Here is a 144,179-nt window from a genome sequence, read left to right on the forward strand (position 1 = left end):
CCTCCCCAGTCACTATGAGGAGCTCCGCAGAACATTCCTCCCCGGTCACTATGAGGAGCTCTGCAGAACATTCCTCCCCGGTCACTATGAGAAGCTCTGCAGAACATTCCTCCATGAGCACTATGAGGAGCTCTGCAGAACATTCCTCCCCGGTCACTATGAGGAGCTCTGCAGAACATTCTTCTCCGGTCACTATGAGAAGCTCTGCAGAACATTCCTCCCTGAGCACTATAAGGAGCTCTGCAGAACATTCCCCCCCAGTCACTATGAGGAGCTCTGCAGAACATTCCTCCACGGTCACTATGAGGAGCTCTGCAGAACAATCCTCCCCAGTCACTATGAGGAGCTCTGCAGAACATTCCCCCCCAGTCACTGTGAGAAGGTCTGCAGAACATTCCTCCCCAGTCACTATGAGGAGCTCTGCAGAACATTCCTCCACGGTCACTATGAGGAGCTCTGCAGAACAATCCTCCCCAGTCACTATGAGGAGCTCTGCAGAACATTCCTCCCGGTCACTATGAGGAGCTCTGCAGAACATTCCTCCCCGGTCACTGTGAGAAGCTCTGCAGAACATTCCTCCTGGTCACTATGAGGAGCTCTGCAGAACATTCCTCCCCAGTCACTATGAGGAGCTCTGCAGAACATTCCTCCCAGTCACTATGAGGAGCTCTGCAGAACATTCCTCCCCGGTCACTGTGAGGATCTCTGCAGAACATTCCTCCCGGTCACTATGAGGAGCTCTGCAGAACATTCCTCCCAGTCACTATGAGGAGCTCTGCAGAACATTCCTCCCCCACTCACTGTGAGAAGCTCTGCAGAACATTCCTCCCCGGTCACTATGAGAAGCTCTGCAGAACATTCCTCCCCGGTCACTATGAGGAGCTCTGCAGAACATTCCTCCATGAGCACTATAAGGAGCTCTGCAGAACATTCCCCCCCAGTCACTGTGAGAAGGTCTGCAGAACATTCCTCCCCAGTCACTATGAGGAGCTCTGCAGAACATTCCTCCACGGTCACTATGAGGAGCTCTGCAGAACAATCCTCCCCAGTCACTATGAGGAGCTCTGCAGAACATTCCTCCCCGGTCACTGTGAGAAGCTCTGCAGAACATTCCTCCCCCACTCACTGTGAGAAGCTCTGCAGAACATTCCTCCCCGGTCACTATGAGGAGCTCTGCAGAACATTCCTCCCGGTCACTATAAGGAGCTCTGCAGAACATTCCTCCCCGATCACTATAAGGAGCTCTGCAGAATTGTCCACACCAGTCACTATGAGGAGCTCTGCAGAACATTCCTCCCTGGTCACTATGAGGAGCTCTGCAGAACATTCCTCCCCAGTCACTGTGAGAAGCTCTGCAGAACATTCCTCCCGGTCACTATAAGGAGCTCTGCAGAACATTCCTCCCCGATCACTATGAGGAGCTCTGCAGAACATTCCTCCCTGGTCACTATGAGGAGCTCTGCAGAACATTCCTCCCCAGTCACTGTGAGAAGCTCTGCAGAACATTCCTCCCGGTCACTATAAGGAGCTCTGCAGAACATTCCTCCCCGATCACTATGAGGAGCTCTGCAGAACATTCCTCCACGGTCACTGTGAGGAGCTCTGCAGAACATTCCTCCCCGGTCACTGTGAGGATCTCTGCAGAACATTCCTCCCCCGGTCACTGTGAGAAGCTCTGCAGAACATTCCCCCCCGGTCACTGTGAGAAGCTCTGCAGAACATTCCTCCTGGTCACTATGAGGAGCTCTGCAGAACATTCCTCCCCAGTCACTATGAGGAGCTCTGCAGAACATTCCTCCACGGTCACTATGAGGAGCTCTGCAGAACATTCCTCCCCGGTCACTGTGAGGAGCTCTGCAGAACATTCCTCCCCAGTCACTGTGAGGAGCTCTGCAGAACATTCCTCCCCGGTCACTGTGAGGAGTTCTGCAGAACATTCCTCCCCGGTCACTATGAGGAGCTCTGCAGAACGTTCCTCCCCAGTCACTATGAGGAGCTCTGCAGAACATTCCTCCCCGGTCAATGTGAGAAGCTCTGCAGAACATTCCTCCCCAGTCACTATGAGGAGCTCTGCAGAACATTCCTCCCCGGTCACTATAAGGAGCTCTGCAGAACATTCCTCCCGGTCACTATAAGGAGCTCTGCAGAACATTCCTCCCCGATCACTATAAGGAGCTCTGCAGAACATTCCTCCCCAGTCACTATGAGGAGCTCTGCAGAACATTCCTCCCCGGTCACTATGAGAAGCTCTGCAGAACATTCCTCCCCGGTCACTATGAGGAGCTCTGCAGAACATTCCTCCCCGGTCACTATAAGGAGCTCTGCAGAACATTCCTCCCCGGTCACTATGAGGAGCTCTGCAGAACATTCCTCCCGGTCACTATAAGGAGCTCTGCAGAACATTCCTCCCCGGTCACTATGAGGAGCTCTGCAGAACATTCCTCCCCGGTCACTATGAGAAGCTCTGCAGAACATTCCTCCATGAGCACTATGAGGAGCTCTGCAGAACATTCCTCCCCGGTCACTATGAGGAGCTCTGCAGAACATTCTTCTCCGGTCACTATGAGAAGCTCTGCAGAACATTCCTCCCCAGTCACTATGAGGAGCTCTGCAGAACATTCCTCCCAGTCACTATGAGGAGCTCTGCAGAACATTCCTCCTGGTCACTATGAGGAGCTCTGCAGAACATTCCTCCCCAGTCACTATGAGGAGCTCTGCAGAACATTCCTCCCAGTCACTATGAGGAGCTCTGCAGAACATTCCTCCCCGGTCACTGTGAGGATCTCTGCAGAACATTCCTCCCGGTCACTATGAGGAGCTCTGCAGAACATTCCTCCCAGTCACTATGAGGAGCTCTGCAGAACATTCCTCCCCGGTCACTGTGAGGATCTCTGCAGAACATTCCTCCCCGATCACTGTGAGGATCTCTGCAGAACATTCCTCCCGGTCACTATGAGGAGCTCTGCAGAACATTCTTCTCCGGTCACTATGAGGAGCTCTGCAGAACATTCCCCCCCAGTCACTGTGAGAAGGTCTGCAGAACATTCCTCCCCAGTCACTGTGAGAAGCTCTGCAGAACATTCCTCCCCGGTCACTGTGAGAAGCTCTGCAGAACATTCCTCCCCGGTCACTATGAGGAGCTCTGCAGAACATTCCTCCCCGGTCACTATGAGGAGCTCTGCAGAACATTCCTCCCTGGTCACTATAAGGAGCTCTGCAGAACATTCCTCCCTTTTTACTGTGAGAAGCTCTGCAGAACATTCCTCCACGGTCACTATGAGGAGCTCTGCAGAACAATCCTCCCCAGTCACTATGAGGAGCTCTGCAGAACAATCCTCCCCAGTCACTATGAGGAGCTCTGCAGAACATTCCTCCCCGGTCACTGTGAGAAGCTCTGCAGAACATTCCTCCCCCACTCACTGTGAGAAGCTCTGCAGAACATTCCTCCCCGGTCACTATGAGGAGCTCTGCAGAACATTCCTCCCGGTCACTATAAGGAGCTCTGCAGAACATTCCTCCCCGATCACTATAAGGAGCTCTGCAGAATTGTCCACACCAGTCACTATGAGGAGCTCTGCAGAACATTCCTCCACGGTCACTATGAGGAGCTCTGCAGAACATTCCTCCCTGGTCACTATGAGGAGCTCTGCAGAACATTCCTCCCCAGTCACTGTGAGAAGCTCTGCAGAACATTCCTCCCCGGTCACTGTGAGGAGCTCTGCAGAACATTCCTCCCGGTCACTATAAGGAGCTCTGCAGAACATTCCTCCCAGTCACTATGAGGATCTCTGCAGAACATTCCTCCCCGGTCACTATGAGGAGCTCTGCAGAACATTCCTCCCCGGTCACTATGAGGAGCAGCGCCCCCTCCCTCGGTATATAAAGGATCGGATTGCGGTGATTGGGAATCTCTGAGCAGCAGGCGCAGCGTGGGATCCGCTTCCTCCCCTCCCCCGGGGGCTCCGCCGCGTTGGTGGGAATGTTTGTTATCAAGAATCCGACAATCTGCTCCGAAGAACAACATTGACACCGGGCCCAGGAGCTGACACTCCACACCGAGACACCGGGCCCAGGAGCTGACACTCCACACCGAGACACCGGGCCCAGGAGCTGACACTCCACCCCGAGACACCGGGCCCAGGAGCTGACACTCCACACCGAGACACCGGGCCCAGGAGCTGACACTCCATCCACACCGAGACACCGGGCCCAGGAGCTGACACTCCACCCCGAGACACCGGGCCCAGGAGCTGACACTCCACACCGAGACACCGGGCCCAGGAGCTGACACTCCACACCGAGACACCGGGCCCAGGAGCTGACACTCCACCCCGAGACACCGGGCCCAGGAGCTGACACTCCACACCGAGACACCGGGCCCAGGAGCTGACACTCCATCCCCACCGAGACACCGGGCCCAGGAGCTGACACTCCATCCCGAGACACCGGGCCCAGGAGCTGACACTCCACACCGAGACACCGGGCCCAGGAGCTGACACTCCACACCGAGACACCGGACCCAGGAGCTGACACTCCACACCGAGACACCGGGCCCAGGAACTGACACTCCACACCGAGACACCGGGCCCAGGAGCTGACACTCCACACCGAGACACCGGGCCCAGGAGCTGACACTCCACACCGAGACACCGGGCCCAGGAGCTGACACTCCATCCACACCGAGACACCGGGCCCAGGAGCTGACACTCCACCCCGAGACACCGGGCCCAGGAGCTGACACTCCACACCGAGACACCGGGCCCAGGAGCTGACACTCCACACCGAGACACCGGGCCCAGGAGCTGACACTCCACCCCGAGACACCGGGCCCAGGAGCTGACACTCCACACCGAGACACCGGGCCCAGGAGCTGACACTCCACACCGAGACACCGGGCCCAGGAGCTGACACTCCATCCCGAGACACCGGGCCCAGGAGCTGACACTCCATCCCGAGACACCGGGCCCAGGAGCTGACACTCCACACCGAGACACCGGGCCCAGGAGCTGACACTCCATCCCGAGACACCGGGCCCAGGAGCTGACACTCCACACCGAGACACCGGGCCCAGGAGCTGACACTCCATCCCCACCGAGACACCGGGCCCAGGAACTGACACTCCACACCGAGACACCGAGCCCAGGAGCTGACACTCCACCCCCACCGAGACACCGGGCCCAGGAGCTGACACTCCACACCCACCGAGACACCGGGCCCAGGAGCTGACACTCCTTCCCCACCGAGACACCGGGCCCAGGAGCTGACACTCCACACCGAGACACCGGACCCAGGAGCTTACACTCCATCCACACCGAGACACCGGGCCCAGGAGCTGACACTCTTCCCCCCGAGACACTGGGCCCAGGAGCTGACACTCCACCCCGAGACACCGGGCCCAGGAGCTGACACTCCACCCCCACCGAGACACCGGGCCCAGGAGCTGACACCCCACACCGAGACACCGGGCCCAGGAGCTGACACTCCACACCGAGACACCGGGCCCAGGAGCTGACACTCCATCCCCACCGAGACACCGGGCCCAGGAGCTGACACCCCACACCGAGACACCGGGCCCAGGAGCTGACACCCCACACCGAGACACCGGGCCCAGGAGCTGACACTCCATCCACACCGAGACACCGGACCCAGGAGCTGACACTCCATTCACACCGAGACACCGGGCCCAGGAGCTGACACTCCACACCGAGACACCGGGCCCAGGAGCTGACACTCCACACCGAGACACCGGGCCCAGGAGCTGACACTCCACACCGAGACACCGGGCCCAGGAGCTGACACTCCAAACCGAGACACCGGGCCCAGGAGCTGACACTCCACACCGAGACACCGGGCCCAGGAGCTGACACTCCACACCGAGACACCGGGCCCAGGAGCTGACACTCCATCCACACCGAGACACCGGGCCCAGGAGCTGACACTCCACCACCACCGGGCCCAGGAGCTGACACTCCACACCGAGACACCGGGCCCAGGAGCTGACACTCCATCCACACCGAGACACCGGGCCCAGGAGCTGACACTCCACACCGAGACACCGGACCCAGGAGCTGACACTCCACACCGAGACACCGGGCCCAGGAGCTGACACTCCATCCACACCGAGACACCGAGCCCAGGAGCTGACAGTCCACACCGAGACACCGGGCCCAGGAGCTGACACTCCACACCGAGACACCGGGCCCAGGAGCTGACACTCCATCCCCACCGAGACACCGGGCCCAGGAGCTGACAGTCCACACCGAGACACCGGGCCCAGGAGCTGACACTCCACACCGAGACACCGGGCCCAGGAGCTGACACTCCACACCGAGACACCGGGCCCAGGAGCTGACACTCCATCCCCACCGAGACACCGGGCCCAGGAGCTGACACTCCACCCCGAGACACCGGGCCCAGGAGCTGACACTCCACACCGAGACACCGGGCCCAGGAGCTGACACTCCATCCACACCGAGACACCGGGCCCAGGAGCTGACACTCCACACCGAGACATTAGGCCCAGGAGCTGACACTCCACACCGAGACACCGGGCCCAGGAGCTGACACTCCACACAGAGACACCGGGCCCAGGAGCTGACACTCCACACCGAGACACGGGCCCAGGAGCTGACACTCCACACAGAGACACCGGGCCCAGGAGCTGACACTCCACACCGAGACACCGGCCCAGGAGCTGACACTCCACAACGAGACACCGGGCCCAGGAGCTGACACTCCATCCACACACCGAGACACCGGGCCCAGGAGCTGACACTCCACACCGAGACACCGGGCCCAGGAGCTGACACTCCACCCCGAGACACCGGACCCAGGAGCTGACACTCCACACCGAGACACCGGGCCCAGGAGCTGACACTCCACACCGAGACACCGGGCCCAGGAGCTGACACTTCATCCACACCGAGACACAGGGCCCAGGAGCTGACACTCCACACCGAGACACCGGACCCAGGAGCTGAAACTCCACACCGAGACACCGGGCCCAGGAGCTGACACTCCATCCCGAGACACCGGGCCCAGGAGCTGACACTCCACACCGAGACACCGGGCCCAGGAGCTGACACTCCATCCCCACCGAGACACCGGGCCCAGGAGCTGACATTCCACACCCACCGAGACACCGGGCCCAGGAGCTGACACTCCACACCGAGACACCGGGCCCAGGAGCTGACACTCCACACCGAGACACCGGGCCCAGGAGCTGACACGCCACACCGAGACACCGGGCCCAGGAGCTGACACTCCACACCGAGACACCGGGCCCAGGAGCTGACACTCCACACCGAGACACCGGGCCCAGGAGCTGACACTCCACACCGAGACACCGGGCCCAGGAGCTGACACTCCACACCGAGACACCGGGCCCAGGAGCTGACACTCCACCCCGAGACACCGGGCCCAGGAGCTGACACTCCACACCGAGACACCGGGCCCAGGAGCTGACACTCCACACCGAGACACCGGGCCCAGGAGCTGACACTCCACCCCGAGACACCGGGCCCAGGAGCTGACACTCCACCCCGAGACACCGGGCCCAGGAGCTGACACTCCACACCGAGACACCGGGCCCAGGAGCTGACACTCCACACCGAGACACCGGGCCCAGGAGCTGACACTCCACACCGAGACACCGGGCCCAGGAGCTGACACTCCACACCGAGACACCGGGCCCAGGAGCTGACACTCCACACCGAGACACCGGGCCCAGGAGCTGACACTCCACACCGAGACACCGGGCCCAGGAGCTGACACTCCATCCCGAGACACCGGGCCCAGGAGCTGACACTCCATCCCGAGACACCGGGCCCAGGAGCTGACACTCCACCCCGAGACACCGGGCCCAGGAGCTGACACTCCACCCCTACCGGGCCCAGGAGCTGACACTCCACACCGAGACACCGGACCCAGGAGCTGACACTCCACACCGAGACACCGGGCCCAGGAGCTGACACTTCACCCCGAGACACCGGGCCCAGGAGCTGACACTCCATCCACACCGAGACACCGGGCCCAGGAGCTGACACTCCACACCGAGACACCGGGCCCAGGAGCTGACACTCCACACCGAGACACCGGGCCCAGGAGCTGACACTCCACACCGAGACACCGGGCCCAGGAGCTGACACTCCATCCCGAGACACCGGGCCCAGGAGCTGACACTTCACACCGAGACACCGGGCCCAGGAGCTGACACTCCACACCGAGACACCGGGCCCAGGAGCTGACACTCCATCCCGAGACACCGGGCCCAGGAGCTGACACTCCATCCCCACCGAGACACCGGGCCCAGGAGCTGACACTCCACACCGAGACACCGGGCCCAGGAGCTGACACTCCACACCGAGACACCGGGCCCAGGAGCTGACACTCCATCCACACCGAGACACCGGGCCCAGGAGCTGACACTCCACCCCGAGACACCGGGCCCAGGAGCTGACACTCCACACCGAGACACCGGGCCCAGGAGCTGACACTCCACCCAGAGACACCGGGCCCAGGAGCTGACACTCCACCCCTACCGGGCCCAGGAGCTGACACTCCACACCGAGACACCGGGCCCAGGAGCTGACACTCCACACCGAGACACCGGGCCCAGGAGCTGACACTCCACACCGAGACACCGGGCCCAGGAGCTGACACTCCACCCCGAGACACCAGGCCCAGGAGCTGACACTCCATCCCCACCGAGACACCAGGCCCAGGAGCTGACACTCCATCCCCACCGAGACACCGGGCCCAGGAGCTGACACTCCACACCGAGACACCGGGCCCAGGAGCTGACACTCCATCCACACCGAGACACCGGGCCCAGGAGCTGACACTCCATCCCGAGACACCGGGCCCAGGAGCTGACACTCCACCCACACCGAGACACCGGGCCCAGGAGCTGACACTCCATCCACACCGAGACACCGGGCCCAGGAGCTGACACTCCACCCACACCGAGACACCGGGCCCAGGAGCTGACACTCCATCCACACCGAGACACCGGGCCCAGGAGCTGACACTCCACACCGAGACACCGGACCCAGGAGCTGACACTCCACACCGAGACACCGGGCCCAGGAGCTGACACTCCATCCCCACCGAGACACCGGGCCCAGGAGCTGACACTCCATCCCCACCGAGACACCGGGCCCAGGAGCTGACACTTCACACCGAGACACCGAGCCCAGGAGCTGACACTCCACACCGAGACACCGGGCCCAGGAGCTGACACTCCATCCACACCGAGACACCGGGCCCAGGAGCTGACACTCCACACCGAGACACCGGGCCCAGGAGCTGACACTCCACACCGAGACACCGGGCCCAGGAGCTGACACTCCACACCGAGACACCGGGCCCAAGAGCTGACACTCCACACCGAGACACCGGGCCCAGGAGCTGACACTCCATCCACACCGAGACACCGGGCCCAGGAGCTGACACTCCACACCGAGACACCGGGCCCAGGAGCTGACACTCCACCCCGAGACACCGGGCCCAGGAGCTGACACTCCATCCCGAGACACCGGGCCCAGGAGCTGACACTCCACCCCGAGACACCGGGCCCAGGAGCTGACACTCCACCCCGAGACACCGGGCCCAGGAGCTGACACTCCACACCGAGACACCGGGCCCAGGAGCTGACACTCCACACCGAGACAACCGGGCCCAGGAGCTGACACTCCACACCGAGACACCGGGCCCAGGAGCTGACACTCCACACCGAGACACCGGGCCCAGGAGCTGACACTCCACACCGAGACACCGGGCCCAGGAGCTGACACTCCACACCGAGACACCGGGCCCAGGAGCTGACACTCCATCCACACCGAGACACCGGGCCCAGGAGCTGACACTCCACACCGAGACACCGGGCCCAGGAGCTGACACTCCACCCCTACCGGGCCCAGGAGCTGACACTCCACACCGAGACACCGGGCCCAGGAGCTGACACTCCACACCGAGACACCGGGCCCAGGAGCTGACACTCCATCCACACCGAGACACCGGGCCCAGGAGCTGACACTCCATCCACACCGAGACACCGGGCCCAGGAGCTGACACTCCACCCCCACCGAGACACCGGGCCCAGGAGCTGACACTCCATCCCGAGACACCGGGCCCAGGAGCTGACACCCCACACCGAGACACCGGGCCCAGGAGCTGACACTCCACACCGAGACACCGGGCCCAGGAGCTGACACTCCACACCGAGACACCGGGCCCAGGAGCTGACACTCCACACCGAGACACCGGGCCCAAGAGCTGACACTCCACACCGAGACACCGGGCCCAGGAGCTGACACTCCATCCACACCGAGACACCGGGCCCAGGAGCTGACACTCCACACCGAGACACCGGGCCCAGGAGCTGACACTCCACCCCGAGACACCGGGCCCAGGAGCTGACACTCCATCCCGAGACACCGGGCCCAGGAGCTGACACTCCACCCCGAGACACCGGGCCCAGGAGCTGACACTCCACCCCGAGACACCGGGCCCAGGAGCTGACACTCCACCCCGAGACACCGGGCCCAGGAGCTGACACTCCACACCGAGACACCGGGCCCAGGAGCTGACACTCCACACCGAGACACCGGGCCCAGGAGCTGACACTCCACACCGAGACACCGGGCCCAGGAGCTGACACTCCACACCGAGACACCGGGCCCAGGAGCTGACACTCCACACCGAGACACCGGGCCCAGGAGCTGACACTCCACACCGAGACACCGGGCCCAGGAGCTGACACTCCATCCACACCGAGACACCGGGCCCAGGAGCTGACACTCCACACCGAGACACCGGGCCCAGGAGCTGACACTCCACCCCTACCGGGCCCAGGAGCTGACACTCCACACCGAGACACCGGGCCCAGGAGCTGACACTCCACACCGAGACACCGGGCCCAGGAGCTGACACTCCACACCGAGACACCGGGCCCAGGAGCTGACACTCCATCCACACCGAGACACCGGGCCCAGGAGCTGACACTCCATCCACACCGAGACACCGGGCCCAGGAGCTGACACTCCACCCCCACCGAGACACCGGGCCCAGGAGCTGACACTCCATCCCGAGACACCGGGCCCAGGAGCTGACACCCCACACCGAGACACCGGGCCCAGGAGCTGACACTCCACACCGAGACACCGGGCCCAGGAGCTGACACTCCACACCGAGACACCGGGCCCAGGAGCTGACACTCCATCCACACCGAGACACCGGGCCCAGGAGCTGACACTCCCCACCGAGACACCGGACCCAGGAGCTGACACTCCACACAGAGACACCGGGCCCAGGATTTGACACTCCACACCGAGACACCGGGCCCAGGAGCTGACACTCCACACCGAGACACCGGGCCCAGGAGCTGACACTCCATCCACACCGAGACACCGGGCCCAGGAGCTGACACTCCACACCGAGACACCGGGCCCAGGAGCTGACACTCCACACCGAGACACCGGGCCCAGGAGCTGACACTTCACACCGAGACACCGGGCCCAGGAGCTGACACTCCACCCCGAGACACCGGGCCCAGGAGCTGACACTCCATCCACACCGAGACACCGGGCCCAGGAGCTGACACTCCACCCCGAGACACCGGGCCCAGGAGCTGACACTCCACACCGAGACACCGGGCCCAGGAGCTGACACTCCCCACCGAGACACCGGACCCAGGAGCTGACACTCCACACCGAGACACCGGGCCCAGGAGCTGACACTCCACACCGAGACACCGGGCCCAGGAGCTGACACTCCACCCCGAGACACCGGGCCCAGGAGCTGACACTCCATCCACACCGAGACACCGGGCCCAGGAGCTGACACTCCCCACCGAGACACCGGGCCCAGGAGCTGACACTCCACCCCGAGACACCGGGCCCAGGAGCTGACACTCCACCCCGAGACACCGGGCCCAGGAGCTGACACTCCACCCCGAGACACCGGGCCCAGGAGCTGACACTCCACACCGAGACACCGGGCCCAGGAGCTGACACTCCACACCGAGACACCGGGCCCAGGAGCTGACACTCCACACCGAGACACCGGGCCCAGGAGCTGACACTCCACACCGAGACACCGGGCCCAGGAGCTGACACTCCATCCACACCGAGACACCGGGCCCAGGAGCTGACACTCCATCCACACCGAGACACCGGGCCCAGGAGCTGACACTCCACCCCGAGACACCGGGCCCAGGAGCTGACACTCCACACCGAGACACCGGGCCCAGGAGCTGACACTCCATCCACACCGAGACACCGGGCCCAGGAGCTGACACTCCACCCCGAGACACCGGGCCCAGGAGCTGACACTCCACCCCGAGACACCGGGCCCAGGAGCTGACACTCCACCCCGAGACACCGGGCCCAGGAGCTGACACTCCACACCGAGACACCGGGCCCAGGAGCTGACACTCCATCCATGCCGGGAATACAATGTATCAGACGGGACATTTCAGGGTCAGGTTTGGATGTTGATTGTTTGTACTGCGCTCCCCTCTATGTGAGCGCCATCTGCAGGGACAGTACCCCCCGGTGGTCTCGGGGAGGGTGGTATGGGGGGGGGGGAGTCGCCTCTCTTGAGCCCCTCTAATGGGCAGATAATTAAAGAGCGATTGATTGTGGCGGGGGAAGGAGAGCGGCTCCATTGCCCCCCCCTCTCCTCTCCATCCCTCCCCCCCCTCATCCCCATCCCCCCCCCATCTCCATCCCTCCTCAGCAGCAGAAGCATTAGGCAGAGTGAAGAGGCTGCAGCTCAGGACACAATGTCCCCCCAGCCTGTCCCTGCACGGTGCCCAGGGGCCACACAGCACATCTGGGGCTGAACCCCCCCCCACTCCACCCCCCCACCACCATCACCACGACGACTCTCCGCAGACCCCCCTCCCGCCTCCGCCACACAGCGATCTCTGACCATGGAGGGCAGGAGCCTGGCTGCACTTCTCTGCTGGGTGGTTGTCCTGTGCACAGCTGGAGGTAAGTGACCCTATGGGGGGGGGGGGGGTAACTGTCTGTGCGGGGCTCGTCCACCCCCCACCTGTCTTACATTGCTGCCATCCACCACACCTGGCGCGCTCATTTCTGCACCGCAGGCGCTTCTCCGCCAAGAGATTACTGCAATTTAACCCTTTTATGGGGCACCAAAATGGGGAGGGGGGCAAAAAAAAGGGAAAGGGGGGGGCAATTAAAAAAGAAGGGGGTGGGGGGGACATCATCTCATTTTGCAAAGCCTTCCGCCGCGCCAACTGTGTTAACCCTCCCCGCGCCAGGCTGGGTCCCTCCCATCTACCCCTCAGCCCCCTAGCAACACCACTCTCCCGTGCGCTGAGGGTTCGTGGCGCCGCCGCCGCCGCGGCTAAACGTTGCGGATAATCTCAGATTTGGGGGCAGAATAGGATTTGTTTTTCATTTGTATTTTTTTTGCCAGAGAATTGTATTTACTGGAAACGACATCTAATGCAGAATTCTGTTGCCCCCCCTCCCCCCACTTACACCCCTCAGCCCCCCTTCCCTCCCACTTATACCCCTCTGCCCCCCACTTACACCCCTCTGCCCCCCTTCCCCCCTAGTTACATCCCTGTGCTCCCCTTCCCCTCACTTATACCCCTTTGCCCCCCTTCCCCTCACTTATACCCCTTTGCCCCCCTTCCCCCCACTTACACCCCTCCTACCCCCTTCTCCCCACCACTTACACCCCTCTGCCCCCCTCCACCCCACTTACACCCCTCCAACCCCCTTCCCCACACTTACACCCCTCTGACCCCCTTCTCCCCACCACTTACACCCCTCCGCCCTACTTACACCCCTCTGCCACCCCTCCCCCCACTTACACCCCTCTGCCCCCCTTCCCCCCCACTTACACCCCTCTGCCACCCCTCCCCCCACTTACACCCCTCTGCCCCCCTTCCCTCCCTCTGCCCCCCACTTACAGCCTTTTGCCCCCCTTCCCCTCCCACTTACACCCCTCCACCTTACTTACACCCCTCTGCCCCCCTTCCCGCACTTACACCCCTCTGCCTCCCCCACCACTTACACCCCTCTGCCCCACTTACACCCCTCTGCCCCCCCAAGTTACACCCCTCTGCCACCCTTCTCCTGCACTTACATCCCTCTGCCACCCTTCCCCCAGCATTTACACCCCTCTGCCCCCCTTCCCCCACTTACACCCCTCCGATCCCCTTCCCCCCCACTTACACCCCTCTGACCCCCTTCCCCCACCACTTACACCCCTTCGCCCTACTTACACCCCTATGCCCCCCTTCCCCCCCACTTACACCCCTCTGCCCCCCTTCCCCCACCACTTACACCCCTCTGCCCTACTTACACCCCTATGCCCCCCTTCCCCCCTCTGCCCCCCTTCCCCTCCCACTTACACCCCTCTGCCACCCTTCCCCTGCACTTACACCCCTCTGCCCCCCTTCCCCCACTTACACCCCTCTTCCCCCCTTGCCCCCCACTTACACCCCTCTGACCCCCTTCTTCCCACCACTTACACCCCTATGCCCCCTTCCCCCCCACCACTTACACCCCTCCGACCTCCTTCCCCTCCCACTTACACCCCTCTCCCCCACTTACTCCCCTCTGCCCCCCTTCCCCTTCCACTTACACCCCTCCGCCTTACTTACACCCCTCTGCCACCTTCCCCCACTTACACCCCTCCGACCCCCTTTCCTCCACCACTTACACCCCTCCGCCCTACTTACACCCCTCTGCCCCCCTCCCCCCACACTTACACCCCTCTGCCCCCCCACTTACACCCTTCTGCCCCCTTCCCCCCACTTACACCCCTCTGCTACCCTTCCCCCGCACTTACACCCCTCTGCCCTCTTTCCCCTCCACTTACACCCCTCTGCCCCCCTCCCTCCCTTCCTCCAGTCAATCGGCGGTTAACGTTCCTGGAGAAAGGGAGCGCAGACCCCCAGTCACTAGGCAGACGGAGGGCGTCACACGGCGTGAGATTTATCGGTAATGACACGTGCCATGAATATGTAATACGGGCAATTATTGGCGTTCACCGGGGCCGGCCTGGAGGCTGCGGAATTCCTCCGGACCGCAACTGGTGAACGGGGACGCCATAAAACAATGGAGACGGCGACAAATGACAGCGCTCCGCGTTATTATATCACACGCCCAATCAAGGCCAGCCGGTGACATTTTTGGCGTTGGTCGCACATTGGCTGGGGTCAGGGTGGCTCAGGCCCAACCATGGATGGGGTGGGGGGGGGGGCAGGGGGTACGGGGGGGGGGATTTAAATTTGACACCACCATTCTCTTTGAGAAAAATTCCAGTTTTGTTAATCAAAGCATATCAGGTATATTAGTTGTGGTCGTTGCCGATTCTTACCCGCATCTGTTCTGTAAATACTGAGCCAGGCCGAGGTGTTGCCCTTGTTGAAATCTTCCTAAATGAGTCCTGAGTGGGGGGCGGGGGGGGGGGGTCACGTGTGTTGAAATGGCCACTTGTCCCCATCAGAATCCATTGTAACAGGGTGACAACCAGGGCCGGGACAAGGGTTGGGGCAGAAGGGTCGGCTGCCCTGGGCGCAGCATGGATTGTAGGGATGGGGAACTGCAAGCTCCTTCCACTATAAGGCTGACAGGAGTAGTGACAGCGGCATTGCTACTTCTGTCAGCCCAGTGCTGGAAGCGGCAACGATAGATAGAGGAGGTGCTGGCTGTGCTCTCTCTCCCCCTCCTTCTGGGGGCACTGCAAGCTCCTTTTACTATAAGTCTGACAGGAGTAGTGACAGCGGCATCACTACTTCTGTCAGCCCAGTGCTGGAAGCTGCAAGGAGAGATGGAGAGAATCGGGAGGAGGTGCAGGCTGTGATCTCTCTCCCCTCCTCCTCCTCTTGGGGGGCACTGCAAGCTGCTTCTACTATAAAGCTGATGGGAGTAGTGACAGCGACATCACTATTTGCGGCAAGGTATATGTGGAGAGAGCTGGGAGGAGATGCGGGCTGTGCTCTATTTCCACCTCCCCCTCTTTGGGGGGGGGGGGAGCACTGCAAGCTCCTTCTACTAAAGGCGGCATCACTACTTCTGTCAGCCCAGCGCTGGAAGCGGAAAAGAGAGGTAGAGAGAGCTGGGGGAAGGTGCAGGCTGTGCTCTCTCTCCCTCTCCTCCTCCTATTGGGGGCACTGCAAGCTCTTTCTACTATAAGGCTGACAGGAGTAGTGAAGGCGGCATCACTACTTCTGTCAGCCCAGCGCTGGAAGCGGCAACGATAGGTGAAAAGAGCCTGGGGGAAGGTGCAGGCTGTGCTCTCTCTCCCCCTCCTCCTCCTCTTGGGGGGCACTGCAAGCTCCTTCCACGATAAGGCTGACAGGAGTAGTGACAGCAACATCGGTACTTCTGTCAACCCAGTGCTGGAAGCGGCAACGATAGGTGGAAAGAGCCTGGGAGGAGGTGCGGGCTGTGCTCTTTCTCCCCCTCCTCCTGGGGGGCACTGCAAGCTCCTTTTACTATAAGTCTGACAGGAGTAGTGAAAGTGGCATCGCTACTTCTGTCCGCCCAGCGCTGAAAGCGGCAAGGAGAGGTGGAGAGATCCGGGAGGAGGTGCGGGCTGTGCTCTCTCTCCCCCTCCTCCTCCACTTTGGGGGCGCTGCATGCTTCTTTCACTATAAGGCTGACAGGAGTAGTGACAGTGGCATCACTACTTCTGTCAGCCCAGCGCTGGAAGCGGCAAAGAGAGATGGGGAGATACGGGAGGAGGTGCAGGCTGTGCTCTCTCTCCTCCTCCTCTTTGGGGGCGCTGCATGCTCCTTTTACTATAAGTCTGACAATAGTAGTGACAGTGGCATCACTACTCCTGTCAGCCCAGTGCTGGAAGCGGCAAGGAGAGACGGAGAGATCCGGGAGGAGGTGCGGGCTGTGCTCTCTCTCCCCCTCCTCCTCCTCTTGGGGGGCGCTGCAAGCTCCTTCTACTATAAGACTGACAGAGGTTGTGATGTCGCTGTCACTACTCCTGTCAGTCTTATAGCAGAAGAAGCTTGCAGCGCCCCCCAAGAGGAGGGGAAAGGGAGAGAGAGAGCACGGCCTGCACCCTCTCCTGGCTCTTTCCACCTCTCCTTGCCGCTTTTTAGCTCTGGGGCTGACAGAAGTAGTGATGCCGCTGTCACTACTCCTGTCAGCCCAGCGATAGGAGGAGGAGAGAGTCTGGAGGAGGTGCGGGCTGTGCTCTCTCCCCCCCCTTTTATGCTCACACATATTGAAGGATGGGGGCACAATAGGGCATCTTTGCCCTGGGCACTGGATGATCGTGTCCCGGCACTGGTGACAACACAGGAGCAGAATTGGGAGACAAGGAAGGAGCGTTGTCTCCTTATAACAGGAAGTGCTTGAGTAAGGACCCCCCGAGCACCAGGGTCTGTTGTCATAGAAGTTGCAGGTTTTATAAACACTAGGGTTGTCCCGATACCACTTTTTTAGGACCGAGTACAAGTACCAATACTTTTTTTAAAATGTGTCCCCAAATGCAGCCATGTCCCCCCACAAATGCAGCCATGTCCCCCCACATATCCAGCCATGTCCCCCCACATATGCAGCCATGTCCCCCCACAAATGCAGCCATGTCCCCCCCCACATATCCAGCCATGTCCCCCCCCACATATCCAGCCATGTCCCCCCCATATATGCAGCCATGTCCCCCCCATATATGCAGCCATGTCCCCCACATATGCAGCCATGTCCCCCCATATATGCAGCCATGTCCCCCCACATATGCAGCCATGTCCCCCACAGATGCAGCCATGTGCCCCACATAATGCAGCCATGTCCCCCCCCATATCCAGCCATGTCCCCCCCATATATGCAGCCATGTCCCCCCACAGATGCAGCCATGTCCCCCCATATCCAGCCATGTCCCCCCCATATGCAGCCATGTCCCCCCCATATATGCAGCCATGTCCCCCCCATATGCAGCCATGTCCCCCACATATGCAGCCGTGTCCCCCCCACAGATGCAGCCATGTCCCCCCACATATTGCAGCCATGTCCCCCCACAGATGCAGCCATGTCCCCCCATATGCAGCCATGTCCCCCCACACATGCAGCCATGTCCCCCCCATATCCAGCCATGTCCCCCCATATCCAGCCATGTCCCCCCCCCCCATATCCAGCCATGTCCCCCCCATATGCAGCCATGTCCCCCCCCATATGCAGCCATGTCTCCCCCATATGCAGCCATGTCTCCCCCCATATGCAGCCATGTCCCCCCCATATCCAGCCATGTCCCCCCCATATCCAGCCATGTCTCCCCCCGTATGCAGCCATGTCTCCCCCCATATGCAGCCATGTCCCCCCCATATCCAGCCATGTCCCCCCATATCCAGCCATGTCCCCCCATATCCAGCCATGTCCCCCCCATATCCAGCCATGTCCCCCCCATATGCAGCCATGTCCCCCCATATGCAGCCATGTCCCCCCATATGCAGCCATGTCTCCCCCCATATCCAGCCATGTCCCCCATATGCAGCCATGTCCCCCTTACCTGCATCCCGCCGCATCCCCGCTGCCGCCGACTGGTTAATACGCGCGGGGAACATCACCGCTTTCATTTGAATAGCTGTAATGATTCGTGCCGCGCTGCGTATAGACACTCCCCCTTGCTCGGGATTGGACAGTTCACCCGAGCAAGGGGGAGTGTCTATACGCAGCGCGGCGCGAATCATTACAGCTATTGAAATGAAAGCTGTGATGTTCCCCGCCCGTATTAACCAGTCGGCGGTGGCAGCAGCGGGGATGCGGTAGGATGCGGCGTAACGGCGGCGGCGGGGGGGGGGGTGGTATTTCGGATCTGGCATCGGGGGTATTTGTGGGAGTACAAGTACTCCCGCAAATACTCTGAATCGGTCCGGATATTGATACTAGTAACGGTATTGGGACAACCCTAATAAACCTTAGAATCAGCATGGGTTGTCTTACTTGAGTCTGAGGGCCACTTTTGCTGTACACACCAGACCTCCTTGGTCAGTGACCCCTTCTTACGTTGTCTTTTTTCGAACCTTTTTTTTAGATCCCAAAAACGGAAGCGATGTGTTGGGCTTCGATGAGCACGGGGACGACTCCTACAAGCCACCGGCGGCAGAGATTCTGGCCTCTCTTCTCGAAAAAGGAGTGCTAGATGTGGACAAGGCGACGATCCGGAGGACCGCATCCGCCGGAGAAGACAGTAACTCCTGGGGTGGAGCCAAGACCAAGAAGCCCCGGATCAAGCCACCCAAGGCCGCGGCGCCTACAGGAGCGGCGGCCTCGTCCCATGGAATCGCGTCCACCGAAAGCTCCGTCAAGCCGCGCTCCCCGCGGACGAACGCGGACAATAAGCCATCGGTTTGCGCGGGATGTAACGACGACGTTTACGCCAACAGAAAGTCTCCATCCCGCTCTTTGCTCTCGGAGCGCAGCGACGGGAACGACGAACCCGTCACCAGTCTGGTGTGGCCCGTTGGCCAAGGAACGGTTGACCTGGAGTTCAGGAAAAGTTTTGCCAAAGGAGATAAACCTTCCGCGGCGGAGAGTCAAGAAGACTCTGGAAGTGGCGACCCTCACATCAAGGTGCCCTCAAGCCAAGCCACCCGCGCCAGCTCGTCGGAAACCGGGTGGAACCTACGGGACTTGATGGATCTGGCCACCTCCGCACCTTCTCAGACCTCGACCGCCTGGAGCGACGCCGTGCTGAGCCCAGCTACGGAAAAAGCCATCAGCCCCGACTCGGCGGAAATCGACCACCTCCTGCAAGTGCCCAGAGAGACGTCGGTGCCGTCCCCGTCGCCTTCAGGTACTGAACTCGGCCGCGACCGCCACCTTCACCCGTCCCAGAAAGAGGTCAGTTTTGAGGCAGGGAAATCTCAGGGACCGTTCACCATATTGGAGAATGATGCGAGGCGGCCCGCAGCGCAGGGCGCTCAAGGGGGCACCGGTGTAACGGTGGTCACCGAAAAAAGCCAAGTAGATACTTTATCTACTGGCGCCCCAACTAACCGTCCGCCAAAACCCTCCGAACCCCCGTCTGACCTTACAGACATAGATTATAGGGACCCCTCCGATTTAGACGAGCACTTGGGCTACCCTCCAGGTGGTGACGCCACCAAGGGCTTCCATGATAGGCTCAGCCCCTGGCACAAGCACTTGCATTACGATGACTTTTCCCCCTTTGATTACCTTTACCCCACCCCTCCTTTCTACGCAGATGGATACGGGGAGGGGGGGATGGAGGACGACGACGAAGACGAGGACCTCGAGGACGCCGAGGACGACGACGACATCGCCGCCAAAGACGTTCGGAACTTCCCCAAGGCGGCCACTCCCCAGATACACACCGCGACAATCGACGAGAGGCCAACCGGCCGCCAGGACTTCCCCTTTCGCGGCGAGACGTACCCCAAGTCTCAGCCGGACGTCAACAAGGACCAAACGCAGACCGTGTCGGGGGCGGGCGAGAACGGGACCGAGTGCCGCAACGGCTACGTCAGGCGCAACAACTCCTGCAAGTCGCTGTGCGAGATCTACCCCACCTACTGCTACAACGGGGGTCAGTGCTACATCGTGGAGAACATCGGAGCCTTTTGCAGGTAAGTCGCTTCGGCTACCTACCGCTTTATCCTGCTTTTTATGTGTTTTTGATGCTTTTTTGAAGGTTTAATGAAGCGTGGCAAATGCCCTGTGCGTGTGTTCATTTTTGTTTTAAAGGGGACCAGTGGATCCCCGGCTCAGCTGTACCCCCACTCAGCAGATCCCTAGCTCATTAGTACTCTTGTTCAGCAGATCCCCAGCTTTTAAGGAACCCTAGTTCAGCAGATCCCCAATTTATTAGTGTCCTCGTTCAGCAGATCCCCAGCTCATTGGTACCCCTGTTCAGCAGATCCCCAGCTCATTGGTACCCCTGTTCAGCAGATCCCCAGCTTACTGATCCCTAGCCTATTAGTACCCTCGATTAACAGATCCCCAACTTATTAGCACCCTCGTTCAGCAGATCCCCAGATCATTGGTACCCTCGTTTAGCAGATCCCCAGATCATTGGTACCCTCGTTCAGCAGATCCCCAGATCATTGATACCCTCGTTCAGCAGATCCCCAGATCATTGGTACCCTCGTTCAGCAGATCCCCAGATCATTGGTACCCTCGTTCAGCAGATCCCCAGATCATTGATACCCCTGTTCAGCAGATCCCCAATTTATTAGTGTCCTCATTCAGCAGATCCCCAGCTCAATGGTACCCCTGTTCAGCAGATCCCCAGCTTATTGATCCCTAGCCTATTAGTACCCTTGTTTAACAGATCCCCAACTTATTAGTACCTTCATTCAGCAGATCCCCAGCCTATTAGTACCCCTGTTCAGCACATCCCTAAACTTATTAGCACCCTCGTTCAGCAGATCCCCAGATCATTGGTTCCCCTTGTTTAGCAGATCCCCAGATCATTGGTACCCTCGTTCAGCAGATCCCCAGATCATTGGTACCCTCGTTCAGCAGATCCCCAGATCATTGGTACCCTCGTTCAGCAGATCCCCAGATCATTGGTACCCTCGTTCAGCAGATCCCCAGATCATTGGTACCTCGTTCAGCAGATCCCCAGATCATTGGTACCCTCGTTCAGCAGAGCCCCAGATCATTGGTACCCTCGTTCAGCAGATCCCCAGATCATTGGTACCTTCGTTCAGCAGATCCCCAGATCATTGGTACCCTCGTTCAGCAGAGCCCCAGATCATTGGTACCCTCGTTCAGCAGATCCTCAGATCATTGATACCCTCGTTCAGCAGATCCCCAGATCATTGGTACCCTCGTTCAGCAGATCCCCAGCTCATTGGTACCCCTGTTCAGCAGATCCCCAATTTATTAGTGTCCTCATTCAGCAGATCCCCAGCTTATTGATCCCTAGCCTATTAGTACCCTCGATTAACAGATCCCCAACTTATTAGTACCTTCATTCAGCAGATCCCCAGCCTATTAGTACCCCTGTTCAGCAGATCCCCAACTTATTAGCACCCTCGTTCAGCAGATCCCCAGATCATTGGTACCCTCGTTCAGCAGATCCCCAGATCATTGGTACCCTCGTTCAGCAGATCCCCAGATCATTGGTACCCTCGTTCAGCAGAACCCCAGCTTATTAATACCCTCGTTCAGCTGATCCCCAAATTATTAGCACCCTTGTTCAGCAGATTCCCATTTTACTAGTACCCTCATTCAGCAGATCCCCAACTTATTAGTACCCTTGTTCAGTAGATCCCCTGCTCAGTAGTTCACCCAGCTCTGCTGATCCCCCACCCAATAGTAACCTCCAGCTCTACTGATCCCCCACTCAGTAGTAACCTCCAGCTCTGCTGATCCCCCACTCAGTAGTAACCTCCAGCTCTGCCGATCCCCAACTCAGTAGTAACCTCCAGCTCTGCTGATCCCCCATTCAGTAGTAACCTCCAGCTCTGCTGATCCCCCACTCAGTAGTAAGCTCCAGCTCTGCTGATCCCCCACTAAGTAGTAACCTTCAGCTCTGCTGATCCCCCACTCAGTAGTAACCTTCAGCTCTGTTGATCCCCCACTCAGTAGTAACCTCCAGCTCTGCTGATCCCCCACTCAGTAGTAACCTACAGCTCTGCTGATCTCCCACTCAGTAGTAACCTCCAGCTCTGCTGATCCCCCCACTCAGTAGTAACCTCCAGCTCTGCTGATCCCCCCACTCAGTAGTAACCTCCAGCTCTGCTGATCCCCCACTCAGTAGTAACCTCCAGCTCTGCTGATCCCCCACTCAATAGTAACCTCCAGCTCTGCTGATCCCCCAAATCAGTAGTAACCTTAAGCCCTGCTGATCCCCCACTCAGTAGTAACCTCCAGCTCTGCTGATCCCCCACTCAGTAGTAACCTCCAGCTCTGTTGATCCCCCTCTCTCTCTGGTCCCCACCCATCTCCTGCTATATTTCTTCTTCCATGTTGTGCACCATGTGTGAGATCTGCTGCTTCCTCCTGCTCCGGTCCCCCAGCTCTGATCTTTCACCACTCAGTCCTCGCTCTCCGGTCCCCGCTCATCTTCCACTTTAGCATTCCCATGTTATGCACTGTGTGTACCGCCTGCTAGTCGCTTCGCTCCAGTCCGGAATCCCCCCCCCCCATGAGACAGAATAGCCAATTAGCATGCACCAGCACTATCACGCGATGGGAAGGAGAGAAAGTCACATGCTCCTCGGGGGCCGTCTTTAATATTGATTGGACCCTGGGCAAAACATGTCTTGGGGGCCCCCAAATCTCACTCTCCACCTGCTCTGAGACATACAATAATAAATAGCATCTAGACTCAAAATCAGTTTACTGTATCAGATCAGGCAGCAATTGTGATGGGTTGCTAGAGGTTAGAGCGTATCATTATCGCTTACTGACTGGTTGCTAGAGGTTACAGCACACGTTACGGCTCACTGACTAGTTGCTAGAGGTTACATCACATGATTTCTGCTTGTTGATTGGTTGCTAGAGATTACTGTACGGTAATACTGCTCACTGGCTGGTTGCTAGAGGTTACAGCACACGTTACGGCTCAGTGACTAGTTGCTAGAGGTTACAGCACATGATTTCTGCTTGTTGATTGGTTGCTATAGATTACTGTACAGTAATGCTGCTCACTGACTGGTTGCTAGAGGTTACAGCACACATTACAACTCACTGACTAGTTGCTAGAGGTTACAGCACATGATTTCTGCTTGTTGATTGGTTGCTAGAGATTACTGTACAGTAATGCTGCTCACTGATTGGTTGCTAGAGGTTACAGCACACGTTACGACTCACTGACTAGTTGCTAGAGGTTACAGCACATGATTTCTGCTTGTTTATTGGTTGCTAGAGATTACTGTACAGTAATACTGCTCACTGATTGGTTGCTAGAGGTTACAGCACATTATCTCTACACTGCCTGCACACATCTTTCTGCGGGCGTAACGTATCTCCGATACGTTACGCCGCTGTAACTTTGGGCGCAAGTTCCGTATGCAGAAACAACTTGCGCCCTTAGCTACGGAGGCGTAACGTATGCGTTGGGGGCGTGTTTTATTTAAATTTCACTTGACCCCGCGTTTTCGACGTTTTTTTTATTGCGCCGTCCGTGAAATATCCCAGTGTGCATTGCTCCAAGGACGTATTGGATTCGACGTGAACGTAAATGACGTCCAGCCCTATTCGCGAACGACTTACGCAAACAACGTAAAATTTTGCAAACTCGGCGCGGGAACGACGGCCTTACGTAACATTAGCTACGCCGCATATAGCAGGGGTAACTATACGCCGAAAAAAGCCTAACGTAAACGACGTAAAAAAAATGCGCCGGCGGGACGTACGTTTCTGAATCGGCGGAAATACCTAATTAGCATATTCCTCGCGTAACTATACGGAATCGCCACCTAGCGGCCAGCGTGAATATGCAGCCTAACATACGACGGTGTAAGACACTTACGCCGGTCGGATCTTAGGGAGATCTATGCGTAACTGCGCTCCAGATACGCCGCCGTAATTTGAAATCCGCGCCCGCGTATCCTTACGCCGATTCTCAAAGGCAGATACGCTTAAAAAATAGGCTTCCCCCGCCGACGTAACTTGATTGCGGCGGCGTAGAATTGTGTGCAGTATTACGTTGGCCGCTAGGTGGCGCTTCCGTTGTTTTCGGCGTAGAATATGCAAATTACCTAGTTACGTCGATTCACGAACGTACGTGCGCCCGGCGGTAGTTTTTTTACGTCGTTTGCGTAAGTCATTTTCGGCGTAACGTTGCTCCTGCTATTAGGTGGCGCAGCCAATGGTAAGTACGGACGTTGTTCCCGCTTCGAAATTTGAATCGTTTGCGTAAGTCGTTCGCGAATAGGACTGGACGTAATTTACGTTCACGTCGAAACCAATACGTCGTTGCGCCGTACTTGGAAGCAATGCACACTGGGATATGTACACGGACGGCGCATGCGCCGTTCGTAAATCACGTCAGGTCATCACACATTAGCATAAAACACGCCCCCCCCTTCCCCATTTGAATAACGCATATCTTATGCCCGCATATCTTAGGCTGCATTCTTACGTTGGCCGCTAGGTGGCGTTCCCGTTGTGCTCTGCGTATAGTATGCAAATTGCATACTAACGCCGATTCACAACGTTGCGCGCCCCCTGCGTACGCAAGTTACGTCGTTTCCGTACGGCGTGTTTAGCGTAAGGCTGCCCCTTCTAATAGCAGGGGCAGCCAATGCTAAACTATACCCGGCGTTCCCGCGTCGCGACGTTCGAATTTTACGTCGTTTGTGTAAGTGAATCGTGAATGGCGCTGGACGCCATTCACGTTCACTTTGAAGCAAATGACGTCCTTGCGACGTCATTTGCCGCAATGCACGTCGGGAAAGTTTCCCGACGGAGCATGCGCTCTACGCTCGGCGCGCGAACGCGCCTAATTTAAATGATTCCCGCCCCCTACGGGATCATTTACATTAGGCGCCCTTACGCAGGGCAATTTTAAAGAGCGCACACGCAATTCACGGAGCTACTGCTCCGTGAATCGCGCGCAGCGCAGATAATTTGCGGGGGCGCAGGGCAAAAACGCTGCCCTGTGCCTCCGTAAAAAAGGGGCAAATTCTACCTGAATCTGGGCCAGGGTCTGCAGGTGAGTCCTCTGTACACAACAATAGGGCAGAGCTGGGCAGCATTAGTACCAGAACTTCACACTGAGATTTCAGGACACAGCACAGGACTGAAAATTTAAGGGAGAAGGGAATATAAACTGGGATAGTTGGCAAGTACGTGGCAGCATCTTTGGGCCCCACAACAAGGACTGGGGCCCAGGGCAGCTGCCCCTTTTGCCCTGATGCTCCTCCATACTAGGAAGTACTGGATATTGATCCTTGGTCTCCACTCTCCAGGTGGGGAGTTGAAGGAGAGCCGGTCGGGTGGCGGTCACGTAACAATGCCCCGCGTTGGGGGCGGTTCAAGTCGCTCCCTTATCTGGTGTATCTCCAAGGGAACCTGGGCTCGGTAAGTCGCCCACTTATGACGAGGCGCCCCTCGCGATTTATTTATTTCACATCACAGAGAATGCGACGGGAGAAGTGAGACACCTTGGTGGTGGTGAATACATTAGGAGGGACCGGCGCGTTTGTGGTAAAGCAAAATATTTTACCGCGTGGCATCACAATGCGTAATCTGCAGGGTGGGGGGGGGAGCAGCCCATGCATCCGCGCTGCAGCGCACCTCAGCGTACGTGCCGCGGGCCGCGTGGTAAAAAAAAAAAAAAAAAAGAAGAAAGAAAATTAGGTCATGTCTGTTTTTTCATGCGTTGAAGCGCGACGCGTTACGGCGGCTCGTTCGTTTTGATTGCCGAGCGCCTTAATGCATTCGTACGGTGTGAAGGGCCCCCCCCCGGGGGAACCCTTATTGGAGATGCAGACGAGTCGCGGCTCGTTCAGCCCCCCCCCCCCCAGCGATGTCTTGTAAACCCCCCTCCCCCCCCAAATCTTCCTATGGAATGGCTAGAGATAAAAGAGCCCCCCTCCCCCCATTGTGTCCGCCCGTCACGTATGATTGGCTGCTGCGTAGATGTGACATTGCTGCGCGCTCCGATGACAGCTGTTGGTGTCCTGGAATGCGGCTGATGTGACACTATGGATCCATTGTTGTCATTTCCATAACAATTGGGATTAATGAGTGAATGATCGTCGCGGGGGGGGGGGGGGGGGCGCAGAATAATAGCAGATGACTGTTAGTGACCTCCGAATGATGGCGGTGACCCCCCCCCAGCCAGCTGTCCCCGAATCCGGCTCGCCGTATTGTGTCTGAGACCCTCCACGTCACCGCCCAGCCTGACGCCTCATCACTACTGGGAATGGTAACAATGTAACTAGATGGGAGGAATTTCTTAGGATATTTATGATATACAGAGACCCCCAGCCAGCTGTCCCTGAATCCGAGGCCCTCCATCAGTGCCCCCCTCACTAGAGGTCCCCCATTAGTGTCCCCATCATAAGAGGTCCCCCATCAGTAGAGGTCTGCATCAGTGTTCACCTCATTAGAGGCCCTCAATCAGTGTCCCCAACCTTAGAGGTCCCCCACCAATGTCCTCATTATTAGAGGTCCCCAACACTGTCCCCCTTTAAAGGCCCTTTCCATTAGTGTCTGCCTCATTAGAGGTCCCCCATCAGTGTCCCCCCCATTAGAGCTCCCCCATCAGTGTCCCCATCAATAGAGCTCCCCTATCAGTGTCCGCCCATTTGAGGCCCCCCATCAGTGTCCCCCTCATTAGAGGCCCCCACCAATGTCCCCATTATTAGAGGTCCCCCACCAATGTCCCCATTATTAGAGGTCCCCAACACTGTCCCCCTTTAAAGGCCCTTTCCATTAGTGTCTGCCTCATTAGAGGTCCCCCATTAGTGTCCCCATCATTAGAGGTTCTCTATCAGTGTCCACGCCATAAGAGGTCCCCCATCAGTGTCCCCATCATTAGAGGTCCCCCATCAGTGTCCCCATCATTAGAAGTCCCTCCATCAGTGTCCCCATCATTAGAACAAGCGAGGAAATGAACGAGCGAGGAAATGAATGAGCGAGGAAATGAATGAGCGAGGAAATGAATGAGCGAGGAAATGAACAAACGAGGAAATGAACGAGTGAGGAAATAAATAAACAAGGAAATTAAGGAGCGAAGGAAATGAAGGAGTGAGGAAATAAACGAGCGAGGAATTAAACGAGCGAGGAAATGAATGAACGAGAAAATGAACGAACAAGGAAATGAACGAAGGAGGAAATGAACGAGCAAGGAAATTAATGAGCGAGGAAATGAACGAAGGAGGAAATGAATAAGCGAGGGAATGAAATGAACAAACGAGGAAATGAACGAGCGAGGAAATGAATGAGCGAGGAAACAAACAAGGAAATTAATGATCGAGGAAATGAACGAGCAAGGAAACAAACAAGGAAATTAACGAGCAAGGAAATAAACGAGCGAGGAAACGAAAAAGGAAATGAATGAGTGAGGAAACAAACAAGGAAATTAATGATCGAGGAAATGAACGAGCAAGGAAATAAACGAGCGAGGAAACGAAAAAGGAAATGAATGAGTGAGGAAATGAACGAGCGTGGAAATGAAGGAGCGAGGAAATGAAAGAACAAGGAAATGAAGGAGCGAGGAAATGAAAGAACAAGGAAATGAAGGAGCGAGGAAATGAACGAGCGAGGAAACGAAAAAGGAAATGAATGAGTGAGGAAATGAACGAGCGTGGAAATGAGCAAGGAAATGAGGGAGGAAATGAACGAGGGAGGAAATGAACGAGTGAGGAAATGAATGAGCAAGGAAATGAACGAACGAGGAGTTAAAAGAGCAAGGAAATGAAAGAGCGAGGAAAAGCGAGGAAATGAACGAGCGAGAAAATTAATGAATGAGGAAATTAATGAGTGAGGAAATGAAAGAATGAGGAAATGAAGCAGCGACAAAATGAACGAGCGAGGAAATTAACAAACGAGGAAATGAACAAACGGGGAAATGAACGAGCTAGGAAATAAATAAACAAGGAAATTAAGGAGCGAAGGAAATGAACAAACAAGGAAATGACGGAGCTAGGAAATAAAGGAGTGAGGAAATAAACGAGCGAGCGAGGAAATAAACGAGCAAGGAAATGAATGAACGAGAAAATGAACGAATGAGGAAAAGAACGAGCAAGGAAATGAACGAGCAAGGAAATTAACGAGCGAGGAAATGAACGAAGGAGGAAATGAATAAGCGAGGGAATGAAATGAACAAACGAGGAAATGAACGAGCGAGGGAATGAACGCGCGAGAAAACGAACGAGGAAATGAATGAGCGAAGAAACAAACAAGGAAATTAATGAGCGAGGAAATGAACGAGCAAGGAAACGAACAAGGAAATGAACGAGCAAGGAAATAAACGAGCGAGGAAATGAGGGAGGAAATGAACGAGGGAGGAAATGAACGAGTGAGGAAATGAACGAGCAAGGAAATGAACGAACGAGGAATGAACAAACAAGGAGATGAAAGAGCAAGGAAATGAAAGAGCGAGGAAAAGCGAGGAAATGAACGAGTGAGAAAATGATGAATGAGGAAATTAATGAGTGATGAAATGAAAGAGCAAGGAAATGAAAGCGGAGGAAATGAAAGAATGAGGAAATGAAGGAGCGACAAAATGAACGAGCGAGGAAATGAACGAGTGAGGAAATGAACGAACGAGGAAATGAAGGAGCGACAAAATGAAGGAGCGAGGAAATGAAGGAGCGAGGAAATGAAAGAACGAGGAAATGAAGGAGCGAGGAAATGAAGGAGCGAGGAAATGAAGGAGCGAGGAAATGAAGGAGCGAGGAAATGAAGGAACGAGGAAATGAAGGAGCGAGGAAATGAAAGAACGAGGAAATGAAGGAGCGAGGAAATGAAGGAGCGAGGAAATGAAGGAGCGAGGAAATGAAGGAGCGAGGAAATGAAGGAGCGAGGAAATGAAGGAGCGAGGAAATGAAGGAACGAGGAAATGAACGAGCGTGGAAATGAAAGAATGAGGAAATTAATGAGTGAGGAAATGAAAGAGCGAGGAAATGAAAAAGCGAGGAAATGAACGAGCGAGGAAATGAAGAGTGAGGAAACAAGCAAGGAAACGAGCGAGGAAATTAAAAAGCGAGGAAACTAACGAGCGAGGAAACGAACGAGCGAGGAAACGAACGGTCCTCTTTACACTGATAGCAGGACGCCGCAGGCTGCAATGTGCGCTGACATTCGTCCTCCCCCACACTTCTCTTACGTTTAGGAAATTCTCCAGTTTCACTTAAAACCGTCGACTTCACGTGGAAAGAATTTGCAGTTGGGAAGTGATCCTGGCAGAGCCGCGTCCTCGGCTGATGATGGCGGATTTACATGTCCGCTGAATCCGAAGAGAGAATGCAAAGTCTGAATTTAAACGCATGCCGTGCGTTTATTAGACTACAAAATACCGCTCTCTAGTGATTGGATAGGCTGCATTCTCTGTGATGTCACCGCTCTCTAGTGATTGGATAGGCTGCATTCTCTGTGATGTCATCGCTCTCTAGTGATTGGATAGGCTGCATTCTCTGTGATGTCATCGCTCTCTAGTGATTGGATAGGCTGTATTCTCAGTGATGTCATCGCTCTCTAGTGATTGGATAGGCTGCATTCTCAGTGATGTCATCGCTCTCTAGTGATTGGGTAGGCTGCATTCTCAGTGATGTCACCGCTCTCTAGTGATTGGATAGGCTGCATTCTCAGTGATGTCATCGCTCTCTAATGATTGGATAGGCTGCCTTCTCAGTGATGTCACCGTTCTCTAGTGAATGGATAGGCTGCCTTCTCAGTGATGTCACCGCTCTCTAGTGATTGGATAGGCTGCATTCTCAGTGATGTCATTGGTCTCTAGTGATTGAATAGGCTGCATTCTCTGTGATGTCACCGCTCTCTAGTGATTGGATAGGCTGCCTTCTCAGTGATGTCACCGCTCTCTAGTGAATGGATAGGCTGCATTCTCAGTGATGTCACCGCTCTCTAGTGAATGGATAGGCTGCATTCTCAGTGATGTCACCGCTCTCTAGTGATTGGATAGGCTGCATTCTCAGTGATGTCACCTCTCTCTAGTGATTGGATAGGCTGCATTCTCAGTGATGTCACCGCTCTCTAGTGATTGGATAGGCTGCATTCTCAGTGATGTCACCGCTCTCTAGTGATTGGATAGGCTGCATTCTCAGTGATGTCACCGCTCTCTAGTGATTGGATAGGCTGCATTCTCAGTGATGTCACCGCTCTCTAGTGATTGGATAGGCTGCATTCTCAGTGATGTCACCGCTCTCTAGTGATTGGATAGGCTGCATTCTCAGTGATGTCATAGTACAGTGAATAGTGAAGAAGTAGGGAATTGGCAGTGGAGGAGGTGGTGACAGGTTCTCTTTCTGCAGATGCTCCTGTATAAGTTGGAGACAATATCCGTATTTCTTGAGTTTCTTGGCTGGCCGTGTTCGGCGGCGGTAGTTGGCAGGACGCTTTGCTCCTACTCTCTGGGATCGATTAATTCCAGATTTCCTTCCTGTCCCCGGCTCTCCATCCAGCTCACATTTCTTTCTTATAAAACGTTTTTTTATTTTCGAGCTCTCTACCGGCGGTGAGTGTCCTGACCGTCGTCCCCTATGGCCGCACCATACAGTGCCATGAAAAAGTATTCATACCCCTTGAAATTTCCCACATTTTATATTTATATTTCCCTCCTGTTATATTGTAGAAGGTGCAGCTGTGACCGAGAATTGGCAGCAGACACATCTGAGAGCCAGACTGCGATGCACAGGGAATGGTTCAGATATGAGGTGTCCCCGTGTCCCTGGGGTGTCCCCCTTCCTGTCGGTATCAGCGCCGTATACTGTACAGGGGCCCAAGGATAGAAACTGAGGGAAGGTGCTGTTCATGGCAATCGGACCTTCACCTAGAGATGGGCCGGGTCTCTATATTTTCTTTTCATCTGATTTCTGAGGGTTGGACAGACCATTTATACTAGGGGGGGCATTTATACTAGGGGTGTGTCCCCTCCCAGACCCCAACACTCTTCCCTATACCTTCTCAAACCCCAATACTTCACCCTTCCCCTTCCAGACCCCAACACTCGTCCCTAAACCTCCGCAAACCCCAATACTTCACCCTTCCCCTCCCAGACCCCAACACTCGTCCCTATACCTCCGCAAACCCCAATACTTCACCCTTCCCCTCCCAGACCCCAACACTCGTCCCTATACCTCCACAAACCCCAATACTTAATCCTTCCCCTCCCAGACCCCAACACTCGTCCCTATACCTCCCCAAACCCCAATACTTCACCCTTCCCCTCCCAGACCCCAACACTCGTCCCTATACCTCCTCAAACCCCAATACTTCACCCTTCCCCTCCCAGACCCCAACACTCGTCCCTATACCTCCACAAACCCCAATACTTAATCCTTCCCCTCCCAGACCCCAACACTCATCCCTTTACCTCCGCAAACCCCAATACTTCACCCTTCCCCTCTCAGACTCCAAAACTCGTCCCTTTACCTCCCTAATGCCCAATATTTCACCCCTTTCACTCCTAGACCCCAATACTTGCCCCTATACCTCCCCAAACCCCAATACTTCACCCTTCCCCTTCTAGATCCCAACACTCGTCCTTTTACCTCCCCAAACCCCAAAACTTAATCCTTCCCCTCCCAGACCCCAACACTCGTCCCTTTACCTCTTCAAACCCCAATACCTCACTCTTCCCCTCCCAGACTCCAAAACTCGTCCCTTTACCTCCCTAATGCCCAATATTTCACCCCTTCCACTCCTAGACCCCAACACTTGCCCCTTTAACTCTGCAAACCCCAATACTTCACCCTTCCCCTCCCAGATCCCAACACTCGTCCTTTTACCTCCCCAAACCCCAAAACGTAATCCTTCCCCTCCCAGACCCCAACACTCATCCCTTTACCTCCGCAAACCCCAATACCTCACCCTTACCCTCACAGACCCCAACACTTGTCCTTTTACCTCCCCCGACCCTGACACTTCACCCTTCCACTCCCCAAACCGTAATCATTCACCCTTCCCCTCCCAGACTCCAACACTTGTCCCTTTACCTCCCTAAGGCCCAACATTTCACCCTTCCACTCCTAGACCCCAACACTTGCCCCTTTACTACCTCAAACCCCAAAACGCCATCCTTCCCCTTCCAGACCCCAACACTCATCCCTTTACCTCCCTAAACCCCAAACTTCACCCTTCCCCTTCCAGACTCCAAAACTCACCCCTTTACCTCCCTAAACCCCATTACTTCATCCTTCCCCTCCCAGACCCCAACACTTGCCCCTTTACTTCCCCAACCCCCAAAACTTCATCCTTCCCCTCCCAGACCTCAACACTTTTCTCTTCCCCTCCCAGACCCCAGCACTTGCCCTTTTACCTCCTCAAACCCTGACAGTTCACCCTTCCCCTCCCCAAACCCGGAATCCTTCACCCTTCCCCTCCCACACCCCAACACTTGTCCCTTTACCTTCCCAAACCCCAATACTTCACCCTTCCCCTACCCCAACACTTGTCCCTTTACCTCCCCAAACCCCAATACTTCACCCTTCCTCTCCCAGACCCCAACACTCATACCTTGATTACCCCAAACCCCAATACTTCCCCCTTCCCTTCCCAAACGGTAACACTCGTCCCTTTACCTTCCCAAACCCCAATACTTCACCCTTCCACTCCCATACCCCATTCCTTACTCTCCCCAAAACACCAACACGTCACCCTCTCCAAACCCCCACATATATTAACACTTCCTCCCTCCCCTTTATACTAACTAAATGCTTGACCTTTCCCCTGCTGGAGCCCCAGCTAGTAACCCTCCGCACCTGAACCCCAACACTTCTCCTGTCCTGTGGAGATGATGGCAAATTCCCGTTGTGTCCCTTCAACAGATGGTCACCTTTTCATGTCTGCTCTGATACCTCCCACACTGTCCTACACAACCCCAAACATGTGACCATGAACAGAAATGAGGGAAAGGGAGAGACAAGAAGGGAAAGGAAGGGGAGGGAACAGAAAGGAACGCCAGGAAGGGAAGAGAAGGAAAGGGAAGTGAAATGAGAGCAAGGGATAGACAGGAAAGGGAAAGAAATGGAAGGAAAGGGAAAGGAAGAAAATGGTAGGCAAAGGAAGGGGAAGCAAATGGAGGGGGTGGGAGAAAGGAAGGAAGGGGAAAAAAAGGAAGGGAAAGGGAGAAGAAGGGAAAGGAAATTGGATTGGATGGGGAAAGAACAGAAGAGAAAGGAAGGGGAGGGAACAGAAAGGATCGGAATAAAAAGGAGAGAAGAGAAGGTAAAAGAAGTGAAATGAGAGGAAGGGATGGAAAGGGAAGGGAAAGAAAGAGAAGGAAGGAGAAAGGAAGCAAAGGGTAGGCAAAGTTAGAGAAGGAAGGGGAAGAGCGGGGAAGGGAAAGGAGTGGAAAGGAAGGGAAAGGAGAGGAAAGGAAGGGGAAAAAAGGAAAGAGAAGGGAAAAGAAAAGAAAGGAAGGGAAAGGGGAAGAGGAAAGGAGAGAAAAGGATAGGAAGAAAGGAAATTAAAGAAATGGAAAGAAAGGGAAAAAGTAATGAAAGTAAGGGAAAAGAAATGAAGGGAAAGGGAAGAGAAGGGAAAGTAAGGGCTGAAAAGGGAAAGCAAATGGATGGGGAGAGAACAGAAGGGAAAAGAAGGGAAGAGCGAAGAACGGAAAGGAAGTGAAATGAGAGGAAAGGAAGAGAAGGGAAGGGAAAAGAAATGGAAAGGAAATGAAGGGAGAGGAAAGGATAGGAGGAGATTAAATGAAAGAAATGGAAAGACATGGAAAAAGAAAGGAAAGGAAGGGAAAAGAAAGAAAGGGAAAGGGAGGAGAAGGAAGAGGAAGGGATGAAAAGGGAAAGGAAATTGGATGGGGAAAGAACAGAAGGGAGTAGAAGGGGTGGGAACAGAAAGGAGTGGATGAAAGAGAAGAGAGGGGAAAGGAAGTGAAATGAGAGAAAGGGATGGAAAGGGAAAGAAAGAGAAAGGAAGCAAAGAGTAGGCAAGGGAAGAGAAGGGAAAGGAAGGTAAGGTACGGAAGGCATAAGAAAGAAAAAGAGGGGAAGGGAGGGGAAAGAAAGGGGAAAAAGGAAAGAAAGCAAAAGTAAGGGAAAGGAAAGAGAATGTAAAGAAAAGAAAGGAAAGCAAAGGGGAGGAGGAAAGGAGAGAAAAGGATAGGCGGAAAGGAAATGAAAGAAAGGGAAATAGCAATAAACGGAATGGAAAAGAAAGAAGAGAAGGGAAAGAGAAGGGAAAGGAAATGGATGGAGAGAGGACAGAAGGGAAAAGAAGGGAAAGGAAGTGAAATGGAAAGGAAAAGAAGGAACGGGAAGGGGCAGGCAGGGAAGGGAAGGAAAGGGAAGCTGATCTCCTTATACATTCACATAGTTGCTTGATAGTTATGCTGTCTGGAGACATTTTCTATTGGATTTTGGTCTGTATGGTTTTATTATTCCGTTTTGCTTTCCCCTTTGGCTCTTTTTGTACTCCGGACAGAAAGTGTTAAAATGCCTAAAATGTTTAAATAAGAAAACCTGTATGTACAAAATTCTTTCAATAAAAAGGATCGGAGTAAAAAAAGGAAGGGAAGGAAAGGGGAGAAAGTGAGGAAAGGGAAGTGAGGGGGAAAAAAGGGAAGGCAATGAAAGGGGAGAAAGTGAGGGAAGGGAAGGGAGGGGGGAAAAGGAAGGGAAGGGAAGGGGAGAAAGTGAGGGAAGGGAAGGGAGGGGGAAAGGAAGGGTAGAAAAGGGGAGAAAGTGAGGGTAGGGAGGGGGGAAAGGGAAGGGAAGGAAAGGGGAGAAAGTGAGGGAAGGGAGGGGGGAAAGGGAAGGGAAGGAAAGGGGAGAAAGTGAGGGAAGGGAGGGGGGAAAAGGAAGGGAGGGGGAAAAAGTGAGGGAAGGGAAGGGAGGGGGAAAAGGAAGTGAAGGAAAGGGGAGAAAGTGAGTAAGGGAGGGGGTAAAAGGAAGGGAAGGAAAGAAAGTGAGGGAAGGGAAGAGAGGGGGAAAAGGAAGGGAAGGAAAGGGGAGAAAGTTAGGGAAGGGAAGGGAGGGGGGAAAAGGAAGGGAAGAAAAGGGGAGAAAGTGAGGGAAGGGGGAAAAGGAAAGGAAGGAAAGGGGAGAAAGTGAGAGAAGGGAGGGGGGAAAGGAAGGGAAGGAAAGGGAGGGGGGAAAGGAAGGGAAGGAAAGGGGAAAAAGTCAGGGAAGGAAAGGGGAGAAAGTGAGGGAAGGGAAGGGATGTGGGAAAAGGAAGGGAAGGGAAGGGAAGAAAGTGAGGGAAGGGAAGGGAGGGGGGAAAAGGAAGGGAAGGAAAGGGGAGAAAGTGAGGGAAGAGAGGGGGGAAAAGGAAGGGAAGGAAAGGGGAGAAAGTGAGTACAGGGAAGGGAGAGGGGAAAAGGAAGGGAAGGGGAGAAAGTGAGGGAAGGGAAGGGAGGGGGAAAAATGAAGTGAAGGCTAGGGGAGGAGAGGAAGGGAAGGGAAGGTGTTTTGAGTGTCTTTCACAAAGCAGAACGGCCTTCTGTGATTGGATGTCGGCTTTCTTCTGCACCACACTGAACATTCACAGCAGCTGGAAAATGTACAAAACCCGTCTGCTGTGATCACATGATTTTCCATCAACTGCCACTTTGGCTCTAGAGAGCCGCCCTGTGTCCAATGAAATGCGCAGTTCTGTACGGTTACTGTATGTCATGTGACAGGTCCACTTCAATGTCTGTACCTGGAATTTCGGATTGCGACCCCCATTGCCCCCCCCCCTCCCCTCCCCCGCCTTTCCTATCAGGTGACTTCATCACCACAAATGAGTCCATTTCAGCAAAATATCTTCTTTCCCAAAGACGTCCGGTTGGAGTTGCTGGATTTGTTCGGATCGATGATTGAACCATGAATAGGCGCCCTGACAGATCGTCCCTTCCCCCCCATCCCCCGTCCGCTCATTGTCTGCATGTAGTGTGGGAATTGGCGGAGTCTCTGACGGCGCCGATTGTCCCGCTGAATCAGTCAGTGCCGACACCGATATCACCTACGCGCCGAAAACGGGCAAATGACACCGATTCCCCGGGGAGATTCGCCTTCTATAAATGTCTTTGGTGTCACCAGGACAGGAAGTGAGGAGAAATCCTCCACCGGGGACACCAATTTATGAGGCCACCTTCCCTGTCCTTCTGTGTAATGCTCATTCCGGGGTTCCAGGCTCACCGAGGAGTCCATTATTCAGTCCTCAGCGATCGGCAGAGTCACACCCCCCCCCCCCCCCCCAGTCATCAGATGACACAATGTATCTCTTCAGAAGATGATGACATAAGGAAAGGGGAGAAGTGAGGGAAGGGAAGGGAGGGGGGAAAGGAAGGGAAGGAAAGGGGAGAAAGTGAGGGAAGGGAAGGAAAGGGGAGAAAGTGAGGGAAGGGAAGGGAGGGGGGGGGGGAGAAAGTGAGGGAAGGGAGGGGGGGAAAGGAAGGAAAGGGGAGAAAGTGAGGGAAGGGAGGGGGGAAAGGAAGGGAAGGAAAGGGGCAAAGTGAGGGAAGGGAAGGGAGGGGGAAAAAGGAAGGGAAGGAAAGGGGAGAAAGTGAGGGAAGGGAGGGGGGAAAAGGAAGGAAAGCAAAGGGGTGAAAGTGAGGGAAGGGAGGGGGAAAAGGAAGGGGAGAAAGTGAGGGAAGAGAAGGGAGGGGGGGAAGGGAAGGAAAGGGGAGAAAGTGAGGGAAGGGAGAGGAGGGGGGGAAAAGGAAGGAAAGGGGAGAAAGTGGGGGAAGGGAAGGAAAGGGGAGAAAGTGAGGTAAGGGAGGGGGGAAAAGGAAGGAAGGACAGGGGAGAAAGTGAGGGAAGGGAGGGGGGAAAGGAAGGGAAGGAAAGGGGAGATAGTGAGGGAAGGGAGGGGGAAAAGGAAGGAAGAAGGGGGGAAAGGAAGGGAGGGAAAGGAGGGGGGAAAGGAAGGGAATGAAAGGGGAGAAAGGGAGGGGGGAAAGGGAAGGGAAGGAAAGGGAAGAAAGTGAGGGAAGGGAAGGGAGGGGGAAAAAGGAAGGGAAGGGAAGGAAAGGGGAGAAAGTGAGGGAAGGGAGGGGGGAAGGAAGGAAGGAAGGAAAGGGGAGAAAGTGAGGGAAGGGAAGGGAGGGGGGGAAAAGGAAGGGAAGGAAAGGAAAGGGGCAAAGTGAGGGAAGGGAAGGGAGGGGGAAAAAGGAAGGGAAGGAAAGGGGAGAAAGTGAGGGAAGGGAGGGGGGAAAAGGAAGGAAAGCAAAGGGGTGAAAGTGAGGGAAGGGAAGGGAGGGGGGAAGGAAAGGGGAGAAAGTGAGGGAAGGAAAGGGAGGGGGGAAAGGGAAGGAAAGGGGAGAAAGTGAGGGAAGGGAGGGGGGAAAAGGAAGGAAAGGGGAGAAAGGGGGGGAAGGGAAGGAAAGGGGAGAAAGTGAGGTAAGGGAGGGGGGAAAGGAAGGGAAGGAAAGGGGAAAAAGTGAGGGAAGGGAGGGGGGAAAGGAAGGGAAGGAAAGGGGAGATAGTGAGGGAAGGGAGGGGGGAAAAGGAAGGAAGGAAAGGGGAGAAAGTGAGGGAAGGGAAGGGGGAAAAGGAAGGGAAGGAAAGGGGAAAAGTGAGGGAAGGGAAGGGGGGAAAGGAAGGGAGGGAAAGGAGAGGGGAAAGGAAGGGAAGGAAAGGGGAGAACGTGAGGGAAGGGAAGGGGGAAAAGGAAGGGAAGGAAAGGGGATATAGTGAGGGAAGGGAGGGGGGAAAAGGAAGGAAGGAAAGGGGAGAAAGTGAGGGAAGGGAAGGGGGAAAAGGAAGGGAAGGAAAGGGGAGAAGTGAGGGAAGGGAAGGGGGGAAAGGAAGGGAGGGAAAGGAGAGGGGAAAGGAAGGGAAGGAAAGGGGAGAAAGTGAGGGAAGGAAGGGGGAAAAGGAAGGGAAGGAAAGGGGAGAAGTGAGGGAAGGGAGGGGGGAAAGGGAAGGGAAGGAAAGGGGAGAATGTGAGGGAAAGGAGGGGGGAAGGGAAGGGAAGGAAAGGGGAGAAAGTGAGGGAGGGGGAAAAGGACGGGAAGAAAAGAGGAGAAGTGAGGGAAGGAAAGGGAGGGGGGAAAAGGACGGGAAGGAAAGGCGATTACGTGAGGGAAGGGAAGGAAAGGGGAGAAAGTGAGGGAAAGGAGGGGGGAAGGGAAGGAAAGGGGAGAAAGTGAGGGAAGGGAAGGTGGGGGGGGGGGAGGAAGGGAAGGAAAGGGGTGTAAGTGAGGCAGCAGCCAATCAGCTGCTCTTAAAGCTTAGACCCAAACTTTTTCTTTGCTTGAATTTTAACAGACTTTCTATTTGTCCTGATGTCACCCAGGACAGGAAGTGAGGGGAAACCTTCCAATAGGGACAGTTGTACTGCTAACCAGGACAGGAAGTGAGGGGAAATCTTCCAATATGGACGCCTCTTAACTGCTAACCAGGACAGGAAGTGAGGAGAAACCTCCCAATCTTCCTTATAAGGACAAATCTTAGTAATGACACACAGCTCTCCAGTACAGGTTGGGAGTCAGCTTCCACCTGAGGCTTCTCACACAGGCACTCCTCTGAGCACACACACTCTCTGCACTGTGTTTTCGCCATCTCTCTATTAGAGCGGTTTGCCGCCAGCGGTGCATTCTGGGAGCGCTGACACCGCTCTGCATTGTCGCAACGCAGCGGGAGAGGCCATTAAACCCGCGAGAAAAGCTCTTTATAGAAAAGAGCAATTACAGGGAAGGATCGGGACCGTTCTCTCCGCTCGGAAAAAATCATCAAAACGCTTCAATTCAGACCGAGAATTTGTCGCGTGACGCGTAGAGGAGGCGTCGCCACGTCCGCAGCTCCGCCCTGAGCCGCTACTTCTGATATAAATGTGGATCCCTCTGACACTTTGTGTCGATTGGATGTCCATACTTACCGATATATATATATGTGCCAGCCCCCGGTGACACCTGTACCCCCCCGCCCATGACTCACATTAGACACGCCTACCTTCCCACCTAGATCATGCCCACTATCTGGCTGGCCCCGCCTCAAAATATGCAGAAACTGCCCTCTCACATCCACGACCCCCTCAGTTACTCCGCCTACTTAATCATTCAAATACGAGTGATGCTGTGATTCCTGGACACAGCACGGGACACAGCGCCATCCAGGCTGAGGAAATAGATAGGGGACTCCTCCCCCATACTACCCCCATCATTACACAGGACTCCTCCCCCATACTACCCCCATCATTACACAGGACTCCTCCCCCATACTACCCCCATCATTACACAGGACTCCTCCCCCATTATTACACAGGACTCCTCCCCCCATACTACCCAATTATTACACAGGACTCCTCCCCTATACTTCCCCCCATCATTACACAGGACTCCTCCCCCATACTACCCCCATCATTACACAGGACTCCTCCCCCATTATTACACAGGACTCCTCCCCCCATACTACCCAATTATTACACAGGACTCCTCCCCTATACTTCCCCTCATCATTACACAAGCCCCCCCATACTACCCCCATTATTACACAGGACCCCCCCCCCATAATATCCATATCATTACACAGGACCCCCCCCCATAATATCCATATCATTACACAGGGCCCCTACCCCCATTATTACACAGGACCCTCCCCCATAATTACACAAGACTCCTCCCCCATACTACCCCCATTATTGCACAGGACTCCTCCCCCATACTACTCCCATCATTACACAGGACCCCTTCCCTATACTTCCCCTCTTCATTACACAGGACTCCTCCCCCCCATACTACCCCCATCATTACACAGGACCCTCCCCCATACTACCCCCATAATTACACAGTACTCCTCCCCCCATACTATCCCCATCATTACACAGGACCCCCTCTCCCATACTACCCCCATTATTGCACAGGACCCCTCCCCTATACTTCCCCTCATCATTACACAGGCCCCCCCATACTACCCCCATTATTACACAGCCCCTCCCCCCATACTACCCCCATTATTACACAGGACTCCTCCCTCCCATACTACCCCATTATTACACAGAACCCTCCCCCATACTACCCCTATTATTACACAGAACACTACCCCATCATTACACAGGACTCCTCCCCCCCATACTACCCCCATTATTACACAGGACTCCTCCCCTATACTACTCCCATTATTACACAGGACTCTTCCCCCATACTACCCCCATTATTACACAGGACTCCTCCCCCATCATTACACAGGACCCCTCCCCTATACTTCCCCTCATCATTACACAGGACCCCTCCCCCATACTACCCCTATTATTACACAGGACCCCTCCCCCATACTACCCCTATTATTACACAGGACCCCTCCCCCATACTACTCCCATCATTACACAGGACCCCTTCCCTATACTTCCCCTCTTCATTACACAGGCCCCCCCATACTACCCCCATTATTACACAGCCCCCCCATACTACCCCCATTATTACACAGGACCCTCCCCCCATACTACCCCCATTATTACACAGTACTCCCCCCCCCATACTATCCCCATCATTACACAGGACCCCCTCTCCCATACTACCCCCATTATTACACAGGACCCCCCCCCCCCCATACTACCCCCATAATTACACAGGACTCCTCCCCCATACTAACCCCATTATTGCACAGGACTCCTCCCCCATACTACCCCAATTATTGCACAGGACTCCTCCCCCATACTACCCCCATCATTACACAGGACCCCTCCCCCATACTACCCCTATTATTACACAGGACCCCTCCCCCATACTACCCCTATTATTACACAGGACCCCTCCCCCATACTACTCCCATCATTACACAGGACCCCTTCCCTATACTTCCCCTCTTCATTACACAGGCCCCCCCATACTACCCCCATTATTACACAGCCCCCCCATACTACCCCCATTATTACACAGGACCCTCCCCCCATACTACCCCCATTATTACACAGTACTCCCCCCCCCATACTATCCCCATCATTACACAGGACCCCCTCTCCCATACTACCCCCATTATTACACAGGACCCCCCCCCCATACTACCCCCATAATTACACAGGACTCCTCCCCCATACTAACCCCATTATTGCACAGGACTCCTCCCCCATACTACCCCAATTATTGCACAGGACTCCTCCCCCATACTACCCCCATCATTACACAGGACTCCTCCCCCATACTACCCCCATTATTACACAGGACTCCTCCCCCCATACTACCCCCATTATTACACAGGACTCCTCCCCCATACTACCCCCATCATTACACAGGACCCCCCCCCCATACTACATCCATAATTACACAGGACTCCCCCCATATTACCCCCATTATTACACAGAACTCCTCCCCCATACTACCCCCATCATTACACAGGCCCCCCATACTACCCCCATTATTACACAGGACCCCTCCCACCATACTACCCCTATTATTACACAGGACCCTCCCCCATAATATCCATATCATTACACAGGACCCCCCCCATACTACCCCCATAATTACACAGGACCCCCCATACTACATCCATTATTACACAGGACCCTCCCCCATACTACCCCCATCATTACACAGGACCCCTGCCCCCATACTACCCCTATTATTACACAGGACCCCCCCCCCCATACTACCCCTATTATTACACAGGACTCCTGCCCCCATACTACCCCTATTATTACACAGGACCCCCCTCCCCCATACTACCCCTATTATTACACAGAACCCTCCCCCATACTACCCCCATAATAACACAGGACTCCCCCCATATTACCCCCCATTATTACACAGAACTCCCCCCATACTACTCCCATCATTACACAGGACCCCTTCCCCCATACTACCCCCATTATTACACAGGACCCCCCCTATACTTCCCCTCATCATTACACAGCCCCCCCCCCCATTATTACACAGGACCCCTCCCCTATACTTCCCCTCATCATTACACAGCCCCCCCCCCCATACTACCCTCATTATTACACAGCCCCCCCCCCATACTTCCTTATTATTACACAGGACCCTCCCCCATACTGCCCCTATTATTACACAGGACCCCTCCCCCCATACTACCCCTATTATTACACAGGACCCTCCCCCATACTACCCCCATGGTTGTAACGTGACAATATGTGGTAAATTTCAAGGGGTATGAATACTTTATCAAGGCTCTGTATATCCAGAGAGGACCAATGATGGAAGAACCCCAAAGCACAGCCAGTCCGCCATGTTGTATCCTGACGGGTCCACTTCGAGTCTTTGCGGCGGTTCTACGACTGATCTCCCCAGAAGAAGCGTTTTGTTGTGTCGGATCGCTATTGACCCCCCATCCCCCCCCCAGCCAGTCCCGCAGTCGGTGTTTTGGGCGCATGATTTCTATGCAGCTCCTTTGATTGTCTGACTCTTTCAGCCTCGCCTGTCTATCATCCTCTCGTGGGACTCGGCTCCATCCAATTATCTGATGAAGTCTGTGCGCTGATTCTGTCACGGCAGACAGCCGAGATCCGTTAATCAAGCCGCTGTAAATAATCTCACAGATGTCAGGGGAGGACGGGGATAACGAAGCGGAACAATTCCCGACAGCTCGCGGCTACGCGATGGGCGGTCCCGGGGTGACCCCGTATAATCCCTACCCAAATCCCACAGAAGGAGACGACACGCGCAGGGGGGGGGGAGAGAAACGACACGCCGTCCGGATCTACCAGTATGAAGAGTACCAGCAGGAGCATGCTTCCCGCCTCTTATCTGTCAGATGGGTCACATGACACTGCATGCTCCCACCTCATTGGCTCTGACTGAGCACATGACATCACGACACCTCCATTCATAACATTGGGCTGGATTCAGGTAGATTTGCGCTTTTTTTTACGGAGGAGCAGGGCAACGTTTTTGCCCTGCGCCCCCGCAAATTTACTGCGCTGCCCTTGATTCACGGAGCAGTAGCTCGGTAAATTGCGTGGGCGCGCCGGCAAAATGCCCGGCGTAAGCGCGCGCAATTTAAATGATCCCGTAGGGGGCGGGAATCATTTAAATTAGGCGCGTTCCCGCGCCGATCGTAGAGCGCATGCTCCGTCGGGAAACTTTCCCGACGTGCATTGCGGCAAATGACGTCGCAAGGACGTCATTTGCTTCAAAGTGAACGTGAATCACTTACGCAAACTACGTAAATTTGAAATTTCGCGACGCGGGAACGACGGGTATACGTAACATTGGCTGCCCCTGCTAATTGCCTTACGCGAAAACAGCCGTACGGAAACGACATAAACTGCGTACGCAGGGCTCGCGTAACGTTGTGAATCGATGTTAGTATGCAATTTGCATACTATACGCTGAGCACAACGGGAACGCCACCTAGCGGCCATCGCAAGAATGCAGCCTAAGATATGCGGGCATAAGAGCCTTATGCCGCGCAGATCTTAGGCTGCAGTCGGCGTAACGAGGTTCCTGAATCAGGAGCATTCGTAACGCCGGGGCAAGTAAGCAATTGCGCTGTGTAACTATGGTTACACAGGCGCAATTTGCTTCTTGAATCCGGCCCATTGGCTGTAACTGACCACGTGACACCTCCAGCGTTCATGACATTGGTTGTAACTGACCACGTGACACCTCCCCGTGCTCATGCACAGAAGCAAATGCATACGTACGTAAGTCGCGCCCACATATGTAAACGGTAATCTCACCCCACATGTGAGGTATCACTGGGATCATCAGAGCGAGAGCAATAATTCCAGCGCTAGACCTCCTCTGTAACTCAAACCTGTAAAAATGTTAAAGTGTCGTCTATGGGGATTTTTAAGTACCGTAGTTTGTCGCCATTCCACGAGTGTGCACAATTTTAAAGCGTGACGTGTTTGGTATCTATTTACTCGGTGTAACATCATCTTTTAAATTTTACCCAAAAATGTGCTTATATATTGTGTTTTTTTTGGCATTAAAATTCATGAAAGTGTTTTTAACGCATACACTCCGCACCCCTCTCCTGTAAATACCACCCACCCCCATACACTCTGCACCCCTCTCCTGTAAATACCACCCACCCCCATACACTCCGCACCCCTCTCCTGTAAATACCACCCACCGCCATACACTCCGCACCCCTCTCCTGTAAATACCACCCACCGCCATACACTCCGCACCCCTCTCCTGTAAATACCACCCACCGCCATACACTCCGCACCCCTCTCCTGTAAATACCATCCACCGCCATACACTCCGCACCCCTCTCCTGTAAATACCACCCACTGCCATACACTTCGCACCCCTCTCCTGTAAATACCAACCACCGCCATACACCCTGCACCCCTCTCCTGTAAATACCAACCACCGCCATACACCCTGCACCCCTCTCCTGTAAATACCACCCACCGCCATACACCCTGCACCCCTCTCCTGTAAATACCACCCACCGCCATACACTCCGCACCCCTCTCCTGTAAATACCACCCACCGCCATACACTCCGCACCCCTCTCCTGTAAATACCAACCACCGCCATACACTCCGTATCCCTCTCCTGTAAATACCACCCACCGCCATACACCCTGCACCCCTCTCCTGTACATACCACCCACTGCCATACACTCCGCACTCCTCTCCTGTAAATACCACCCAACGCCATACACTCCGCACCCCTCCCCTGTACATACCACCCACCGCCATACACTCCGCACCCCTCTCCTGTAAATACCACCAACCGCCATACACCCTGCACCCCTCTCCTGTAAATACCACCCACTGCCATACACTCCGCACCCCTCTCCTGTAAATACCACCCACCGCTATAAACTCCGCACCCCTCTCCTGTAAATACCACCCACTGCCATACACTCCGCACCCCTCTCTTGTAAATACCACCCACCGCCATACACCCTGCACCCCTCTCTTGTAAATACCACCCACTGCCATACACTCCGCACCCCTCTCCTGTAAATACCACCCACTGCCATACACTCTGCACCCCTCTCCTGTACATACCACCCACTGCCATACACTCCTCACCCCTCTCCTGTAAATACCACCCACCGCCATACACTCTGCATCCCTCTCTTGTAAATACCACCCACCACCATATACTCTGAACCCCTCTCCTGTAAATACCACCCACCGCCATACACTCTGAACCCCTCTCCTGTACATACCACCAACCGCCATACACTCCGCACCCCTCTCCTGTACATACCACCCACCGCCATACACTCCGCACCCCTCCCCTGTACATACCACCCACTGCCATACACTCCGCACCAGTCTCCTGTAAATACCACCCACCGCCATACACTCCACACCCCTCTACTGTAAATACCACCCACCGCCATACACCCTGCACCCCTCTGCTGTAAATACCACCCCCCGCCATACACCCTGCACCCCTCTCATGTAAATACCACCCATCGCCATACACCCTGCACCCCTCTCCTGTAAATACCACCCACCGCCATACACTCCACACCCCTCTCCTGTAAATACCACCCACCGCCATACACTCTGCACCCCTCTCCTGTAAATACCACCCACCCTCATTACACTCCGCACCCCTCTCTTACACATACCACCCATTGCCATAACCCGCACTCCTCTTCTACACATACCACCCACCACCATACACTCCACACTCCTCTCCTGTGCAAACCACCCACCTCCATACAATCCACAAAGCTCTTCTGTACATACCACCCCCCACCATACACTCCACACCCCTCTCCTGTACATACCACCCACCGCCATACACTCCTCACCCCTCTCCTGTACATACCACCCCCCACCATACACTCCACACCCCTCTCCTGTACATACCACCCACCGCCATACACTCCGCACCCCTCTCCTGTAAATACCACCCACTGCCATACACTCCACACCCCTCTCCTGTACATACCACCCACCGCCATACACTCCGCACCCCTCTCCTGTAAATAACACCCACCGCCATACACTCCGCACCCCTCTCCTGTACATACTACTCACCGCCATACACTTTGCACACCTCTTGTACTTAAGTTTTTTTTATCTCGAGAACGAAATGTGGGAAATAACGTATATATCATACAATCATTCCATAAACACATACCACATACACTGCATATATCATTTGAGGAAAATACGCTTATAAAATAGTTTACCATTTACCCAAAAAAAAATGTCCCCGGATTTCATTGTAAAAATCTGTGCTGTTGCAGCTTTTCGAATCAGGGCCGCATTCTACTCCCATAAATCAAAATGAGAACTTAAGGACTCCTATTGAATCACTGCTGGGGGGGGGGGGGGTTGCTGCCCTCTTCCCCGCAGAGCAGTTCCATTGGCTGTTGAAGTTACCCCGAGAGCCAGTGAGCGGGATTTTCTCAGGGGCGGCTCGCCAGCCTCCAAAAAAGTTGATTTATCTCCTGCCGTCATTTTTCCTTTCCCCGGTGCCTCTCCATGGCAGCACACTGTATGTATCCACCCATGGAGGCGACATCGGATAATAACATGGCGGCAGAACCGAGGACCTTCTGGATGAGACGCTCCTCATTAGAGCTCCGGTGCCCCCCCCCCCCCTCTGTAATTTTCCATCCTCCTCTCCTGTCTCTCCTCAGCTCCTCTCATGATAACGGAGCGATCATTACCGATTCATTCGGAGGCCATCCAAGCGCCGCGATGAAAAGGGTCTTAGCGCCATTGTCCGGGGACACAGAACCGCCATTGTGCCGGGAGGTCCTGAAAGCCGGCTAATCACCGGGGGATTTAAACTGACCCAGGAAAGCTCCCAGTGCCTAGGCTGCCAACTCTCTAATAATTGCTGGCAGGAGCCCGGGGGCCACTCAAGCCCTTCGCAGGAATCCGAGCTGCCATGAAAGGGATGGGGGCGCCGCCGGCCCGTCTGTCAGATACCGGCCTGAGAAGAGTTTTTCACTGAGTTTTGTGATGCAAATAAATCTCTATGCAGGGAAATTCTGTAGAGATGTTCGGGAATTCGGTGGCAAAAAAATATAACAAATAAAGAAAAATCTATCTAAAAATAAATGATCTTATTCCGCAATCAGAAAAAGGTTGTCACTGAAAGAGCCAATGTGATAGGCTGTGTGCGGCACGTTTCCGACCCACGTAGAAGTCACATGATGAGCAGCCAGGACCCATAGAAGTCACATGATGAGCAGCCAGAACCCATAGAAGTCACATGATGAGCAGCCAGGACCCATAGAAGTCACATGATGAGCAGCCAGGACCCATAGAAGTCACATGATGAGCAGCCAGGACCCATAGAAGTCACATGATGAGCAGCCAGAACCCATAGAAGTCACATGATGAGCAGCCAGGACCCATAGAAGTCACATGACGAGCAGCCAAGACCCATAGAAGTCACATGATGAGCAGCCAGAACCCATAGAAGTCACATGATGAGCAGCCAGGACCCATAGAAGTCACATGATGAGCAGCCAAGACCCAAATAAGTCACATGATGAGCAGCCAGAACCCATAGAAGTCACATGATGAGCAGCCAAGACCCATAGAAGTCACATGATGAGCAGCCAGAACCCATAGAAGTCACATGATGAGCAGCCAGGACCCATAGAAGTCACATGATGAGCAGCCAGAACCCATAGAAGTCACATGATGAGCAGCCAGGACCCATAGAAGTCACATGATGAGCAGCCAGGACCCATAGAAGTCACATGATGAGCAGCCAAGACCCATAGAAGTCACATGATGAGCAGCCAAGACCCATAGAAGTCACATGATGAGTAGATAGGACCCATATAAGTCACATGATGAGCAGCCAGGACCCATAGAAGTCACATGATGAGCAGCCAGGACCCATAGAAGTCACATGATGAGCAGCCAAAACCCATAGAAGTCACATGATGAGCAGCCAAGACCCATAGAAGTCACATGATGAGCAGCCAGGACCCGTAGAAGTCACATGATGAGCAGCCAGAACCCGTAGAAGTCACATGATGAGCAGCCAGGACCCGTAGAAGTCACATGATGAGCAGCCAGGACCCGTAGAAGTCACATGATGAGCAGCCAGGACCCATAGAAGTCACATGATGAGCAGCCAGGACCCGTAGAAGTCACATGATGAGCAGCCAGAACCCATAGAAGTCACATGATGAGCAGCCAGGACCCATAGAAGTCACATGATGAGCAGCCAGGACCCATAGAAGTCACATGATGAGCAGCCAGAACCCATAGAAGTCACATGATGAGCAGCCAGGACCCATAGAAGTCACATGGTGAGCAGTCAGGGCCCATAGAAGTCACATGATGAGCAGCCAAGACCCATAGAAGTCACATGATGAGCAGCCAGGACCCATAGAAGTCACACGATGAGCAGCCAGGACCCATAGAAGTCACATGGTGAGCAGCCAGGGCCCATAGAAGTCACATGATGAGCAGCCAGGACCCATAGAAGTCACATGATGAGCAGCCAAGACCCATAGAAGTCACATGATGAGCAGCCAAGACCCATAGAAGTCACATGATGAGCAGCCAAGACCCATAGAAGTCACATGATGAGCAGCCAGGACCCATAGAAGTCACATGATGAGCAGCCAGGACCCATAGAAGTCACACGATGAGCAGCCAAGACCCATAGAAGTCACACGATGAGCAGCCAGAACCCATAGAAGTCACACGATGAGCAGCCAGAACCCATAGAAGTCACACGATGAGCAGCCAGAACCCATAGAAGTCACATGATGAGCAGTCAGGACCCATAGAAGTCACATGATGAGCAGCCAGGACCCATAGAAGTCACATGATGAGCAGCCAGAACCCATAGAAGTCACATGATGAGCAGCCAAGACCCATAGAAGTCACATGATGAGCAGCCAGGACCCATAGAAGTCACACGATGAGCAGCCAAGACCCATAGAAGTCACATGGTGAGCAGCCAGGGCCCATAGAAGTCACATGATGAGCAGCCAAGACCCATAGAAGTCACATGATGAGCAGCCAGGACCCATAGAAGTCACATGGTGAGCAGCCAGGGCCCATAGAAGTCACATGATGAGCAGCCAAGACCCATAGAAGTCACATGATGAGCAGCCAGGACCCATAGAAGTCACACGATGAGCAGCCAGGACCCATAGAAGTCACATGGTGAGCAGCCAGGGCCCATAGAAGTCACATGATGAGCAGCCAGGACCCATAGAAGTCACATGATGAGCAGCCAAGACCCATAGAAGTCACATGATGAGCAGCCAAGACCCATAGAAGTCACATGATGAGCAGCCAAGACCCATAGAAGTCACATGATGAGCAGCCAGGACCCATAGAAGTCACATGATGAGCAGCCAGGACCCATAGAAGTCACACGATGAGCAGCCAAGACCCATAGAAGTCACACGATGAGCAGCCAGAACCCATAGAAGTCACACGATGAGCAGCCAGAACCCATAGAAGTCACACGATGAGCAGCCAGAACCCATAGAAGTCACATGATGAGCAGTCAGGACCCATAGAAGTCACATGATGAGCAGCCAGGACCCATAGAAGTCACATGATGAGCAGCCAGGACCCATAGAAGTCACATGATGAACAGCCAGAACCCATAGAAGTCACACGATGAGCAGCCAGGACCCATAGAAGTCACATGATGAGCAGCCAGGACCCATAGAAGTCACACGATGAGCAGCCAGGACCCATAGAAGTCACATGGTGAGCAGCCAGAACCCATAGAAGTCACATGATGAGCAGCCAGAACCCATAGAAGTCACACGATGAGCAGCCAGAACCCACAGAAGTCACATGATGAGCAGCCAGGACCCATAGAAGTCACATGATGAGCAGCCAGGACCCATAGAAGTCACATGACGGGCTCTGGATATGAATACACCCGTGTCTCCTCACTATAGTTCCCGGAAAAAAATCTGGAGTCTGCACCCACATTTTCTTTTTTAGTGCCATTTATCCAATGTAATCATGTTCCATCCAACCAATGTAGCCATGTACCATGTAACCAATTTATTTTGATCCATTCAACCAGTGTTGCCAACCGCCAGTATTTTTACTGGCAGCCAGTAAAAACTGGGCACTTTTCTCCTGCCAGTAAATGCCAGTAAGAGGAAAAGGTTGCCAGTAAAAAATATAGCTGTGACGCTCAGTTCGGAACTGTGCATTTGCAGCTCAGGTCCGGAGCCGGCTGAGACCATCCATGTGCCTGCTACAGTGTGTTTGGCCGGTGCCGGCAGGGGGCAGGCCTGGTGGATAGTCCATTCAGAAGCACAGACCTGTGATAGGCCATTGAGGAGCACAGACATATGATAGGAGTTTGAGGAGCACAGACCTATGATAGGCCATCGAGGAGCACAGACCTATGATAGGAGTTTGAGGAGCACAGACCTGTGATAGGAGTTTGAGGAGCACAGACCTGTGATAGGAGTTTGAGGAGCACAGACCTATGATAGGAGTTTGAGGAGCACAGACCTATGATAGGCCATCGAGGAGCACAGACCTATGATAGGAGTTTGAGGAGCACAGACCTGTGATAGGAGTTTGAGGAGCACAGACCTATGATAGGCCATTGAGGAGCACAGACCTGTGATAGGAGTTTGAGGAGCACAGACCTATGATAGGCCATTCAGGAGGACAGACCTATGAAGGGCCATTCAGAAGCACAGACCTATGAAGGGCCATTCAGGAGGACAGACCTATGAAGGGCCATTTGGGGTTCACTGACCTATGATGGGTAAAACTCTCCGCCAATCAGAGGCTCCAGCAATAGAAGATAGTTATTCTGGAATTTGGGTGGTGGGGAGGTGGAGTCCAGGCTTGACGACTTGTCCGATTAATTACTTGTGGTGCGTTACCAATGCTTACATTACTTTGCATTGTGTTAAGGAAGACGATTCCAATTGGATTGGCTGCCAATGCCTCCTGACATGCTTAAAAAAAAAACTTTTATTCCAATGCAGCGCACTACCGACACATTGCGATGCACTACAATGGGTTAGGATGCTATTCCAAACGAATGGCTCTGCAATGCAGCAGTATATGTAATGTGCATTACCGTGTGTTGCGGATAGCACATGCATTACCTAAATGAGCTTCAAATGATTGCTTTAGTGTGTTAGCATGGGGCCCCTATGGGGTCCCTGGGATAGTCAGTTTATACAGAATACACACTGAATAAAAGGAGGTGATGGGGGGAATGGAGGGAGATGATGGGAAATAGAGGGAGGTGATGGGGAGAATGGAGGGAGATGATGGGGGGAATGGAGGGAGATGATGGGGAATAGAGGAAGGTGATGTGGAGAATGGAGGGAGATGATGGAGGGAGATAATGGGGGAATGGAGGGAGATGATGGGGGGGAATGGAGGTTGATGATGGAGGGAATGGAGGGAGATGATGGGGGAATGGAGGGAGATGATGGGGGAATGGAGGGAGGTGATGGGGGAATGGAGGGGGGTGATGGGGGAATGGAGGGAGATGATGGGGGATGGAGGGAGGTGATAGAGGGAAATTATGGGGGATTGGAGGGAGATGAAGGGGGAATAGAGGGAGATGATGGAGGGAAATGATGTGGGAATGGAGAGAGTGATGGGGGAATAGAGAGAGGTGATGGGGAAATCGAGGGAGGCGATGGAGGGAGGTGATGAGGGAATGGAGGGAAGTGATAGAGGGAAATGATGGGGGGATTGGAGGGAGATGATGGGGAATGGAGAGAGGTGATAGAGGGAAATGATGGGGGATTGGAGGGAGATGAAGGGGGAATAGAGGGAGGTGATGGGGAATGGAGAGAGGTGACGGGGGAATGGAGGGAGATGATGGAGGGAAATGATGTGGGAATGGAGAGAGTGATGGGGGAATAGAGAGAGGTGATGGGGAAATCGAGGGAGGCGATGGAGGGAGGTGATGAGGGAATGGAGGGAGGCGATGCAGGGAATGGAGGGAGGCAATGGGGGGAATGAAGGGAGGCGATGGGGGGAATGGAGGAGATGACGAGGGAATGGAGGGAGGTGATGGGGGAATGGAGGGAAGTGATGGGGAAATGGAGGGAGGTGATGAGGGAAATGGAGGGAGATGATGGGGGAATAGAGGGAAGTGACGGGGGGATGGAGGGAGGTGATGGGGGAATAAAGGGAAGTAATGAGGGAATGGAGGGAGGCGATGGGGGAATGGAGGAAGGCGATGGGGGAATGGAGGGAGATGACGGGGAATGGAGGGAAGTGATGGGGGAATGGAGGGAGGCGATGAGGGAATGGAGGAAGGCGATGGGGGAATGGAGGGAGATGACGGGGAATGGAGGGAAGTGATGGGGGAATGGAGGGAACCCAGTCATCTCCCTCCAATCCCCCGTCATCTGTCTCCAATCCCCCCATCATCACCCTCCATTCCCCCATCACTTCCCTCCATTCCCTGTCATCTCCCTCCATTCCCCCATCGCCTTCCTCCATTCCCTCATCGCCTCCCTCCATTCCCTCATTACTTCCCTTTATTCCCCCATCACTTCCCTCCATTCCCCGTCATCTCCCTCCATTCCCCCATCGCCTTCCTCCATTCCCTCATCACCTCCCTCCATCGCCTCCCTCGATTTCCCCATCACTCTCTCCATTCCCACATCATTTCCCTCCATCATCTCCCTCCATTCCCCCGTCGGGGAATGGAGGGAAGTGATGGGGGAATAAAGGGAAGTAATGAGGGAATGGAGGGAGGCGATGAGGGAACGGAGGAAGGCGATGGGGGAATGGAGGGAGATGACGGGGAATGGAGGGAAGTGATGGGGGAATGGAGGGTGATGATGGGGGGATTGGAGACAGATGACGGGGGATTGGAGGGAGATGACTGGGTACTGGAGGGAGGTGATGGGAGAATGGAGAGAGATGACGGAGGAATGAAGGGAGATGATGAGATAATGGAGGAAGGTGATGGAGGGAGATGATGAGGGGAATAGAGGGAGGTGATTGGGGAATGGATGGAGGGAGGTGATAGGGGGATTGGGGATGGAGGGAGATGATGGGGGAAATAGAGGGAGGTGACGGGGGAATGGAGGGAGGTGATGAGGGGAATGGAGGGAGATGATGAGGGGAATGGAGGAAGGTGAATGGAGGGAGATGATGAGGGGAATGGAGGGAGGTGATGAGGAGAATGGAGGAAGGTGATGGAGGGATGCAGGGAGATGATGAGGGGAATAGAGGGAGGTGAGGAGGAAATGGAGGGAGGTGAGGAGGAAATGGAGGGAAATGACGAGGGGAATGGAGGGAAATGATGAGGGGAATGGAGGGAGATGATGAAGGGAATGGAGGGAGGTGATGAGGAGAATGGAGGAAGGTGATGGAGGGAGGTGATGGAGGGATGCAGGGAGATGATGAGGGGAATAGAGGGAGGTGAGGAGGAAATGGAGGGAGGTGATGGGGGGATGGAGGGAGATGATGAGGTGAGGAGGAAATGGAGGGAGATGATGAGGGGAATGGAGGGAGGTGAGGAGGGGAATGGAGGGAGATGATGAGGGGAATGGAGGGAGATGATGAGGGGAATGGAGGGAGGTGAGGAGGGGAATGGAGGGAGATGATGAGGGGAATGGAGGGAGATGATGAGGGGAATGGAGGGAGATGATGAGGGGAATGGAAGGAGGTGATGAGGAGAATGGTGGGAGGTGATGAGGAGAATGAAGGGAGGTGATGGGGGATGGAGAGAGGTGAGGAGGGGAATGAAGGGAGGTGATGGGGGGATAGAGGGAGGTAATGAGGAGAATGGAGGGAGGTGATGAGGGGAATAGAGGGAGGTGAGGAGGAAATGGAGGGAGGTGATGAGGGGAATAGAGGGAGGTGAGGAGGAAATGGAGGGAGGTGATGAGGGGAATGGAGGGAGATGATGGGGGAATGGAGGGAAGTGAGGTTGGAAATGGAGGGAGATGATGGGGGAATGGAGGGAGGTGATGGGGGGATGGAGGGAAATGATGAGGGGAATGGAGGGAAATGATGAGGGGAATGGAGGGAAGTGAGGTTGGAAATGGAGGGAGGTGATGAGGGGAATGGAGGGAGGTGATGGGGGGATGGAGGGAAATGATGAGGGGAATGGAGGAAGGTGATGGAGGGAGGTGATGGGGGAATGGAGGGAAATGATGAGGGGAATGGAGGGAGGTGATGAGGTGAATGGAGGGAGGTGATGGGGGGATGGAGGGAGATGATGAGGGGAATGGAAGGAAGTGATGGGGGGATGGAGGGAGATGATGAGGGGAATAGAGGGAGGTGAGGAGGAAATGGAGAGAAGTGATGAGGGGAATGGAGGGAGGTGATGGAGGGAATGGAGGGAGATGATGAGGGGAATGGAGGAAGGTGATGGAGGGAGGTAATGGGGGATGGAGGGAGATGATGAGGGGAATAGAGGGAGGTGATGAGGGGATGGAGGGAGGTGATGAGGGGAATGGAGGGGAATGGAAGGAAGTGATGGGGGGATGGAGGGAGATGATGAGGGGAATAGAGGGAGGTGAGGAGGAAATGGAGGGAGGTGATGAGGTGAATGGAGGGAGGTGATGGGGGGATGGAGGGAGATGATGAGGGGAATGGAGGGAGATGATGAGGGGAATGGAAGGAAGTGATGGGGGGATGGAGGGAGATGATGAGGGGAATAGAGGGAGGTGAGGAGGAAATGGAGAGAAGTGATGAGGGGAATGGAGGGAGGTGATGAGGGGAATGGAAGGAAGTGATGGGGGGATGGAGGGAGATGATGAGGGGAATAGAGGGAGGTGAGGAGGAAATGGAGGGAGGTGATGAGGTGAATGGAGGGAGGTGATGGGGGGATGGAGGGAGATGATGAGGGGAATGGAGGGAGATGATGAGGGGAATGGAAGGAAGTGATGGGGGGATGGAGGGAGATGATGAGGGGAATAGAGGGAGGTGAGGAGGAAATGGAGAGAAGTGATGAGGGGAATGGAGGGAGGTGAGGAGGAAATGGAGAGAAGTGATGAGGGGAATGGAGGGAGGTGATGCGGGGAATGGAGGGAAGTGGATTTGGAAATGTCGGGAGGTGACGCAATGATTGGTTAGGTGAAGTAACGTAGAATGAAATCCCCCCTCCTGCGCCTTTTGTTTGAATTTTGCTGCCGTCTTCCCATATCCTTCCCCCGGTGAGCTCTGCGATCAATTAGGTTGTTTCTCCATCACCTTGAGAGTCATCAGCAGCGCCTCGTCTCCAATTGCTGCCATTAATATTCAGAAGGTTTCTCGTGGCCGCGGACGGGGCGTTAGTGCCAGGGAAGCATTTTCTTTATACAGTAACAGTTTGTCTTGGCAGCCAAGAAATCCGCACACATCGGCTCCTTCCCAGAATGCAGTGGGCAGAGCAGGAGACAGGTGCAGAATGGAGGTTAGAGGTAGCAGGAGGGACTCATTGAGGAGGATAATGGGGGGACACATGGGGGATAATAACAGGAAAGACACATGGGTAAGAAACATGGAGGAGGATAATGGTAGGGGACACACGGGGATGATAATGGGGGGGACACATGGGTGATTTATGTGGGGGGGGGGGTTAGAATCTCCAGTATGATTTATGTGGGGGGTTTAGAATCTCCAGTATGATTTATGTAGGGAGGGGGGGTTAGAATCTCCAGTATGATTTATGTGGGGGGTTAGAATCTCCAGTATGATTTATGTAGGGAGGGGGGGTTAGAATCTCCAGTATGATTTATGTGGGGGGTTAGAATCTCCAGTATGATTTATGTGGGGGGGTTAGAATCTCCAGTATGATTTATGTGGGGGGGGGGTAGAATCTCCAGTATGATTTATGTGGGGGGGTTAGAATCTCCAGTATGATTTATGTGGGGGGTGAGAATCTCCAATATGATTTATGTGGGGGGGGTGAGAATCTCCAGTATGATTTATGTGGGGGGGTTAGAATCTCCAGTATGATTTATGTGGGGGGGGGGGGGGAGAATCTCCAGTATGATTTATTTACATTACACAGCACCCTGCACCTCTGGACCCCTTTACATTACACAGCACCCTGCACCTCTGGGCCCTTTTACAGCCCCCCACCGTTTGTTACACAGACACCCCCTAACAGTTCTGCACCCCCTGCACGTTACACTGGAGGGAGACGTGACATGCGGCCCACCGGGCATATGCCCGGTATGCCCCATCGCCAGTCCAGGCCTGCATCACACTGTCGCTGACTGACCCAGCTTCTCTTCCAGCTCCGCATGTGTTACTACTGAATAACAACACAGAGTTCTGAATGAAGGTTGTGGGGGGGAGGGGTAGAGTGGGAGATTCTGGTTACATCAAGATACAAAAGTATCAATTTCAGAATCCGCACATTGAGACCTGCAATGTCTGCCGTACCGCGACCGCCCACCACCGAACCAATGACCGGCAGCATCCTAGGTCAGCGGGTCTAACTGGGAACAAGTTATTTTACTTGCACCGGCAAAATAAATAAACCTTGTATTTTTTTTTTTTAACAGAAAGAGGTTTTTATTAACAAAACAGCATTACAAGATATGCATTATTCGACAATCAGGGGCCAGATTCACGTAGCGCAGCGGATCTATAGATCCGCTCGATCTACGTGATTTAAGATCCGCTCCCGCAAGTTTAGAAGGCAAGTGGCTAATTCACAAACCACTTACCTCCAAACTTGCGGCGGCGGATCCTAAATCCCCCGGCGGAATTCAAATTCCGCGGCTAGGGGGAGTGTACTATTTAAATCAGGCGCGTTCCCGCGCCGATTTAAATGCGCAGGCGCCGTCCGGGGGAATTTCCCGGCGTGCATTGCTCCCACTGACGTCGCTAGGACGTCAGTGGTTGCGACGCTTACGTAAACGACGTCCGTCCATATTCGAGAACGACTTACGCAAACGACGTTAAAAAATTTAAATTCGACGCGGGAACGCCGGCTATACTTAACATTGGCTGAGCCTGATAAAAGAAGGGGTAAGTATACGACGGAAAACCGCTACGGAAACGACGTAAGAACACTGCGACGGGTCAGCGTACGTTCGTGAATTTGCGTATCTCGCTGATTTACATATTATTTATCGTAAATCAGCGGGAACGCCCCCGGCGCCATTTTTAAATTTAAAAAAAGATCCGACAGTGTAACACAGTGTAACACTGTCGGATCTTCGCCCTATCTATGCGTATCTGATTCTATGAATCAGGCGCATAGATAGGACCAGTGTAAGTCAGAGATACGATGGTGTATCTGTAGATATCTGTAGATACACCGTCGTATCTCTTTGTGAATCTGGCCCCGGATTTGCATAGAAACGATGACAGTCAGAAACAAGCGATTTCAGCGTTTGCAGATCATAAAACAAAGGAAAATCAAAAAGGAAAAGGGAAAATAATAAAAGTAAAGTAAGCAACGAGGTGCGAGTTCATAGCCCCTCCCTCCCCAGCCCACCCCAACCGTAAGCCACCAGGCGCGGACCCAACCGGAGTCCTCCTCAGAGTACACGCGGGCAAAAGACCGTCGCCCCTGCGCCAAATCCCTAGATAACCAACCAAAACGTGTAAGGACCTCAGCAGCTGATCGAAGTGGGCGGCGCCCCAAGAGAGAGGGGGGGCAACGGCCCCCATGCCGGGCGGGGGGGGGGGGGGGTCCATCTTAGTCCCCGGCCCCCCATCCCGGTGCATCCACCCAAGCCGACCAGACCTTATCGTACTTAGCAGGGCACTGCCTACTCTCATACGTGAGTTTGTAAAGGGGCAAAGCCGAGTCCACCGCCTTCCTCCAGGAGCCAAGGGTGGGAGGTCCCACCGACTTCCACCGTAGCAGTATCTCCCTCCTAGCATAGAACAGTGAGAACGTAATACATAGCTTAGTGTACCCGTCTCCCTCAACCTCGCCCAAATGACTCAGAAGGAGCATCAAGGGGTCCAATGGCGCTCTGGTCCCTCCAATGTCGCTAAGCCTCTCTGCTACCCCCGCCCAATACGGCCGAAGCTTCGGGCAGTCCCACACCATGTGCCAGAAGGTCCCCACCTCGACCCCACACCTGGGACAGTTCGGATCAAGATGCGGGTATATGTTGGCCATTCTATGAGGGGTGAAGTAGGCCCTATGTAGGAACTTGAGCTGGAGGAACCTGTCTTCAGCTGCTATCATGGGTGGGATGTATGTGGAGACACATTCCTCCCATTCAAAACCTTGTATTTTTAATTCAGTCCGGTTTGTACTACGTTCCATCTCCGAGCCCTGAGGAAGCGCTTTCTGGCCCCTGAAATGCGTTGTGTTTGCGATAGATCTTGTATCGGAATACATTTACATTTGGACAATTGTTATTGAACTGTTGTTTTAGGCTATTTTTTGGTTTGAATGCTGTTGGGCTATTGTTTTAGGCTATTTTCAGTAAAGAGTTGTTGGGCTATATGTTTTAGACAATTTTTGGTTGAATATTGTTGGGTTATTGTTTTAGGCTACTTTTTGGTTGAATGATGTCGGACTATTGTTTTAGGCTATTTTGGTTTAATGCTTTGGGCTATTGTATTTAGGCTACTTTGGTTGACCGTTGTTGGGTTATTGTTTTAGGCTATTTTTGGTTGAATATTGTTGGGTTATTGTTTTAGGCTATTTTGGTTTATTGTTTTTGTGCTATTTTCGGTTAAATGTTGTTGAACTGTTTTCGGTTGAATGTTGTTGGGTTATTGTTTTAGGCTATTTTGGGTTAAATGCTGTTGGGCTATTGTTTTAGGCTATTTTGGTTTAATGCTTTGGGCTATTGTATTTAGGCTACTTTGGTTGACCGTTGTTGGGTTATTGTTTTAGGCTATTTTTGGTTGAATATTGTTGGGTTATTGTTTTAGGCTATTTTGGTTTATTGTTTTTGTGCTATTTTCGGTTAAATGTTGTTGAACTGTTGTTTTAGGCTATTTTTGGTTGAATGTTGTTGGGCTATTGTTTTAGGCTATTTTCAGTAAAGAGTTGTTGGGCTATATGTTTTAGACAATTTTTGGTTGAATATTGTTGGGTTATTGTTTTAGCCTATTTTTGGTTGAATGATGTCGGACTATTGTTTTAGGCTATTTTGGTTTAATGTTTTGGGCTATTGTTTTAGGCTACTTGGGTTTAATGGGATAACGTGCAGCCAATCCTTATATATGGAAAAAAATGGAAAAAATGGAAAATATAGTCTGGCTACTAATCATGAGTAGCAATAATAAAAAATGATTTTTTTTCCCGCCGCTAGGTGTCGCATCGTCGCTTTTCCCCGTCGTCTATGCAAATGAGGTAAGTACGGCAATTCCCGAACATACGCGAGGTCGACGCAGCGAATTAACGTCGTTTGCGTAGCGTACCCGACGCGTAAGGTTGCCCCTGCTAATTAGCAGGCGCAACCAATGTTAACTATGGCCGTCGTTCCCGCGTCGAATTGAATACAAATTACGTCGTTTGCGTAAGACGTCCGTGAATGGCGCTGGACGCCATTTACGTATACATCTAGGCAAATGACGTCGGGGCGACGTCATTTAGCGCAATGCACGTCGGGTAATTTACCCGACGGAGCATGCGCAGTACGCTCGGCGCGGGAGCGCGCCTAATTTAAATGGTGCCCGATCCATTTGAATTGGGCGGGCTTGCGCCGAGCAATCTAACGCTACACCGCCGCAAGTTTACAGGTAAGTGTTCTGAGAATCAGGATGTAAACCTGTAAACCTGCGGCGGTGCAACGTAGAGCTCATACATTATGCTGCCCAGGAGCAACGCTAATGTATGAGAATCTGGGCCTAAGAGTCTCCTGAAGAAGTTACGAGAAGTGACGAATACGCGTAAGAGTATTACATAGAGTCCACCAAGAGGTACCGGAGGTGACGTCGGCGAACACCCTGTTTTTATATGCCTGTTTTTATCACAACAATGTGAGTACCTAGTGTATTATTTTGTTTGAATAAACCCAATTTTAAAACGATACTGCACTATTGGCACTTTCATCTCCCTGGGTGCGAGTCACTGTCACGGTTTGGACGTGACTACCGAGAGGGATCTATTTTTTCCAATTACAGTCCATTTTGATGACACCTTATGTGGATAAGACCAGAAAAGTGTACCTGGGTTTTTATGCTGTTACCTTACAGCAGTAAGGTAAGGGGACATCCTCACTTACTCTGAAGAAAACACCGGAAATCAACCCCTTTTTTCACGTCACTTTGGCATCTACACCAGCACTTTTATTTTGGATTTTGCCTGCTGCTATGTTTATAGTTATCTGCTGCATGGACATTTAACCTAGTTTATTACAGTCACTGGTGTGCTTTGCACGCTGTACACTTTATTGTGTATCAGTACGTTTGTTATTATTTATTTCACTATATGACACCAGCACTGTAAGAGACGGTTCACACTGGGGCGACTTGCGATCCGACTTCATGTCGCCTCAAGTGGTCCCAAGTCGCGCTGTAGAGAAAAACAATGGAAGTGAATGGGAGCTGTGTTAATACACACGACTCAAGGCGATCCGACTTCAGAAAAGGTTCCTGTACTACTTCAATCCGACTTGTACCCATTGATTTCAATGGAAGTCGCCTCAAAAGTCGGATCACTGTCTTATCTGAAGCTACTTTTCAGGAAGATAACATACATTTCTCAGGCAAACCTCTCCTGCCCCCTCCCTCCCCCTCCCTCTCCCAGAGCTGATTGTTGTTTTATTGGCCACTGGAAAGTCTCCTGTCCTGGAGACGACTTCAGCCCTGGTTCACACTGGGTACGATTTGGAACGATTTGACATGTCAATTCGCATCTCAAATCGGCGGCAATTGTCGGCAATGGCAATGTCCTAATCAGTGCGACGCCGCATCTGCGATTTCAAAAAGTAGTTCCTGTACTACTTTTTGCGATTTCGGGCCGCGATTTACATTAAATTGCGGCCGAAATCGCGGCAAAATCGCGGCTGCGAAATTGCGGTAAAATCGCGCATTTTACCGCAATTTTGAATTCGCAGCAGTGTGAACCTAGGCTTAAGTTGTGTTGTAAATCGCCCCAGATCGCCCTGTGGTTCATGTTCAAGTCGTGTCGGAGTCGCCTCTGAAAGTCGTGCTGGAAGTCGTGTCGCCCTCTGTATTTCACATTTCTTCAGCTAGCTTTGGCTGCATTGTAGCACGTTTATTTTGATGATATTTATTTGTATGGTATACCAGTATCATTTTTTATTATTGCTACTCATGATTAGTAGCCAGACTATATTTTCAATTTTTTCCATTTTTTTCCATATATAAGGATTGGCTACACTTCCTCTGCACGTTATCCCACTCCCTATTCACAGCGCAGCACTACCCCTTTATTCTTCATTTGTTCCTGGTTTGATACACTATTTAGTGCAACAGCTGTACCCCTTACTTTTCCCTCCCCCCCCCCACTCTTGTGGTAAGCGCGGTAATACCCACCCCATCTACTTTGGTTTAATGTTTTGGGCTATTGTTTTAGGCTATTTTGGTTTAATGTTTTGGGCTATTGTTTTAGGCTACTTTGGTTGACCATTGTTGGGCCATTGTTTTGGGCTATTTTTGGTTGAATAGTGTTGGGTTATTGTTTTAGGCTATTTTTGGATAAATGTTGGGCTATTGTTTTAGGCTATTTTTTGGTTGAATGTTGTTGGGCCATTGCTTTAGGCTATTTTCGGTTAAATGTTGTTTAGCTATTGTTTTAGGCTATTTTTGGTTGAATAATGTTGGGTTATTGTTTTAAGCTATTTTGAGTTTAATAATGTTTGGCTATTGTTTTAGGCTATTTTGGTTAAATGTTTTTTGGGCTATTTTTGGTTAAATGTTGTTGGGCTATTTTTGGTTAAATGTTGTTGGGCTATTTTTGGTTGAATGTTGCTGGGCCATTGCTTTAGGCTATTTTCGGTTAAATGCTGTTGGGTTATTGTTTTAGGCTATTTTTGATTGAATGTTGTTGGGTTATTGTTTTGGGGCTATTTTGGTTTAATGTTTTTGGTCTTTTTTTGGTTGAATGGTGTTGGGCCATTGTTTTAGGCTATTTTGGTTTAATGTTTTTGGTTGAATATTATTGGGCTATTGTTTTAGGCTATTTTTGGTTGAACGTGTGGCAAAAAGCATGTCGTGCACTTGGGTGTTATTCATTCTTAATGGCGCCCCATGCACAGTGCGATTTGGCTATGATTGTCGCGCAACAAAGTGTGCAAATATTACGGCATAATGTAGCGCAAAAAAAAAAAAAACTGCGACTGGCTCAGCGCCAGAATTTATTACCTGAGCTTCTTTGGTGCGACAAAAATGCGCACAGGGTGCTGTTATAATGAATTTCCGCCCTTTAGCCCCCCCCCCCCCCCCCCGGTTCACGCTGTTACACCGCATGTACAATCGCACTGCATTTCTGCACAAATCACAGCGGGCGCTTCTGGATCCAAGCGATGCGACTGAATTCAATCTTTTCTAAAGGCTGGAAATGCTACTTTGAAATCAATGGTCAAAACGCGTTGCCCCACACGTTGCAACGCACTTCAAATCGCGGTAAACTGCGCAATTTTAAGTTCATTTCCAATCTCCCCATAAAGTGGACCTGTCACCCCTTATTTCTATTACATGGTCTCCCCCATAAAGAGGACCTGTCACCCCTTATTTCTATTACAAGATCTCCCCATAAAGAGGACCTGTCACCCCTTATTTCTATTACATGATCTCCCCATAAAGAGGACCTGTCACCCCTTATTTCTATTACATGGTCTCCCCCATAAAGAGGACCTGTCACCCCTTATTTCTATTACAAGATCTCCCCATAAAGAGGACCTGTCACCCCTTATTCCTATTACAAGATCTCCCCATAAAGAGGACCTGTCACCCCTTATTTCTATTACATGATCTCCCCATAAAGAGGACCTGTCACCCCTTATTTCTATTACATGAGATCTCCCCATAAAGAGGACCTATCACCCCTTATTTCTATTACATGATCTCCCCATAAAGAGGACCTGTCACCTCTTATTTCTATTACATGATCTCCTCATAAAGAGGACCTGTCACCCCTTATTTCTATTACATGATCTCCCTATAAAGAGTACCTGTCACCCCTTATTTCTATTACATGATCTCCCCATAAAGAGGACCTGTCACCCCTTATTTCTATTACATGATCTTCTTCATAAAGAGGACCTGTCACCCCTTATTTCTATTACATGAGATCTCCCCATAAAGAGGACCTATCACCCCTTATTTCTATTACATGATCTCCCTATAAAGAGGACCTGTCACCCCTTATTTCTATTACATAATCTCCCCATAAAGAGGACCTGTCACCCCTTATTTCTATTACATGATCTCCCCCATAAAGAGGACCTGTCACCTCTTATTTATATTACATGATCTCCCCATAAAGAGGACCTGTCACCCCTTATTTCTATTACATGAGATCTCCATAAAGAGGACCTGTCACCCCTTATTTCTATTACATGATCTCCCCATAAAGAGGACCTGTCACCCCTTATTTCTATTACATGATCTCCCCATAAAGAGGACCTGTCATCTCTTATTTCTATTACATGATCTCCCCATAAAGAGGACCTGTCACCCCTTATTTCTATTACATGATCTCCCCCATAAAGAGGACCTGTCATCTCTTATTTCTATTACATGATCTCCCCATAAAGAGGACCTGTCACCCCTTATTTCTATTACATGAGATCTCCATAAAGAGGACCTGTCACCCCTTATTTCTATTACATGATCTCCCCATAAAAAAAATGGATGGAGTACAGCGCTCAGGGTGTTTGCACAAAACAATCAACTAAAGGGTTAAAAATTAATAAAAATAATGATAATAAAATTGATTAAAAGGATCGATTAGTTTAAGATAAAAATCACAAAACACATTGGGGATATACAGTATGACTGTTCATATTCAAAAATCCATGATAGGTTCAGTCCCAGCAAAAATGCCTAAAGAGGCTGTGATTGATGAAAATGAGGAACTGATGTGGTTGAAGGCAGTAGTTCAGGGCTGCTATCCGGGAGCGAAGCCAGCTCGGTGTATACAAGAGAAAGACAAAAGAGAGAAGCGCCTCTGAGTATGCTGCTTTTAATTTAAAACATAAAAATATATCCAGCACTTACATCATAGTGGTGTGGTGCAGTCGTGGAAGCTGGCGTGCATCTGTAGCAGACAGTCCGCAAAGCGTGAGAGCTGGGCAGCCGGAGAGAGCCGGGGAGAGAGACGGCTAAGTCCTAGTTGTTGTGCCGCTGCTAGGCAATGGATTCATCAGCTGTTGCGTGACGTCAGGTCGGACGGAGGCTGAGGGGGACCACAACGCGTTTCAGAGCCTGCGCACGGAAAAGACCAGCGCGCTCCTTTTTCAAGTGTCACTTGAAAAAGGAGCGCGCTGGTCTTTTCCGTGCGCAGGCTCTGAAACGCGTTGTGGTCCCCCTCAGCCTCCGTCCGACCTGACGTCACGCAACAGCTGATGAATCCATTGCCTAGCAGCGGCACAACAACTAGGACTTAGCCGTCTCTCTCCCCGGCTCTCTCCGGCTGCCCAGCTCTCACGCTTTGCGGACTGTCTGCTACAGATGCACGCCAGCTTCCACGACTGCACCATACCACTATGATGTAAGTGCTGGATATATTTCTATGTTTTAAATTAAAAGCAGCATACTCAGAGGCGCTTCTCTCTTTTGTCTTTCCCCATAAAGAGGACCTGTCACCCCTTATTTCTATTACATGAGATCTCCATAAAGAGGACCTGTCACCCCTTATTTCTATTACATGATCTCTCCATAAAGAGGACCTGTCACCTCTTATTTCTATTACAAGGGATGTTATATTCCTTATAATAGGAATAAAAGTGATCAAAAAATTAAAGGGACAGTGTAAAAAAAAAAAAAATAAGGACAAAAAAATGTAAAGCGCCCCATCCCTCCGAGCTTGCGCACAGAAGTGAACACATAAGTAAGTCGCACCCAGATATGTAAATGGTGTTTGCACTGTACATGTGAGATATCGCCGCAAACAGAGCGAGAGCAATAATTCTAGCATTAGACCCCTGTAACTCTGAACAGGTAACCTGTAATATGTATAAAGCGTCACCTATGGAGATGTTTAGATACCGTAGTTTGTCGCCATTCCACGAGCGTACACAGCTTTAAAGCGTGACATCACCTCATCAGTGCCAACCAGTGAATCACCTCATCAGTGCCAACGAGTGCATCACCTCATCAGTGCCTCACATCAGTGCCCACCAGTACAGCCCAATGTCATTCACTGCCACCTCATCAATGCCCACCATTGGAGCGCTCCAGGCTCCGTTCCATCTCCTAGCACAAGAAAGCTCCATTGTCCCTGGCCCTGACGTGCTGCCCCGCCTCTGCCTACAATCGCCAGAATGCAGAGCGGCCGGTAACAGCCAAACGGCGGTGGCCGCTGCCGACATCCTCCACTGTGAAAAAAAACGTCCCCTGACGTGCTGCGCGCCTTGCCTCTGCCTACAAACCCCAGAATGCAGCGCGGGCCGGCCCGCGCTGCATTCTGGGGTTTGTAAGCAGAGGCAGGGCGCGCAGCACGTCAGGGGACGTTTTTTTTTACAGCGGAGGATGTCGGCAGCCGCCGATTGGCTGTTACAGGCCTGCTGGTTGGCTGCCACGCTGGGTGTTCCGGAGCTAGGCGGAAGCCGCGGCCTTTCCTGATGCTGTGACCGCGGCGGCAATCCGCAGATTGCCGCTGCGGTCACAGCATCAGGAAAGGCCGCGGCTTCGGCCTAGTTCCGGAGCTGTGGCACCGCTAGCGGCCATGTTAAATATCGTCCTAATTTGGAAAAAAAACGTCCGATTTCTCCAAAATGGCCAAATATCGGCCGATATATCGGTCGACCTCTAATCTCTATGTATCTCTATATATCTCTATGTATCTCTATATATCTCTATGTATCTCTATATATCTCTATATATCTCTATGTATCTATATGTATCTCTATGTATCTCTATCTATCTCTATGTATCTCTATGTATCTCTATATATCTCTATCTATCTCTATGTATCTCTATGTATCTCTATGTATCTCTATGTACCTCTATATATCTCTATATAGCTCTATGTATCTCTATCTATCTCTATGTATCTCTATCTATCTCTATGTATCTCTATCTATCTCTATCTATCTCTATGTATCTCTATCTATCTCTATGTATCTCTATGTATCTCTATATATCTCTATGTATCTCTATGTATCTCTATGTATCTCTATGTATCTCTATGTATCTCTATGTATCTCTATGTATCTCTATATATCTCTATATATCTCTATGTATCTCTATATATCTCTATATATCTCTATATATCTCTATATATCTCTATGTATCTCTAGGTATCTCTATCCATCTCTATCTATCTCTATGTATCTCTATGTATCTCTAGGTACCTCTATGTAACAATGTATCGTCTCTCCCTCCTCAGGTGTAACACTCAGGATTACATTTGGCACAAGGGTCTCCGCTGCGAGTCCATCATCACCGACTTCCAGGTGATGTGCGTGGCGGTCGGCACGGCGGCGCTGGTGGTCCTCCTCCTCTTCATGATGACCGTCTTCTTCGCCAAGAAACTCTACCTGCTCAAGACGGAGAACTATAAACTGCGCAAAAGGAAGTAAGTGCCCCCCGGATCTGTCACCCCCCCCTCCCCCGGATCTGTCACCCCCCCCCCCTCCAGGGGTCCTGAAACTAGACATGTGCACTGCTGAAAAATGTGTTCATTTTCGTTTAATTTTTTTTTTTCCGGGTCATTTGTTATGATCGAAATTAATTATTTTCGAATAAATTCGTAACTTCAGAAAAAAAATCGAATTCGCTATGTTCCATTCGTTTGGATGCGGTATTCGTAAATTCGTAAAGTCGTACATTCCAAAATCTGGAAATCGGAAAATTCAAAAGTCCAAAATAATAACTATTAAATTACAGGTATTGGAATTTCCTTTCAAATTTATGAACGTAGCGAATGCGAATTTATCCGAAGTTACGAATTTATCCGAAGTTACGAATGCCATATCTAAATGAATGGAACGTAAGAAATTAATAATAATAAATAATAATAATAAAAAGTTTCTTATTATTCATAATTATTAATTTGTTTCAGAAATTCAGAAATTCGAAAATTCGAAAAATAAGAATTCAATTCCGAAGATTCTAAAGAACAAAAAATCAAAAACCTAAAAATGTGAAAACTCGAAAAATCGGAATAATAACTAACTATTAAATAATAGGGGCCAGATCCACGTAGATCGGCGCATTTTTACGTCCGGCGTAGCGTATCTCAGATACACTACGCCGCCGTAACTTACAGTGTATTTTCCGTATCCACAAAGAATTTGCGCCGTAAGTTACGACGGCGTAGTGTAAATGTGTCGGCGTAAGGGCGCGCAATTCAAATGACTAAGTTATGGGCGTGTTTTACGTTAATACGTCTTGACCCCACGTAAATGACGTTTTTTTTTAACGGCGCATGCACGGTCCGTGGGGGTATCCCAGTGCGCATGCTCCAAATTAACCCGCAACAAGCCAATGCTTTCGACGTGAACGTCATTCTACGCAAAGCCCTATTCGCGAACGTTTTACGCAAACTACCTAAACGACGAAAAATTCAACGCTGGCCCGACGTCCATACTTAACATTGGCTGCGCCTCATAAAGCAGGGGTAACGTTACGCCGAAAAAAAGCCTTCCGCAAACGACGTAAAAAAATGTGCCGGCCGGACGTACGTTTGTGGATCGCCGTACATAGCTAATTTGCATACTCAACGCGGAAATCAACGGAAGCGCCACCTAGCGGCCAGCGTAAATATGCACCTTAGATCCGACGGCGTACTAAGACGTACGCCAGTCGGATCTAGCCCAGCTTCAGGCGTATCTTGTTTTGTGGATACAAAACAAAGATACGCCAAAGCATCCTAGAAGTTACGCGGCGTATCAATAGATACGCCGACGTAACTTCTTCGTGGATCTGGCCCTAGGTATTGGAATTTCCATTCGTTATTTCGAATAATTCAAAACTTTGGATAAATTTGTATTCGTTACGATCACTAGCAGCCAAATTTGAAAGGAAATTCCAATACCTGTAATTTAACCACTTAAGGACCAGCCCATGTACATATACGTCCACAATATGGCACGTACAGGCACATGGGCGTATGGGTACGTCCTCCCCTATTAGCGGGTGGGGGGTCCGATCGGGACCCCCCCCGCTACATGCGGAGGTCGGGTCCGCTCGGGGAGCGATCCGGGACCACGGCGCGGCTATTTGTTTATAGCCGCTCCGTCGCGATCGCTCCCCGGAGCTGAAGAACGAGGAGAGCCGTGTGTAAACACGGCTTCCCCGTCCTTCACTATGGCGGCGCATCGATCGCGTCATTCCCTTTATAGGGAAGACACGATCGATGACGTCATTCCTACAGCCACACCCCCAAACAGTTGTAAACACATACACAGTGATCCCTAACTCCTACAGCGCCGCCTGTGGTTAACTCCCAAACTGCAACTGTCATTTTCACAATAAAGAATGCAATTTAAATGCATTTTTTGCTGTGAAAATGACAATGGTCCCAAAAATGTGTCAAAATTGTCCGAAGTGTCCGCCATAATGTCGCAGTCACGAAAAAAATTGCTGATCGCCGCCATTAGTAGTAAAAAAATAAAAAAAAATAAAAATGCAATAAAACTATCCCCTATTTTGTAAACACTATAAATTTTGCGCAAACCAATCGATAAACGCTTATTGCGATTTTTTTTACTAAAAATAGGTAGAAGAATACGTATCGGCCTAAACTGAGGAAAAAAAATGTTTTTATATATGTTTTTGGGGGATATTTATTACAGCAAAAAGTAAAAAATATTGCTTTTTTTTCAAAATTGTTGCTCTATTTTTGTTTATAGCGCAAAAACTAAAAACCGCAGATGTGATCAAATACCACCAAAAGAAAGCTCTATTTGTGGGGAAAAAAGGACGCCAATTTTGTTTGGGAGCCACGTCGCACGACCGCGCAATTGTCTGTTAAAGCGACGCAGTCCCGAACTGTAAAAACCCCTTGGGTCTTTAGGCTGCATATTGGTCCGGGGCTTAAGTGGTTAATAGTTAGTTATTATTATGATTTTTCACATTTTCAGGTTTTTGATTTTTCGTTCTTTAGAATTTTCGGATTTTAATTCTTATTTTTTAGATTTTCGAATTTTAGAATTTCTGAATTTAATAATTACAAAATATTCATTACAATGGTTTTTCGTTCATTTGAATATTTCCAAATTGACGAATTTCGGCGAAAAAACGAATTTGGAACTAAATCAATTGCACATGTCTACCTGAAACTGCCGTTTTTTTTTGCTGAGTGTGTAGATGGGAAATCCTGGTCCTCGTATCTGCACAGAGCTTGCGCTCAAATGCCAGTCATCCCCGCCACGTCCTGAGGTGTGCTGCGTAGAGGGAGGAGCTTCTTATTACAGCGCTGGGAAGATCAGAAATAGAAAGTCACTCCTTCACATGAGAGTCATCCCCCCTTCACATCAGAGCCCCCTCTTCACATCAGAGCCCCCCTTCACATCAGAGCTCCCCTCTTCACATCAGAGCCCCCCTTCACATCAGAGCCCCCCCCTTCACATCAGAGCCCCTCTTCACATCAGAGCCCCCCCCCTTCACATCAGAGCCCCCCCCTTCACATCAGAGCCTCCCTTTACATCAGAGCCCCCCCTTCACATCAGAGCCCCCTTCACATCATAGCCCCCCTCTTCACATCAGAGCCCCTCTTCACATCAGAGCCCCCTTCACATCATAGCCCCCTCTTCACATCAGAGCCCCTCTTCACATCAGAGCCCCCTTCACATCAGAGCCCCCCCTTCACATCAGAGCCCCTCTTCACATCAGAGCCCCCCTTCACATCAGAGCCCCCCTTCACATCAGAGCCCCCCTTCACATCAGAGCCCCCCTTCACATCAGAGCCCCCCTTCACATCAGAGCCCCCCCCTTCACATCAGAGCCCCCCCCCTTACATCAGAGCCCCCCCTTACATCAGAGCCCCCCCTTCACATCAGAGCCCCCCCCCTTCACATCAGAGCCCCCCTTCACATCAGAGCCCCCCCCTTCACATCAGAGCCCCCCCTTACATCAGAGCCCCTCTTCACATCACAGCCCCTCTTCACATCAGAGCCCCCCCTTCACATCAGAGTCCCCATATTACATCAGAGCCCCCCTTCACATCAGAGCCCCCCCTTCACATCAGAGCCCCCATATCACATCAGAGCCCCCCTTCACATCAGAGCCCCCCTTCACATCAGAGCCCTCCTTCACATCAGAGCCCCCCTCTTCACATCAGAGCCCCCCTCTTCACATCAGAGCCCCCCCTTCACATCAGAGCCCCCCCTTCATATCAGAGTCTCCCCATTACATAAAAAAAACCTTTATATCAGAGCCCCCCCTTCACATCAGAGTCTCCCTTCACCTCAAAGCCCCCCCTTCACATCAGAGCCCCCCCCTTCACATCAGAGTCTCCCCATCACATAAAACCCCCCCTTTATATCAGAGCCCCCCCTTCACATCAGAGCCCCCCCACTCTGTGTAATAAAATCCGCCCCGGGCGCCCCCGTATCGGCGCTCTCATTGGCAGTGGCGTCTCCAGCTTTCATATTTAGGGGGGGCACATGGGGGGACAGGGACAAAAGTAGGGGGGCCAACTATAAAATGCAATTATATATATATATATATCCTGGGGCCCTTTACTACGATCCCACTATGGGCCCTTTCATATGTTCTGCAGTGGGCTCCCTTCCTACTATACTGGGGCCCCCCAGGGTGGCAGAAAACAAGAGATATATGTCACCAGCACACCAAGAAAATATAAGGGTCCAAAGCAGTGGGAGAACTATCAGGGTTGCAAAGGTTGTCTTGCCACCGGGCCCTGGTGTTCTGCCACAGTGGGGATCCCCAGCTGTCCTGTCCCTGCTATTGACAGTGCTGGTCTGGCATCTGTCTCCTTGGCAGCGGCGGCAGTCTATTAGGACCTAGTGCTGGTGACATTATGGGTGCATGCAGGGGAAGGCTGGCACTATTGGTTATAGAGAGCTGAGCCCCCAGCTGGTCACCTAGCAGCAGTAATGCTGTATAACCTTCTCTGTTGACATGCTGATCGGGATGTGATCCAGGTGATGCTCCCAGTCAGATCTAATAAATACAGTATTTATTAGCATCAAGAGTACAACCACATAAATATAATCATGTGGCTCTATGCCTGTAAAGTGTGGGCTTTGATTAATAAAATCACTGATATTTATGACTAGGATTTGACTAAGAGCATCACCTGGATTGCATCCCGATCAGCATGTCAGAGAAGGGTCCACTGCTGCTAAGCAACCTGCAGGGAGCTCAACTGTCTACAACCAATAGAGATGGGCTCGGGTGTGTTTGAAATCCCACATGCCCGATCCCGACAGGAAGCCGACACTCCACAGTGCTAATCAATGTATGGGCTGCCTAAGAGCTAAGACCAGCCATAGACAGTTTAAATCTCAGCTGGTTCAGCAGAAACTGGCTGAGATTTGAACCATTAATAAGCAGATTCTCTTATAATTATCACTAGTGGTTGCTGTATAGCCACTGGTGATAATCACTGTTTGTCAGGAGAATATAATTGCTGCGCAGGAGGGATATTCCCCTGTCACCACTGTCTGTTGATGGGGGAATCATGCAAGTTTCTTTCCTGCAATCTGTGGATGCAGGAAAGAAATTTGCACCATATATTATCTGCCTAACTGAAAGTGAAATTAAATTGTGAATGTTTTGAAAGAACAGGAGAGGGGGAGGGAGACAGATGGGGGGGAGAGAGAAGGGATGGAGATAATGTAGTTTTTACAGTGTTTTTACAGTGATTACAGTGTACTGCAGTCTGCAGTGCACACACTTAAAGGGGAGTTCCACCCACAATTTCACTTTTTAAATATAAATACCCCTGTAATACACAAGCTTAATGTATTCTAGTAAAGTAAGTCTGTAAACTAAGGTCCGTTCTGTTAGGTTGTTACAGCATTTAAATAGTTTATAATCTAGAAATAGACCGTGGCCATCTTAAGTGTGGGCATCATGAAGCCAGACTGTATGACTTCGTGGATTTCAGCTTTGCACATGCTCAGTGCACAAGCAATGTAATAGGTTTCAGTCAGGTTTGCAAGGACTACTGGGTAACATGATGCCTATCCCAGAAACCCTTGTAAATAGCCTAGGCAAATAAGGAGGAGGAAGTAATGAAGGACTACAAAATAAAGGTATTTACAAGCAACAAATTAAATAAAAAAATTGTCCATTCTGAACACTATGAGATTAGAGCATGCAGCACAGACAAACATAAAAAAATGGGTGGAACTCCACTTTAAACACGGTCCAGGCTAGAATATCTGGTTGTGTGAGCGCTCGCATTATGCAGTGATGGCGAGCAGAGGGAGGGGGAGGAATCCCCCGCAGAGCTGACTGGGGACGCTCTCCCTCTCGGGTAGCAAAAAACAAAAATTACAAAAAAAAAAATTTTTTTTTTTTTTTTTTTTGGGGGGGCACAGCATGATGTTGGGGGGGTCAGGGCCCCCTCTGGCCCCCCCCTAGGGACGCCCCTGCTCATTGGGTCCATCCACATTGGACGCCGTTCCTCTCTTCGGAGAGGAAGTGGATCTCGGATACAATGTATCCTCTCGTCTCAAGGCCAGAAGAGGAAGGAAAGTTTTTGATATCTTTTTCTACTTCGCTGATATAAAGCGCCCCCCCCCCTCCCCCCCCCTCCTCCTGGCGGGAAGAGACAAAGCTCCATCTGTCAGCCCCCAGGATTTAGTCCGGAGTGCCCCCTGCTGTGCAGCAGCTGCTCCATAATGAGATCTGAAAGGACTGGGGGGGGGCGGTCTATTGTGGATGGAGGTATGTATTGTGCTGTTGGGGGGGGGGGGTAGCATTTCTATACACAAGTGCTGCAATGCGTGCAGGGATTTCTGGCCTAGGGGACGTGGCAAGTTTTGGGGGGGGGGGGGGGGGGGCAGCCGCCCAAAAGATGAGGCAGCTGCCTATAGACCTCACGTGACCCGGGGGCTTCACCGACCACTGATTAGGGGAAGGGGGGGCCACTGGATCATGTTCATGGGGCCCCAGCGGGTTCTGAAATTTGAAGGAGAATGAGATTTTACCCCCCCTGCGAACAGCTTAATAAAAAATGAATTCCATCACAGGGGCCAGAAACACAGGAAATCCTCAAATAGCAAAAATCCCGGCCGATGATACAAAAGTAACAACATGATAAAAAAAGCAACAATGAAAGTAACAATTATTATAATAAATAAAGAATACTGGCCCAGATTCAAAGAGCAATTGCGCCTGCGTAACCATAGTTACGCAGCGCAATTGCTTACTTGCGCAGGCGTAACGACTTCTCCTAATTCAGAGAACTCGTTACGCCGACTGCAGCCTAAGATATGCGCGGCATAAGGCTCTTATGCCGTCATATCTTAGGCTGCATTCTTACGCAGGGCGCTAGGTGGCGTTCCCGTTGTGGTCAGCGTATAATTGCATACTAACGCCGATTCACAACGTTACGCGAGCCCTGCGTACGCAGTTTACGTCGTTTGCGTACGGCGTCTTTCGCGTAAGGCCGCTCCTGCTAATAGCAGGGGCAGCCAATGTTACGTATAGCCGTCGTTCCCGCGTCGCGAAATTCGAAATTTACGTCGTTTGCGTAAGTGAATCGTGAATGGCGCTGGACGCCATTCACGTTCACTTTGAAGCAAATGACGTCCTTGCGACGTCATTTGCCGCAACGCACGACGGGAAAGTTTCCCGACGGAGCATGCGCTCTACGCTCGGAGCGGGAACGCGCCTAATTTAAATGATTCCCGCCCCCCTACGGGATCATTTGCATTAGGCGCCCTTACGCAGGGCATTTTTGAAGAGCGCTCACGCAAATTACGTGGCTACTGCTTCATGAATGAAGCGTAGCGCAGATAATTTGCGTAGGCGCAGGGAAAAAAGGGTACACTGCGCCTCCGTAAGGAGCGCGCAGCTGTACCTGAATCTACCCCACTTTCTTTAAGTTTTGGATGGGGGTTGGGAAGGGCTGTGTCCCCAGTGGGAAGATTCTCCTATTTTTCACTCTTGGTGTCTCCTGGACGGGAGAATCCGTGATATGACGGTTGTCACCGATACAGGAACAGAGGGGGAAACCATCCAATGGGGACATCTGTGCCAGTGACAACTAAGAAGGGATTTCATCTCACTTCCTGTTGTGTCGGCTGGACAGGAAGTGAAGGAAAATGTCCCCAGTGGGTTTTTATTAACGTTTATCATGCTTATGTTTTTCCTTTCTCCCCCCTTATTAATATGTTTCCATTTTCACTCCTTTTTTTAGTGCTTCTCTATGCAATGCGGGCAGATCGTGGCTGGTGGCAGGGGCGGCAGGGGGCTGCACATAGCTTCCTGAGAACGTCACAGCCCCCCCCCCCGCCTCAGTACTCCTCTCCAGAGCCCCCAGCCCTGATGGAAGCAGTGGGAGGAATTATGCTTTGCCGGGTGGAGGAGTGGGCGTTTCTAGCCGGGCTGTATTTACATAGGCGACGCCCACATGTGACGCTGAGCCTCCATAATTGAAAGAACGGAAATCCAGTTAAGGAAAAGGGCGGGGCCGAGGACAGTCAGGCTGGGGGGAGGAGCTAGAGCTAGATGATGCTGGATGTCCTCCAGCCAGGAAATGGGGCGGGGCTCTATCTGACTTGCCGCAGCTTCTAATGCACATGGTGCGGTGAAATCAGAGGCAGTCATTTCCAGGGGGGAGGAGCCTGTACGCCTGGGAGGGCCAGAGGTCAGATTGAAATGCCCCGTATAGGGCCACTCTGGGAGAGGGAGGGGCTGAAACAGAAGCCAATCAGATCTCCTGACAAAGGAGAGAGGAGGAGGGCACAGGAGGCGGGCAGTCTCAGGCTGTGGGCGGGGCTGGGGGCGGGGGCCGGGACCAGGGTGTGCTGCTTAACTGCAGTATAAAAAAAATCAGGTCACCAACCTGACTGAACTCTCTGTGTAAATCTGAGGACTGGATGGACAGTGGGTGGTGCCTATGGATGCGGTACATAGATCCCCCCCCACCCCCACCCTGGTATTTATTGTGGGGGGGTTGTGACATGTGCAAGTTGTTTAGTTCCGAATTTGTTTTTTAACGAATTTTGACAAATTAGTTAATTCCGAAAATTTCCGAATTTTTTTATTTTCGAATTTACGAATTTTCGAATTTCAGAGTTTCAGAAATCCAAATTTTCGAAATTCAGAATTTCCGAATTTTCACATTTTCACATTTTGGAATTTTAGAATTACAGAAATCCAAATTTTCAAAATTCAGAATTTTCTAATTTCCGAAATTCGGAAATTTGGAATTTCGGAAATTCGGAATTTCGGAAATTCGAAAATTGGAAAATTGGAAATGTAGAAATCTAAAATTCAGAAATCTAAAATCCGAAAATGGGAAATTTGGAAAGTTGAATTTCCGAATTTTTGAATTTCCGAAATTTGGAATTTCAGAAATTTCAAATTTCCAAATTTTCGAATTTCAGTTTCAGATGTCCAAATTTTCGAAATTCAGAGTTTTCGAATTTTCAAATTTTCGAATTTTCAAATTACAGAAATCCACATTTTCGAAATTCAGAATTTTCGAATTTCCGAAATTCGGAAATTTGGAATTTTGGAAATTGGAAAATTGGAAATGTAGAAAATCTAAAATTCAGAAATCTAAAATCCGAAAATGGGAAATTTGGAAAGTTAAATTTCCGAATTTTTAAATTTCCGAATTTTCGAATTTCAGTTTCAGATGTCCAAATTTTCGAATTTTCAAATTACAGAAATCCAAATTTTCGAATTTTCGAATTACAGAAATCCAAATTTTCGAATTACAGAAAATCCAAATTTTCGAAATTCAGAATTTTAGAATTAGAAATTTGGAATTTCCGAAATTCGAAAATTCGAAAATTGGAAATGTAGAAAAATTTGAAAATCTAAAATTCGAAAATTTGGAAATTTGGAAAGTTGAATTTCCGAATTCCGAATTTTAGAATTTCCAAAATTTCCCGAAAAAAAAAAAAACATTTTTGTTGGCAGTGCACATGCCTAGTTCCTGATAATAAATGTGACATAAGAATGAACAGGAAGTATGGCGGCGCAGTCATGGCGGCCCTTCTCTCTCTCTCAGCAGGTACCGGACTCCGTCGGAGCTTCACAATGATAATTTCTCTCTGTCCACCATTGCGGAAGGCTCCCACCCAAATGTAAGGAAACTTTGCGACACTCCATCTAACCTCTCCCCCCATGCCCGTGCATTGGCTTACTATGATAACGTTATCTGTCAGGTAACTGGTCTGTTTATGTCTTCCCTTCTGCATGCCCCTCCCCCTCTCTGACCCCCCTCCCCCCCAACTGCGCGGGGGCGGCTCCAGAGCGCCATTTGCACGCCACTGCCTACAAAGATCCTCCCTCTGCATGAGACTTAAAGGGGATGTCCACTCATTGGATGAGAGTGGAGAGCCCCTTTATAGAAGACGAGAATGACTAATACAGCAAATAATAATCTGCCTGTGAGTGACCCCTCCCCCCGGACTGCATGAGATCCAATGGTGTAATCACAAGTTCTCACGCCATGTATAACTCCTCCTCTTTCTTCACCCCTCCCCTCTATGTAACTCCTCCCTTATAGATGTTCTCATACAGCCTTCTCTAACTCTTTCCTTTACCTTAACTCCTCCCCTCCAATTGTTCTCATTCACCTCCTTCTAACCCCTCCCCTCCAATTGTTCTCATACGCCTAACTCCTCCCCTCCAGCTGTTCTCATACACCTCCTTCTAACCCCTCCCCTTCAGCTGTTCTCATACGCCTAACTCCTCCCCTCCGAGCTGTTTTCATTCACCTAACTCCTCCCCTCCAGCTGGTCTCATACATCTAACTCCTCCCCTCTAGTTGTTCTCATACACCTAACTCCTCCCCTCCAGTTGTTCTCATACGCCTAACTCCTCCCCTCCAGCTGTTCTCATACACCTCCTTCTAACCCCTCCCCTTCAGCTGTTCTCATACGCCTAACTCCTCCCCTCCAGCTGTTCTCATACACTTAACTCCTTCCCTCCAGCTGTTCTCATACGCCTAGCCCCTCCCCTAGAGCTGTTCTCATACATGTAGCCTCTCCCCTCCAACTGTTCTCATACACCTAACTCCTCCCCTCCAATTGTTCTCATACACCTCCTTATAACCCCTCCCCCAGCTGCTCTCATACACCTAACTCCTCCCCTCCAGCTGTTTTCATAACCTAACTCCTCCCCTCCAGCTGTTCTCATACACCTTGTTCTAACCTCTCCCCTTCAGCTGTTCTCATACGCCTAACTCCTCCCCTCCTAGCTGTTCTCATTTACCTAACTCCTCCCCTCCAGCTGTTCTTATACACCTAACTCCTCCCCTCCAGCTGTTTTCATAACCTAACTCCTCCCCTCCAGCTGTTCTCATACACCTTGTTCTAACCTCTCCCCTTCAGCTGTTCTCATACGCCTAACTCCTCCCCTCCTAGCTGTTCTCATTTACCTAACTCCTCCCCTCCAGCTGTTCTTATACACCTAACTCCACCCCTCCAGCTGTTCTCATACACCTAACTCCTCCCCTCCAGCTGTTCTCATATACCTAACTCCTCCCCTCCAGCTGTTCTCATACACTTAACTCCTTCCCTCCAGCTGTTCTCATACGCCTAGCCCCTCCCCTCCAGGTGTTCTCATACACTTAGCCCCTCCCCTCCAGCTGTTCTCATACACCTTGTTCTAACCTCTCCCCTTCAGCTGTTCTCATACGCCTAACTCCTCCCCTCCGAGCTGTTCTCATTCACCTAACTCCTCCCCTCCAGCTGTTCTCATACACCTTGCTCTAACCCCTCACCTTCAGCTGTTCTCTTACACCTAACTCCTCCCCTCCAGCTGTTCTCATACACCTAACTCCTCCCCTCCAGCTGTTCTCATACACCTAACTCCTCCCCTCCAGCTGTTCTCATTCACCTAACTACTCCCCTCCAGCTGTTCTTATACGCCTAACTCCACCCCTCCAGCTGTTCTCATATACCTAACTCCTTCCCTCCAGCTGTTCTCATACATCTAACTCCTCCCCTCCAGTTGTTCTCATACACCTTCCTGTAGCTCCTCCCCTCCAGTTATTCCAGCCAATCCTGTGCACTGCGGTCTCATAGTTCAGTTGTGTCTCTCCTGTGTTCTTGTGATTGCACTTTCCCAATCTGCACTGTAACTCTCACTAACCTGGAAGTATTCTGCATCACTTCTCTTATTACTGAGACTTGGCCTACTAATTTCTCCAAATTCTCCCCTGGACCCCCCCAAAAAAAGATATTAAAATGGGCGGCGGCCTTATCAATAAAACGCAGAGTAAGGCTATTTTCACACTGATCCGACACGAAAGTCGTATGACTTCTGATCCGACGTTGCCCTGCAACTTCATGTCCGACTTCCATGGGACTTCGACGAACGGGAATCCCACGCCCAAAAAAAAAATGGTGTGGGGGTCCCCCCCCCCCAAGACTATGGATTTTAATGGGAAACCCCACACCACAAACCAAAAAAAAAAACTGTGTCCCCCCCAGAATCCGTGCCAGACCCTTATCCGAGCATGCAGCCTGGCAGGTCAAGAAAGAGGGGGGACATGTCCTCAACGCGGGGGGAGTGGGTGCTTTTGAGGCAGCGGGGGGAGGGGGGGTTTCAACATGAGCACCTTGTTGATGGGGACAAGGGCCTCTTCCCGACAACCGTGGGCAGTGGTTGTGGGGGTCTGCGGGCAGGGGGCTTATCGGAATCCTGGAAGCCCCCCTCCCCTATGGGAATGAGTATGGGGTACATTGGGTACCCCTTCCTATTCACCCCCCCAAAAAAAGCAGTGTAGTGTAAATAAAAACAAGAGACGGTTTTTGACAAGTCCTTTAAAAAAAATTAAGAATGTCTCCCGTCATAGCTCCAACGTCTTTCTTTCTTTCTCCGGTTCCGCCAACGGTGTGTTCTCCCTCCGGTGATGTGTCCTTCCTCCGGTCTTCTCCCTCCGGTGATTGTTCTTCCTCCAGTCTTCTCCCTCCGGTGATTGTTCTTCCTCCAGTCTTCTCCCTCCGGTGATGTGCTCTTCCTCCAGTCTTCTCCCTCCGGTGATGTGTCCTTCCCCAGGTCTTCTCTCTCCGGTGATGTGTTCTTCCTCCGGTCTTCTCCCTCCGGTGATGTGTCCTTCCTCCGGTCTTCTCCCTCCGGTGATGTGTCCTTTCTCCGGTCTTCTCCCTCCGATGATGTGTCCTTCCTCTGGTCTTCTCCCTTCCGGGGATGTATTCTTCCTCCGGTCTTCTCCCTCCGGTGATGTGCCCTTCCTCCGGGCTTCTCCCTCCAGTGATGTGTCCCTTCTCCGATCTTCTGTCTCCGGTGATGTCTTATTCCTCCGGTCATCTCCCTCCGGTAATGTCTTCTTCCTTCCGTCTTCTCCCTCCGGTGATGTGTTCTTCCTCTGGACTTCTTCTCCGGTGATGTGTTCTTCCGCCAGTCTTCTCACTCAAATAATGTGTTCTTCCTCTGGTCTTCTACCTTCAGGTGATGTGTTTTTCCACTGGACTTCTCCCTCCGGTGCTGTCTTCTATGCTGCCGACCCGGTCCTCCTCCGACTTTGGCTTCCGTTGTCTCATTCCTGATGTCTGCCAGTTTTTATATAGGCATGGGGCGTGGTCATCTGGTGATGTCAACATGAGACTTTGCCCCTTGTGACATCGCGTGCCATCACAAGGGGCAGAGTCTCATGTTGAAGTCACCTCATGGCCACACCTCATGGCAAATTTAAGAACTGGCAGACATTGGAGAAGAACACTGGAGAAAGAACACATCACCGGAGGGAGAAGTCTGAAGGAAGAACTCATCACCAGAGGGAGAAGTCTGGAGGAAGAACTCATCACCGGAGGGAGAAGTCTGAAATAAGAACTCATCACTGGAGGGAGAAGTCTGGAGGAAGAACTCATCACCGGAGGAAGAAGACCGGGGGAAGAACACCAGAGGAAGAACACATCACCGGAGGGAAAAGACCGGAAGAAGAAGACATCACTGAAGGGAGAAGCCTGGAGGAAGAACACATAACTGGAGGGAGAAGACCGGAGGAAGAACACATCACTGGAGGGAGAAGACCGGAGGAAGAACACATCACTGGAGGGAGAAGCCTGGCAGAAGAACACATCCCTGGAGGGAGAAGACCGGAGGAAGAACACATCACTGGAGGGAGAAGACCGGAGGAAGAACACCTGAGGAAGAACACATCACTGGAGGGAGAAGCCTGGAGGAAGAACACATCACCAGAGGGAGAAGACCAGAGGAAGAACACATCACTGAAGGGAGAAGCCTGGAGGAAGCACACATCACTGGAGGGAGAAGACCAGAGGAAGAACACCGAAGGAAGAACACATCACCGGAGGGAGAACACCAGAGGGAGAACACCGGAGGAAGAACACATCACTGGAGGGAGAAGACCGGAGGAAGAACACATCACTGGAGGGAGAAGACCGGAGGAAGAACACCGGAGGAAGAACACATCACCAGAGGGAGAAGATCGGAGGAAGAACACCGGAGGAAGAACAAATCACCGGAGGGAGAAGCCCGGAGGAAGAACACCGGAGGAAAAACAAATCACCGGGGGGAGAAGACCAGAGGAAGAACACATCACCGGAGGGAGAAGCCCGGAGGAAGAACACCGGAGGAAAAACAAATCACCGGAGGGAGAAGACCAGAGGAAGAACACATCACCGGAGGGAGAAGCCTGGAGGAAGAACACCGGAGGAAAAACAAATCACCGGAGGGAGAAGACCAGAGGAAGAACACATGTTTGGGGGAACCGGAGAAAGAAGACACGGAGCTACGGCGGGGAACATTCTTCATTAAGGACTTGTCAAAAACCGTCTCTTGTTTTTATTTACACTACACTGCTTTTTTGGGGTGAATGGGTAGGGGTAAAATGTACCCCATATACATTCACATGGGGGGGGGGGCAGGATCTAGAGGCCCCCTTGTTAAAGGGCGCTTTCAGATTCCGATGAGCCACCCGTCCGCAGGCCCCCACAACCACCGCCCAAGGTTGTCGGGAAGAGTCCCTTGTCCCTATCAAGGTGCTTTGGAGTGGGGGGCGCAGAGCCAGACTGAAGGGTCTGGTATGGTCTTGGGGGGACCCCACCCTGTTTTTATTTAAATTTTGGGGTGGGGTTCCCCTTTAAAATCCTCAGAGCACAAGTCGCATGCCACAAATCTGATCAGTTAAGATGATGATTCCGCCTTCCATTCAAACCAATGGGCTGAAATCGAGCCAAAGTCGGAACCCCCTAAGACTGGCTTCCTGCTGCTAATATTATTATTATACACTTCTATTGCTCTGACATATACCGCAGCGCTGTACAGAGAACACTGAGACAGTCACATCAGTCTCTGTACCAGAGGAGCTTACACTCTAATGCCCTCACACTTTACCGTTGTTGTAGGGTAACAATACTACTAGTACTGAGCAGTCGTGCTCTGTGTGGCACTAATAGTACAATGGACATGTGTTGATATTCTGTATGCACTCTGCCCCCTATAGGTCAGGCAGTATTATTTCAGCGGCACTCTGAACCCTCCTTCCGCAGTGACAGCCTCCTAGATTGTCTGCTGATCGCTCTGCCAGCTCTCTGTCTCCACTCTGTCCTTCTGGCTCCCCCTTGTTACCTCCATGTGATTTCATTGGCCAATGCCAAATCATCTCCGTCCGCGTCTATCAGTCTATGTCCTGCAAGTCATCGGCCATCATCTGTTTCAAGAGTCCACTTGGATGAAAACCATCACAGGGGGAGGTCCAAGATGTCTTCTGTGTAGTACAGAGGCGGAGCCTGTCTATCCTTGTGACCGGTCCTATTAGATGGCAATGGGAGAAATTTATAAAATCCTCTGTTTGTAACAATATGAGACTGAGACCTCGGCTTTTTATTGCGACTTTAGGTTTTAATTAATCACAGAGATCGGTAGATGTTGGCGTCACTTGTTATCAAACGAAAGATCCCCTTCAGTATAGACCTCCCCCACCAGTACAGATCCCCTCCAGTATGGACCTCTCCTCACCAGTACAGATCTCCTCCAGTATGGACCTCCCCCCACTAGTACAGATCCCCTCCAGTATAGACCTCCCCCCACCAGTACAGATCCCCCCCAGTACAGACCTCTCCTCGCCAGTACAGATCCCCTCCAGTATGGACCTCCGCCCACTAGTACAGATCCCCTCCAGTACAGACCTCTCCTCACCAGTACAGATCCCCTCCAGTATAGACCTCCCCCCACCAGTACAGATCCCCTCCAGTACAGACCGCTCCTCACCAGTACAGATCCCCTCCAGTACAGACCTCTCCTCACCAGTACAGATCCCCTCCAGTACAGACCTCTCCTCACCAGTACAGATCCCCTCCAGTACAGACCTCTCCTCACCAGTACAGATCTCTCCTTGCCAGTACAGATCCCCTCCAGTGCAGACCTCTCCTCACCAGTACAGATCCCCTCCAGTATGGACCTCCCCCCACTAGTACATATCTCCTACAATATAGACCCCCCCCTATCAGTACAACCCCCCCCCCCCCAGTACAGACCTCTTCTCACCAGTACAGATCCCCTCCAGTACAGACCTCTCCTCACCAGTACAGATCCCCTCCAGTGCAGACCTCTCCTCACCAGTACAGATACCCTCCAGTGCAGACCTCTCCTCACCAGTACAGATACCCTCCAGTACAGACCTTTCCTCACCAGTACAGATCTCCTCCAGTACAGACCTTTCCTCACCAGTACAGATCTCCTCCAGTATAGACCTCTCCTCACCAGTACAGATCCCCTCCAGTACAGACCTCTCCTCACCAGTACAGATCCCCTCCAGTATAGACCTCCCCCACTAGTACATATCTCCTACAGTCTAGACCCCCCTATCAGTACAGATCCCCCCAGTACAGACCTCTTTTCACCAGTACAGATCCCCTCCAGTACAGACCTCTTCTCACCAGTACAGATCCCCTCCAGTACAGATCTCTCCTTGCCAGTACAGATCCCCTCCAGTATGGACCTCCCCACCAGTACAGACCTCTCCTCACCAGTACAGATCCCCTCCAGTACAGACCCCCCCCCCCCCACCAGTAAAGCTCCCCTCCAGTACAGACCTCTCCTCACCAGTACAGCTCTCCTCCAGTATAGACCCCCCCCCCCCACCAGTATGATTCCCCCATAGTACAGCTCCCCCCGCCCCTCAGTACTGATCCCCTTCTCTCCGGTTCAGCTCTCCCTCTTTTAATAAATCCACTTACCAGATTGAGTATTTTAAAGTGAGGGGAAATCCTCCCTCAACTGTATCATGTGACACCCCCCCACCCGTACAGCCCCCCCCCCCCTGTATAGATCTCCCGAACCCTCACACTACCAGTACAGCTTCCCACCAGTACAGACCTCTCCCCACCAGTACAGATCCCCTCCAGTACAGACCTCTCCTCACCAGTACAGACCTCTCCCCACCAGTACAGACCTCTCCCCACCAGTACAGACCTTTCCTCACCAGTACAGATCCCCTCCAGTACAGACCTCTCCTCACCAGTACAGATACCCTCCAGTACAGACCTCTCCTCGCCAGTACAGATCCCCTCCAGTATGGACCTCCCCCACTAGTACATATCTCCTACAGTATAGATCCCCCCTATCAGTACAGATCCCCTCCAGTACAGACCTCTCCTCACCAGTACAGATCTCCTCCCGTATAGACCCCCCCCCCCACCAGTATGATTCCCCCATAGTACAGCTCCCCCCGCCCCTCAGTACTGATCCCCTTCTCTCCAGTTCAGCTCTCCCTCTTTTAATAAATCCACTTACCAGATTGAGTATTTTAAAGTGAGGGGAAATCCTCCCTCAACTGTATCATGTGACACCCCCCCCCTACCAGTACAGCCCCCCCCCCCTGTATACATCTCCCCCACACTACCAGTACAGCTTCCCACCAGTACAGACCTCTCCCCACCAGTACAGACCACTCCTCACCAGTACAGACCTCTCCCCACCAGTACAGACCTCTCCCCACCAGTACAGACCTCTCCCCACCAGTACAGATCCCCTCCAGTACAGACCTTTCCTCACCAGTACAGATCCCCTCCAGTACAGATCTTTCCTCACCAGTACAGACCTCTCCCCACTAGTACACACCTCTCCCCACCAGTACAGACCTCTCCCCACCAGTACAGACCTCTCCCCACCAGTACAGACCTCTCCCCACCAGTACAGACCTCTCCCCACCAGTACAGACCTTTCCTCACCAGTACAGACCTCTCCCCACCAGTACAGACCTCTCCCCAGCAGTACAGACATCTCACCACCAGTACAGACCTCTCCCCACCAGTACAGACCTTTCCTCACCAGTACAGACCTCTCCCCAGCAGTACAGACCTCTCCCCAGCAGTACAGACCTCTCCCCACCAGTACAGACCTTTCCTCGCCAGTACAGACCTCTCCCCACCAGTACAGACCTTTCCTCACCAGTACAGATCCCCTCCAGTACAGACCTCTAGTCACCAGTAAAGACCCCGTTTAGTGCAGACCTCTTCTCACCAGTACAGATCTCCTCCAGTACAGACCTCTAGTCACCAGTAAAGACCCTGTTTAGTGCAGACCTCTTCTCACCAGTACAGATCCCCTTTAGTACAGACCTCTTCTCACCCGTACAGATCCCCTCCAGTATAGACCCCCCCCCCCACACACCAGTATGCTCCCCCCTTAGTACAGATCCTGGATGATGATCCAGGGAATCGTCCCTTTTATTCCGGGACTCTGTGATGTTTTATGGCGGGACGTTGGATGGTGCGCGGTGTGCGGATGGCGATGATGATTCTCATCTCCGTTATTCCGGGACTCTGTGATGTTTTATGGCGGGACGTTGGATGGTGCACGGTGTGCGGATGGCGATGATGATTCTCATCCCTTTTATTCCGGGACTCTGTGATGTTTTATGGCGGGACGTTGGATGGTGCGCGGTGCGAGGATGGCGATGATGATTCTCATCTCCGTTATTCCGGGACTCTGTGATGTTTTATGGCGGGACGTTGGATGATGCGCGGTGTGCGGATGGCGATGATGATTCTCATCTCCGTTATTCCGGGACTCTGTGATGTTTTATGGCGGGACGTTGGATGGTGCGCGGTGTGCGGATGGCGATGATGATTCTCATCCCTTTTATTCCGGGACTCTGATGTTTTATGACGGGACGTTGGATGGTGCGCGGTGCGCGGATGGCGATGATGATTCTCATCCCTTTTATTCCGGGACTCTGCGATGTTTTATGGCGGGACGTTGGATGGTGTGCGGTGTGCGGATGGCGATGATGATTCTCATCCCTTTTATTCCGGGACTCTGTGATGTTTTATGACGGATAGCGTGCGGTGCGCGAACGGCGATGATGACGATCCATAGAACGGTCCCCATTATTTCGGGACTCTCTGATCCTTCTGCTCTTCAAAGGTCTCGGAGAATGTCCTGCGGACCCTCGGGGGCTCTTCTTAGGGCCCATTGTCCTCCTTTATGTGAGAGATGAACTGTTCTCTGAAAGCGTCTGATTAAATAACAGGAAACGCGGCACATTATGCGCCTGGCCCCCGCCAGTTTGTGGCGAAATGATATATCGCGCGCACAGTGCGCATCTGAATAGAGCGCGGGACGTGCGGAGTCCGTAATGTGAGATCCCAGCACAAAAGATGATAACCGGGAGCTGAGCCGGGACAATGGTGGCCATCAAAAGTGCATGGGAACCTTTATTACTGTGTCTGAGCGAGGCAACGTACTTCATTTACATCATAGGGATCGGGAGGTACGAGGGTCCCGATCATTACATTCTATAGGGATCGGGAGGTATGAGGGGCCTGATCATTACATCCTATAGGGATCGGGAGGTATGAGGGTCCTGATCATTACATTCTATAGGGATCGGGAGGTATGCGGGTCCCGATCATTACATTCTATAGGGATCAGGAGGTATGAGGGTCCTATAGGGATCGGGAGGTACGAGGGTCCTGATCATTACATTCTATAGGGATCGGGAGGATCGAGGGTCCTATAGGGATCAGGAGGTATGAGGGTCCTATAGGGATCGGGAGGTATGAAGGTCCTGATCATTACATTCTATAGGGATCGGGAGGTATGCGGGTCCTGATCATTACATTCTATAGGGATCGGGAGGTATGAGGGTCCTGATCATTACATCCTATAGGGATCATGAGGTATGAGGGTCCTATAGGGATCGGGAGGATCGAGGTTCCTATAGGGATCGGGAGGTATGAGGGTCCTATGGGGATCGGGAGGTATGAGGGTCCTATAGGGATCGGGAGGATCGAGGGTCCTATAGGGATCAGGAGGATCGAGGGTCCTATAGGGATCGAGGGTCCTATAGGGATCGGGAGGTATGAGGGTCCTATAGGGATCGGGAGGATCGAGGGTCCTATAGGGATCGGGAGTATGAGGGTCCTATAGGGATCGGGAGGATCGAGGGTCCTATAGGGATCGTGAGGATCGAGGGTCCTATAGGGATCGGGAGGCTCGAGGGTCCTATAGGGATCGGGAAGATCGAGGGTCCTATAGAGATCTGGAGGTATGAGGGTCCTATAGGGATCGGGAGGATCGCGGGTCCTATAGGGATCGGGAAGATCGAGGGTCCTATAGGGATCGGGAAGATCGAGTGTCCTATAGGGATCGGGAGGATCGCGGGTCCTATAGGGATCGGGAGGTATGAGGGTCCTATAGGGATCGGGAAGATCGAGGGTCCTATAGGGATCGGGAGGATCGAGGGTCCTATAGGGATCGGGAGGTATGAGGGTCCTATAGGGATCAGGAGGATCGAGGGTCCTATAGGGATCGAGGGTCCTATAGGGATCGGGAGGTATGAGGGTCCTATAGGGATCGGGAGGTATGAGGGTCCTATAGGGATCGGGAGTATGAGGGTCCTATAGGGATCGGGAGGATCGAGGGTCCTATAGGGATCGTGAGGATCGAGGGTCCTATAGGGATCGGGAGGCTCGAGGGTCCTATAGGGATCGGGAAGATCGAGGGTCCTATAGAGATCTGGAGGTATGAGGGTCCTATAGGGATCGGGAGGATCGCGGGTCCTAAAGGGATCGGGAAGATCGAGGGTCCTATAGGGATCGGGAGGTATGAGGGTCCTATAGGGATCGGGAGGATCGAGTGTCCTATAGGGATCGGGAGGATCGCGGGTCCTATAGGGATCGGGAGGTATGAGGGTCCTATAGGGATCGGGAAGATCGAGGGTCCTATAGGGATCGGGAGGATCGAGGGTCCTATAGGGATCGGGAGGTATGAGGGTCCTATAGGGATCGGGAGGATCGAGGGTCCTATAGGGATCGGGAGGATCGAAGGTCCTATATGGATCGGGAGGATCGAGGGTCCTATAGGGATCGGGAGTATGAGGGTCCTATAGGGATCAGGAGGATCGAGGGTCCTATAGGGATCGGGAGGATCGAGGGTCCTATAGGGATCGGGAGGTATGAGGGTCCTATAGGGATCGGGAGGTATGAGGGTCCTGATCATTACATCCTATAGGGATCGGGAGGTATGCGGGTCCTGATCATTACATTCTATAGGGATCATGAGGTATGAGGGTCCTATAGGGATCGGGAGGATCGAGGTTCCTATAGGGATCGGGAGGATCGAGGGTCCTATAGGGATCGAGGGTCCTATAAGGATCGAGGGTCCTATGGGGATCGGGAGGTATGAGGGTCCTATAGGGATCGGGAGGATCGAGGGTCCTATAGGGATCAGGAGGATCGAGGATCCTATAGGGATCGAGGGTCCTATAGGGATCGAGGGTCCTATAGGGATCGGGAGGTATGAGGGTCCTATAGGGATCGGGAGGTATGAGGGTCCTATAGGGATCGGGAGGATCGAGGGTCCTATAGGGATCGGGAGGATCGAGGGTCCTATAGGGATCGGGAGGATCGAGGGTCCTATAGGGATCAGGAGGATCGAGGGTCCTATAGGGATCGGGAGGCTCGAGGGTCCTATAGGGATTGGGAAGATCGAGGGTCCTATAGGGATCGGGAGGGTCGAGGGTCCTATAGGGATCGGGAGGATCGCGGGTCCTATAGGGATTGGGAAGATCGAGGGTCCTATAGGGATCGGGAGGGTCGAGGGTCCTATAGGGATCGGGAGGATCAAGGGTCCTATAGGGATCGGGAGGATGGAGGGTCCTATAGGGATCGGGAAGATCGAGGGTCCTATAGGGATCGGGAAGATCGAGGGTCCTATAGGGATCGAGAGGTATGAGGGTCCTATAGGGATCGGGAGTATGAGGGTCCTATAGGGATCGGGAGTATGAGGGTCCTATAGGGATCGGGAGTATGAGGGTCCTATAGGGATCGGGAGGATCGAGGGTCCTATAGGGATCGGGAGGATCGAGGGTCCTGTAGGGATCGGGAGGATCGAGGGTCCTATAGGGATCGGGAGGATCGAGGGTCCTGTAGGGATCGGGAGGATCGAGGGTCCTGTAGGGATCGGGAGGATCGAGGGTCCTATAGGGATCGGGAGGATCGAGGGTCCTATAGGGATCGGGGGGATCCTATAGGGATCGCGAGGATCGAGGGTCCTATAGGGATCGGGGGGATCGAGGGTCCTCACATGAAATGTTTGCCCTCTTTGTCCTCCTTATTTTTATAATAAAACACTTGGAATGTGAAGTGCGTTTCGGAGGGTTGCGGATCGCGTTTGTTGCCTGAGCGCGATTCTGGAGGTCGGACTGAAGAGCCCTCGATGGGGGGAGGGGGGGGGCACATGATGCTCAGTGGAGCGTTGTGCGGAGAGACGGCGGTTGCTAGGTAACTGTAGTCGGGCTTCAGGCGGGGAGAAGGCCCGGGGGTAACAATCACCGTCGGAGTGAACTGACTAATGAGGTCATTAACCTTCTTCTGTCCGCTTCCGGGAGGATTCCGCTCCTTGTTTTGCCCGTTTTCTGGGGCGGATTTAATGAATATTCCTCACGGAAGGAACGCCGCGCATTTCTCGCCGCCTCGGCTCTTTCGCTTTGCGAGACGAACAGATTTTTTTTTCCGGATGTTGCTTTTCGTAAATTTCATTAACCCTTCGCAGAGCCAAGGACACCAGTGTCCCAAGGTGGATGGTCCCAAGGTGGATGGTCCCAAGGTGGATGGTCCCAAGGTAGATGGTCCCTTAGGTGGATGGTCCTTTAGGTGGATGATCCCTTAGGTGGATGGTCCCAAGGTGGATGGTCCCCTAGGTGGATGGTCCCAAGGTGGATGGTCCCAAGGTGGATGGTCCCAAGGTAGATGGTCCCAAGGTGGATGGTCCCAAGGTGGATGGTCCCTTAGGTGGATGGTCCCAAGGTGGATGGTCCCAAGGTGGATGGTCCCAAGGTGGATGGTCCCAAGGTGGATGGTCCCTTAGGTGGATGGTCCCAAGGTGGATGGTCCCAAGGTGGATGGTCCCTTAGGTGGATGGTCTCTTAGGTGGATGGTCTCAAGGTGGATGGTTCCAAGGTGGATGGTCCCTTAGGTGGATGGTCTCAAGGTGGATGGTCTCAAGGTGGATGGTCCCAAGGTGGATGGTCTCTTAGGTGGATGGTCCCAAGGTGGATGGTCCCAAGGTGGATGGTCCCAAGGTGGATGGTCCCTTAGGTGGATGACCCCTTAGGTGGATGGTTCCAAGGTGGATGGTCCCAAGGTGGATAGTCCCAAGGTGGATGGTCCCTTAGGTGGATGTTTATTTAGGTGGATGGTCCCAAGGTGGATGGTCCCAAGGTGGATGGTCCCAAGGTGGATGGTCCCAAGGTGGATGGTCTCAAGGTGGATGGTCCCAAGGTGGATGGTCCCAAGGTGGATAGTCCCAAGGTGGATGGTCCCTTAGGTGGATGTTTATTTAGGTGGATGGTCCCAAGGTGGATGGTCCCAAGGTGGATGGTCCCTTAGGTGGATGGTCCCAAGGTTGGCAACTATGATATAATCTTCAAGCGTCGCCCCACTGGCCGGCTTGGTCCCTGGCTTGACACCCAAGGATGCTCTGCAATCGTCGCCTCCGCCGGCTGGGTCCCTGGCTTGGCACTTGCTGAAGTTTCAAGATTCTTCACCGCCTCCGGGCCGGTGAGAATACTGCTCTGGTACTTGCTTCAGCTACTCACAGTAGTCCCACGGTGGATGGTCCCAAGGTGGATGGTCCCTTAGGTGGATGGTCCCAAGGTGGATGGTCCCAAGGTGGATGGTCCCTTAGGTGGATGGTCCCTTAGGTGGATGGTCCCAAGGTGGATGGTCCCTTAGGTGGATGGTCCCTTAGGTGGATGGTCCCAAGGTGGATGGTCCCAAGGTGGATGGTCCCAAGGTAGATGATTTCAAGGTGGATGGTCCCAAGGTGGATGGTCCCTTAGGTGGATGGTCCCAAGGTGGATGGTCCCAAGGTAGATGGTCCCTTAGGTGGATGGTCCTTTAGGTGGATGATCCCTTAGGTGGATGGTCCCAAGGTGGATGGTCCCCTAGGTGGATGGTCCCCTAGGTGGATGGTCCCAAGGTGGATGGTCCCAAGGTGGATGGTCCCAAGGTGGATGGTCCCAAGGTAGATGGTCCCAAGGTGGATGGTCCCAAGGTGGATGGTCCCAAGGTGGATGGTCCCTTAGGTGGATGGTCCCAAGGTGGATGGTCCCAAGGTGGATGGTCCCTTAGGTGGATGGTCCCTTAGGTGGATGGTTCCAAGGTGGATGGTCGCAAGGTGGATGGTCCCAAGGTAGATGGTCCCAAGGTGGATGGTCCCTTAGGTGGATGGTCCCTTAGGTGGATGGTCCCTTAGGTGGATGGTCCCAAGGTGGATGGTCCCAAGGTGGATGGTCCCCTAGGTGGATGGTCCCTTAGGTGGATGGTCCCTTAGGTAGATGGTCCCAAGGTGGATGGTCCCAAGGTAGATGATTTCAAGGTGGATGGTCCCAAGGTGGATGGTCCCTTAGGTGGATGGTCCCAAGGTGGATGGTCCCAAGGTGGATGGTCCCAAGGTAGATGGTCCCTTAGGTGGATGGTCCCTTAGGTGGATGGTCCCTTAGGTGGATGGTCCCAAGGTGGATGGTCCCTTAGGTGGATGGTCCCTTAGGTGGATGGTCCCTTAGATGGATGGTCCCTTAGGTGGATGGTCCCAAGGTAGATGGTCCCAAGGTGGATGGTCCCAAGGTGGATGGTCCCAAGGTAGATGATTTCAAGGTGGATGGTCCCAAGGTGGATGGTCCCTTAGGTGGATGGTCCCAAGGTGGATGGTCCCAAGGTGGATGGTCCCTTAGGTGGATGGTCCCAAGGTGGATGGTCCCCTAGGTGGATGGTCCCAAGGTGGATGGTCCCAAGGTGGATGGTCCCAAGGTAGATGATTTCAAGGTGGATGGTCCCAAGGTGGATGGTCCCTTAGGTGGATGGTCCCAAGGTGGATGGTCCCAAGGTAGATGGTCCCTTAGGTGGATGGTCCTTTAGGTGGATGATCCCTTAGGTGGATTGTCCCAAGGTGGATGGTCCCCTAGGTGGATGGTCCCTTAGGTGGATGGTCCCAAGGTAGATGGTCCCAAGGTGGATGGTCCCAAGGTGGATGGTCCCTTAGGTGGATGGTCCCAAGGTGGATGGTCCCAAGGTGGATGGTCCCTTAGGTGGATGACCCCTTAGGTGGATGGTCCCAAGGTGGATGGTTCCAATGTGGATGGTCCCAAGGTGGATGGTCCCAAGGTGGATGGTCCCTTAGGTGGATGGTCCCAAGGTGGATGGTCCCAAGGTAGATGGTCCCTTAGGTGGATGGTCCCTTAGGTGGATGGTCCCAAGGTGGATGGTCCCAAGGTGGATGGTCCCAAGGTGGATGGTCCCTTAGGTGGATGGTCCCAAGGTGGATGGTCCCCTAGGTGGATGGTCCCAAGGTGGATGGTCCCAAGGTGGATGGTCCCCTAGGTGGATGGTCCCAAGGTGGATGGTCCCAAGGTGGATGGTCCCAAGGTAGATGGTCCCAAGGTGGATGGTCCCAAGGTGGATGGTCCCAAGGTGGATGGTCCCAAGGTGGATGGTCCCTTAGGTGGATGACCCCTTAGGTGGATGGTCCCAAGGTGGATGGTTCCAAGGTGGATGGTCCCAAGGTGGATGGTCCCTTAGGTGGATGGTCCCAAGGTGGATGGTCCCAAGGTGGATGGTCCCCTAGGTGGATGGTCCCAAGGTGGATGGTCCCAAGGTGGATGGTCCCAAGGTAGATGATTTCAAGGTGGATGGTCCCAAGGTGGATGGTCCCAAGGTGGATGGTCCCTTAGGTGAATGGTCCCAAGGTGGATGGTCCCAAGGTGGATGGTCCCTTAGGTGGATGGCCCCTTAGGTGGATGGTCCCAAGGTGGATGGTTCCAAGATGGATGGTCCCAAGGTGGATGGTCCCAAGGTGGATGGTCCCTTAGGTGGATGGTCCCTTAGGTGGATGGTCCCAAGGTGGATGGTCCCAAGGTGGATGGTTCCAAGGTGGATGGTCCCAAGGTGGATGGTTCCAAGGTGGATGGTCCCAAGGTGGATGGTCCCAAGGTGGATGGTCCCTTAGGTGGATGGTCCTTTAGGTGGATGGTCCCAAGGTGGATGGTCCCTTAGGAGGATTGTCCCAAGGTGGATGGTCCTTTAGTGGCGAAAGCTTCCCCCTCTACCTTCGACCACAACAGGTTCTCCGGGCCCGCAGAACCGTTGCTTCTGGTTGGACTGCGAGACAGCAGTCCCAACCCTACACTGTTTCTTGCTTCTGGATAGGCCCTCAGACAGTCTAGCAGCCAAATGTCCCCAGGATAGGTCTTAAGTTTCTGGCCTATCAGCCCGGGGCAGCACAACACAAGTCCACCCAGTCTCGGGTGACCACGTGTCCCGGATTGCCCACTTTACTCACTGACAGTACTTGTCCTGGCCAGGGAAAGGCCTGAAGGAGCACAATCCCCGCCCCCTGCTTGTGATTGGAGAAATCATAAATCCCGCCTCCTGTGTCCAATCACTGTGCTGTGATTTGTTACAGCACAAGCTAATTTTTGGGAAGGGGGGGGGTGTCCCTGAATGGTGGTTTGGAAATGTGGTCACCCTACCCCAGACAGCCGTCCAGGTGGCGCAGAACCCCCGATCACCTGACTCCACCCAAATAAATAGGCTCTCCCAGCAGACCAAGGGACCCAAGAAAACCCCTTCCCATTGGCTGAGACACCCCATGCATTCCTAATCTGTCCTTCCAATGCCCTTGCCTTATCTAATGTCACCTGTCCCTACACTACCCACGTGCGAAATGCGCGCCAAGCCTAAGAAGGGTTGGACCTCAATAGGCTCATCCTGACCCAAGATGGCTTCTAGAGTCACATGGGGCGGCAGCATCCAATCAGATAGCTTCCCCAGTGACCCTGGAAACCATAGAGGAACCATTACTTATTTTGGCTTCCTCACCCCCCTGCTATGCCGCTGCGGTTGAGCGCCACCTGCAGTGGAGAAAATAGACTGCACCTGCCTGAGATTTGTAGTCCTGATAAATAGGAACAGCAGAGGGGAGGGGCCTAAATATGTTATAGAAATAGACGCAAAAAGCCTGAACCTCTCCATATAGTGTATGTATACTCTGCTCCTTCCTCCAGAACTCTCCTCTCCTGAAATACTCTGCTCTGCTGGAGGACTCTGCTCCTTCCTCCAGAACTCTCCTCTCCTGAAATACTCTGCTGGAGGACTCTGCTCCTTCCCCCAGAACTCTCCTCTCCTGAAATACTCTGCTCTGCTGGAGGACTCTGCTCCTTCCTCTATAACTCTCCTCTCCTGATATACTCTGCTGGAGGACTCTGCTCCTTCCTCTATAACTCTCCTCTCCTGAAATACTCTGCTGGAGGACTCTGCTCCTTCCTCTATAACTCTCCTCTCCTGAGATACTCTGCTGGAGGACTCTGCTCCTTCCTCCAGAGCTCTCCTCTCCTGAAATACTCTGCTGGAGGACTCTGCTCCTTCCTCTATAACTCTCCTCTCCTGAAATACTCTGCTGGAGGACTCTGCTCCTTCCTCTATAACTCTCCTCTCCTGATATACTCTGCTGGAGGACTCTGCTCCTTCCTCTATAACTCTCCTCTCCTGAAATACTCTGCTCTGCTGGAGGACTCTGCTCCTTCCTCCAGAACTCTCCTCTCCTGAAATACTCTGCTCTGCTGGAGGACTCTGCTCCTTCCTCCAGAACTCTCCTCTCCTGATATACTCTGCTCTGCTGGAGGACTCTGCTCCTTCCTCCAGAACTCTCCTCTCCTGAAATACTCTGCTCTGCTGGAGGACTCTGCTCCTTCCTCCAGAACTCTCCTCTCCTGAAATACTCTGCTGGAGGACTCTGCTCCTTCCCCCAGAACTCTCCTCTCCTGAAATACTCTGCTCTGCTGGAGGACTCTGCTCCTTCCTCTATAACTCTCCTCTCCTGATATACTCTGCTGGAGGACTCTGCTCCTTCCTCTATAACTCTCCTCTCCTGAAATACTCTGCTGGAGGACTCTGCTCCTTCCTCTATAACTCTCCTCTCCTGAGATACTCTGCTGGAGGACTCTGCTCCTTCCTCCAGAGCTCTCCTCTCCTGAAATACTCTGCTGGAGGACTCTGCTCCTTCCTCTATAACTCTCCTCTCCTGAAATACTCTGCTGGAGGACTCTGCTCCTTCCTCTATAACTCTCCTCTCCTGATATACTCTGCTGGAGGACTCTGCTCCTTCCTCTATAACTCTCCTCTCCTGAAATACTCTGCTCTGCTGGAGGACTCTGCTCCTTCCTCCAGAACTCTCCTCTCCTGAAATACTCTGCTCTGCTGGAGGACTCTGCTCCTTCCTCCAGAACTCTCCTCTCCTGATATACTCTGCTCTGCTGGAGGACTCTGCTCCTTCCTCCAGAACTCTCCTCTCCTGAAATACTCTGCTCTGCTGGAGGACTCTGCTCCTTCCTCTATAACTCTCCTGTCCTGAAATACTCTGCTGGAGGACTCTGCTCCTTCCTCTATAACTCTCCTCTCCTGATATACTCTGCTGGAGGACTCTGCTCCTTCCTCTATAGCTCTCCTCTCCTGATATACTCTGCTGGAGGACTCTGCTCCTTCCTCTATAGCTCTCCTCTCCTGATATACTCTGCTGGAGGACTCTGCTCCTTCCTCTATAACTCTCCTCTCCTGAAATACTCTGCTGGAGGACTCTGCTCCTTCCTCTATAACTCTCCTCTCCTGAAATACTCTGCACTGCTGGAGGACTCTGCTCCTTCCTCTATAACTCTCCTCTCCTGAAATACTCTGCTGGAGGACTCTGCTCTTTCCTCTATAACTCTCCTCTCCTGAGATACTCTGCTGGAGGACTCTGCTCCTTCCTCTATAACTCTCCTCTCCTGAAATACTCTGCTCTGCTGGAGGACTCTGCTCCTTCCTCTATAACTCTCCTCTCCTGAGATACTCTGCTGGAGGACTCTGCTCCTTCCTCTATAACTCTCCTCTCCTGAAATACTCTGCTCTGCTGGAGGACTCTGCTCCTTCCTCTATAACTCTCCTCTCCTGAGATACTCTGCTGGAGGACTCTGCTCCTTCCTCCAGAGCTCTCCTCTCCTGAAATACTCTGCTGGAGGACTCTGCTCCTTCCTCTATAACTCTCCTCTCCTGATATACTCTGCTGGAGGACTCTGCTCCTTCCTCTATAACTCTCCTCTCCTGAAATACTCTGCTGGAGGACTCTGCTCCTTCCTCTATAACTCTCCTCTCCTGATATACTCTGCTGGAGGACTCTGCTCCTTCCTCTATAACTCTCCTCTCCTGAAATACTCTGCTGGAGGACTCTGCTCCTTCCTCCAGAACTCTCCTCTCCTGAAATACTCTGCTGGAGGACTCTGCTCCTTCCTCTATAACTCTCCTCTCCTGATATACTCTGCTGGAGGACTCTGCTCCTTCCTCTATAACTCTCCTCTCCTGAAATACTCTGCTCTGCTGGAGGACTCTGCTCCTTCCTCCAGAACTCTCCTCTCCTGAAATACTCTGCTCTGCTGGAGGACTCTGCTCCTTCCTCCAGAACTCTCCTCTCCTGATATACTCTGCTCTGCTGGAGGACTCTGCTCCTTCCTCCAGAACTCTCCTCTCCTGAAATACTCTGCTCTGCTGGAGGACTCTGCTCCTTCCTCTATAACTCTCCTGTCCTGAAATACTCTGCTGGAGGACTCTGCTCCTTCCTCTATAACTCTCCTCTCCTGATATACTCTGCTGGAGGACTCTGCTCCTTCCTCTATAGCTCTCCTCTCCTGATATACTCTGCTGGAGGACTCTGCTCCTTCCTCTATAACTCTCCTCTCCTGAAATACTCTGCTGGAGGACTCTGCTCCTTCCTCTATAACTCTCCTCTCCTGATATACTCTGCACTGCTGGAGGACTCTGCTCCTTCCTCTATAACTCTCCTCTCCTGATATACTCTGCTGGAGGACTCTGCTCCTTCCTCCAGAACTCTCCTCTCCTGAAATACTCTGCTGGAGGACTCTGCTCCATCCTCTATAACTCTCCTCTCCTGAAATACTCTGCTGGAGGACTCTGCTCCATCCTCTATAACTCTCCTCTCCTGAAATACTCTGCTGGAGGACTCTGCTCCTTCCTCCAGAACTCTCCTCTCCTGAAATACTCTGCTGGAGGACTCTGCTCCTTCCTCTATAACTCTCCTCTCCTGAAATACTCTGCTGGAGGACTCTGCTCCTTCCTCTATAACTCTCCTCTCCTGATATACTCTGCTGGAGGACTCTGCTCCTTCCTCTATAACTCTCCTCTCCTGATATACTCTGCTGGAGGACTCTGCTCCTTCCTCCAGAACTCTCCTCTCCTGAAATACTCTGCTGGAGGACTCTGCTCCTTCCTCTATAACTCTCCTCTCCTGATATACTCTGCACTGCTGGAGGACTCTGCTCCTTCCTCTATAACTCTCCTCTCCTGATATACTCTGCTGGAGGACTCTGCTCCTTCCTCTATAACTCTCCTCTCCTGATATACTCTGCTGGAGGACTCTGCTCCTTCCTCTATAACTCTCCTCTCCTGAAATACTCTGCTGGAGGACTCTGCTCCTTCCTCTATAACTCTCCTCTCCTGAAATACTCTGCACTGCTGGAGGACTCTGCTCCTTCCTCTATAACTCTCCTCTCCTGAAATACTCTGCTGGAGGACTCTGCTCTTTCCTCTATAACTCTCCTCTCCTGAGATACTCTGCTGGAGGACTCTGCTCCTTCCTCTATAACTCTCCTCTCCTGAAATACTCTGCTCTGCTGGAGGACTCTGCTCCTTCCTCTATAACTCTCCTCTCCTGAGATACTCTGCTGGAGGACTCTGCTCCTTCCTCTATAACTCTCCTCTCCTGATATACACTGCTGGAGGACTCTGCTCCCTCCTCTATAACTCTCCTCTCCTGATATACTCTGCTGGAGGACTCTGCTTTCCTCTATAACTCTCCTCTCCTGAAATACTCTGCTCTGCTGGAGGACTCTGCTCCTTCCTCTATAACTCTCCTCTCCTGATATACTCTGCTGGAGGACTCTGCTCCCTCCTCTATAACTCTCCTCTCCTGATATACTCTGCTGGAGGACTCTGCTCCTTCCTCTATAACTCTCCTCTCCTGAAATACTCTGCTGGAGGACTCTGCTCCTTCCTCTATAACTCTCCTCTCCTGATATACTCTGCTGGAGGACTCTGCTCCATCCTCTATAACTCTCCTCTCCTGAAATACTCTGCTGGAGGACTCTGCTCCTTCCTCCAGAGCTCTCCTCTCCTGATATACTCTGCTCCATCCTCTATAACTCTCCTCTCCTGAAATACTCTGCTGGAGGACTCTGCTCCTTCCTCCAGAACTCTCCTCTCCTGAAATACTCTGCTGGAGGACTCTGCTCCTTCCTCTATAACTCTCCTCTCCTGAAATACTCTGCTGGAGGACTCTGCTCCTTCCTCTATAACTCTCCTCTCCTGATATACTCTGCTGGAGGACTCTGCTCCTTCCTCTATAACTCTCCTCTCCTGATATACTCTGCTGGAGGACTCTGCTCCTTCCTCCAGAACTCTCCTCTCCTGAAATACTCTGCTGGAGGACTCTGCTCCTTCCTCTATAACTCTCCTCTCCTGATATACTCTGCTGGAGGACTCTGCTCCTTCCTCTATAACTCTCCTCTCCTGATATACTCTGCTGGAGGACTCTGCTCCTTCCTCTATAACTCTCCTCTCCTGATATACTCTGCTGGAGGACTCTGCTCCTTCCTCTATAACTCTCCTCTCCTGATATACTCTGCTGGAGGACTCTGCTCCTTCCTCTATAACTCTCCTCTCCTGAAATACTCTGCACTGCTGGAGGACTCTGCTCCTTCCTCCAGAACTCTCCTCTCCTTATATACTCTGCTGGAGGACTCTGCTCCTTCCTCTATAACTCTCCTCTCCTGATATACTCTGCTGGAGGACTCTGCTCCTTCCTCTATAACTCTCCTCTCCTGAAATACTCTGCACTGCTGGAGGACTCTGCTCCTTCCTCTATAACTCTCCTCTCCTGAAATACTCTGCTGGAGGACTCTGCTCTTTCCTCTATAACTCTCCTCTCCTGAAATACTCTGCACTGCTGGAGGACTCTGCTCCTTCCTCTATAACTCTCCTCTCCTGAAATACTCTGCTGGAGGACTCTGCTCCTTCCTCTATAACTCTCCTCTCCTGATATACTCTGCTGGAGGACTCTGCTCCTTCCTCTATAACTCTCCTCTCCTGAAATACTCTGCTGGAGGACTCTGCTCCTTCCTCTATAACTCTCCTCTCCTGATATACTCTGCTGGAGGACTCTGCTCTTTCCTCTATAACTCTCCTCTCCTGATATACTCTGCTGGAGGACTCTGCTCCTTCCTCCAGAACTCTCCTCTCCTGAAATACTCTGCACTGCTGGAGGACTCTGCTCCTTCCTCTATAACTCTCCTCTCCTGATATACTCTGCTGGAGGACTCTGCTCCTTCCTCTATAACTCTCCTCTCCTGATATACTCTGCTGGAGGACTCTGCTCCTTCCTCTATAACTCTCCTCTCCTGAAATACTCTGCTGGAGGACTCTGCTCCTTCCTCCAGAACTCTCCTCTCCTTATATACTCTGCTGGAGGACTCTGCTCCTTCCTCTATAACTCTCCTCTCCTGATATACTCTGCTGGAGGACTCTGCTCCTTCCTCTATAACTCTCCTCTCCTGATATACTCTGCTGGAGGACTCTGCTCCTTCCTCCAGAACTCTCCTCTCCTGAAATACTCTGCTGGAGGACTCTGCTCCTTCCTCTATAACTCTCCTCTCCTGATATACTCTGCTGGAGGACTCTGCTCCTTCCTCTATAACTCTCCTCTCCTGATATACTCTGCTGGAGGACTCTGCTCCTTCCTCTATAACTCTCCTCTCCTGAAATACTCTGCACTGCTGGAGGACTCTGCTCCTTCCTCCAGAACTCTCCTCTCCTTATATACTCTGCTGGAGGACTCTGCTCCTTCCTCTATAACTCTCCTCTCCTGATATACTCTGCTGGAGGACTCTGCTCCTTCCTCTATAACTCTCCTCTCCTGAAATACTCTGCTGGAGGACTCTGCTCCTTCCTCTATAACTCTCCTCTCCTGAAATACTCTGCTGGAGGACTCTGCTCCTTCCTCCAGAACTCTCCTCTCCTTATATACTCTGCTGGAGGACTCTGCTCCTTCCTCTATAACTCTCCTCTCCTGATATACTCTGCTGGAGGACTCTGCTCCTTCCTCTATAACTCTCCTCTCCTGATATACTCTGCTGGAGGACTCTGCTCCTTCCTCTATAACTCTCCTCTCCTGAAATACTCTGCACTGCTGGAGGACTCTGCTCCTTCCTCCAGAACTCTCCTCTCCTTATATACTCTGCTGGAGGACTCTGCTCCTTCCTCTATAACTCTCCTCTCCTGATATACTCTGCTGGAGGACTCTGCTCCTTCCTCTATAACTCTCCTCTCCTGAAATACTCTGCACTGCTGGAGGACTCTGCTCCTTCCTCTATAACTCTCCTCTCCTGAAATACTCTGCTGGAGGACTCTGCTCTTTCCTCTATAACTCTCCTCTCCTGAAATACTCTGCACTGCTGGAGGACTCTGCTCCTTCCTCTATAACTCTCCTCTCCTGAAATACTCTGCTGGAGGACTCTGCTCCTTCCTCTATAACTCTCCTCTCCTGATATACTCTGCTGGAGGACTCTGCTCCTTCCTCTATAACTCTCCTCTCCTGAAATACTCTGCTGGAGGACTCTGCTCCTTCCTCCAGAACTCTCCTCTCCTTATATACTCTGCTGGAGGACTCTGCTCCTTCCTCTATAACTCTCCTCTCCTGAAATACTCTGCACTGCTGGAGGACTCTGCTCCTTCCTCTATAACTCTCCTCTCCTGAAATACTCTGCTGGAGGACTCTGCTCTTTCCTCTATAACTCTCCTCTCCTGAAATACTCTGCACTGCTGGAGGACTCTGCTCCTTCCTCTATAACTCTCCTCTCCTGAAATACTCTGCTGGAGGACTCTGCTCCTTCCTCTATAACTCTCCTCTCCTGATATACTCTGCTGGAGGACTCTGCTCCTTCCTCTATAACTCTCCTCTCCTGATATACTCTGCTGGAGGACTCTGCTCCTTCCTCCAGAACTCTCCTCTCCTGATATACTCTGCTGGAGGACTCTGCTCCTTCCTCTATAACTCTCCTCTCCTGATATACTCTGCTGGAGGACTCTGCTCCTTCCTCTATAACTCTCCTCTCCTGATATACTCTGCTGGAGGACTCTGCTCCTTCCTCTATAACTCTCCTCTCCTGAAATACTCTGCACTGCTGGAGGACTCTGCTCCTTCCTCCAGAACTCTCCTCTCCTTATATACTCTGCTGGAGGACTCTGCTCCTTCCTCTATAACTCTCCTCTCCTGATATACTCTGCTGGAGGACTCTGCTCCTTCCTCTATAACTCTCCTCTCCTGAAATACTCTGCACTGCTGGAGGACTCTGCTCCTTCCTCCAGAACTCTCCTCTCCTTATATACTCTGCTGGAGGACTCTGCTCCTTCCTCTATAACTCTCCTCTCCTGATATACTCTGCTGGAGGACTCTGCTCCTTCCTCTATAACTCTCCTCTCCTGATATACTCTGCTGGAGGACTCTGCTCCTTCCTCTATAACTCTCCTCTCCTGAAATACTCTGCACTGCTGGAGGACTCTGCTCCTTCCTCCAGAACTCTCCTCTCCTTATATACTCTGCTGGAGGACTCTGCTCCTTCCTCTATAACTCTCCTCTCCTGATATACTCTGCTGGAGGACTCTGCTCCTTCCTCTATAACTCTCCTCTCCTGAAATACTCTGCACTGCTGGAGGACTCTGCTCCTTCCTCTATAACTCTCCTCTCCTGAAATACTCTGCTGGAGGACTCTGCTCCTTCCTCTATAACTCTCCTCTCCTGATATACTCTGCTGGAGGACTCTGCTCCTTCCTCTATAACTCTCCTCTCCTGAAATACTCTGCTGGAGGACTCTGCTCCTTCCTCCAGAACTCTCCTCTCCTGATATACTCTGCTGGAGGACTCTGCTCCTTCCTCTATAACTCTCCTGATATACTCTGCTGGAGGACTCTGCTCCTTCCTCTATAACTCTCCTCTCCTGAAATACTCTGCACTGCTGGAGGACTCTGCTCCTTCCTCTATAACTCTCCTCTCCTGAAATACTCTGCTGGAGGACTCTGCTCTTTCCTCTATAACTCTCCTCTCCTGAAATACTCTGCACTGCTGGAGGACTCTGCTCCTTCCTCTATAACTCTCCTCTCCTGAAATACTCTGCTGGAGGACTCTGCTCCTTCCTCTATAACTCTCCTCTCCTGATATACTCTGCTGGAGGACTCTGCTCCTTCCTCTATAACTCTCCTCTCCTGATATACTCTGCTGGAGGACTCTGCTCCTTCCTCCAGAACTCTCCTCTCCTGATATACTCTGCTGGAGGACTCTGCTCCTTCCTCTATAACTCTCCTCTCCTGAAATACTCTGCTGGAGGACTCTGCTCCTTCCTCCAGAACTCTCCTCTCCTGAAATACTCTGCTGGAGGACTCTGCTCCTTCCTCTATAACTCTCCTCTCCCGATATACTCTGCTGGAGGACTCTGCTCCTTCCTCTATAACTCTCCTCTCCTGATATACTCTGCTGGAGGACTCTGCTCCTTCCTCTATAACCCTCCTCTCCTGATATACTCTGCTGGAGGACTCTGCTCCTTCCTCTATAACTCTCCTCTCCTGAAATACTCTGCTGGAGGACTCTGCTCCTTCCTCCAGAACTCTCCTCTCCTTATATACTCTGCACTGCTGGAGGACTCTTCTTCTAGTCATACGATTTTTTTTTCTCCGCCTCTCTGCTTGGCTGACCCCGCCTCCCTACATTTTGACTTTTTCTGACTTAGCTTAGACCACGCCCCTTTGGGGGGTTTTTTCACGCCGATATTCACACGTCTTTTTTTCTCTCATTGGCTGCAGTAATTTCCGTATCTGTCCTGAAAATATAAAATCAAAGTGAACGGAACTGTAAGTACAAAGAATCTTATACAGACAAATATTTAGCTCCGCCTCCTCTTGTGACGTCATCACCAGGATGGCGAATGCCGGGTCTCCGCAGCAGGCACAGGCGGGGGAGGGGGGGGCGGTTCTTGATTTATTTTGTGTTATTTTATCTGCAACGTATTTTTGTGATTTTCTAGCCAATCAGACAATCAAATACTAACAAAGCTGCTCTCTGATTGGTCAGGTTTTCTATGGAATTCTTTCACTCATATCACACCTTGGAGGATTTCATTTTCTCTGTCAAATCAAGCAAGTTTGCAAATGTCATTTTTATTGGTTCCTTTCCCCTGCTGTCCCCAACAGGTCTGTCCTGATCAGGGCCACCATCGGGAATTATAGGGCCCCTTACACATCTTCAGGCATGGGCCCCCTGCTGGAGCAGAGAACCGGGGGGGGGGGGGGGGGGGTCGTGCTGCCGCCTGGGGACCTCTGGGCCCTTTAATAAATACAGGGGCCCCTTGCCATCCGGGCCCCTTACAACAACAAAAAAGAGAACAAAAGGGGGTTGCCATGCGGGCCCCTTACAGGTGTACTGCCTGTACCCCCCTGATGGCAGCCCTGGTCCTGATCATAGGTGTGCACCCTAAAGCTCAAACATATACTGTATGCATGTGTATATATACGGACGGTGTCAGTAGAGCAGTGGGCGGTGTCAGTAGAGCAGTGGGCGGTGTCAGTAGAGCAGTGGACGGTGTCAGTAGGGCAGTGGACGGTGTCAGTAGAGCAGTGGGCGGTGTCGGTAGAGTAGTGGGCGGTGTCAGTAGAGTAGTGGGTAATGTCAGTAGAGCAGTGGGCGGTGTCAGTAGAGCAGTGGGCAGTGTCGGTAGAGTAGTGGGCGGTGTCAGTAGAGTAGTGGGTAATGTCAGTAGAGCAGTGGGTAATGTCAGTAGAGCAGTGGGCGGTGTCAGTAGAGCAGTGGGCGGTGTCAGTAGAGCAGTGGGCGGTGTCAGTAGAGCAGTGGGCGGTGTCAGTAGAGTAGTGGGTAATGTCAGTAGAGCAGTGGGCGGTGTCAGTAGAGCAGTGGGCAGTGTCGGTAGAGTAGTGGGCGGTGTCAGTAGAGTAGTGGGTAATGTCAGTAGAGCAGTGGGCGGTGTCAGTAGAGCAGTGGGTAATGTCAGTAGAGTAGTGGGCGGTGTCAGTAGGGCAGTGGACGTTGTCAGTAGAGCAGTGGGTAATGTCAGTAGAGCAGTGGGCGGTGTCAGTAGAGCAGTGGGCGGTGTCGGTAGAGCAGTGGACGGTGTCAGTAGGGCAGTGGGCGATGTCAGTAGAGTAGTGGGCGGTGTCGGTAGAGTAGTGGGCGGTGTCAGTAGAGCAGTGGGCGGTGTCGGTAGAGCAGTGGACGGTGTCAGTAGAGCAGTGGGCGATGTCGGTAGAGCAGTGGGCGATGTCAGTAGAGCAGTGGGCGGTGTCAGTAGAGCAGTGGATGGTGTCAGTAGAGCAGTGGATGGTGTCGTAGAGTAGTGGGTGGTGTCAATAGAGCAGTGGACGGTGTCAGTAGAGCAGTGGATGGTGTCAGTAGAGCAGTGGATGGTGTCGTAGAGTAGTGGGTGGTGTCAATAGAGCAGTGGACGGTGTCAGTAGAGCAGTGGATGGTGTCAGTAGAGCAGTGGATGGTGTCGTAGAGTAGTGGGTGGTGTCAATAGAGCAGTGGACGGTGTCAGTAGAGCAGTGGGCGGTGTCAGTAGAGCAGTGGGCGGTGTCGGTAGAGCAGTGGGCGATGTCGGTAGAGCAGTGGGCGATGTCAGTAGAGCAGTGGGCGATGTCGGTAGAGCAGTGGGCGATGTCAGTAGAGCAGTGGGCGGTGTCAGTAGAGCAGTGGATGGTGTCAGTAGAGCAGTGGATGGTGTCGTAGAGTAGTGGGTGGTGTCAATAGAGCAGTGGACGGTGTCAGTAGAGCAGTGGACGGTGTCAGTAGAGCAGTGGATGGTGTCAGTAGAGCAGTGGATGGTGTCGTAGAGTAGTGGGTGGTGTCAATAGAGCAGTGGACGGTGTCAGTAGAGCAGTGGATGGTGTCAGTAGAGCAGTGGATGGTGTCGTAGAGTAGTGGGTGGTGTCAATAGAGCAGTGGACGGTGTCAGTAGAGCAGTGGATGGTGTCAGTAGAGCAGTGGATGGTGTCGTAGAGTAGTGGGTGGTGTCAATAGAGCAGTGGACGGTGTCAGTAGAGCAGTGGGCGGTGTCAGTAGAGCAGTGGGCGGTGTCGGTAGAGCAGTGGGCGATGTCGGTAGAGCAGTGGGCAATGTCAGTAGAGCAGTGGGCGATGTCGGTAGAGCAGTGGGCGATGTCAGTAGAGCAGTGGGCGGTGTCAGTAGAGCAGTGGATGGTGTCAGTAGAGCAGTGGATGGTGTCGTAGAGTAGTGGGTGGTGTCAATAGAGCAGTGGACGGTGTCAGTAGAGCAGTGGACGGTGTCAGTAGAGCAGTGGGCGGTGTCAGTAGAGCAGTGGGCGGTGTCAGTAGAGTTGTGGGCGGTGTCAGTAGAGTTGTGGGCGGTGTCAGTAGGGCAGTGGACGGTGTCAGTAGAGTAGTGGGCGGTGTCGGTAGAGTAGTGGGTGGTGTCAATAGGGCAGTGGGCGGTGTCAGTAGAGCAGTGGGCGGTGTCAGTAGAGCAGTGGGCGGTGTCGGTAGAGCAGTGGGCGGTGTCGGTAGAGCAGTGGGCGATGTCGGTAGAGCAGTGGGCGATGTCAGTAGAGTAGTGGGCGGTGTCAGTAGAGCAGTGGGCGGTGTCAGTAGAGCAGTGGGCGGTGTCAGTAGAGTAGTGGGCGGTGTCGGTAGAGTAGTGGGCGGTGTCGGTAGAGTAGTGGGCGGTGTCGGTAGAAGTAGTGGGCGGTGTCAGTAGAGCAGTGGGCGATGTCAGTAGAGCAGTGGGCGGTGTCAGTAGAGTAGTGGGCGGTGTCGGTAGAGCAGTGGGCAGTGTCGGTAGAGCAGTGGGCGGTGTCAGTAGAGCAGTGGGCGGTGTCAGTAGAGCAGTGGGCGGTGTCAGTAGAGCAGTGGGCGGTGTCAGTAGAGCAGTGGGCGGTGTCAGTAGAGCAGTGGGCGGTGTCGGTAGAGTAGTGGGCGGTGTCAGTAGAGTAGTGGGCGGTGTCAGTAGAGCAGTGGGCGGTGTCGGTAGAGTAGTGGGTGGTGTCGGTAGAGCAGTGGGCGGTGTCAGTAGAGCAGTGGGCGGTGTCAGTAGAGCAGTGGGCGGTGTCAGTAGAGCAGTGGACGGTGTCAGTAGAGCAGTGGGCGGTGTCAGTAGAGCAGTGGGCGGTGTCATTAGAGTAGTGGGCGGTGTCAGTAGAGTAGTGGGCGGTGTCAGTAGAGTAGTGGGCGGTGTCAGTAGAGCAGTGGGCGGTGTCGGTAGAGTAGTGGGTGGTGTCGGTAGAGCAGTGGGCGGTGTCAGTAGAGCAGTGGGCGGTGTCAGTAGAGCAGTGGGCGGTGTCGGTAGAGTAGTGGGCGGTGTCAGTAGAGTAGTGGGCGGTGTCAGTAGAGTAGTGGGCGGTGTCGGTAGAGTAGTGGGCGGTGTCGGTAGAGTAGTGGGTGGTGTCGGTAGAGCAGTGGGCGGTGTCAGTAGAGCAGTGGGCGATGTCAGTATTTTTTTTTTTTATTTGGTGAAATATCAGGGGTCTAAACAGGGGGGGGAATATGCACCTCACGGGGTGATTAGGGTGTGCCCAGGCATACCTGGCACACCCCGTTGGGTATTATGTCAAAGAAATCATCCCTCACCATCCCCCATCTCCTATCTTGTATAATTAGAAGATCCTAAAATTCTGATTTGTTTATTGAGCTCCTACCCGCCCCTCCCCCCCCTTTCAGGATTTACTTGTCGTTAGTCCGCAGCATAGCGGATCTATCACCATCCCTTTATATATGTCACCGACTTGTCACAGTAAGAAGGTTTAAGTGGCAAAATAATTCCAAAAATACAATTACATTTTTTTTTTTTATATGTTTTGTTTTTTTTTTGTTTTTTTTATTTATTATAATTATATAGATAAGCCAATATTGCAGCATTTTATATAATGTATTAAAATACAATTTTATTTTTATTTTGTGTTTATATATATTTTTTTATTTATGTATATTTTTTTTCTTGCATTTTTTGCAAAAGTATATAAATGTTGCAATATTTAATCTCTTTAGAACAAAGGCCCAGATTCAAGAAGCACTTGCACCCGCGCAACCATAGGTTACGCAGCGCAAGCGCTTACTTGCTCCGGTGTAACGAGTGCTCCTGATTCAGGAACCTCGTTACACCGACTGCAGGCTAAAATCTGCGCGGCATAAGGCTCTTATGCCGCGCAGATTTTAGGCTGCATTCTTGCGTGTGCCGCTAGGGGGCGCTCCCATTGTGTATCAGCGTGTAGTATGCAAATTGCATACTACCACTGATTCACAAGCTTGCGCGGGCCCCGCGCAAGCCAGGTACGGAGTTTCCGTACGGCAACTTTAGCGCAAGGCTGCCCCTTCTAATAGTAGGGGCAGCCAATGCATAATATAGCCGGCCTTCCCGCGCCGTGAAATTTGAATTTCACGGCGTTTGCGTAAGTTAAACGTGAATGGCGCTGGACGCCATTCACGTTCACTTAGAAGCAAATGACGTCCTTGCGATGTCATTTGCCGCAATGCACGTCGGGAAAGTTTCCCGACGGAGCATGCGCTGTACGCTCGGCGCGGGAGCGCGCCTAACTTAAATGATTCCCGCCCCCGGCGGGATCATTTAACTTGCGCGCGCTTACGCCGGGCAAATTTGCCGGCGCGCCCTCGCAATTCACGGAGCTACTGCTCCGTGAATCGAGGGCAGCGCAAAATATTTGCGGGGGCGCAGGGCAAAATCGTTGCCCTGCTCCCCCGCAAATATCGTGCAATTCTACTTGAATCTGGGCCAATGCATTCAAATTTAAATTAAAAATATAATTTAATTTTTGATTGTATTTTTATACAGTGTATGTGCCAGATTCTCAAAAGAGATACGCCGTCGTATCTCTGAGTTGCGCCGTCGTATCTATGCGCCTGATTCTTAGAATCAGTTACGCATAGATTTCCCTTAGATCCGCCAGGTGTAAGTCTCTTACGCCGTCGGATCGTAACTGCATATTTACGCTGGCCGCTAGGGGCGTGTACGCTGATTTACGCGTCGAAATATGTAAATCAGCTAGATACGCGAATTCACGAACGTACGAACAGTACAGTTACGCCGTTTACGTTAGGCTTTTCCCGGCGTATAGTTACCCCTGCTATATGGTGGCGTAAGTGCGGCGTATCAATGTTAAGTATGGCCGTCGTTCCCGCAACGAAATTTGAAAATTTAGCGTCGTTTGCGTAACTCGTCCGTGAATGGGGCTGGACGTAATTTACATCCACGTCAAAACCAATACGTCCTTGCGGCGTATTAGGAGCAATGCACACTGGGAGATTTCCACGGACGGCGCATGCGCCGTTCGTGAAAAACGTCAATCACGTCGGGTCACAGAACATTAACATAAAACACGCCCCCCTGTCCCACATTTGAATTAGGCGGGCTTACGCCGGCCGATTTACGCTACGCCGCCGCAACTTACGGAGCAAGTGCTTTGAGAATACTGCACTTGCCCCGTCTAAGTTGCGGAGGCGTAACCTAAATCAGATACGTTACGCCCGCACAAAGTTACGCGCTCCTACGAGAATCTGGCCCTATATATATATATATACAAACCAAAGGAGAGCGCCACTCATGGGCCTTTAAAGGTGAACGCACAGTGACAGTTTAATTTAGAAAATAAAACGCTCACTGTGCGTTTACCTTTCAAGACCCATGAGTGGCGCTCTCCTTTGAATTACATGTTGTGCACCCAGACCCTTTTTTATCTCAATATTGGCTTATATATATATATATAGATCTCTCTCTCTCTCTCTATATATATATTAGTGCTGTCAAGCGATTAAAATTTTTAATCGCGATTAATCGCATTAATGTCATAGTTAACTCACGATTAATCGCGCCAAAAAAAAATTTTTGTTTTCTTATTTATTTTTTATTTTTTTAGAATATTAAATTGTGTTTTTTTAATTTTTTTACATTTTGATCACTTTTATTGCTGTCACAAGGAATGTAAACATCCCTTGTGACAGCAATAGGTGGTGACAGGTACTCTTTATGGAGGGATCGGGGGTCTAAAAGACCTCCGAGCCCTCCTTTGCACTTCAAAGTATTCAGATCGCCGAAAACGGCGATTCTGAATACTGTGTACTTTTTTAAATCCGGCGCCATTGGCAGCCGAGAAACCCGGAAGTGACGTCATGACGCCGCTTCCGTGGTTTCAATGCGGAGACTGAATCAAAGCCGCTTACGGCTTAGTGTCAGTCTCCGCCTGGACACAGAAGGCGCCGGATGGAGGATCGGGTCTCCCGGTGGGACGGGAGGCCCGGTCAGAGCGGCGAAAGGCGGCGGGAGGGGGGGGGTGTCCCCTCCCGCTCCTCCGGCATAACAACCGAGCGGCTTTTAGCCGCATCGGTTGTTATGTTTGGATAGCCGATCGCCCGCTCTAAACAACAGTACCGGGATGATGCCTGCGGCAGGTATAACCCCCGAACGCCGCCTCGTTAATCGCGCGACAAAAAAATTGACGGCGTTAACGTGGGTTTGCGTTAACGCCGTTAATAGCGCGTTTAACTGACAGCACTAATATATATATAAGCCAATATTGCAGCATTTTATATAATGTATTAATATACAATTTTATTTTTATTTTGTGTTTTTATTTTTTATTTTATTTATGTATATTTTTTATTGCATTTTTTATAAGTATATAAATGTTGCAATATTTAATCTCCTTAGAACAAAGTGTATTTAATGCATTAAAATAACAATTAAAAATACAATTTTATTTTGAATTGTATTTTTATACAGTATGGCCCGGATTCACAGACATTGGCGCATATTTATGCCGCCGTAGTGTATCTCCTCTACGCTACGCCGACGCAGCGCAGAGAGGCAAGCACTGAATTCACAAAGCACTTCCTCCCAAATCTGCGCTGGGTTTCTCAGGCGTAAGTCGGCGTAAGTGGAAGTGGGCGTGAGCCATGCTAATGAGGCGTGACTCCATGCAAATGATGGGCCGAGCACCAGACAGATACGTATTGCCAACTGCGCATGCGCCGTCCCGTGGGCGCATCTCAGTGCGCATGCTCGTCGGAACAACTGCCTAAGATACGTCGGATCACTGCCTACGGCGTGAACGTAACCTACGCCTAGTCATATTCACGTCCTACGTAAAATACGTCGGCTTGTGTTCCCTTTGCATGGATGCTGCTGAGTTACACCTCCTTTATGGGGCATAACTTTACATCGGACGTATGCCTTTACGCGCACTGCGTGGGACGGACGGACGTTCGTGAATCGGCGTATCTCCCTCATTTGCATATGTGAATAGAAAATCAATGGGAGCGCCAAATACGTCCAACGTAAATATGCGCCCACTCTACGCCGGCGTAGGCAAGTTACGTCGGTCGGATGAAGCCTATTTTCAGACGTATCTTAGTTTCTGAGTCCGGCGCACAGATACGACGGCGCATATTTGCATACTTGCGTCGAGATACGTCGGCGCAAGTGCTTTGTGAATCCGGGCCAATGAGTTTTAGGTGTCGATTTGGCCTCCAAATTCTCTAGATCTCAATCAAATCGAGCTTCTGGGGGATATGCTGGAAAAACAAGTCCGATCCATGGAGGCCCCGCCTCACATCTTACAGGACTTAGAGGATCGGCTAGTGACGGTTTGGTGCCCGATACCGCAGCGTACCTAAGTCCAGGGCTGGACTGGGACAAAAATTTGGCCCTGGACTTCATCCAGACTGGCCCACTTTAATTCAATAAAATGCTGCCCCCCCCCCCCCCGAAAAATCACGCCCACCAAAAGGCCCTTACATCCATTATTGTATATCATGAGAGGGTGAGAGAGAGGGGAATGAGAGCGAGAGAGAGGGAGGGTTGAGGGAAAGGGGGTGAGTGTAAAAGAGAGGGGGTGAGTGTAGGACCCCTTTCACACTGAGGCGTTTTTTAGGCGCTTTAGGGCTAAAAATAGCGCCTGTAAAGCGACTGAAAAACGCCTCCGCTGCAGTCCCAGTGTGACAGCCTGAGTGCTTTCACACTGGGGCGCTGCCAGGGCGTTAAAAAAAGTCCTCAAAGCAGCATCTTTGGGGCGATGGAGGAGCTGTGTACAAACAAGCTGTAGACGCCGAAAAGTGCGGCTAAAACGACAGTAAAGTGCTGCTAAAACTAGCAGTGTTTTACCGTCAATGCCCGCCCCAGTGTGAAAGCAGCCTAAGAGTCAGGGAGTGAATGAGACAGAAGAGGGAGCTGAGAGACAAAGGGGGAGGGCTGAGAGACAGATGGGGGGGTCCGAGAGACAGAGGGGGGGGGTCTGAGAGATAGAGGGGGCTGAGAGACAGAGGAGGGGGGCTAAAAAATGGGGGGACTGAGAGACACGGGGACTGAGAGACAGAGAAGGGGACTGAGAGACAGAGGGGGGGACTGAGAGACAGAGGGTGGGGACTGAGAGACAGATGGGGTGTCCGAGAGACAGAGGGGGGGGGGTCTGAGAGATAGAGGGGGCTGAGAGACAGAGGAGGGGGGCTAAAAAATGGGGGGACTGAGAGACACGGGGGCTGAGAGACAGAGAAGGGGACTGAGAGACAGAGGGGGGGACTGAGAGACAGAGGGTGGGGACTGAGAGACAGATGGGGTGTCCGAGAGACAGAGGGGGGGGGTCTGAGAGATAGAGGGGGCTGAGAGACAGAGGAGGGGGGCTAAAAAATGGGGGGACTGAGAGACACGGGGACTGAGAGACAGAGAAGGGGACTGAGAGACAGAGGGGGGGACTGAGAGACAGAGGGGGGGACTGAGAGACAGAGGGTGGGGACTAAAAACGACCCACTGAGCCATCGGCCCACCGGGAAGCTCCCTGTAGTCCCTATGGCCAGTCCATCCCTGCCTAAGTCTATTGGTGTCTATCCCCGTCAAATTCCCGCCCCAGTGTGAAAGCAGCCTAAGAGTCAGGGAGTGAATGAGACAGAAGAGGGAGCTGAGAGACAGAGGGGGGGGGGGGGACCTGAGAGACAAATGGGGGGGTCCGAGAGACAGAGGGGGGGGTCTGAGAGATAGAGGAGGGGGGCTAAAAGAGGGGGGGATTGAGAGACACGGGGACTGAGAGACAGAGGGGGGGGGGACTGAGAGGCAGAGGGGGGGGGACTGAGAGACAGAGGGGGGGGGACTGAGAGACAGAGGGGGGGACTGAGAGACAGAGGGGGGGACTGAGAGACACGGGGACTGAGAGACAGAGGGGGGGACTGAGAGACAGAGGCAGAGGGGGGGACTGAGAGACAGAGGGGGGGGGGACTGAGAGACAGAGGGGGGGGACTGAGAGACAGAGGGGGGGGCTGAGAGACAGAGGCAGAGGGGGGGACTGAGAGACAGGGGGGGGGCTGAGAGACAGAGGGGGGGGGACTGAGAGACAGAGGGGGGGACTGAGAGACAGAGGGGGGGGACTGAGAGACAGAGGGGGGACTGAGAGACAGAGGGGGGGACTGAGAGACAGAGGCAGAGGGGGGGGCTGAGAGACAGGGGGGGGGGGCTGAGAGACAGAGGGGGGGACTGAGAGACAGAGGGGGGGACTGAGAGACAGAGGGGGGGGACTGAGAGACAGAGGGGGGACTGAGAGACAGAGGGGGGGACTGAGAGAGTCTCCGTTTTAAAAAACGGCCCACTGAGCCATCGGCCCACTGGGGAATTCCCTGTAGTCTCTATGGCCAGTCCATCCCTGCCTAAGTCTAGTGGTGTCTATGCCTTAAGGGGTTATAGTAGGTGGTCATAACGCTATGGCTGATCGTTTTAGGTAAAGGATTTTTTTTTTCATTTAGTAAATGTTAACAATTGCTTTTGGATGTTTCATTTTTTACCAACCAGCAAATGGCAATCTTTCAACAAGATCAGCAGCTTTTTGGAGGCTGCAAGGGAGATCAGATTACACACTCTGCAGAATGACTCAGATAACAAGGACATACCCCCTCCACCTCTCTCCTAGCAAAATGAAATCACATAGACCCCCTCTATCACTCATCTGTGCCCCGGACTGGACCAGCATGATTTGCACACAAAGTATTATGCATGGGCCCTCAAATTCATGTTTATTTGTAAAACATATAAATAGGATATCATAGAAACCTGTAAGATTTTAGCCTTGTAAAAAAAAAAAAAAAGATAATAAATCGTTATATCTTCAGTTTGATGTTACACAGCTGTTTGCCTTCAGCCTGTCTCTCACTGATTGAAACTCAGTGTGAAGCCATCTGACTCAGCAGGTAAAGAAGGGAAAGGGAAAGGGCAGAGTCACTCCTGTGGCTCATTAAGTTGTGTGCGTCATATTGACTATTTTACTATTCACCCCAAATCAATAAAGTATATTCAAAACCCTAAATATTACAATTTAATACTGTTTCCTCCTGGTTGGCTCCCATAGCTGCTCCTTAAAGTAGAACTAAAGCCAACATTTATTTTTATGGATAGAGTAAGGGAGGGTTATAACCCCTGCCAGTTTTATTTATATCTGTGTCCCATTGGGGGGAGATTTCCCTTCACTTCCTGTCTCTGCCACAACAGGAAGTGAGAGGAAATTCTCCCAAACTGAGGGAAATTCCAGACATATTGGCCCAGATTCTCAAAGGGCTTACGACGGCGCAACGCCATGTACGCCGTCGTAAGTCCTAATCTGGGCCGTCGTATCTATGCGACTGATTCTTAGATAGATATCCATTAGATCCGACAGGCGTAAGGCTCTTACACCGTCGGATCTTAAATGCAATTTTTTTTTGGTGTCGCCTCCGTCGTTTTCCCCGTCGAGTATGCAAATTAGCTAGATACGCGAATTCCCGAAAGTACGCGCGGCCGACGCAGTAAAGTTACGACGTTTACGTTAGGCTTGTCCCGGCGTAAAGTTGCCCCAGGGTATATGAGGCGCAATCAATGTTAAGTATGGCCGTCGTTCCCGCGTCGAAATTTGAAAATTTACGTCGTTTGCGTAAGTCGTCCGTGAATGGGGCTGGACGCCATTTACGTTCACGTCGAGACCAATGACGTCCTTGCGACGTCATTTGGAGCAATGCACCCTGGGATATTTTACGGGCGGCGCACGCGCAGTACGTTCGGTGCGGGAACGCGCTTAATTTAAATACTACACGCCCCCTACCCGCCTAATTTGAATTAGGCGGGCTTGCGCCGGGGGTGATTTACGCTACGCCGCCGCAACTTTACACGCAAGTGCTTTGTGAATAAAGCACTTGCCTGTAAAACTTGCGGCGGCGTAACGTAAATGAGATACGTTACGCCCGCACAGTTTTGCGCGATTCTACGAGAATCTGGGCCATTGTCCCCCATTGGAAGATTCCCCCTCTATTCCTGTTCTGGCGACAACTGAAAATTTGAGATTTTCTTTCACGTTCACTCTCGATGTTAATGGCCGCCAGCACAAATAGAGAGGGTGCATTTCTCTAATGGCGGCACAGACAGAAATGAAAACCTGACAGGAGTTCTAATCCCTTTCCGTTAACGCTAAAAACAAACATTTTGGGCCAGATCCACGTAGATCGGCGTAACTTTAAATGGGCGTAGCGTATCGTAGTAACGCTACGCCGCCACAACTTTGAGAGGCAAGTGCTGTATTCACAAAGCACTTGCCTCTAAAGTTACAGCGGCGTAGCGTAAATCTGACGGCGTAAGGGCGCGGAATTCAAATGATAAAGATGTGGGCGTGTTTTATGTAAATTCTACTTGACCCCACGTAAATGACGTATCTTTTGAACGGCGCATGCTTTCGACGTGAACGTAATTTACGCAAAGCCCTATTCGCAAACGTTTTACGCAAACGACATACACAACGGAAAATTTGACGCTGGCTCCGACGTCCATACTTAACATATAGCAGGGGTAACGTTACGCCGAAAAAAAGCCTTACGGAAACGACGTAAAAAAATGCGCCGGCCGGACGTACGTTTGTGGATTCGCGTATCTAGCTAATTTGCATACTCAACACGGAAATCGACGGAAGCGCCACCTAGCGGCCAGCGTAAATATGCACCTTAGATCCGACGGCGTACTAAGACGTACGCCAGTCGGATCTAGCTCAGCTTCAGGCGTATCTTGTTTTGTGGATACAAAACAAAGATACGCCAGAGCAACCTAGCAGTTACGCGGCGTATCAATAGATACGCCGGCGTAACTGCTTCGTGGATCTGGCCCATATTGTCCCCCCATTGGAAGATTCCCCCTCTATTCCTGTTCTGGCGACAACTCGAAAATTTGAGATTTTCTTTCACGTTCACTCTCGATGTTAACCACTTAAGCCCCGGACCTTTAGGCAGCTAAATGCCCAGGCCAGGTTTTGCGATTCGGCACTGCGTCGCTTTAACAGACAATTGCGCGGTCGTGCGACGTGGCTCCCAAACAAAATTGGCGTCCTTTTTCCCCCACAAATAGAGCTTTCTTTCGGTGGTATTTGATCACCTCTGCGGTTTTTATTTTTTGCGCTATAAACAAAAATAGAGCGACAATTTTGAAAAAAATTCTATATTTTTTACTTTTTGATATAATAAATATCCCCCAAAAACATATAAAAAAAAAATTTCCTCAGTTTAGGCCGATACGTATTCTTCTACCTATTTTTGGTAAAAAAAATCGCAATAAGCGTTTATCGATTGGTTTGCGCAAAATGTATAGCGTTTACAAAACAGGGGATAGTTTTATGACTGCGACATTATGGCGGACACTTCGGACAATTTTGACACATTTTTGGGACCATTGTCATTTTCACAGCAAAAAATGCATTTAAATTGCATTGTTTATTGTGAAAATGACAGTTGCAGTTTGGGAGTTAACCACAGGGGGCGCTGTAGGAGTTAGGGTTCACCTAGTGTGTGTTTACAACTGTAGGGGGGTGTGGCTGTAGGACTGACGTCATCGATCGAGTCTCCCCTATAAAAGGGATCACTCGATCGGTGCAGCCGCCACAGTGAAGCACGGGGAAGCCGTGTTTACATACGGCTCTCCCCGTTCTTCAGCTCCGGGGAGCGATCGCGACGGAGCGGCTATAAACGAATAGCCGCGCCGTCGTCCTGGGTCGCTCCCCGCGGGTATCCGACCGCCGCATGTAGCGGGGGGGTCCCGATCGGACCCCCGACCCGCGGAAAGGCGGGGACGTACATGTACGCCCATCTGCCTGTACGTGCCATTCTGTGGACGTACATATACATGCGGCGGTCGGGAAGTGGTTAATGGCCGCCAGCACAAATAGAGAGGGTGCATTTCTCTAATGGCGGCACAGACAGAAATGAAAACCTGACAGGAGTTCTAATCCCTTTCCGTTAAAGCTAAAAACAAAAATTTTGCCTTTAGTTATATTTTAAGTGTTGCCCATATATTACGTATCCACAAATTTCCCATAGGATCCCCATGACAAGCAAGTTCTGGGGAACGGCCATGGGTCCTCACCAGTCCCCCATTTCATTCAGTGCTTTATCCAGCTGACAGTGTCCTTCTGTCTTCCAGGAGGACCCCAACGCTCCTCAGAAGGTCCAGGATCTGCCCAAGGCTTGCTTGAAGGACGAAGAACCCTTTAACATTCAGAACTCTCTCTCGCCCAAGCACGAGTGCAGCAAAGGGGATCCAGACATTGTGGACGTCAACTGTGTCCTTAACAACCTGACATGAGGAAAAGGATTTGACGGGAGGAACCTGGCGGAAGATGTGTGTGCCATCTTCTCTGAACTTCTCCAGTGCTGGAGGTGGAAGTGGCGCCACACAGACCACGGCCCCCTCCAGCACTGCAAGGGGTTTCTTGACTCATTACCACCCCTCTAATGTGCCCCCTTTCCCTGGCATGCTTTGGTGTAATTTGTACAGAGATATGCAGAAAGATGAACCCGTGTTATGGAGGTGATGAAAGACCACATCTGGTGCACAGTGTATGGGCGGAGGTCGATTGCGTCTCTTGTGAGTAAACGCTGCAAAGAGGAAACATTTATCCGAGTTCCGGTCAATTCGGAAATACTTTTTTTTTTTTCGTACAGGTCAATGGGAATGCAAAAGCCGCTTAGGAGGTCAACTACAAGTTCAATGCAAATTCAGTAACTAACCCCCGGAGAATCAAAGGCCACAAAGCATTCCTCGACTTCCTTAGGGGGTCCCGGTGGCCAGTCGTTGGCTTTCCCAGATGTCCAATCAGTCCATTGAAAGCATTCCTCGACTTCCTTAGGGGGTCCCGATGGCCAGTCGTTGGCTTTCCCAGATGTCCAGTCAGTCCATTGTGGTTTTGGCTGCCAAGTTTTTTTTTTATGTGTTTTTTCTTATGAAAATCTTATATTTATTAGCCATCTTTTTTAAAGTTTCTTTTTTTTACTTCACTTCTTTTGTAACTTTCATATATAAAAAAAAATCTATAGTTCCTCGGGTCGCTGATGCGAAGCGTCCTACCTGGATGAGACAAAAGCTTCCCATGGTAAGAACGGGAAGACGTCCGTTCCTTCCACCTCTTACCCAGCAGAGAATTCTAAGCTTCACATCGGGGGCAACTGACTAAAAAAACATTTAAAGGGAAACTATAGTATTTTTACAGTTTTAAGAAAAGAAAAAAAAAGATACATTGTTCATGTTAACTTTTTGGTTGGTGCTAATGTTTTGAAAGCCTTTTTTTTTGTATATAGTTTATAATTGTATATGTACAGTACACGGGGACGATCGTAGGGATACGTTGACGGCATTTTTTTTTTGTCCTGGGTCAAATCTGACCTGACTGCAGCCAGCAGACCTTCTGTTGGGTCAACCAAGCTTAAGTCCTTAGGCTAACATGGCAACCACATTCCTTAATATAAAATTACCAAATAAGGGGAAATAAAAATGTTATACAGGAAATACAAAACTTAAAAAAATGGAAGAGACGTATATAACTCAGTCTGTGTTCTCGCTGAAAACCATTGTATAGCAGCCATTGTCGACCAAGGTTCCTTGTCACTCTAGGGTTCCTCGAGCTGTGGCCAACTGAACGCCTTCATAGATCCAGGTCCATCATCACTTGGCAGAGCCAGTAGCATGACACCAACTAACCACCACTGTAAGGAGGGGGGTGCATTCTTCCCACTGACCATCCATATAGGGAGTATTCCTTCCACTGACCACCACTGTAAGGAGGGGGGTGCATTCTTCCCACTGACCATCCATATAGGAAGTATTCTTTCCACTGACCACCACAATAGGGGGGGGGACATTCTTCCCACTGACCACCAATGTAAGGGGCATTCTTCGCACTGGCCACCAAAGTAAGGGGTATTTTCCATGGAACCCTAGGGTTTTTCGAATTGTGGCTAATTGAACTCCCATAGGATGGTGCCTTAATAGATCCAGGTCCATCATCACTTGGCAGAGCCAGTAGCATGACACCAACTAACCACCATTGTAAGTGGGGGCATTCTTCCCACTGACCATCCATATAAGGAGCATTCTTCCCACTGACCATCCATATAAGGAGTATTCTTCCCACTGACCATCCATATAAGGAGTATTCTTCCCACTGACCATCTATATAAGGAGTATTCTTCCCACTGATTACCACTATAAGTGGGACATTCTTCCCACTGATCACCAATGTAAGGGACATTCTTCCCACTGATCACCAATGTAAGGGACATTCTTCCCACTGATCACCAATGTAAGGGACATTCTTCCCACTGATCACCAATGTAAGGGACATTCTTCCCACTGATCACCAATGTAAGGAACATTCTTCTCACTGATCACCAATGTAAGGGACATTCTTCTCACTGATCACCAATGTAAGGGACATTCTTCTCACTGATCACCAATGTAAGGAACATTCTTCTCACTGATCACCGAGAGCCTCGGAAACGGTCGGAAAAGCAGAGGACAGTTCGGCTGACCTCGGCAAACCTTGGAAAGACTCCGTTCACGAGCCTTTCCGAGGTTTGTTGAGGTCAGCCAAGTTGTCCTCGTTTTTCTGTGCATTTCCGAACGGCGCCATTCGGCTCAGGCGCCCCCCCACCTCAGGCCAAATACGTCACTGCAGGCCCATTAGCTTGAATTCTGCTAGTTTTGTGAGACAACACTCGCAAATCGAGTCAGAATTTTAGGTAAAATTTCAGCTCTCTGCTCTTCTGTCAATAAAGAACCCTCCAAAAAAGGACAAAAGTCACCAGAACATTCCAGGCATATCTAATGATGGCTGCTTGGCATCAAAGCACCTGAACTGAAGTGTTAAACCCAATCCCTAGCAACTGATTTCCCTGTTGTCTTGGCGTGGCCCACTCTTGGCTTTTGGGTTTACAGCTGGTTAAAAATGTGATTTAAGTTTGGGATCTCAGGGTGAGTAACCTTTAGGGATTGGCCTTCAGGTTCCCCCATGGACTTTATCCTAAGTGCGATTGTCCTCAGCCTGTAAGCAGCTAACGTGTTTAGAAAAGGCTAAAATTAGTGATCAGCCTTCGGTATGATGAATAGAAAAGCAGAATATAATAAAAGTGTTATATAATAGAAATGGACAATAAATAAAAGCATAATACAGAATCAATAAAAAAAATAAAATAAAAAAAAGTATCATGGGACGGGAGCTGGCCTTGAGTTTGATAAAACAAAGCTGAGGACCTCCTACGAATTAAATAGCAAAGGTTTTTTCGGTAGACGTGGCAAGAAGCTCTCCGTAATCCGCGCCCTCCGGCGACGTTACCTTGTTGGAATGTAATATCTTAAGACTTATCTTGATGTAATCCTCTTTTTTCTAATCAGAGCAGAGGTATAAATAACTGTTAATATGGGGGTTTAAGGTGAGGGAATTGCCAGTTGTAAGGACGGAACGTCATGCCCGTTACTTATCCACCTTTTATCTTGACTGGCCTTGGACTAAGAATGAGGCTGGAAAACATGGAAAGGTGAGGGAATTGCCAGTTGTAAGGACGGAACGCTGTGCCTGTTACTTATCCACCTTTTATCTTGACTGGCCTTGGACTGAGAATGAGGCTGGAAAACATGGAAAGGTGAGGGAATTGCCAGTTGTAAGGACGGAACGCCGTGCCCGTTACTTATCCACCTTTTACCTTTACTGGCCTTGGACTGAGAATGAGGCTGGAAAACATGGAAAGGTGAGGGAATTGCCAGTTGTAGGGACGGAACGTCGTGCCCATTACTTATCCACCTTTTATCTTGACTGGCCTTGGACTGAGAATGAGGCAGGAAAAAAAGGAAAGGTGAGGGAATTGCCAGTTGTAAGGACGGAACGCCGTGCCCATTACTTATCCACCTTTTATCTTGACTGGCCTTGGACTGAGAATGAGGCTGGAAAACATGGAAAGGTGAGGGAATTGCCAGTTGTAAGGACAGAACGCCGTGCCCGTTACTTATCCACCTTTTATCTTGACTGGCCTTGGACTGAGAATGAGGCTGGAAAACATGGAAAGGTGAGGGAATTGCCAGTTGTAAGGACGAAACGCCATGCCCGTTACTTATCCACCTTTTATCTTGACTGGCCTTGGACTGAGAATGAGGCTGGAAAACATGGAAAGGTGAGGGAATTGCCAGTTGTAAGGACAGAACGCCGTGCCCGTTACTTATCCACCTTTTATCTTTACTGGCCTTGGACTGAGAATGAGGCTGGAAAACATGGAAAGGTGAGGGAATTGCCAGTTGTAAGGACGGAACGCCGTGCCCGTTACTTATCCACCTTTTATCTTGACTGGCCTTGGACTAAGAATGAGGCTGGAAAACATGGACGCTGTATCAATAAAATACTATTACAGGGTGGTACTGCTTAAGACAGCCCTCAGCTTCATTCACCACTGCCAGCTCTTCCCCGAGATCACTCCATCGACAGGTTATACTTGTCTATACTTGTATCAATGGCCGTCATATTGCTTCTGCATGCTCACAAAATATTGCCAAAGTAGAGAAAAACTTTTAGGAAGAGTCGGGGTCATCCACAAGGCAACCTAGGCAGATGTCTACAGCCCGATTAATGCCCATGGGGCCTAGATACGACCTTCATTCTACTGTCCAGGAATTGGTTGAAGTGGTGGGCCCGAAACCATTTCCTTCCTCATTGCCCAGGGCCCAGTAAATGCCCAAGGGGGCCAGATGCGACCATTCTCCTACAATAACCCAAGAATCAGTTGAAGGGTGGCGGGACCAAAGCTGGTTTCTTTATTCTTGCTTAGAGACCAGTTTATGTCCATGGGGTCCAGACTCAACCGTCATTCTCCTGCTATAAGCCAGGAATCTGATGTAGGGTGGTGGGGTTAAAGCAATTTCCCTTCTCCTTGCCTAGGACCTAGTGAATGCCCATTGGGTCCAGCTACAACCCTACATTCTCCTACAATTACCCAGGAATCAGTTGAAGAGTAGTGGGACCCAGTGAATGCCCATGGGGCCCCAGATACAACCTTCATCCTCCCAGGGCTGGTGCAAGGATTTTTGACACTCTAGGCGAAACCTAATTTTGCCCCCCGCCCCTGGTTCCACCCCTGAACCCACCCCCATCCCTCTGCCAATGTAAACCCCACCTTTTTTAATGAAGCGCCCATCAAATGCAGCCCACCAGCGCCCATCAAATGCAGCCTCACCAGTGCCCATCAAATGCAGCCTCACCTACGCCCATCAATGCAGCCTACCAGCGCCCATCAATGCAGCCTCACCAACACCCATCAAATGCAACCCTTCCAGCACCCATCAATGCAGCCTCACCAGCGCCCGTCAATGGAGCCTGTTGATGCTGAGACTTAGTTGCTTGCTGCAGAGAGAAGAGAGTGGGAAAACCAGTGGTTGGGCGCCCTAGGCAGCGTCCCTGCATCCTCCTCCAATAACCCAGCAAACATCCGTGTAATAGCGGGGCCAAAGCCGTTTCCTGGCTCCTTGCCTATAGCCCAGAAAATGCCCCTGGGGCCCAGACTCAACCTTAATTTTCCTGCAATAACCCAGGAATCAGTTGTATTGTGGTGAGACTAAAGCAATTTCCTGGCTCCTTGCCTAGAGCCCAGTGAATGCCCATGGGGGCCAGATACAACCTTCATTCGCCTGCACTCACCCAGGAACCAGTTGGAGGGGGGGCGGCAAAAAAAGCTGTTTCCTTGCTTCACGCCTAGAGCCCAGTGAATGCCCATGGGGGCCAGATACAACCTTCATTCGCCTGCACTCACCCAGGAACCAGTTGGAGGGGGGCGGCAAAAAAAGCTGTTTCCTTGCTCCACGCCTAGAGCCCAGTGAATGCCCATGGGGGCCAGATACAACCTTTAACTGGTTCCTGGGTGACTGAAGGCGAATGAAGGTTGTATCTGGCCCCCATGGGCATTCACTGGGCTCAAGGCAAGGAGCAAGGAAATTGCTTTGGTCCCGCCCCCCTCCAACTGGTTCCTGGGTGACTGCAGGCGAATGAAGGTTGTATCTGGCCCCCATGGGCATTCACTGGGCTCAAGGCAAGGAGCAAGGAAATTGCTTTGGTCCCGCCCCCCTCCAACTGGTTCCTGGGTGACTGCAGGCGAATGGAGGGGGGCGGGACCAAAGGTGTTTCCTTGCTCCTTGCCTAGGGCCCCGTTTCCCCCCCCCCCCGTCACATTGACTTGAGTGATACGCTACATTGTACTGTCAAGAGATTACAACTGGACATGTTCAAAGCTAATGCCTGGCTGGCAGACAGGATGTTCAGTCATAATGTTTCTGGAGCTTTGCGATTGGTGCTAAATTTTGACGCAATTGGTTCACGAGTGGCTCAACTGGGCTAGTGATCACAGGAATTGGTCACCAGTGGCCCCTGGATGTTAGCTAAGGGTATTGGTCAGATATCAGTATACATCACTAACCCGGGAAGCCTAAAAACAAACGGTGAAAGAACATCACCCATAAATGTTTCCTCTTTGTATGGCGCCAATTCGGGGGACTTCCAGAAACCGCGCCGCGATCAACGGTGGAGAAGGCTGCTCGGAGTCTCTCGCTGGTCCCCCCCCCCCCTCCTCCCGTAAGAGAAGTAGACAAGCATTAGACATGTGATGCGTGTTGTTTGGCGTGTGCGTGTGTGCCCCGCGTGTTTCTGTTTCCGCTCCAGTCGACCACGTTGCCCTTTGTTCTACCGCGATGTGTGATTTCTTATAAGACAACAAATAATTAAAAAAAAAAAAAAAAACTTCGCTGCGCGCAGCTGAATTTTTTTGTACTTTCACCCGAATTTTTTTGGAAATACTGTAAAAAAAATAAAAGGAGAATCCGAATAAAAAAAAGTTTTTAAACTTACCAGCTGTCTCGGGTTTTACTTTACAGGAAAAAAAAAACCTAGAGAACTGAAGACATCATCACGGCCTGACAAAAGTTTGTACACCCTGAAGCACTGGAGAGCACTTTGAGACACAGGGGCATACTTGAACTCACTAGATGATCCTGAGCAAATTCGAGCTCAACGGAGACTGGAGCAAACCTGGAATTGTTAACACAGAGCACACTTGGAGTCACTAGATGATCCTGGGCACACTGGAGAGCACCCAGAGACATGGGGGCATATTTGGAGTCACTTAAGGACATGGGGCAAACTGGAGAGCACTTGGAGACACAGGGGCACACCTGGAATCACTGGAATATATTGGGCACACTGGAGAGCACTTGGAGACACAGGGGCACACCTGGAGTCACTGGAGGACATAGGGCACACTAGAGAGCAATTGGAGACACATGGGCACACTCTAAGTCACTAGATGATCCTGACCACACTGGAGAGCACTTGGAGACACAGGGGCACACTTGAAGTTACTATATGACCCTGGGCACACTGGAGAGCACTTGGAGAGACCACCCAGAGATCCAGGTGCACACTTGGAGTCGCTAGATGACACGGGGCACATTGGAGACACAGAGGCATACTTGGAGTTACTAGATGATCCTGGGCACACTGGCGAGCATTTGGAGTCACAATGGAGCTCACCCAGAGACACAGAGCACACTTGGAGTCACTAGATGATCCTGGGCACACTGGAGAGCACCCAGAGACATGGGGGCATATTTGGAGTCACTTAAGGACATGGGGCAAACTGGAGAGCACTGGGAGACACAGGGGCACATTTGAAGTCACTAGATGATACGGGGCACACTGGGGAGTACCCAAAGCCACAGGGGCACACTTGGAGTCACTAGAGGACATGGGACGCAGTAGAGAGCACTTGGAGACGCATGGGCACACCCTGAGTCACTAGATGATTCTGGGCACACTGGAGAGCACTTGGAGAGACCACCCAGAGATACAGGTGCACACATGGAGTCACTAGATGATCCTGGGCACACTGGAGTGCACCCAGAGACATGGGGGCATATTTGGAGTCACTTAAGGACATGGGGCAAACTGGAGAGCACTTGGAGACACAGGGGCACATTTGAAGTCACTAGATGATACGGGCACACTGGGGAGTACCCAAAGACACAGGGGCACACTTGGAGTCACTAGAGGACATGGGGCGCAGTAGTGAGCACTTGGAGACGCATGGGCACACCCTGAGTCACTAGATGATCCTGGGCACACTGGAGAGCACTTGGAGAGACCACCCAGAGATACAGGAGCACACTTGGAGTCACTAGATGACACGGGGCACATTGGAGACACAGAGGCATACTTGGAGTTACTAGATGATCCTGGCTACACTGGAAAGCACTTGGAGACACAGGGGCACACCTGGAGTCACTAGATGATCCTGGGCACACTGGAGATCACCCAGAGACATGGGGGCATATTTGGAGTCACTTAAGGACATGGGGCAAACTGTAGAGCACTGGGAGACACAGGGGCACATTTGAAGTCACTAGATGATACGGGCACACTGGGGAGCACCCAAAGACACAGGGGCACACTTGGAGTCACTAGAGGACATGGGGCGCAGTAGAGAGCACTTGGAGACGCATGGGCACACCCTGAGTCACTAGATGATCCTGGGCACACTGGAGAGCACTTGGAGAGACCACCCAGAGATACAGGTGCACACATGGAGTCACTAGATGATCCTGGGCACACTGGAGAGCACTTGGAGAGACCACCCAGAGATCCAGGTGCACACTTGGAGTCGCTAGATGACACGGGGCACATTGGAGACACAGAGGCACACTTGGAGTTACTAGATGATCCTGGCCACACTGGAAAGCACTTGGAGACACAGGGGCACACCTGGAGTCACTAGATGATCCTGGGCACACTGGCGAGCATTTGGAGTCACAATGGAGCTCACCCAGAGACACAGGGCCCACTTGGGAGTCACTAGATGACATGAGGCACACTGGAGAGCACTTGGAGACATAATTGCACACTCAGAATCACTAGATGATCCTGGGCACACTGGAGAGCACTTGGGAGACACAGGGGCACACTTGGAGTCACTGGATGGCATAGGGCACACTGATGAGCAACTGGAGATGCATGGGCACACTCTGAGTCACTGGATGATCCTGTGCACACTAGCGAGCATTTGCAGAGACCCCCCAGAGATACAAGCGCACACTTGGAGTCGCTAGATGACACAGGGCACATTGGAGACACAGAGGCACACTTGGAGTTACTAGATGATACTGGCACACTGGAGAGCACTTGGAGACACAGGGGCACACCTGGAATTGTTAAGTGACACAGAGCACACTTGGAGTCACTAGATGATCCTGGGCACACTGGAGAGCACCCAGAGACATGGGGGCATATTTGGAGTCACTTAAGGACATGGGGCAAACTGGAGAGCACTGGGAGACACAGGGGCACATTTGAAGTCACTAGATGACACAGGGCACACTGGGGAGTACCCGAAGACACAGGGGCACACTTGGAGTCACTAGAGGACATGGGGCGCAGTAGAGAGCACTTGAAGACACATGGGCACACCCTGAGTCACTAGATGATCCTGGGCACACTGGAGAGCACTTGGAGAGACCACCCAGAGATCCAGGTGCACACTTGGAGTCGCTAGATGACACAGGGCACATTGGAGACACAGAGGTATACTTGGAGTTACTAGATGATCCTGGCCACACTGGAAAGCACTTGGAGACACAGGGGCACACTGGTGAGTATTTGGAGTCACAATGGAGCTCACCCAGAGACACAGGGCACACTTTGGAGTCACTAGATGACATAGGGCACACTGGAGAGCACTTAGAGACATAATTGCACACTCATAATCACTAGATGATCCTGGGCACACTGGAGAGCACTTGGGAGACACAGGGGCACACTTGGAGTCACTGGATGGCATAGGGCACACTGATGAGCAATTGGAGATGCATGGGCACACTCTGAGTCACTAGATGATCCTGTGCATACTAGCGAGCATTTGCAGAGACCCCCCAGAGATCCAGAGATACAAGCGCACACTTGGAGTCACTAGATGACACAGGGCACATTGGAGACACAGAGGCACACTTGGAGCTACTAGATGATCCTGGCACACTGGAGAGCACTTGGAGACACAGGGGCACACCTGGAGTCACTGGAATATATTGGGCACACTGGAGAGCACTTGGAGACACAGGGGCACACCTGGAGTCACTGGAATATATTGGGCACACTGGAGAGCACTTGGAGACACAGGGGCACACCTGGAGTCACTGGAATATATTGGGCACACTGGAGAGCACTTGGAGACACAGGGGCAAACCTGGAGTCAATGGAGGACATAGGGCACACTGGAGAGCAATTGGAGACGCATGGGCACACTCTAAGTCACTAGATGATCCTGGCCACACTGGAGAGCACTTGGAGACACAGGGGCACACTTGAAGTTACTAGATGATCCTGGGCACACTGGCGAACACTTGGAGAGACCACCCAGAGATACAGGTGCACACTTGGAGTCACTAGATGACACGGGGCACATTGTAGACACAGGGGCATACATGGAGTTACTAGATGATCCTGAGAAAATTGGAGCTCACATGGAGACTGGAGCAAACCTGGAATTGTTAGTTGACACAGAGCACACTTGTATTCACTAGATGATCCTGGCACACCGGAGAGCACTTGGAGACATGGGGCATATTTGGAGTCACTAGAGGACACGAGGCACACTGGAGAGCACTTGGAGACATGGGGTGCACTTGATGTCACTCATGGGTGTGCACCCCAAAGCTCAAAACACACACACGTGTGCATGTAAATATATACTGACATTGTCAGTAGAGCACTGGGGCACACCACACAGGAGGGCACTAGAGGGACACTAGGGCACACAGGAGGGCACTAGAGGACACTGGGGCACTAGAGGACACTGGGGCACTCCGGATGGCACTAGAGGACACTGGGGCACTAGAGGACGCTGGGGCACACAGGAGGGCACTAGGAGGACACTGAGGCACACAGGAGGGCACTAGAGTACACTGGGGCACTAGAGGACACTGGGGCACACAGGAGGGCACTAGGAAGACACTGGGGCACTAGAGGACACTGGGGCACACAGGAGCGCACTAGAGGACACTAGGGCACTAGAGGACACTGGGGCACACAGGAGGGCACTAGAACACTGGGGCACACAGGAGGTCACTAGAGGATACTGGGGTACACATGAGGACACTGGGGCACACAGGAGGGCACTAGAGGACACTGGGGCACACAGGAGGGCACTAGGAGGACACTGGGGCTCACAGGAGGGCACTAGAGGACACTGGGGCACACAGGAGGGCACTAGAGGACACTGGGGCACACAGGAGGGCACTAGAACACTGGGGCACACAGGAGGTCAGTAGAGGATACTGGGGTACACAGGAGGGCACTAGGAGGACACTAGAGGACGGCACTAGAGGACACTGGGGCACAGAGGAGGGCACTAGAGGACACTGGGGCACAGAGGAGGGCACACAAAAGAGCACTAGGAGGACACTGGGGCACACCAGGAGGGCACTAGAGAATACTGGGGCACTAGAGAACACTGGGGCACACAGGAGGGCACTAGGAAGACACTGGGGCACTAGAAGACACTGGGGCACACAGGAGGGCACTAGGAGGACACTGGGGCACACAGGAGGGCACTAGGAGGACACTGGTGACATCAAGTACCTAGAGGCTGGAGACACAGGGAGGCAGAGACACAGGTAAGTGCAGCAATAGGGGGCGCTTGTCTAAGGCATAGTGAGGCATTGCTTGAACAGCGAGCCGCACATCGTTTCACAATTTAAGGGGAACCGTCTCCCAATTAGCCATGGCTCCAATTAGAAGAGCCATCTCCTGATTGGCTGCTGCTCTCTGGTGCTGGATACCCAGAGACACGTATCTCTTGTACTTGTATCTCAGTGGGTCAGGCGGGGTCGGAGGTGAGACACCCTAGAGTATTATACCGTGTGATAATAAGTCGCTGCGTTGCCATGACAACAGTTGCCCGATCACTTCTAGGGTGGAGTCTGACATACAGTGATACGGTATAATAATTATCATTGGAGTATTCTATATTGGGTAAAATCTTCAAAAATCCTCAATACTCAATAACGAAATTATAAAAAGTGAACCAAAACCTAAGCAAAGTCTTCTGCCCCCCCCCCCCAGCGTCCTGCCCCCATAGGCTCCTGCCTGTGCTGCCTATCCCTCCCCCACGGGTCCGATGCAGGTAAATACTCGCACAATGTTCCCTGCTGTTCCAGCAGGATTCTGGGAAAGTGCGCTCGCGTTTCGCAGTAACGGGGCCGCTGTTTGCATTAATGTGTCTGCTTCAAGGTCGGAGGGATGCTGTGTTGCCATAGCAACCGGAGGGAGATGGAAATCGATGCGCAGCTGGAGATGCGGGCAGACGGGACGCTTCCCCGTGTCAGATGTGCGGAATGTGTGTCAGGATCACAGGACGGCGTCATAATACAAAATGACAGGACGACCCCCCAACCCCCCCCCCCCCCTACCACCGCTCTCCACCCCACCCCCCCTCCTCCGCGCCATCACCTCCAACAACGCCGCGTCCGCTGAGACTGCAGCTAATGAGCGCCAATCTGGAGCGACGCGACTCCTTCCTGTCCTGAAAGGACCCAAATTCTTTGACGCCGCTGCGTTACACCCCCCCCCCCCCTTTTTTTATTTTTGTGGGGAAAAATCCCAGACGCACCTAATCAGAGGCAGCGAGGTGTGAAAAGCGCGATAAACGTGGGTTCAGCTTCCGTCGGAGCCTCAGCTCTTATAAATGTATACTCCGGCCTTCCACTGCAGAATATAACGAAACAAGATGGCCGGAATCAGTATGGGCCGGATTCAGCAAGAATTTACGCCGGCGTATCCATAGATACGCCGCGCAAATTCAAAGCTGCGCCGGCGTATGTTCTTTCTGTATTCAAAAAGCTAGATACGCCGACATTAGCCTAAGATCCGACTGGCGTAAGTCTCTTACGCCGTCGTATCTTAGGGTGCATATTTACGCTGGCCGCTAGGTGGCGCCGCCGTCGATTTCAGCGTAGAATATGCAAATGACCTAGATATGCCGATTCAGAAACGTACGTGCGCCCGGTGGATTTTTTTACGTCGTTTGCGTAAGGCTTTTTTCGGCGTAAAGTTACCCCTGCTATATGAGGCGTAGCCAATGTTAAGTATGGACGCCGTTCCCGCGTCGAATTTTGAAAATTTTACGTCGTTTGCGTAAGTCGCTCGCGAATAGGGCTGGACGTAATTTACGTTCACGTCAAAACCAATGACGTCCTTGCGACGTCATTTGGAGCAATGCACACTGGGATATGTACACGGACGGCGCATGCGCCGTTCGTAAAACACGTCAATCACGTCAGGTCATCACATATTAGCATAAAACACGCCCCCCCTTCCACATTTGAATTACGCGGGCCCCATTTACGCTACGCCGCCGCAACTTACGGAGCAAGTGCTTTGTGAATACTGCACTTGCTCCTGTAAGTTGCGGCGGCGTAGCGTAAATACCATACGCTGCGCCGCCGTAAGAAGGGGCGCAGCTACCTGAATCTAGCCCTTCGTCTATATACGGCACACGGGTCCTGTGTGTTCTTCATGGAATCCTAACATTAGCGTATTAGCACTTCATATCCTCCAATAGCAACACATAGAAAAACGATGGGCTAGATTCATAGAGAAACGCCTATCTTTAGGCGGGCGTAGCGTATCTCATATACGCTACGCCGCCGTAACTTTGACAGGCAAGTCCCGTATTCAGAAAGAATTTGCGCCCGAAGTTACGGCGGCGTAGCGTATATGGGCCGACGTAAGCCCCGCCCAATTCAAAAAAGGGTGGTAGGGGGCGTGTTGTATGCTAATTACTCGTGACCCCACGTATTTGACGCTTCTAACGAACGGCGCATGCGGCGTCCGTGAAAGTATCCCAGTGCGCATGCTCCAAATTACGCCGCAAATAGTCAATGCTTTCGACGTGAACGTAACTTACGCACATCCCTATTCGCGTACGACTTACGCAAATGACGGAAAATTCGGCGCTGTCCCGACGTCCATACTTAACATTGGCTACACCTCATATAGCAGGGGTAACTTTGCGCCGAAAAAAGCCTTATGTAAACGACGTAAATCAATGCGCCGGGCGGACGTACATTTCTGAATCGGCGTATATACCTCATTTGCATATTCTACGTGGAAATCAACGGAAGCGCCACCTAGCGGTCAGCGTAAATATGCAGCCTAAGATACGACGGCGTAGGAGACTTACGCCGCTCGTATCTAGGCAACATTGAGGCGTATCTGATTCTATGAATCAGGCGCCGAGATGCGACGGCCCTCATTCGGAGTTACGATGGCGTTTCTGGAGATACGACGACGTAACTCCTTTCTGAATCTGGCGCGATTTCTCTTTATTAATGTGCTTTGTGTATTTCCTCCACATCTGTGCAAGAATCCAGCGTCAGGCTTCCTGGAATAAAGACCGCCCACTGCTGCTCTCTCTTCTTGTGCAGGGGGACTGGTCTTTTCTCCGCCCCCTCCTGCAGTTTTCTGTAGTGGGTGGAGCCTGCTGGTCCCTCCCACAGCTCTGCTCTCTCCTTGTTCAGGGTGACTGGTCTTGTCTCCGCCCCCCACCTTAAGTGGGTGGAGCCTGCTGGGCCGCTCCAACAACTCTGGTCTCTCTTCTTGTGCAGGGGGACTGGTCTTGTCTCCGCCCCCTTCTGTAATTTTCTGTGGTGGGTGGAGCCTGCTGGACCCCTCCCACAGCTCTGCTCTCTCTCTCCTTGTGCAGGGTGACTGGTCTTGTCCCCGCCCCTTCCTGTAGTTTTCTGTAGTGGGTGGAGCCTGCTGGGTCCCTCCCACAGCTCTGCTCTCTTTCCTTGTGCAGGGTGACTGGTCTTGTCCCCGCCCCTTCCTGTAGTTTTCTGTAGTGGGTGGAGCCTGCTGGGTCCCTCCCACAGCTCTGCTCTCTTTCCTTGTGCAGGGTGACTGGTCTTGTCCCCGCCCCTTCCTGTAGTTTTCTGTAGTGGGTGGAGCCTGCTGGGTCCCTCCCACAGCTCTGCTCTCTCTCTCCTTGTGCAGGGTCACTGGTCTTGTCCCCGCCCCTTCCTGTAGTTTTCTGTAGTGGGTGGAGCCTGATTGGCCCCTCCCACAGCTCTGCTCTCTCTCTCCTTGTGCAGGGTGACTGGTCTTGTCCCCGCCCCCTCCTGTAGTTTTCTGTGGTGGGTGGAGCCTGCTGGGTCCCTCCCACAGCTCTGCTCTCTTTCCTTGTGCAGGGTGACTGGTCTTGTCTCCACCCCTTCCTGTAGTTTTCTGTAGTGGGTGGAGCCTGCTGGGTCCCTCCCACAGCTCTGCTCTCTTTCCTTGTGCAGGGTGACTGGTCTTGTTCCCGCCCCTTCCTGTAGTTTTCTGTAGTGGGTGGAGCCTGCTGGGTCCCTCCCACAGCTCTGCTCTCTCGCCTTGTTCAGGGTGACTGGTCTTGTCCCCGCCCCTTCCTGTAGTTTTCTGTGGTGGGTGGAGCCTGTTGGGTCCCTCCTACAGCTCTACTCTCTTCTTGTGCAGGGGGACTGGTCTTGTCTCCGCCCCTTCCTGTAGTTTTCTGTGGTAGGTGGAGCCTGTTGGGTCCCTCCCACAGCTCTGCTCTCTCTTCTTGTGCAGGGGGACTGGTCTTGTCCCCGCCCCTTCCTGTAGTTTTCTGTAGTGGGTGGAGCCTGATTGTCCCCTCCCACAGCTCTGGTCTCTCTTCTTGTGCAGGGGGACTGGTCTTGTCCCCGCCCCCTCCTGCAGTTTTCTGTAGTGGGTGGAGCGACAAACTTTTTTTCATTTAACTTTATTGCTATAACAGGGGAGCTAACAAGTTCCCTTGTAATAGCTTTGGGCAGGTGACAGGTCCTCTTTATGGAGACATTGGGGGACTATTAGACCTGCCCTCCAAAGCAGCTAACCAAGCACAGATAGTGTTTGATTAGCTGCTTCCCTGGCTGTATCAGACCAGCTCTGAGGCCCCATTTACACTCTCGTTCCCGCTCGCGATTCTGTGTGGGGGATTTTCACGCGATTCTGCATGTCGCACATAGTGCAGTCCATTCGCTTCAATGGGCTGCCCCCCCCCCCTATGCGCGTTTGTCGCCCATAAGAAGCTCCTGCCCCTTTATCGGCGGGCGACAAGCTTCAGGAGATTTACGGCAGTCGTGGCATAACTGCGGCGGGTTTGGGGTGCTATTTAGAATAAATGGCGCCCAAGCAAGCGTCGCGTCTTTTGCCACGTGATTTTGAAATGCCGATTTAGAATTGCGCCAATTCCCTGCGATTCCAAATCGCCAAGTGTGGATGGGGCCTGAAACCAGAAGTGACAAAGCTCTCAGGGGCAGATCCACAAAGAAATTACGCCGGCGTATCTCTTGATACGCCGCGTAATTTCAAATTTTGTGCGTCGTATCTTTGTTTTGGTATCCACAAAACAAGATACGACGGCATCGCGGCTTGATCCGACAGGCGTACATCTTAGTACGCCGTCGGATCTAAGCTGCATTTTTTCGGCGGCCGCTAGTTGGCGTTTCTGTCGAATTCCGCGTCGAGTATGCAAATTAGCTAGTTACGGCGATCCACGTACGTACGTCCGGCGCATTTTTGTTACGTCGTTTGCGTTCGACTTTTTCCGGCGTATAGTTAAAGCTGCTGTTATGAGGCGTACTCAATGTTAAGTTATGGCCGGCGTTCCCGCGTACAATTTTGAATTTTTTACATCGTTTGCGTAAGTCGTTCGCGAATAGGGATTTGTGTAGAATGACGTCACCGTCGTAAGCATTGGCTGGTTCCCGGTTTAATTTCGAGCATGCGCACTGGGATACCCCCACGGACGGCGCATGCGCAGTTAAAAAAAAACGTAGTTTACGTCGGGTCACGACGTATTTACATAAAACACGCCCCCATCACATCCATTTGAATTCCGCGCCCTTACGCCGCAAGAGATACACTACGCCGCCGTAACTTACGGCGCAAATTCTTTGTGGATTAAAAAAATAAAAATAAAGTTACGGCGGCGTAGTGCATCTTAGATACGCTGCGCCCGGCGCAAAGGTACGTGGATCTGCCCCCTCAGTGTTTGCGGCTTCATTCGTCACTCAGGAGATGGGGGAACGGGTGTTCCTTGATCTCCTCTGTGATCACGGATCCCGAGGAATGGTAGAGTCCGGGAACCACCATGTCGGGGAAATTGTTGGAGGGCGCTTGCGGACCAGAAAACGCATGAAAAACACGTGTCAAGCTTGCGTTGCCATTCTTTGTTAGTGCCGCCCCAAGCAGACGCGCATTTTTTTAACACGGAAAAAAAAAAGCGTCAAATTGCGCGGTTAAAAAGCTTAAAGCGTAATAGCTACTTTGAGGCATTTGTTGCGTGAATTGCAACCCATTGAAATGAATGATAAACGCACATGAACGGAAACGTTGTGCGTCAAAGCGTGAAACGTCCTTTCCCTCCGCCCCCTCTCCCCACCCACACTTGAGTGGCTATGGCCGCCCCCATGTACACCTATAGGAAGGAGGGATTGATACATTGGCCCAGATTCTCAAAGGGCTTACGACGGCGCAACGCAATGTGCGCCGTCGTAAATCCTAATCTGGGCCGTCGTATCTATGCGCCTGATTCTTAGAATCAGTTACGCATAGATATCCATTAGATCCGACAGGCGTAAGGCTCTTACGCCGTCGGATCTTAAATGCAATTTTTTTTCTCGCCGCTAGGTGTCGCCTCCGTCGTTTTCCCGATCGAGTAAGCAAATTAGCAAAATACGCGAATTCCCGAACGTACGCGCGGTCGACGCAGTGAAGTTACGACGTTTGCGTTAGATTTGCAACGCGTAAAGTTGCCCCTGCTATATGAGGGGCAGCCAATGTTAAGTATGGCCGTCGTTCCCGCGTCGAAATTTAAAAATGTACGTCGTTTGCGTAAGTCGTCCGTGAATGGTGCTGGACGCCATTTACGTTCACGTCGAAACCAATGACGTCCTTGCGACATCATTTAGCGCAATGCACGTTGGGAAATTTTAGGGACGGCGCATGCGCAGTACGTCCGGCGCGGGAACTCGCCTAATTTAAATGATCCACGCCCCCTACCCGGCTCATTTGAATTAGGCGGGCTTGCGCCGGGGGATTTACGCTACGCCGCCGCAACTTTACAGGCAAGTTCTTTGAGAATAAAGCACTTGCCTGTAAAACTTGCGGAGGCGTAACGTAAATGACATACGGTACGCCGCCGCAGTTTTACGCCCAGATACGAGAATCTGGGCCATTGTATCACCGCAATCATGTATCAGGACTACAAGTAATGTAGTCAGGGGCTTGGCTGGTGGAGGACCCTGATTGGCTGGCTTGCCGTCCATCACATTGGCCCGGATTCAGAGAGCAATTGCGCCTGCGTAACCATAGTTACACAGCGCAATTGCTTGCTTGCGCCGGCGTTACGAATGCTCCTGATTCAGGAACATCGTAACGCCGACTGCAGCCTAAAATCTGCGTGGCATAAGGCTCTTATGCCACGCAGATTTTAGGCTGCATTCTTGCGTGTGCCGCTAGGGGGCGCTCCCATTGTGATCAGCGTGTAGTATGCAAATTGCATACTAACACCGATTCACAATGTTGCGCGAGCCCTGCGTACGCAAGTTACGTCGTTTCCGTACGGCGTCTTTAGCGTAAGGCTGCCCCTTCTAATAGCAGGGGCAGCCAATGCTAAAGTATACCCGTCGTTCCCGCGTCGTGAAATTTGAAATTTACGTAGTTTGCGTAAGTGATTCGTGAATGGCGCTGGACGCCATTCACGTTCACTTTGAAGCAAATGACGTTCTTGCGACGTCATTTGCCGCAATGCACGTCGGGAAAGTTTCCCGACGGCGCATGCGCTTTACGATCGGCGCGGGAACGCGCCTAATTTAAATGATTCCCGCCCCCTGCGGGATCATTTAAATTGCGCGCGCTTACGCCAGGGCAATCATGCCGGCGCGCCCTCGCAATTTACGGAGCTACTGCTCCGTGAATCGAGGGCAGCGGCGCAAATTTGCGGGGGCGCAGGGCAAAATCTTTGCCCTGTGCCTCCGTAATTTATGCGCAAATCTACCTGAATCCGGGCCAATGACATCACCAGAAGCCCTCAAACTGGACTCCCTCATTGGCTGCTCTTGCACGGGAAGGAGGTCACTAATAGGTACATGAGTGGAGATTTTCTTTAAAGCCAAAACCTTTTATGTAATGGAGCCGAGGCGAGGATTATTATTGTTGGTGTCAGAATAGGAAGTGATGGGAAATCTCTCCGAAGGGGGGGAGGGGCTATAAGGATTATATTCCTGTCCCGGTGACAACCACCCACATTTCATGCATGGGTGTCACAGGGACAGGAAGTAGAAGAAAAACATCCCTATCAAAAAGAGCAGTAGTGCTCCTCCAGGAAGTCAGCTGTGCGCAGAAAAAGTCCTTCCCCCCTCCCGGGATCAGATTGGTGGATTATTCCGATCTGGTCCGGAATCGCTCTTCTCTGTCCCTGTGTGGAGGGCCGGATCCGATCTGTGCCGGATCAGTACACTTCACTCCGATGTCATAAACGCTTCCCAGGCCTCTCCGTCTTCGCTGAGCCGCGGAAAACGCTGTTATTAGATTAGGACGCTTCGTTACATCTCAGATTTATCCCGACAGACGCGTTCCAGGCGGGAGGTTCCAGAAGAATCCGTCGCTCGGGAATAATCAGCGCGTCCCCGGCTAAACCTATTGTACAATTCAATGCCAGGGGTCAGAGGTCGGAGCAGAGGTCATGTGGGGGGTCAGAAAATCCAACACTGGTGTACCATGGAGACTGGACACCCTACCAAATCCGGGACACAAAGTGAGACATCTGTGCAGGATCTGGAAGTATCACTTCACCCGACGGGAAATGTTCACACCAGTGTTCCTCAACCATAAAGTCCCAGCCACCCTCCCTCCTGCCATGCCACGGCCTCCCTCCTGCCGGGCCACAACGTCCCTTCTGCCGAGCCACAGCCTCCCTCATGATAGGCTACAGTCTCCTTCCTGCCAGGCCACAACGTTCCTTCTACCGGGCCACAGCCTCCTTCCTGCCGGGCCACGGCCTCCCTCTTGCCAGGCCACAATGTCCCTTCTGCCCGGAACACAACCTCCTTCCTGCCGGGCCACAGCCTCCCTCCTGTCGGGCCACAATGTCCCTTCTGCCTGGGACAACACCTACTTCCTGCCGGGCCTCAACATCCTTCTGCCGGGCCACGGCCTTCCTTCTCGCCAGGCCACAATGTCCCTTCTGCCTGGGACACAACGTTCCTCCTGCCGAGCCACAGCCTCCCTCCAGATAGGCTACAGTTTCCTTCCTGCCAGGCCACAAGTCCCTTCTGTCAGGCCACAACATTCCTCCTGCCGGGTCTCATCGTCCCTTCTGCCGGGCCACGGCCTCCTTCTTGCTGGGCCACGGCCTCCATCTTGCTTGGCCACGGCCTCCTTCTTGCTGGGCCACGGCCTCCATCTTGCTTGGCCACGGCCTCCTTCTTGCTGGGCCACGGCCTCCATCTTGCTTGGCCACGGCCTCCATCTTGCTGGGCCACAACGTCCCTTCTGCCAGGTCACAGCCTCCTTTCTGAGGGTTTTGGTCTCTGTGTGCAGATGGGGGGGGGGGTGGGGGGTGCAGTCTATTTTTTACGTCTGCTTTAAGGACCCTAAAGTGTCATTGGGCCCTATAATTATCCTCCGTGAGGCCCCTCTACACCCACCAGCCATATATCTGCAGCGTCCTCAGACAACCTTCACTGGCTGCTCTCTGGGGATGAGGTGTGATGTCACCTCCGCGTGTCACCTCCCAATGTCACCTCCGCGTGTCACCTCCCAATGTCACCTCCGCGTGTCACCTCCCAATGTCACCTCCCAATGTCACCGCCGCGTGTCACCTCCCAATGTCACCTCCGCGTGTCACCTCCCAATGTCACCTCCGCGTGTCACCTCCCAATGTCACCTCCGCGTGTCACCTCCCAATGTCACCTCCCAATGTCACCTCCGCGTGTCACCTCCCAATGTCACCGCCGCGTGTCACCTCCCAATGTCACCTCCGCGTGTCACCTCCCAATGTCACCTCCCAATGTCACCTCCCAATGTCACCGCCGCGTGTCACCTCCCAATGTCACCTCCCAATGTCACCTCCCAATGTCACCGCCGCGTGTCACCTCCCAATGTCACCTCCCAATGTCACCTCCCAATGTCACCTCCCAATGTCACCGCCGCGTGTCACCTCCGCGTGTTACAACAAAGTGTGGAGACAATTCCGGGACTGAAAGACCTTCACACTGAGCCAATCAGAGCCGAGTATCACCCGACCCCGGGGAATGTTTAAACGGCCGGTGAATCCTCCCAGTGAATGAGATGTAAAGGGTTTGTTCACCTCCAGGGACATTTTCCATGATTTTCCGGTGTCCAATGAAGGGGCTCTGACCTCACCTGACCCCCGTTGTCCAATGAAGGACCTCTGACCTCACCTGACCCCCAGTGTCCAATGAAGGAGCTCTGACCTCACCTGACCCCCGGTGTCCAATGAAGGAGCTCTGACCCCCGGTGTCCAATGAAAGAGCTCTGACCTCACCTGACCCCCGGTGTCCAATGAAGGACCTCTGACCTCACCTGACCCCCAGTGTCCAATGAAGGAGCTCTGACCTCACCTGACCCCCGGTGTCCAATGAAGGAGCTCTGACCTCACCTGACCCCCGGTGTCCAATGAAGGAGCTCTGACCTCACCTGACCCCCGGTGTCCAATGAAGGAGCTCTGACCTCCCCTGACCCCCGGTGTCCAATGAAGGAGCTCTGACCTCACCTGACCCCCGGTGTCCAATGAAGGAGCTCTGACCTCCCCTGACCCCCGGTGTCCAATGAAGGAGCTCTGACATCACCTGACCCCCGGTGTCCAATGAAGGAGCTCTGACCTCACCTGACCCCCGGTGTCCAATGAAGGAGCTCTGACCTCACCTGACCCCCGGTGTCCAATGAAGGAGCTCTGACCTCACCTGACCCCCGGTGTCCAATGAAGGAGCTCTGACCTCACCTGACCCCCGGTGTCCAATGAAGGAGCTCTGACCTCACCTGACCCCCGGTGTCCAATGAAGGCGCTCTGACCTCCCCTGACCCCCGGTGTCCAATGAAGGAGCTCTGACCTCTCCTGACCCCCGGTGTCCAATGAAGGAGCTCTGACCTCACCTGACCCCCGGTGTCCAATGAAGGAGCTCTGACCTCACCTGACCCCCGGTGTCCAATGAAGGAGCTCTGACCTCACCTGACCCCTGGTGTCCAATGATGGAGCTCTGACCTCACCTGACCCCCAGTGTCCAATGAAGGAGCTCTGACATCACCTGACCCCCGGTGTCCAATGAAGGAGCTCTGACCTCACCTGACCCCCGGTGTCCAATGGAGGAGCTCTGACCTCACCTGACCCCCGGTGTCCAATGAAGGAGCTCTGACCTCACCTGACCCCCGGTGTCCAATGAAGGCGCTCTGACCTCACCTGACCCCCGGTGTCCAATGAAGGCGCTCTGACCTCCCCTGACCCCCGGTGTCCAATGAAGGAGCTCTGACCTCTCCTGACCCCCGGTGTCCAATGAAGGAGCTCTGACCTCACCTGACCCCCGGTGTCCAATGGAGGAGCTCTGACCTCACCTGACCCCCGGTGTCCAATGAAGGAGCTCTGACCTCACCTGACCCCCGGTGTCCAATGAAGGAGCTCTGACCTCACCTGACCCCCGGTGTCCAATGAAGGCGCTCTGACCTCCCCTGACCCCCGGTGTCCAATGAAGGAGCTCTGACCTCTCCTGACCCCCGGTGTCCAATGAAGGAGCTCTGACCTCACCTGACCCCCGGTGTCCAATGAAGGAGCTCTGACCTCACCTGACCCCCGGTGTCCAATGAAGGAGCTCTGACCTCACCTGACCCCCGGTGTCCAATGAAGGACCTCTGACCTCTCCTGACCCCCGGTGTCCAATGAAGGAGCTCTGACCTCACCTGACCCCCGGTGTCCAATGAAGGAGCTCTGACCTCACCTGACCCCCAGTGTCCAATGAAGGAGCTCTGACATCACCTGACCCCCGGTGCCCAATGAAGGAGCTCTGACCTCACCTGACCCCCGGTGTCCAATGAAGGAGCTCTGACCTCCCCTGACCCCCGGTGTCCAATGAAGAAGCTCTGACCTCACCTGACCCCCGGTGTCCAATGAAGGAGCTCTGACCTCCCCTGACCCCCGGTGTCCAATGAAGGAGCTCTGACCTCACCTGACCCCCGGTGTCCAATGAAGGAGCTCTGACCTCCCCTGACCCCCGGTGTCCAATGAAGGAGCTCTGACATCACCTGACCCCCGGTGTCCAATGAAGGAGCTCTGACCTCCCCTGACCCCCGGTGTCCAATGAGGGAGCTCTGACCTCCCCTGACCCCCGGTGTCCAATGAGGGAGCTCTGACCTCCCCTGACCCCCGGTGTCCAATGAAGGACCTCTGACCTCTCCTGACCCCCGGTGTACAATGAAGGAGCTCTGACCTCTCCTGACCCCCGGTGTCCAATGAAGGAGCTCTGACCTCTCCTGACCCCCGGTGTCCAATGAAGGAGCTCTGACCTCACCTGACCCCCGGAGTCCAATGAAGGAGCTCTGACATCACCTGACCCCCGGTGTCCAATGAAGGAGCTCTGACCTCCCCTGACCCCCGGTGTCCAATGAAGGAGCTCTGACCTCTCCTGACCCCCGGTGTCCAATGAAGGACCTCTGACCTCTCCTGACCCCCGGTGTCCAATGAAGGAGCTCTGACCTCTCCTGACCCCCGGTGTCCAATGAAGGAGCTCTGACCTCCCCTGACCCCCGGTGTCCAATGAAGGAGCTCTGACCTCACCTGACCCCCGGTGTCCAATGAAGGGGCTCTGACCTCATCTGACCCCCGGTGTCCAATGAAGGAGCTCTGACCTCACCTGACCCCCGGTGTCCAATGAAGGGGCTCTGACCTCACCTGACCCCCGGTGTCCAATGAAGGAGCTCTGACCTCCCCTGACCCCCGGTGTCCAATGAAGGAGCTCTGACCTCCCCTGACCCCCGGTGTCCAATGAAGGAGCTCTGACCTCACCTGACCCCCGGTGTCCAATGAAGGAGCTCTGACCTCCCCTGACCCCCGGTGTCCAATGAAGGGGCTCTGACCTCACCCAACCCCCGGTGTCCAATGGAGGAGCTCTGACCTCACCTGACCCCCGGTGTGCAATGAAGGACCTCTGACCTCACCTGACCCCCGGTGTCCAATGGAGGAGCTCTGACCCCCGGTGTCCAATGAAGGAGCTCTGACCTCTCCTGACCCCCGGTGTCCAATGAAGGAGCTCTGACCTCCCCTGACCCCCGGTGTCCAATGAAGGAGCTCTGACCTCACCTGACCCCCAGTGTCCAATGAAGGAGCTCTGACCTCACCTGACCCCCGGTGTCCAATGAAGGAGCTCTGACCTCCCCTGACCCCCGGTGTCCAATGAGGGAGCTCTGACCTCCCCTGACCCCCGGTGTCCAATGAGGGAGCTCTGACCTCCCCTGACCCCCGGTGTCCAATGAAGGAGCTCTGACCTCTCCTGACCCCCGGTGTCCAATGAAGGAGCTCTGACCTCTCCTGACCCCCGGTGTCCAATGAAGGAGCTCTGACCTCTCCTGACCCCCGGTGTCCAATGAAGGAGCTCTGACCTCACCTGACCCCCGGTGTCCAATGAAGGGGCTCTGACCTCACCTGACCCCCGGTGTCCAATGAAGGAGCTCTGGCCTCCCCTGACCCCCGGTGTCCAATGAAGGAGCTCTGACCTCTCCTGACCCCCGGTGTCCAATGAGGGAGCTCTGACCTCCCCTGACCCCCGGTGTCCAATGGAGAGCTCTGACCTCTCCTGACCCCGGTGTGTCCAATGAAGGACCTCTGACCTCTCCTGACCCCCGGTGTCCAATGAAGGAGCTCTGACCTCACCTGACCCCCGGTGTCCAATGAAGGGGCTCTGACCTCCCCTGACCCCCGGTGTCCAATGAAGGACCTCTGACCTCTCCTGACCCCCGGTGTCCAATGAAGGAGCTCTGACCTCTCCTGACCCCCGGTGTACAATGAAGGAGTTCTGACCTCTCCTGACCCCCGGTGTCCAATGAAGGAGCTCTGACCTCTCCTGACCCCCGGTGTCCAATGGAGAGCTCTGACCTCTCCTGACCCCGGTGTGTCCAATGAAGGACCTCTGACCTCTCCTGACCCCCGGTGTCCAATGAAGGAGCTCTGACCTCACCTGACCCCCGGTGTCCAATGAAGGAGCTCTGACATCACCTGACCCCCGGTGTACAATGAAGGAGTTCTGACCTCTCCTGACCCCCGGTGTCCAATGAAGGAGCTGTGACCTCACCTGACCCCCGGTGTCCAATGAAGGAGCTCTGACCTCTCCTGACCCCCGGTGTCCAATGAAGGAGCTCTGACCTCCCCTGACCCCCGGTGTCCAATGAAGGGGCTCTGACCTCTCCTGACCCCCGGTGTCCAATGAAGGAGCTCTGACCTCCCCTGACCTCCAGTGTCCAATGAAGGAGCTCTGACCTCCCCTGACCCCCGGTGTCCAATGAAGGAGCTCTGACCTCCCCTGACCTCCAGTGTCCAATGAAGGAGCTCTGACCTCCCCTGACCCCCGGTGTCCAATGAAGGACCTCTGACCTCCCCTGACCCCCGGTGTCCAATGAAGGAGCTCTGACCCCCGGTGTCCAATGAAGGACCTCTGACCTCTCCTGACCCCCGGTGTCCAATGAAGGAGCTCTGACCTCTCCTGACCCCCGGTGTCCAATGAAGGAGCTCTGACCTCACCTGATCCCCGGTGTCCAATGAAGGAGCTCTGACCTCACCTGACCCCCGGTGTCCAATGAAGGGGCTCTGACCTCACCTGACCCCCGGTGTCCAATGAAGGACCTCTGACATCACCTGACCCCCAGTGTCCAATGAAGGAGCTCTGACCTCTCCTGACCCCCGGTGTCCAATGAAGGAGCTCTGACCTCTCCTGACCCCCGGTGTCCAATGAAGGAGCTCTGACATCACCTGACCCCCGGTGTCCAATGAAGGAGCTCTGGCCTCCCCTGACCCCCGGTGTACAATGAAGGAGCTCTGACCTCACCTGACCCCCGGTGTCCAATGAAGGAGCTCTGACCTCTCCTGACCCCCGGTGTCCAATGAAGGAGCTCTGACCTCTCCTGACCCCCGGTGTCCAATGAAGGAGCTCTGACATCACCTGACCCCCGGTGTCCAATGAAGGAGCTCTGACCTCATCTGACCCCCGGTGTCCAATGAAGGAGCTCTGACCTCACCTGACCCCCGGTGTCCAATGAAGGAGCTCTGACCTCCCCTGACCCCCGGTGTCCAATGAAGGAGCTCTGACATCACCTGACCCCCGGTGTCCAATGAAGGAGCTCTGACCTCATCTGACCCCCGGTGTCCAATGAGGGAGCTCTGACCTCACCTGACCCCCGGTGTCCAATGAAGGAGCTCTGACATCACCTGACCCCCGGTGTCCAATGAAGGACCTCTGACCTCACCTGACCCCGGTGTCCAATGAAGGACCTCTGACATCACCTGACCCCCGGTGTCCAATGAAGGAGCTCTGACATCACCTGACCCCCGGTGTCCAATGAAGGAGCTCTGACCTCCCCTGACCCCCGGTGTCCAATGAAGGAGCTCTGACCTCACCTGACCCCCGGTGTCCAATGAAGGAGCTCTGACATCACCTGACCCCCGGTGTACAATGAAGGAGCTCTGACCTCACCTGACCCCCGGTGTCCAATGAAGGAGCTCTGACATCACCTGACCCCCGGTGTCCAATGAAGGAGCTCTGACATCACCTGACCCCCGGTGTCCAATGAAGGAGCTCTGACCTCCCCTGACCCCCGGTGTCCAATGAAGGAGCTCTGACATCACCTGACCCCCGGTGTACAATGAAGGAGCTCTGACCTCACCTGACCCCCGGTGTACAATGAAGGAGCTCTGACCTCACCTGACCCCCGGTGTCCAATGAAGGAGCTCTGACCTCTCCTGACCCCCGGTGTCCAATGAAGGAGCTCTGACCTCCCCTGACCCCCGGTGTACAATGAAGGAGCTCTGACCTCCCCTGACCCCCGGTGTCCAATGAAGGAGCTCTGACCTCACCTGACCCCCGGTGTCCAATGAAGGAGCTCTGACCTCCCCTGACCCCCGGTGTCCAATGAAGGAGCTCTGACCTCTCCTGACCCCCGGTGTCCAATGAAGGAGCTCTGACCTCCCCTGACCCCCGGTGTACAATGAAGGAGCTCTGACCTCCCCTGACCCCCGGTGTCCAATGAAGGAGCTCTGACCTCACCTGACCCCCGGTGTCCAATGAAGGAGCTCTGACCTCCCCTGACCCCCGGTGTCCAATGAAGGAGCTCTGACCTCTCCTGACCCCCGGTGTCCAATGAAGGAGCTCTGACCTCCCCTGACCCCCGGTGTCCAATGAAGGAGCTCTGACATCACCTGACCCCCGGTGTCCAATGAAGGGGCTCTGACCTCCCCTGACCCCAGGGAAATGCTGTCTCATATTTCAGCTATATGTAGTGCTGTCCTATCACAGGGCAGCCCCTCCCCCCACCAGGCATGACTGGACCGCAGAGCTCACACTCATTATATGTCAGATCAGCCAATAAAGCAGACTCCGCCCATAACC

At 52.5% G+C, this 144,179-nt stretch overlaps 1 protein-coding gene across 5 annotated transcripts; it reads left to right on the forward strand.

The window, feature by feature from the left end:
* Window positions 1–12,868: 12,868 nt before the first annotated feature.
* CSPG5 (chondroitin sulfate proteoglycan 5) lies at window positions 12,869–117,838 on the forward strand. 5 transcript variants are annotated; one of them, XM_040355338.1, is made up of 6 exons: window positions 12,869–12,995; window positions 19,036–19,797; window positions 20,209–20,590; window positions 66,823–67,011; window positions 76,600–76,756; window positions 116,619–117,838. In XM_040355338.1, exons 1-6 carry the CDS (start codon window positions 12,935–12,937, stop codon window positions 116,778–116,780), a joined length of 1,713 nt encoding a protein of 570 aa, XP_040211272.1. In that variant the 5' UTR covers window positions 12,869–12,934; the 3' UTR covers window positions 116,781–117,838. The 5 variants fall into 5 exon arrangements, with proteins under 5 accessions (XP_040211272.1, XP_040211268.1, XP_040211270.1 ...); XM_040355334.1 differs by having other exon boundaries at window positions 19,036–20,590; XM_040355336.1 differs by having other exon boundaries at window positions 19,036–20,590; window positions 76,600–76,675.
* Window positions 117,839–144,179: the final 26,341 nt, after the last annotated feature.

Source organism: Rana temporaria, chromosome 5 (genome assembly GCF_905171775.1).
Source record: "Rana temporaria chromosome 5, aRanTem1.1, whole genome shotgun sequence".
NCBI classification, from domain to species: Eukaryota; Metazoa; Chordata; class Amphibia; order Anura; family Ranidae; genus Rana; species Rana temporaria.

Bases quoted from the DNA above. Each gene is read 5' to 3' on its own strand.
- CSPG5 (XM_040355334.1), top strand. From the start codon at position 12,935: ATGGAGGGCAGGAGCCTGGCTGCACTTCTCTGCTGGGTGGTTGTCCTG. The intron at 12,996-19,035 runs GTAAGTGACCCT...CCTTTTTTTTAG, and splicing joins TGTCCTGTGCACAGCTGGAG to ATCCCAAAAACGGAAGCGAT. The intron at 67,012-76,599 runs GTAAGTGCCCCC...TCTCTCTCTCAG, and splicing joins TATAAACTGCGCAAAAGGAA to CAGGTACCGGACTCCGTCGG.